Source organism: Leptodactylus fuscus, chromosome 3, assembly GCF_031893055.1.
Source record: "Leptodactylus fuscus isolate aLepFus1 chromosome 3, aLepFus1.hap2, whole genome shotgun sequence".
NCBI classification, from domain to species: domain Eukaryota; kingdom Metazoa; phylum Chordata; class Amphibia; order Anura; family Leptodactylidae; genus Leptodactylus; species Leptodactylus fuscus.
Genome location: NC_134267.1, coordinates 198,267,642 through 198,396,256, shown reverse-complemented (window position 1 = coordinate 198,396,256; position 128,615 = coordinate 198,267,642). Strand labels below are relative to the sequence as shown.

The window sequence follows — 128,615 nt, the reverse complement described above, 5'->3', positions numbered from 1 at the left end:
CTGTCGCCAAACAAGCTATCTCTCCCGACAGCCCCATACACATGCAGACATGACTCTGCTGAGCTTGCATGTGCTCTCAGAAGGAAGGGATACGCTGTTGGCAACTCTGTATTCACTTGGGCACTAGGACGGTGATATTACTAGAAGTTGGTCTCAGTAGTTGATACCTTTATTAATGGCTAACTTAAAAAATGATGACATATTGCGAGCTTTCGGGATACTAAAGCTATCCATTCATCAAGCTGGTATAAGATAACCAGCCTGATGAAGGGACCATTCTAGTAGTTCCCGAAAGCTCGCAATATGTCATCATTTTTTAAGTTAGCCATTAATAAAGGTATCAACTACTGACGACTTCTCTCAAAATTTTTTTTATTTCATATCCACTGGCCAACACGGTACAAAGATATTTTTCCTTATAGAAGTTGGTATCAAAGTCAAAACTATATCACTGCCTTGGTGACTAATAAAAAGATATATAAAAAAATAAAACTATAGCACTGGTGGTTAACACTAATAAGACAATGTTATATATCTCTTGATATTTTGTGTGGCTCCTCAAGATCTGTTGCAGTAGGAAGAGATGAGGATGCCAGACTGGTAGAATCTTATTTCAGAGAATAAAATAATTGGGCATATAAAATTTAGGTCTAGGAATCTTATGTCATCAAAATCTGCCACGTAAGGAGAGTTGGCTGGTCGTGTCAATAGTGGGGTGTAAAGAGAAGATGCGGATCAGATTGGTTTCATCCCATTGCAGCAGCTCCTCAACCGGTGTCTCTGTGCACAAGTGGTACCAAGGAGGTTGGCATATACCCAGAACTTGGTGTCAAAGTCAATATATTTCCTTAATGGGATTTTTTGATATTCCATGTAGCTCCTCAAAACCTGTTGTACTGGAAAGCCGGTTCCAACCTTCGGTATGTTGGGAAACTCTTTATAGAAAATGATCATCTTCAGAATGTCAGATATCTCCTATGACCACCAGACTTTCTAAACTTCTGGTTTTGTTGACTATAGCCACTATTTAGGAGGCTACGTTTTAAAGTGTTTGCTTTCTGTACGCAGGACTCCCAAGTGTCTGGTAGTAACCAAGACTATTTTTCGGTGATGTGGATCACGTCATCTGTGTCATCCACATCCTTTCCAAATCTAGTCTGGTGCATGCATCTGCAGAATGAAACTGAATATTTTACCATTAGCAGGGTATTTACAAGACGCTTGTGCTATAATTCAGTCATTCTGGTTTAAAAGTAAGACTTAGAGATTATGACCCCAATAAAAAAAAAAAATCATTAGGACTTTTTATCTCGATTCTGACCAATGCCAATTATCTAGGCCACACCCCTTTAAAAATCCACACTCTCAGAACACAGGTTGTAATAAGGGTGAAATGGGTTGAAGCTCGGGGCCAAACAGCACGTAATTGCTCCTTTGGGCCCATTATACTCTGACCCCATAATCAATTATTAGCACCTGTCGATACAGTTAATTACAATTGTAAGGCACAGAAATCTACCAGAGGTAAGTATGTATTGGTTGAACCATAACTACTATTATTAGTCTGGGGTCTCTTCGTACTCCGGTGTATAATTAGTGGAGGCTCATGAGAAACATAAAAAAATGTTACTCACCTCCCCTGGGCTCCTGCTCTGGTCTTCATCTTCAGGAGGATGGAAGAAGACGAAGATCTGCATTGGAGGTGAGTAATACTCACTTCAGACATTCCCATTGTCACTGGTGAATTTCTGATATCATCAGTGCTAAGATTGTCAGACCGCCTAGGGACGCATTCTGTTGGCAAAGTGGATGGTAAGCCCAGTTGTCAACTCCATTAATATATTTCCAGAAGAAATAATGGAGGATTAGCAGAATGTACAGTTTTAAGCCAAAACACTCCAGACTTATTTCATGGGAAGTACTCTACAACCAACAATACAACACAATCCAGTTCAGCCAAGATCCTACATCATCAGGAACAAACCATGGCGTCCTTTACCAAGGTAAAAAAAAAAGTTTTAAATGAGGACTGGGTCTTTTGGGGGTATTTTTGCACAGGCTGAAAATATCCACCATTCCCAAAGGTCTCAAACTGTTCCAGTTCTCCATAGTCACTGGTTCAGATTTATCAAGGCTGTGTTACATTTTGACCACATGGCTAAAATTTATCACAGTAGGTCATGTATGATACGTTAGACACCTTTGCCCAACTTTATGCCAGTTCTCGGGTCACTTAATTCAGATCAATTTTTTGCTCAAGCTTTGGCACATTTCAAGTCATACCGCTTTCTAATAACTCACTTCCTTCCTTTTAAGACATGCTCCACGTTTAGTAAGTTACAAAAACTGTCTAAGGAAAAGCCCCATGTTGTGGATAAGCTGCTTCTTTCTTTTGTTGCTGAGTTTGCTGCGTTATTTTCTAGCCCAGCCCAGGAGGGGCTACAAAAAGAATGAGAAATATATAGGAAGCTCTTATACTTCTCTCTTCTGCTTAGTCTATTCTGGCTTTGGCTCAAAAAAATTCATCAAAACCTGAAACATAAGTTTTTTTTTTTTGCAACGTGAGGCCTTAGCCTAAGGCTACATGTTGCACAAATGCAGTGGGAAAAAAGGGGGGTTTCAGTCCCAACAAAGAAAATGAGATTCCATTTATTGTCATCCACACACTACAGAATAAAAACACTACGGAGAACATAGAATTTTAGAAAAAAAAAATGCTGTATGTTAATTTTACCTGTGGAAACACTGCATTTTTCCTCATAGACTCAGACAAAAAAATAAATAAGTAATGAAAATGTAGCAGAAAGAAAAGTAAAAAGCATTGTTGCTATGTTTTTTCTAAAGCATGTTGTAGCTTTCTTGGCAATAAAGAGGTATTCCCATATCAAGGATCCTATCTAAACTGCTAGCTTATGTAAATGCAAGATTTTTCCTAAATACATTATAGAAATGCTGCTTTGTTTACCTGCTATGTGACATTATTCCTCTCATTATTTACAGAATGTTTCCTTAATCCCCGACCTGGTATCTGATCTCAGGATGGGTGACATGACTCACTGCTCACTGAAGGGGAGGGGGGCATAATCCCCAGCCTGGTATCTGATCTCAGGATGGGTGACATGACTCACTGCTCACTGAAGGGGAGGGGTGCATAATCCCTAGCCTGGTATCTGATCTCAGGATGGGTGACATGACTCACTGCTCACTGGAGGGGAGGGGGGCTAAGTTCTCAGGATCATGTTTGCTCTAGAGCTGTTATCTCTTCCTCAAGGTTAACTAACTGCATTTTGCTGATAAGACTGGGGCAGTGGGTATTGGTCAGTGTCTGTTAACTCACAGAGATAAGTGTTAAGATTAAATCAATCCCACTCTCGGTCCTGGCAGCTTGTAAATTTTTTTTCTTCTCTCCAAACCTGTGTAATGCAATATACATTTACTGTGCATATTATTTATCTGCTTTTATATTAGATTCTAGTAATCATAATATTTCATAGTAAAGGCAATGTCTATAGCTACTGAAGTAGTTCATAGTGCCCTGTCCATCAAACAGTCCAATCCTGCCAACCAGCTTGTTGAAGAATACGGTGAGAAGAGACAGCTGGCAAGTTGAGGAGAGAGGGAGATGGGAAAGTCCCTTTAGACTGAGGCTCCAAAATGAGGAAACAAAGCTTTTTTTCCATTCAAGATTTTGCTGCGCTTTTTGAGTCAAAGTCAGGAGTGGATTGAACAGAATGGAAAAATCTAAGAGCTTCTTCATATTTCCCATTCCTTTTCAAGCGAGTCCTGACTTTAGCCCAAAAACTAATTTCCAAGGTGTAAATCAACTATGACATCTTATCGTGAGATTCGCTAATGGATCTCAAACAAAACTGTAGTAAATCTCAGGTGGCTTTTCATAGCATCTTGAATCTTATCACATTCTGTACCAGTGAGAATTCATACCGAATCAATGAATCCATTATCTTAAAGTGAGGCTCCACTTTATAGTCACTTTACATATTATATTAAGGAAATGATCATCAGCACTCTCCTTAATAGTATTAATAATAATATCGGCCTTAACCCCTTTACAAAAGTGTCCTCTCTTAAAGCCTCCCTTTGAATGGAGCACTAGTGCACTTGTGAGATGGTGTTTTTTTTTTTTTTCTTAGATTGCGAGTCCCATATAGGGCTCACAATCTACATTTTACCCTATCAGTATGTTTTTTGGACTATGGGAGGAAATCTACGCAAACATGAGGAGAACATACAAACTCCTTGCAGATGTTGTCCTTGGAAGGATTCAAACCCAGGACTCCAGCGCTGAAAGGCAGAAGTGCTAAGCACTGTTGCCACTGGTGTTCTATTCACTGCTGGAGATTACAGCAATTTGACACTTATCCCCTATCCTGTGGATAGAAGACAAGTGTTTTGAGTGGCACAATCACTTTAAAAGGAGGCAGATCTCTTAAGAGTTAAAATGCACATAATACAACAGAGCGACAATCTGCGACAGACAAGTGCTATTTCTGGAGGGTTTTTGCAGTTATACTATTACTATGAGTGGGTTAAGTGAAACAATTATAGATTACACTGGTCAACAGCCAAAATGTTTCGGGCATCAAACCAGTTGTTCTTAACTAATTTTGGGGTGCTGAGATTGAAATTGATGCTAAAATTTTAAAATTGGCTTTACTTTTCATGATATAGACGTACATTTTATATTTCTATTTATATTTGGTTAAGAAAGCCTACCACCTGTATTTTGGCTGCAAAATATGCGACCAGGAAAAGAGTTGGGCTCCACACATATGCTGTAATACATGTTCTTCAAATCTCAGACAGTGGTTGAACCGAAAGAGACAGTCTATGCCATTTGCAGTGCCAATGGTCTGGAGAGAGCCATCTGACCATAGTGACAATTGCTACTTCTGCAAGGTGCCTCCAATTGGGAAAAGAATTTCAAAAAGAAAGAAGTGGACTTTACAGTATCCGAATATTCCATCTGCGATACGCCCAGTAGCTCATTCTGAAGAATTGCCAGTTCCAAATGCTCCAGAAACATTCTCGCTCGATTCCACTGACGAGGAAGAAGGAGTTTGTCATGAACCATCTACCTTGTCAGATCCAGACTTTCCTGCATCACTCTCCACTGAACCGCACCTTATATCGCAAAGTGAACTTAACGATCTTGTTAGAGATCTAGACCTGCCCAAGAGTAAGGCCGAGCTCTTAGGTTCCAGACTTCAACAGTGGAATCTGTTGGCAGATGATGTTCGAATTTCTTTCTTTAGGAACCGTCAACAGTCTCTTGTCCAATTCTTCTTCATGGAGGGTCATCTTGTTGTATGCAATAACGTTTGTAGTTTAATGGATGCTCTCAAAATCAGCTATAACCCCGATGAGTGGAGGCTATTTATCGATTCATCAAAGCTAAGTCTTAAAGCTGTCTTACTTCACAATGGCAATGCACTACCATCAGTTCCAATTGGTTATGCTGTTCACATGAAGGAAACCTATAAGAACATGAAAGAGCTCTTGAGATGCATAAACTATGATCAACATCTGTGGTGCTCTGTGGTGACTTGAAGGTGGTAGCGCTAGTGCTTGGTCTACAGGAAGGATACATCAAGTACTGCTGCTTCCTATGTGAGTGGGACAGTCGTGCAAGATCAGAACACTACAAGAAAAGAGACTGGCCACTCAGAAAGTCACTGCAGCCAGGGACTAAAAATGTTATGCATCCAGCACTTGTTCAAGCAGGAAAGATTCTGTTACCTCCTTTACATATCAAGATTGGTCTTATGAAGAATTTTGTAAAGGCAATGGATAGAAATGAAGAGGCATTCAAATATCTCCTCTGTAAGTTTCCAAGGTTGAGTGAAGCGAAGATAAAAGCAGGAGTCTTTATTGGTCCTCAGATTCGTATGCTTCTTCAAGATGACGAGTTTTACCATTTGCTGCGTGGCAAAGAAAAGACTACATGGGAAGCATTCAAGTTAGTCGTGACTAATTTCTTGGGAAACACCAAAGCAAATAATTATGAAGAGTTGGTTGAAAATCTCCTGAAGGCATCTAAAAACCTGGGATGTAACATGTCTTTAAAGATTCATTTCTTACACTCTCATCTAGACTTCTTTGCACCAAACTGTGGAGCGGTGAACATGGTGAATGATTTTATCAGGAAATTGCGACTATGGAAAAGAGATATCAGGGTAAATGGAAACCATCAATGCTTCAGACTACTGCTGGACAATTATCAGAGACAATCCCATGTCTGAATACAAGAGACGTGAGTAAAGGAGCCGAATAGCAATTCAATAAGGATCTACGTTCCAAAGTTCAATAAACATACTTCATTTGTAAAAAAATTCTTAGATATGACTATAAATTATAGTTGATTTTAGATAGAACTAAGTTTCCTAAGAATATATTTCCAAAATTTTAAAAACAGTAAACTTGCACCTCTATTATTGCAGAAGTAATAAATATGTATCATATTCTATACAATTCACAAAACAGTAAAATGAGAACCCTTCGATATCATAGAAACTAGAGCCAATTGACAGTTTTCCTTGTGATATTTGAATTCAGCACATAAAAATCATTAGGGAATGACTCATTTCATTTCAGAAACAAACAACTTTTGAAAATTTGTTGACCAGTGTTATGAGCCATTTCTTCTCACTGTCCGTGCAGTACACAGAAAAACCTTGCAACCAGTAACAAGGAACGTACATAACATCTCTGCCTAGGCCAAAGTGGAGTTATAGTGCTGCAGCAGACATCGTTTGGCTCCATACTAAGATGCAGAGCAAGTAAACTTATTTGTCACTCCTGATATTTTCTTTTATAAAATCAAAGTTCGGCAGCAGCGTCTGGCCCTATGAGAACAGGGATGGGCTGATGTAAGTCATTGAAACTGTAAATGGGAGAAAAATCACTGTAGCACCATATGTACTGGGGGTGGCATATATAAAAGGGCCGTGCCAACCAGCACCGATTATTGCCAAGCAGTCCTTATTAAGAATTGTTCAGCAAATTCTGCCAGGCATACCCCAAAGAGGGCATTCACACGTAGGAATTTGATGCTGAATCAACCTGAAATCTGCCTCAAAAAAAAAAAAAAGAAAAAAAAAAAAGAACATAAAGTGTCCCTCTTATTCTTCAGGCAAATTCAGGTGGAAAATACAACTATTACATAGGCTTGAAATTTGGAACAGCCCAATAAAGGCAAAATACAGAAGCCCTATTCTCTAAATTTCACTTCAGAGAGATAAATAAGATATTTAATAATTCAGACAAGGCAATACCAATTAGGTTTAATTTTTTTTTTTATTTAATAAATGGAAAGTTCTGAACTTAATATCTGTGTTTTTCATATATTTAGAAACTAAATTTTTTATTTTCTATTGGACTTGATCAGTGACCTGCAAAACGTTGGTGTTGCAGTGTACTACACCACTGCCATCTTATTTCCGGATGTAGTAGGAGAAGCTAAGGAGAATCTGTACTAAGTAACTAAGCTGTCAGGAAGGAGACTGTAAGGGGGACCAATGGCAAGAGTGGGTAATATATCTGGTAGTCTCTCCAATCTATATAAATATACAGCCACCACGTGTATGTCAGATGTCACTAAGGAAGAGGGGAGCCAGGACTATATACCGTATTTTCCGGACTATAAGGCGCACATAAAATACTTCGATTTCCTCAGAAATCGAAAGTACGCCTTATAGTCCGGTGCGCCTTATATAAGGCTTGAAGCGGCGGCATGCGAGGAGTTAAGCGGCGGCCGCCGGCAAAGTCTCCATGCCGCTTCCATACATTGCAATGGGAGCGCGCTATTCAAATAGTATTCGTTCATCTCTAACTATTTGAATAGCGCGCTCTCATTGTAATGTATGGAAGCGGCATGCAGACTTTGCCGGCGGCCGCTGCTTAAAGGGATTCTACTAGAGATGAGCGAGTACTGTTCGGATCAGCCGATCCGAACAGTACTCGCTCAACTCTAGATTCTACCATTAAAAGAACTTCTTCCCCCTGACCACGTCGGAATAGCCTTAAAAAGGCTATTCTTCTCTTACCTTTTCCATAGCCAGCGCCGCCTTCTCTCTGAGCTGTGTTCGCGCCTTCCGTGTCCCCGTCTGTGTTGTCTTCTTTGGGCCTCATGGATGACGCATGCGCAGTCGGCTCTGGCTGCGAGAGCCTGTTAGAGCCGACTGCGCATGCGTCATCCATGAGGCCCAAAGAAGACAGAGACGGAGCTGCGGAAGAAGGCGGCGCTGGCTATGGTAAAAAGGTAGGAGACTATTCCGACGTGATCAAGAAGGAAGAAGTTCTTTTAATGGTAGAATCCCTTTAAGTTCTCGCGTGTCGAGTGCTTCCATTCATTTCAATGGAAGTGCGCCATTGAAATGAATAGAAGCTTTCAATCACATATAAGACGCACCGGACAGCGCTGCGCCTTATAGTTCGGTGCACCTTATAGTCCGGTGCGCCTTATATATGGACCTAGGCAGGACTATAAGGCGCTCATGGGTAATGCGCCTTATAGTCCGGTGTGCTTTATAGTCCGCAAAATACGGTATTCTGTTTCTTGGTGGCACAGCTTGGCTACTGGCTAGCATTCCAGACTAGCCCAACCTGCCAAAGCTGAGCATTATAAAACTTGAAACACATAACCAAGTTCTTTTAAGCATAAATATTCATGTGATTTACAAAAATAATTCATACAGTTTATTGATAGACATAAATGCACTTGGTCATTGACTAACTCCGAACTGGTCTTTGACAAAAATTTCGACAGCAGAAATAAATTGAGGGCATCCTCTTATAAGAATATGGTAGTCCTTTACTTATCAGGAGTGCAGGAAGCGTCTCTGCTGTTATTCTATATATTACATATCAACAGCAGACAGAAGGAAATACTTTCTATTTTTTCACAACAAGGTGCGAATGTAACACTTGACGGAGTTTCACTAGTCACCACCATCTTCAGATGTCCAGTCTATAACCATTTTCCCTTAGGACAATTTTGCCAACCATCCTTCCACATTGCCAAGATTTGCGTCCCCATCCTCTTCTTTGCCGTCTCTGGCGCTGCACTCTAGGAAGTCGATCTTCATGGGCAGTTGGGAGAATTCAAAGTCTTTACCCTTTTTCCCTAGCTGGATGGTTGTTGGTGAATTGCTGCCTTCTAGGGTGCTAGGGGCAGCTGACTGTGTGACACGAAGAGTATTCCTATAAAAAAAAAGGAACATAATAGGTTACCAGTATGCCCAAAAAGAAAAAAAAAGTGACTAATTTACTATTGGGAAACCTGGATGACAACCAGTTTGGAAGCAGAAAGGATAGCTATGTTGGTAGTCATCAAGCTTTCCCAGAAAACAGTTGAAAGAACTGAATGCAAATTCCTCAACTTGAAAGAAAAAAAAGTGTCTCCAAGCAATCAGCTGTAAGACTATGTTCACACTACAATTCGTAATGACAGCAACAGACTAACTGTAGCAAAGTAAGGGACACAGAAGGAGCCCCCCCTGCTAACAACTTACAGTCTTCCTTCATAAAAATAAAAACCCATGATGGAAGAAAACTTCTGCAACGTCTCTTACATAGGGGTGAATGCAGAAGGACAGCTGGCGAAGGAGACTCCATTTGTGTGTCATTTAATGTCTATTATTGTCATCCTGTGACTGAGAGCAACAGGTGAAAGTTTGTGTGTTTGGAGGTTTGTTCCCGAATCACGCCAAAGTGCCCCAACGGATTACAGTGAAATTTGACACATACTTCCAATGGCACCCGGAAAGAAGGATAGGCGCATTAACATCACCGTCGGATGCCGGGTTTTCCAACCGCGAGCCCCGAAAGCACGGCAGGCTGAAGGACCTGCGATGACATCATCGCAGCCATGAGCGCTGTTACTCCAATGGACCATGCAACAGAGGGGGCAGTGCTGTGGAGGCGCAGGCCGGCTGCCGACCCTTCACGCCAATCTGGGATTGGAGTGGCCGATACAGGGGGCGGAGCCATAGCTGCTCACCCGGGGCGCTGCATGTCACGAGCAACATGGCATCGCATATGCGGGCTCCCAACCTCCGAGGCCGGTGACCATCGGTGAGTCTGACGGGGCCCCAGGAACTGCCACATACCTCCCCAAAGCACCGAGGGGTCACGGTGAGGGGGGAAAGGGGGCACCAGGGTCGCAGCTGGGAGGGGGAGGCCACAGTCGTGGTACAAGTCGGGGAAGGGGGGGGGGGAGGAGCACGGGGTCGCAGGTACAGGCGGGGCAGGGGAAGTGGGAGGGGAGCCAGGGTTTCGCGGCAGGGGGAGATAAGGGAGGCCGGGGTACCGGCAGCTGCAAGGCAATAGGGGAGGGGCCAGAGTCACTCTGCAGGTGGGTCACGCAAGGAGGGAGGGCGTCGCGGACGAAGTCGCGGGTATTTCAAGTATTACATAATGGTAGTGTGAAACTAGCCTATGTTTGTGGGTAAAGTGTTCAGTTACTCTTCATTGCCACTAGAGGGAGAATCAAGCATAACAATATGACCAATCAAATCAATAGATGGTCCATGTAATGCAGGACAGCTAACCCGGTATAAGTGACCCATTTTGTGAGGTTATATTCACATGTACAGGATTCAATCAGAATCCAAACAGAATATTGCACAAACTGCCATTTTTAAAGTCCTCAGCAGGTTTATTATCGCAATGGATGTTGCTATGAAAAAAACATGGATTAGCTCCACTGACGTACATGCATGGCTTCATCAAAACATCAGCAGCAACATGTTTCTAATACATGGCACAGCTAACCATTCTCCTAGCTGGACTTAGAGGACACTCCTCTTAACTCAAAATTCTTTAACACAGCATATGTAACATGGATTTCTAAAGAAACACTACCATTGCTGGATACAAGAAGATACATAAAGTAAGTATATCTGGAGATTACTGCATAGACCGCTCACACTGGTTGAATGATGCATAAATACCAGTATGGCACAGTATAAGTGAGAAGTCAGCACAACTACACGTTTCGCATTGCGCTTTAATATTACTACATGATATATACTTACAATTCCTTTTCGAGCTGCTGCTGTATAAGTTTAGCTGACTTGGCCATGGATACATCTGTGAATGGAGAGAAAGCCAAACATGTTACTTTCTATACACTATAAGTAGTGAGTGCATCAGAACAGAGTACCTGAGTAAGTACTGGTGTGCGACGTCACCAGTAACCTCACTCATGCATATGTACCTTAGAGGGGTATGCAGCGATTTTTACATTGATGACCTGTCCTTAGGATAGCTTATCATTATCAAAATGATGAAGGTTCTGACACTAACCAATGTATTCTAGGCACAGAGCCAGTTCACCATCCTATCCTAAGGAGAAGTCATCAGTGTGAAACTCCCAGAAAACGCCTTTAGCCTAAGGCCATGCGTAGAATATTGTTTCTAATATATATCTTATTAAAGATTAAAGAAATGTTTTTCTCCACTTTTCAGGCAGTTATTTTCTACATATTAGTTTATGAAGAGGGGAGGAGGGGATAGAACACACACAATATATAATTACTGCTCCTACACTCCGTTACTCTGTACAATTTTAACACTGCTTGGTTGTAGATAAGAGGCTGCTTGCAGACAGAATGAGGCAATAAGTCATTTAACCAACTGGCAGATATGGAGAGGGATATAATGTTTACAAAGCAGCCAAACTGAAGATAAGGAGGAGGAGAAGAACAGCTTAATAAGTGGAGAAGGAAACCAACCTCCTTAGTTATATATATTATAAAGTTTCTGATATTTAAATGCTCTATTTATGAAGAGCTTTTTATAACTAAAGCTACACCTTAACAAAAGATTTGGTACTGTTAATGGCCAAGGGTCTCAGGACATCAAGGAAAACAACTTACCTTGTTTGTTGCAGGCAACCAGTATTGGGGGAGTATTGCGCAGCAATGTAGCGTCAGTCAGGATGTGGTAGAGAAATTCTGCTACTTCCTTTACTTCACGTTGAAAGGCTGAGCTGTCCACTACATAAATTATAGCCCTGCAATAACGAGGATAAAACAATCATTTACTCATATTTCTGGGAGTAGCTACATGCTACTGAATAACAGATGCGGAAAGGGTTGGAGCCGAGGTCTAAACTCGACCGTGGAAGTAGACTGCACGTAGAAAAAAGCTGAAGTACATTGTGGTACAACACAATTTGCCAGGTTAGCATCATACATTACTGTGAAAGGGGTTATCCAGTTTTTTTTTTTAAATATGGGTCAAATAACAGGACGCATCAATATAAAACTGTTCCTAATATAGATCCTGTTTTAAATTTAGTACCGTTTATCTGATTTATTTTCAAGTCATTGACCACAGTTGTGATGTTTGTTTGCAAGCTCACTACCCCTCCCAATGAGCAGTGTGGACAGCATGTTACTTGAAGCTTTATTGGCTGGTTAGATAAGTGGAGGAGAACCGCTTCATGAACTGAAGACGTGAGACACAAGACAGATTCTGTAACACAAACAGACCATGTAGCAAGGAGGGAATTTGCACACATGGAAAAGTGAAGAAGGGAAAGGTTTACAGAATGAGAGCAGGCAGAAGAATCAAGGGATATGTAGTTTGCATACAGATTCAGTGCTGGTAAGTAACAATGATACAAGGAGCAGCAAGTAAAATAAAGCCAAGCAAAGGGTGGACAAGGGAACAGTTAGTATTTTGCACTGATGTGGATATATTTGCAGATAATGTTTGGAAGCTGGATAACCCCTTTAATGTCTCAATAGCTGATTGAAGGAAGAGTATGGAGTTGCAATACTAAACACATGCCCTATTCGAGGTACAGTATGGTGCTTGGTATTCAGCGCCTCTTCAAATGGCTGATCAGTGGGAGAGCGGTTGTCAGACCTTTACTGATCCAATATTAGCCAACATGGCTGTCCTACACAATTAAATTGATTTTTACGAGAAATAAAAATGGGTTACAGACTCTGATGTTCAGTAACTTAACACTACGTCTGTATTTGACAGAGTAAAGTGTATGTCACTCTACCTGACTGATGTCTTGTACTGGTCCAGGAACTGGAGTCTTAGACTTTCATGGCCGGGAACATCAACCAAGGTGAAACTAGAACGCTGTGGATGCAGCGACAAAACATTACTGTCAAAGTTTTAAAGGCAAAGAATATAACTAGGGTTGGTACTTATACAAAGTGTAGACATCAGTATGTGGTGTACCAGTAAAAGCTGCGGGTTATTCCCACCAACCTGATGAAACAGTGATATAAACACAGCAAGCCTAGCGTATGGCTGACAAGTCTAGTATATAATAGCATCAAGCCTTTACAAGATGTGCAGGACTGTAGCTCAAGTAGATGGACACAGTAAAATATACTTGCCCTAAATTTACTCTAAGCACTGCGTACTAACCAGACCAGGATTTGTACAGTCAGAGCAGAAAGTGTGACCACTATTACAAACTCCTCCTGCACCCTCTTGTAAACTGCACAGGACACAAATTAAGTAGCATAAACATTGGCAGATGGAATAAGGGGGAGAAAAAATTAAAATATTTAAGGAATTGCTAATACTACTTCGGTCAAGCTCATGACCAACTAGATGCAAAAAAGAAAATGCAGATCGTGTGCTGAAAGCAAGCCCAGCAAATTAAGGCTCTGCTCAGCCAGGACTAAAAGCTATAGTATTGCTATGGCAATATACTGCATATTTTCCACATTCAATCCCACAACACAAAATATGCAGCATATCCACGTATGAACATACCCTAAACGTTATTTAGCTTGTTAATAGAGGAATAAATAGGCCTGAAGTTACCAGGTTTGAGGCCCTAAGCTCTAGCATTACTAGGACATGCGGTTTAGAGAACCCAAATCTGATGACCGTTTCCCTTTAACAGTCAAGCATGCATGTGTTTCAGTGTACAGAAATGTAAGGGTATGTTCACACGGTGGAAACCAAGTTCTGTGTGTGAACTTTCCACGCAGCATTCCACTCCTGATTAGGCCCGAATGAACGGGCCTAATCAGGAGGGAGTCTCATGCCGTGGAATCCGCGAGAAGGTGCAAACAGCTCTCATTGAAATCAATGGGAGCCTTTTTTTGCAGGCAGATTTCGAGGCGGATTCCACGTCAAAATCCGCCTGCAAAAAAACTCTGTGTGAACTAGCCCTTAAACTGGTGACCTGGTGGCTTTGACTTATTATTAAGGGGCAATACCACCCACTCCCATGTTCTTAATCCCGCACATTGGCCAAATTTATAAGTAGGTCATGTATGCCAAAGCACATAGCTGCTGTATGAAAGCTCATCTCACCTTATCATTCTTTCCTCTGTAAGAAGCTGCATTCAGTGAAATGGATGTCTGTGTTTTCCTGTATTTTCCAGTTAGAAGCTGAAATAAATATAAGATATTGAATTATTATATAGCCATATGGTGCACGAAAGTCCTAGTGTCAGTAACATTCTCAAAGTGTTCCCAAAGTCTGCATGGCAACAACCAAGGCATCAATGTTTTCTGGCTACATCACTGCCCCATAAAACTGTAAACTAATGCAGATTAAACTACAATAAAAGTCATTGTGTGTCATTCCTGCTCCACCGATCGCCGGTCTATCTAGTATGTACAGCGCATGCGCTCCCTCTACTTGTATGGCTCAGACTGAACTTGCGTGCCCAGTACATGCTAGCACTGTCATGTATCTCCTCTCTGCATGACAATGGTAGTATGTACTGTGTGTGCATAATCAATCTGGGCAATAAAATGAGAGGGAGTGCATGTGCAGAACAAAGTAGATAGATTGGCCACCGGCAGGGACTGCAGAGAGAAAGAAGACCCCACAGTAGGAGAAGACTTTGAGGACGGGTAGACAGAACTCCTTGTGACGTCATCAGACGACCATGTCATGCTAAAGTCTGGGTCCTGGACAACCCCTTTAAAAGCAGTGTTAGAAAGGGAGCAGTGGGGTAAACGGTAAAGTATTTCTTCTTCAATGCCTTTTTCCACCCTTACGAGTCAGACTATAAAGGGGTCCGCTGGGGTTTCTTGCAAGCAGGACTTCTCTCTGCTGGTTTCAGTCTGAAACTTGCAGAGAGAAAAGTCCTTCTTGCAAAACTTTTCTCCAACTGATTTTAGGCAGAATCTGCGGCGGAGTCTCCCACAGAGGCTCAAACACAGATGCGAACCTAGCCTAGACAGTTTGCCTACCATTTATATCACTAGCACAGAATCAGTCTGACACACAGATGGTACATACAAATAATGTTGAAAAAGCTGCTATATAACCAGAAGCTACATGCTCAGAATGCTAAAACCAGATACATAGCCAGTGAGAGTACTAAATATCATACATACCCTGCTGAAAAGGAGGGTTTTACCAGAGTCACACAAACCCACAAGTAGAACGGCTCTGCGGCTGCTCTGACTCCCCCGCAGCAATCTCCAGATCACTAAGGAAAAGAAAAACACAAGTTACAGCGTCCAAATGCCTGAACAGGGCTGCCTTTACCATAGGGAAAGCAGAGCATCAGCAATGGGCCCTTTTTATGTAACAATACATAGATAGATAGATAGATAGATAGATAGATAGATAGATAGATAGATAGATAGATAGATAGAAATGAGGAGATGCTATGTGGACAATACTTAAGGGGGACTAGATTATAAGGATGTCTGTGTGGGGGCCCCACTAATGTCACTGACGTGGTGCATAGAATACATAAGGTAAGCAGCTCTAGGAACAATTACCATTCCTTTTGAAGCTACTACTGGCTTTGGTATAAAAAAAAAAGGCCAAAATCTGTAACCAAGAAAATCATAAAATAAATAAAAATCAGATTTTCTGCATCATGTGGTCTCAGCCTAAGGCTGGGTTTGAAAAAAATCAATGGATGAAAAAGTGCCAGATTTTGTCATCTGGCAGTTTCAGATTGAAAGAATGGCCATTCAGTGGATCCTATTATAGTCCATGTGTTCTGCCAGGTAGCACAGGTGTCTGCTGCTTTAGCAGCCTGTGTGTTCATTGTTCCGATCCCCCAGTGGACCACAAAAATGAACAAAGTGATGCAGATTTGAACAGATTGTAAAGATATTATTTGATATCGTAAAAAAAAAAACTGGGCAACTAATATCACATAAGTGATACATTATCACCTGTCAGCCTCTGGTGATAAGCTGTTATTAAAACGCTTCAGCCCTATAAGATGTAATGTAATATATGGCTGCTGTACATTCCCCCCCCCCTTTTAAGGGGCATTCACAAGAAGTAACATGGTGCTGATTCTGCCACCATAACTCGTGAAGGGCGAAGATGTGAACAGCGCCTTAGGCCAGCACTACATGAGTGTGGATAGTACTGGTGGGTGAGATATAGATGCCCCATTCATTCCTATGTATCATACTATCACACTATATATAACTATACACCATATAACACAGCACTACATGAGGGTGGATGGTACTGGTGGGTGATATATAGATGCCCCATTCATTCCTATGTATCAGACTATATAACTATACACCATATATAACTATAACAGCACTGTATGAGTGTGGATGGCACTGGTGGGTGATATATAGATGGAAGGCTTGTGGACTGCCCCATTCATTCCTATGTATCATACTATCACACTATATAACTATACACCATATATAACTATAACACAGCACTACATGAGGGTGGATGGCACTGGTGGGTGATATATAGATGCCCCATTCATTCCTATGTATCATACTATCACACTATATAACTATACACCATATATAACTATAACACAGCACTACATGAGGGTGGATGGTACTGGTGGGTGATATATAGATGGAAGGCTTGTGGACTGCCCCATTCATTCCTATGTATCAGACTATATAACTATACACCATATATAACTATAACAGCACTGTATGAGTGTGGATGGCACTGGTGGGTGATATATAGATGCCCCATTCATTCCTATGTATCAGACTATCACACTATATAACTATAACACAGCACTACAGCACCAGCCACCTCTTCTTATGCGGAGTCACAAGCATCTTCCTGGTACCGGAGGTTTTGCTGGGACTTGTAGTGCCACAACAGGTGACGAGACAAACCTGACTTAATTTTTCTGACACAGCTAATACTCACGGAAGCTGAGCAGCACCACAACGAGCGCCACCACCACAGACAGCACAGTGGGGTCCTGCCGCCCGAGCTCCTGTTTGATAAAGTCCATGTCCGGCAGCCACTGACTGCTCGCACTCTCTTTCACCGCCGCCATAACTATCCAACAACGCGCCTGCGTAGTGTGCGGACCTCTTCACGGCGCATGCGCCCTGCTCCCAGCAACGTGTCACTTGCTGCCAACCACTGAGCTGTCCTAAGCGACTGACAGGCGCAGTGCATGATGGGAGCCGGTGCCGGGAAACGTCACGTGACGTAGTGAGGAAGCGTGGTGTGTGGGCTCGGCTCTATACACATGCTGTGGTTATACGGGGGCCGGAAAGTGAGCCGGGCTGTGACGTGTAGCGGGAGGCAGCTATGGGGTCTAGGCATGGTGTGGGTGCTCACATTTGTAGTTTGGTCTATCAGTGATTTCATTTTATACTTGTGAACTCTGCAGCTCAATCCCCTCTATAATAAAGTACCTCTAGGGATATGTTCATATTTAAAAGGATCTCACACACAATTTTTTCTAAGTACCACGTCGGAATAGCCTTAAGAAAAGCTATTCTTCTCCTAAATTTCGCCATCTTCTCCGCGCCGCTGTTCGCTTACAATCCCAGTTTTTCTTGGTATGCAAATTAGCTCTCTTGCAGCACTGGGGGCGGGCCCCTGCGCTCAAACAGCACTGGGGGCGTACCCAATGCTGCAAGAGAATTCTCTCCAGCGCTGCCTCCATCTTCACCAGCAGCGTCCTCTTCAGCCTCTTCTTCCGGCAATGGCTTGTAACTTCTAGGCCTTGGGCAGAGCAAACTGTGCATGTCCACAGGCCACGAGAAAATGGCCGCTTACAATAGTACATTGTGTAGCCAAATGGTGAAGCAGGGAGCAAACTGACTCCCAGTTTTCATTTCAAAAGCCATAACATAACCGATATGGCCATATGAGGAATTGTTGTTTGGGAAATAAGTTGGAACCATTATGTTGTACATATAATTCATTAAAAAATGGTCGACTTTGGAGGGGGATGTTTTATTTTTGTTTGTGATTTATTTTTACAGCATGTGGTATAAATAACAACAACTTTATTGTGTGTGGTACAATGACAGCAATACCCAATATATAAGGATTTTTTTGTTACTATTACATAATATTCAAAGAGACAGAATTCTCCAGTCAGTAAAGCCGGGTAAGGACATATTTTTTGTGAGACGATCTATAGTTTTGTGTAAGCTCCCACATGACCGGAGCGCTACTGTATGTTACTGACAAAGCTGTGAGTTTGATATAGTAGTCTCTGGCCATTCAGGAGTTTGCTACATTATAATTCACTATAGTGAATTACAGTGAGTATCATTTTGTGAAATGTGGCCCACACACAGACCATGTTACTCAGACAGAACACAGCCTTAGTCTCTAGCGTATATAAGTCTAAGGCCTCATGCATCTGTCCGAGTGTGCAGACCAAGACTCTCCAAATGGAGGATCCGAGGATTTGATCTCAATTATAGAGCAGGTCTTATCCTGCCCCATGCAATAGATCAGAACAGATCCCCCACTCCATTGAAATCAATGAGGGACAAATGGTCCTCGGATATCATTCAAGTGCATTCCGCTATAAAATTGGTCCACTTAGTCATGTGCATGTAGTCTTATGCAGTTAGAAGACAGTACAGTCTTTGCTACTTAAAGGGCTTGTCCCATAGCAAGGATCCTGTCTATACTGCTAGTTTATGTGGATTTAAGACTTTTTCTAAATACATTGCTTTATCAAAACTGCTTTGTTTGGCCGCTATCTTAATTTATTCACTTCATTGTTTACATGCGTTTCTAGGGAGGGGCTCTGTAGCAGCTCTGAGCTGTGTATGTCTCTGTCACAGACAACGGAGCTCCTCAGATAGGGGAGGGGGGAGGTGAAAGCGCCGGGATGTCTGAGCTCTTATCAGTCGGTTTAATTGAATTTGGCTGATAAGGACTGAGATAAGGAGTCCGGTACCTCTGTATGTACTACAAACTGACTCAAATCCAGCTCTGCTACATCAGCTTTATACTGTGGTAATGCATTTACAACCAATCCCTCATTACTAACTGCAAATATAGCAGAGCAAGTGAAACCCCGCCCACCAATGTGCCGAGAAAACCAGGAAGTGAAGAGAGAACAGACATACCTCCTAACCGTCCCGATTTCCGCGGGACATTCACGATTTGGGTGACATGTTCCGCGGTCCCGGTTGGAGGGAGGTATGTCCCGATTTCAACTCAGATCTGGGTCCAGGGGACGCAGATCTGAGTTGAACACATATGCGGCTGAAGCAAGGAGCTGACACAGGTCAGCTCCTCGCTTCGCCGCTGCGCGCCTCTCTCGCTGACACATATGCGGCCTCCCCGCATGCCACCGGCTACTGGCTTGTAGACGCGATGTGATGATCAGGTCTACAAGCCAGTAGCCGGCGGCAGCGGCGAAGCGAGGAGCTGACACAGGTCAGCTCCTCGCTTCAGCCGCATATGTGTCAGCGAGAGAGGTGCGCAGCGGCGAAGTGAGTAGCTGACCTGTGTCAGCTCCTTGCTTCAGCCGCATATGTGTCAGCGAGAGAGGCGCGCAGAGAGCGGCGAGGGAGCGGAGGAGAAGGTAAGTGCAATGTGGAGGTGGAACGTGAAACTGGGGGCAGCTGAAGGAGAGGACGGCATGACACTGGGGGTAGAGATGGAGAGGACGGCATGACACTGGGGGCAGAGATGGAGAGGACGGCATGACACTGGGGGCAGAGATGTGGGGACATGAATCTGAGGGCAGAGATGGAGGGGGGACATGAATCTGAGGGCAGAGATGGGGGACATGAATCTGGGGGCAGAGATGGAGGGACATGAATCTGGGGGCAGAGATGGGGGGACATGAATCTGGGGGCAGAGATGTGGGGACATGAATCTGGGGGCAGAGATGGAAGGGGGACATGAAACTGGGGGCAGATGAAGGGTGTATATGAAACTGGGGGAGAGATAGAGGGGGGACATATAATTTCCGGGTGACTGTAGGAGGATTATACTGTGTGCGGGCACATGAAAAATTAACGAGTGGGCGGAGTCAACACAAAAGTGGGTGGGGCTAAATTTGCCGCGCGCCGCACATTTTCTCCCTCTTTCGGTTCTTCAAAAGTTGGGAGGTATGCACAGAGCCTGCAGGTTGATGAACAAGGGTTATGGGAATACCCCTTTAAATTGTTTATTTGGTGAAGTAATGATATATGTATTGTCCACCAGGAGGCATTGTTTGCTTGTTTGTAACCCCTACAAGTAGTTAAAGGGATTCTACCATTAAAAACCTTTTTTTTTTGTGGATAAGAAAGGCTATTCGTCTCTTACCTGTAGATGTGGTCTCTGCTGCGCCGTTCCTTAGAAATACCGGTTTTTACCAGTATTCAAATGAGTTCTCTTGCAGCGATGGGACACGGGCCCCGGCACTCAAACAGCGATGGGGCCGTCCCCACCGCTGTTAGAGAAGTGTCTCCAGCGCCACCTCCTTCTTTGTCCGCAGCGTCATCTTCAATGTCTTCTTCCTGCGCAGGCTTGTAACTTCTAGCAGAGCAGAGAAGACTGCGCAGGCGCACAGGCCATGGTAAAATGGCCGCTAACAATACTGTGCAAGCGGCCATTTTCCCATGGCCTGTACAGTCTGCTCTGCCCGAGGCCTAGAAGTTACAAGCCTGCACTGGAAGAAGACATTGAAGATGACGCTGTGGACGAAGGAGGAGGTGGCGCTTGGAGACACTTCTCTGGCAGCGATGGGGGCGGTCCCCAGCGCTCAAAAAACGATGGGGGCCTCCCTACCGCTGCCAGAGAAGTGTCTCCAAGCGCCGCCTACTTCTTCATCCGCCACGTCATCTTCAATGTCTTCTAAAGGCTATTCCAACGTCTTATCCACAAAAAAAAGGGGGGTTTTAATGGTACAATCCCTTTAATTTTATACATTTTGTAAAAAATAAAATATCTTCACTTTGGCTTTTTTGATGCTTTTAAGACACTGTGTGTGGCCATACAGTACACTGCATATGTTTTATTTCATTTTATTAAAGGTTTTATATTTGGTGTCTTCTCATTTTGTGTTAAATAAGTCTATCCTTATAGGTCATCAGTATCAGTAGGGGTCTGACACCAAAACTATAGAGAATATCAATTTTTTGACAGCTGTGAAAAACAGACATGTGAATAGACACATCAATGTCTCCAACAAACACTCATGTGACAGATATTTCAAAAACTGCCTTCAGAGAGCGGTTTTGCACTAAAGCCTAAGCCTACATTCACATGATCGTTTGTGAAATGTCCATTTTTTATTGACTGTTTTACACCTGAGGTTACCTGGATTTCATGGATTGCAGGGCATTGCATACATTTTGAGTTTTAGTATGCCAACAACTGACAATACACATAGGTCTCTAGTGCATGCAAGAAAGATTTAGCATCATTATTAAATTTTAAGGATTATTTATTATGCCCCTATAAATCGTTTGATATTATTAAGGTAGTTACTGTATATATGTTATCATGCTGCAAGAAACCAACTTTCACAATCTAGCCTCCGAAATGTATCAGCAGGCAGAAGCCATGCTAAAGACTGGGGAGAATCAGAAGATTGAAGTACAACTGCCTGACCATTATCTGCCCAGAATCTGCTGCTTTTTTTGTTGCAGATTTTGTTGCGTTTTTTGAGCCAAAGCTAGGAGTAGATTGAGCAGAAGGGAGAACTATAAGATATTCCTATATATTCCCTTTCCTTCTGTAGCCATTCTTGGCTTTGGTAAAAAAAACAAAAAAAACAAAGCAAAATCTGCAACAAAAAAAGCTGCGTTTTTGCAATGGGGACCTTAGCCTGGCAGGGTTTTTCAGCACTTACATACTGATGTCGTATCCTTAGGATGGATAATGAATATCTTATTAGTGGGGATCTTGGTCCCCCGCAGATCACCTGCTCAAATTGGCAACAGTGCAAGAGAGGATGTCGATTCTACTCTGTTTATCTGTCACAAGGCATGTTTGCAGCTCAGTCCCATTCAAGTGATTGTGGCTGAGATGCTGGAACCAAGCACAGTCACTGTGCAGTTTATGGAGCCATGCTTTGGTATTCAGTGAAGAGGCCGCAGCTCTCACCTGAATGTTGTGGTCTTTTCAAACAGCTGAACTGTAGGATTCCTGGGTATCGGGTCATCACTTACCTGACATTGATCAGATATTTGCAATTCCTGGCTAATCCATTTAATTTAATGTTGTAAGCCAGGTTTACTGTAGATGTTATGATATTCATTAATTAATAAGTGACAACAGTGGAGGTAAAACTATTCACATTTATAAAATTTATTGAAAAAAGGCATTTCGTAGACAAATGAATATTGGACCAGGACATGATGGAGGACATGAAGATGAAGCTCAGTGTCCTAGCGTCGATAATTCTTCACCACCAGACCTGCTTAACAGCTGTGGAACTTGCAGGCGGACAGCAGTTCTGTGGAAGGAAGGATATGATATATGAGTGACTACCTGGATTGGTCTTCAAACAGAGATCTCATGACTCCCAGGAGTTACTACAGCCATAGCTGACCAGCTTGAATAGCAGATTGCCATTATTGTATGGTTTGCATAGACTACAGTATGTCAGTGATCCTGGGCACCTCCAGCTACGGTACAGCACATCTGTCACTATATTATCTCATTTACTAAGACAAGCTGGCAAGTATGGATTACAGTCCATTACAGTTTTGTAGCTGTACCTTGTTACACTTAGGAAACACACATGGGTGTAACTACCAGCGTAGAAGACATAGCAGCTGTTATGGAGCCCAACAACAATGGTTATGGAAGATGGAATGAGATACGGAAAACTGAGTGCTCTTCCTTTACTGTACTGACAACATAATGCCTGCTTGTGACATCATTAGGATTACTTTCTTCATATGCTGTGGTGTCACAGTGTACACTGTGGTATTTTTGTTAGTGCATTAACCCTGTGCTATGATGTCATAGTGGACATTAACTCTGTACTGTGACATTACTGTGTGAATTATCCCTGTAGTGTGAAATCACTTTGAGCATTATCTCTGCAATGTGGCATCAGTGTGTGTATTATCTGTAGTGTGATATCACTGTGAGCATTATCTCTGTACTGTGACATCACTGTGGCCATTATCTCTGTAGTGTGATATCACTGTGTGCATTATCCCTGACATCAATATGTGCATCATCCCTCTACTGTGACATAACTATGTCCATTATCCTTGTACTTTGACTTCCCTGCGTGCGTCATTCCACTACTGTGACTTCCCTGTGTGCATTATTCTAGGTGGTGCCAGGTAGGAGCAGGTATACTTCATGGGCCGTGATCTTGAGCTCCGACACGGTCTGCCTCTACTTAGAACTGCATTGATTGCTTGGGAAGAGTGAGGGCTAGAGAAAATATTCTAACTAGAATCAAAGTAGCAACTATTGGATGATGAAAAGAGCTCATGATGGTGAAGGTGGTGAAAGGTCCTTTTTAAATCTATGTGTTTATTTAGCACATGTGGTTGATTTTTTTTTTCTTCTGGAAACCCACAGTGGTGTTCTGAATCTTCTCTGTTGTTGATCTGATTTGTACATAGAATACCATATTGGATATTGATGTTACATACCTGATGTCATTGAGCACTTGTTAAGGGTAGACACTGCCGAGTAGTAGGTCTTTCCTAGAAAATTTTCCATAGTAATTTTCTGATCAATCTCAAGCAGACACTGCGTGGAATCTTTGAAGAGAAGATCTTTGCCTTCGTTGGAGCCAAATAACTGAAATTTTTGTTTCTGGATTCCATTCCGACCAAATAGTGACTACAAATGTGGACATTTAAAAAAAAAAATATTTTAAGGAGTTACTATGATGAGCTATAATTGTGATATACTATCAATATCAGATTGGTAGTGGTCCCCTACACCCTCCATGATCAGCTGATTGGAGGGGCCAAGGCTCTCTGTCCTCTTACATGGTTAGCAGACACAGCCTCATGCCTTTTGAAGTGGCTGTGCCTTTCATTCAAATGAATGAAACTGAGCTGTACAGAGGTACAGTACAAGGCACTACCACTACAAAATGTTCAGAACTGTGTCTAGAAAACAAATATGAGGCTGCAGCTTTTCACAAGTGCCTTCAATTTTCTGATCAGTTGAGGTATCGGTACTCGGACTCCATCTAGTCTAGTTGTGTAATAATAGTTCAGTTTTTATTGAATGGTAGGAGTCAATGATGTAAGAACACTGGAAGACAACTTAAAGGGTTTTTTCATCAGCACTTTGCCTGCTGTTTCTTCTTCTCACTTCCTGTAGTCTTCAGCAAGCTGGTGGGATGGCTTTGACTGTTTGGTGGACAGGACACTATGAAGTATCAGTAGATAAAGGTATTTTCTTTACCATGAGAGATTATTTATTATGATTATTAGATATCTAATATAAATGCAGATCAAATATGTAAAATGTAAATTACATTACACAGGTTTAATGACAATGTGTAAACAATGATGAGGGATGTAACATAGAGGGTCAAACAAAGCTGCATTACTAAAGCTATGTATTTAGAAAAAAATTAAATTTACATAAATTAGCAATATAAATAGAATCCTTGAGATGGGGACACCAGTTTAAGAGAATATCTAAATCCCATACCTGCTGTTTACTGAGCATCTTTACCAAACTATTCCTCTTCTCTGGTCGGGTAACCACGGCATGGGCAGGCACCTCTGCCAGGTTGCAAGTTTTGTAGTCACTGACAGATACACGAGAACCATCAAGGCATAACAACTCAAAGTCATTTGACTTCAATTTCTTTGCCCATTCTGCAGGGTTTTTACCTAAACAAAATCCACCAATAAAGAATTAAGGAACTTTAACTTGGACCAGTAACCCTGAATTTACCTTAAGAGCATACATCAACATAAAATATCTGTAAATACAACATTTTTTTTTTTTTTACCTCTTTCAGGTTCATAAGTCCATTCAGCTGCTTCTTAAACTTGTTATCTCCTTTGGCCAATCCATTTTTGTTAAAAGGTCCAACAAAATTAAAGGGATTCTATCATTAAAATCACATTTTTTGTCGATCACACGTAGGAATAGTCTTAAGAAAGGCTATTCTTCTCCTACCTTTAGATGTCTTCTCCGCGCCACCGTTTGATATAAATCCCAGTTTTCGTCTGTATGCAAATGAGTTCTCTCGCAGCACTGGGGGTGGACCTCAGAGTTCAAACAGCACTGGGGGCGTCGCCAGTGCTGCGAGAGAAATCTCCAGCGCCACCTCCATCTTCTTCAGGAATGGCCTCTCTGCGCGTCTTCTTCCGGAGCTGGGTTCAAACTTCTAGTCCTCTGGCAGAGCCGACTGCGCATGCCACAGACCACAAGAAAATGGCCGGTTTCACAGCTATGAGAGAACTAATTTGCATACAGACGAAAACCGGGATTTCTACCAAACGGCGGCGCGGAGAAGACATCTAAAGGTAGGAGAAGAATAGCCTTTCTTAAGATTATTCCTACGTGTGATCAACAAAAAAATGTGATTTTAATGATAGAATCCCTTTAAGTAACGTGTAAATGTTGTAATCCCTGTATTTTTTTGTAAACTGTGGGGGGCAAAGGAACCTTTCACCACCTCTACTAACCCCAGTTCTTAGAACCTTAGCTCCACTGTTTCCAGCATAGTACTGACAAGTAAGCAGGAACAGGAAAGGGGGTGTGGGCTCCAATCAGAGGTGGATATTGTCAGAGCTCAGAGTCACACCCCTTTGCCTGCTCCTGTCTGACACCACCCACTTGACAATACAGAGCCTAAATAGCATGTGAGGCACCAGAAGTAACTGCGCTGCTTGCTCGGGAATGGTGATAGGTCCTCTTTAATGATTTCAGTTTCTGAGCGTGCCGGGTGACAACCACAATTACAGGAACCATGGAAAATCTGTCCTTCTTCAAAAGTATATTTAGGCAGATTTGCTGTTTCGGGCTATAAAGAAGCCAGTAGCCATATTAGTATTTATCAGCTTTGCTCAGGAAACCCCTAAATAACTCAAGAACGTAGATGTGTTATCTATTAGGGGAGGAATGCATATTGTATAAGTTTCTAGTATACTATAGAACTGTGTGCACTTCTTACCATCTGTATTCTCAAATACAGTTGTGTGCTTCACAAAAGCCACATCTCCTCTTTCAACAAGACACCTAAAGATAAAGAAAGTTTATTCTTAATCACCAATATATTAATGGAGGGCCCCTATCCACCATACATTAGTACTACAAGTTACACATGTACAGATTTTCAAGAAATCCACACATTTACCAGTTCTCATATTGTATAGAACTAATATGGCCACCATTTTTAAAATTGTACTAAAAATTGGCTGCCAATGGGTAGAAAGCTAGGGTAACAAGTGTCATTCGTTACAGTAAATATGACTTATTCTGGAAACAAAGTCTCCAATGCAGATGTGAACAGAGGTTAACATATATTTATTTTAATAAATCTGAAAGAGATATTAGATTACCTGAAGGCTCCAGAATACCCATAGTAGGCTTCTGCATCACTGGGAGAGCACTTTGAATCCGTCAGCGGTTTTTGTGGGTCACCGATACATAACTGACAGAACGTAGAATTGATGTCAGAACCAGGAGCACAACTTTTACTGAAATAGGAACCTGCCGAAAACACAGAGCACATTGAGTACTATCAGCGGCAGAGGTAAATTTCGGGCTGAGTCTCTGGGCTGGCTCCCTGGGGTGTAAGGGTGCTAATCTCTACTTTTTAATTGTATCCATGCCCTATATCCACCACCCTATGGTGAATGGCACAAATAGAATATTTAGGAAATACACTTGTATCCCACTTGTATCACTTGGCTGTACATTAAGTAGCACTTTATATACTCCTGCTCAAGTTGCTGTTTACACTTTAGATTTATTAGTTATTCACTTACTAGAATAGGAAGTACTGTTGCTATCTGACATTTAACAGAAGGTCCTTCTTTCTGATCTTTAAGGCCTGGTTCACTTCTGCATTTCGTATTCTGTTTGGGAAGTCCGCTTGGGGACCCCCCGAACAGAATACTGAATGTATTATAAAGCGGTGAGCTAAAAAAACCCCATCAAAATACACTATAATGGGATCCGTGCGGTTTCCACACAAATCATTCGGAGAGAAAAGTACTTTTCTCTCTGCATGATTTGTGCGGACACCGCACAGAAACACACAGACCCCATTAAATTCTACGGGGTCCATGCGGTTTCTTAGCTCACCGCTTTTTAATGTGTTTGGTATTTCGTTCAGGGAGTCCCCGAACGGAGTACGGAATGCAGGTGTGAACCGGGCCTAAGAGATAGAGCCCATGCACGAATCATTGAATATATATGTATAGAGTGCAAAACATGACGTGCTATCAGTAACCATATCTTCGGTAGGCAATCCTACAAATTTCACCAAGTGAAATAACCCAAAGTTTTAAAGATTAATAATTTATAACAAAACATTATTTAAAGATGAAATGGAGCTCAGAGTTATCAAACATATTAAAAGAAAGGAGGAAGGCGCAGCTAGCCAAAATATAAAGTCACACAAGAGTTGGGAAATAAAAAAACAGGCAAAAGCCATCAATAGAAGAAAATACAAAGTCTATAGACACAATGGCAAGAGTTACCAACCCAAAATGTTAGCTGCAACTTCCAACCTAAAACCCAATGTGAGTCCCCCCCCCCCCCATTTTTGAGACTTTGGTGTATCTGAGTGACATTTGTAGGATTGCTTATCAGTGTGACTTCACTATAGTGCTTGGGGTTTTTCTGGAAAGTATAGGTCTAATGAAATGTGTATTAGTGTTCCGTAGTTACTTATAGTGTATATGATTATTAGAAATAATGTACTGTAACAGAACGTGTTCTGAATGAGTTGAATGCAGCAGGAGCCATTGCGCAGTGGCACGACTTTAGTGACTGTGATATTGTGTCCATGGTCAATTGAATGGGACTGAGCTGCGACATCAGGCACAACTGGTAGTTGAATGTTGGGGTGCCAGGAGATGGATCCCCCAGTTGATATGATATTGACGACCTATCACAAAGATAGGACACTTATTCTGCAAAAAACCCATTTAAATTCTCATCACATCGGTGTTGTGCCTTAGAATAGGGTCTTTGAGATTTTGCTGTGGTGTCCACTGTTTTGATGGATCACATCACGCAGGTAGCTGGGCAGACTCTCATGTAAATCATAGCATTTGGATCAACCCTTATGTCATGGACAGTTCTTAGTCTCAATACTACTTCTTTCTATAGGTGTCCCATTGTTTCAAAACTCACCAATGTCACAATTATTGTTATTCTTATTTATAAGACCAACAGGAATATTCCATCCAGCAGTGCGTCCTACAGCCGTGTGGCATGACATCTTGCCTTTAAGGTTGTTCCACGAGATGTCTTTGCTACTTTTCTTCACAACAGCAACAGCATAGTATGTGCCTATGTGGAGATAACATATAAGAATATGATTTACACTGTCCACAATGGAGAATGAAAAATGTGTGCATCTTCATACTGGGCTTTTATATATCATATTAGAGAAAAATGCTTCTTTCTCCACTTATTGGTCTCTTTTCTGTCTCCACCTGCTAAGTGCATCTTCAGCAGCCAGCAGTTTATAGAAAGGGGAAGAGGAAAATACAGCTGTTCCATGGTAGGTAAAATTAAGTTTTTAAACCTTTTTTCAACAGTACTGAATAGAGATGAGCGAGTAGTATTCGATCGAATACCTCTCCTGCATAGATATTGGTGTAAAAAAGCGCCAGGGAAGGTGGGAGGGGCATCAAATTTTTACTGCGTTTACCGCGTGGTGGTCGACTGATTACAACAATAACTATGCAGGGGAGGTATTTGATCGAATACTACTCGCTCATCTCTAGACCCCGAACTTCATTGGTGTGAGAAATTTTACTTTGCTAAGGAACGGAGGGGGCTGATAAGTGGAGAAAGAAGGATTTCTCTCTAATAAATCATATTACAAAGTTTCTTATATTTACTTTTACTATTAATTTATGCCAACATTGAAACATCCAGGAGATGAGCCCCATTTACAACTATTATCCACCTACTGGATATCCCAAGTAAGTGAGCTGCACTTGCACAAGGATTATACAGCAGTCTAGGCTGGCTAAGTTACATGTGATGTGCGACCAAGCCTACAGCAGGATTGCTTCTTTTCTAGACTGTTGTGTTGTTGTTGCGTTTTGTTGTATGTAGTAATGTGACCACATTCATAACCATTACTTGTGATGTTACAGCTGGACATTGAGATGTTGCATAGGTAAAATCACCTCGTAGCCTAAATTAGGACAATACATTGTGTTTTTATTTTTTGTAGATTGTGAGCCCCACATAGAGCTCACAATGCACATTTTTTTCCCTATCAGTACATCTTTGGAATATGGGATGGAAATCCATGCGAACACAGGGAGAACATACAAACTCCTTGCAGGTGTTTTTTTTTTTTTGCCCTTGGTGGGATTTGAACACCAGGGCTCCAGCGCTGCAAGGCTGCAGTGCTAACCACTGAGCCACCATTTGGCCCCCTTACCTTGTGTTTTTGATCCACTTGTACTGCATGGCTTCAAATCATCTGTAAAATAGAGGAAGATATTTTATTATGATCTGTTTATTTATTTAGGTTTCTTATAGAGCGCCATCATATTCTGCACCTTGTTACAGAGATATTGTCATCACCGTCCCTAGTAGGGCTCATAATAAATTCCCTATCAGTACATGCGGGTACTGCTCGTCTTAGACCATTAAATATAAGATTGTGGTTGGGACCACTGTGTGTGATTATGTCATGGGACAACATGCATTATATAGCGCTATTAACCACTATATGCACGGTCTGTTTAGTTATTGTATGGTATTTACTGGTCATTGTACACATTATTTATCTTATGTACATTGTGCGGTACATTTCTTTGGACAGTATACTATTTATATGGCCTGGTGTGATTGATACTACAGGTATGACTGTAATAGCTATGTACGATGGCTCGCACTATTACTGGAGGTATGTGCTATGACTGATCCCATACTATGTATAGCCACTAAGGCTTGTTCTATAACAGTTTGCTATGCACAATGACTATTTTATGTGTTAAGGGGATATTGTCACTCCATAGGGAGAGACCACCATTAAGGTGTGTGGAGTCTTATTAAGCCATGAGCGCTCCACTGTACAAAGGAACATGGGAAGGATATGCAAATCTGACTTCCATGATGTAATTAGGATGTCAGTGCCTCAAGTATGCACACCAATAGAGGGCGCTCACTGAGAAAGTGCAAGTCTATCTTCCATGATGTAATTAGAAAGACAGAGGCTCAGTCAAACAAACCTCTAGAGGGCGCTCCCTTTAACATCATGCCGACACCTTAATGGTGGTTCTCTCCTTATGGAGTGACGATATCCCCTCAACCCTGTCTAAGCCTCTCACCTCTGCCAGATCAGTCGTCTCTGCGCCAAGCTGATGAGATGCAAATACATCGAAACAGCTGTCCTTGGCTGAGAAGACTGTATCTGGTATAATCCCAACATCATTGCAAACAAAGGCCTCTGAGAAGGTCGGCATGATGTTAAAGGGAGCGCCCTCTATAGGTTTGTTTGACTGAGACTCTGTCTTCCTAATTACATCATGGAAGATAGACTTGCACATTCTCAGTCAGCGCCCTCTATTGGTGTACATACTTGAGGCACTGACATCCTAATTACATCATGGAAGTTAGATTTGCATATTCTTCCCATATTTTATGTGTATTAGTGTAAAGTGTAAAGTCCAAGAAAGTTTAAATCCCCTTATATTGAGATTCTGAATCCACCCCTGACTTATGTGGATTGCGACTCTCATGTGGCATGTTGCCTTCTACAAAGTGAATGTCCTTACCTTGGTTGTAGTACTCTCCCATTACAGGAACAAGACCGCATTGCCCTGCTGTGTACAAGTAGCCTCCGTCCAGTGTTACTGCATCAGCATCACCTTTCTACAAAGGAATGGGATCAACAGTCGGAGGAGGCTTATTTTAGTTATTTTCTTTTTAACGTAAAACAAGAGCAATTCTGCTTATAATTGATAAAGGTTTTTCAATGAGAAGGATTTATCACCTATCCACTTCATATGGAAAACTTGCTAGATTGGAAGGGGTCCACCTTCTGGGACCTGAACTGAATGGACCACCATGGTACACTGTTCCCCATAATTGACAGACCAAAGCTAGCATTGTACTTAGTTGGGACTCATATATTGATGACCTATTCTTAGGATAGGTCATCAATATGTGACTGGTGGGGTTCTGACACCCAGGACCACTGACAACAATGGTCACATGATCAAAAGTGGATTTAGCTTGGTGGCAATACCAAGTACAGCTTGGCAACATGCACAGTACTCAATGAAGTGGTGACAGCGCTCACCTGAAGGTTGTAACCTCTTCAACCAGCTGATTTGGACCCCCACCCTCTATATATTAATGACTAATTGATAGGCCATCAATATATAAGTCCAAGAAAACACCTTTCAAAGGTCTATAGCAGGGGTAGGGAATGTACGGCTCTCCAGCTGTTGCAAAACTACAACTCCCAGCATGCATACTTGCTCTGCTGTTCTTGGAACTCCCATGGAAGTGAATGGAGCATGTTGGGAGTTGTAGTTTCACAGCAGCTGGAGAGCCAAAGGTTCCCTACCCCTGGTCTATAGAAACAGCTGACAACAGTGTCAGTGCAGCACACTATGAATAGGGCAGCAGGAGAAATGCTCAAGCAATGCTACATCCATTCTTCTCTTAGCCATGATCTTTCGGCTGAAGGGGAATTGTGTCCCCCATTCTGCCTTCAGTCCAACCCCTTCAAGTACTTTGTATACTGCCATTATTATTACTACAGGAAACTGATGTGCATTGTTTTGCCTGTTCACTGATTTAAGAAGAAACAACAATCACAATTTTTATTGAAGTTTGGAAAAACTTTGTGAAAACCAATGATATCTTCAATGAACATGGCATGCATTATGCCGTGATGGTGTCTATAATCTTTTACACTAATGCATTTCTAATTTTATATCCTTACATTAAAAAATGAATGATATGATGGCGTTGGGTTAATTGTGATTCCTTAAAGGGGCTCTATCATTGGCAAAAGTCAATTTTAGCCAAGCACATACTTGCATAGCCTTTAGAAAGGCTATTTCACACCTACCTTTTGTATGTAAATTGCCTCAGTAGTTTTTGAATAAGTCAGTTTTTATGCATATGCTAATTAGCCTCCACCATGCACCCTGGAAGTCTCATCGTGCAGCCTCTGCTATTCTGTGTGTGTGTGAGAGCAGAGAGGCTGCTGTGCTGATGACTCCTCTCCCTGCTCTCATACACATAGAGAATAGCAGAGGGTGCATATAGACACTTCCGGTGCACAGAGGAGGCTAATTAGCGTATGAATAAAAACGGACTAATTCAAAAACTACTGAGGCGATTTACATACAAAAGGTATGTGTGGAATATCCTTTCTAAAGGCTATGCAAGTATGTGCTTAGCTAAAAATGACTTTTCTCAATGATAGAGTCCCTTTAAATATAATATACTCAGCTTTTACTAGAGTTTTAATAGTTTTCACGTGCCCCTTACCAAGACTTGTAGAATACACTCTTCTGCAGAAGATGCCTGAGTGCACTCAATGGCCCCACTGCTTGCAGGTGTCCAGTCATCACACTTGACCTTCTCCTGTTTGCTCTGGGTGCACCAACGTACAGTCTCCTTGGAAGGAGGATTTGACACTGAAAATGTAGTGAATGAAGAAAAATTGATATGTCCAAATGTGACTCAATAATCTTCCATTATATAGATTCAATGTGTTAAGGCATTTAGTGCCGAGGACAAACACTCATCCCCATTATAAACTATTCTCTGTGTCTCTTACCATGCATTGCCTGGAGAGAGTTGAAGTGACTTGCTCCTAGGTACAAGAAGGCATCCATTGAAGATGGTAGAGACAACAGAGTGGCTGCTGAGTTCCTCAGAAGTACATTCTTCCCATACCTGGATATTTTGCATTCTTTTTTCTATATTTTATAAAACATTAAAATTAAGTAAAATAAAAGTATATTTCATCAGGTGAAATTTTCAAGTCATGGTTTCTGATATATATATATATATATATATATATATATATATAAAATATTTTTTGAGCTAAAAATATTGATGACCAATCCTAAAGATCAGTGATGGTCCAACACTCAGACCTCCCATGGATGAACTGTTTCAGGAGCTTATACATAGCGGATGGAGACGGAAGCAGACAGCTCTGTTCTCTGTGTAGTTGCCAAACCAGGTACTGCAAATCAGATCCTTCTTGAGTAGCTCAGTTACTTGGTTCAACCACTACACAGAATAGAGCGGTCTGTTTCCTACTTTGTTCTCTGTGTACCTACTAAAAACAGGTGTCAGACCCCAACAGATCTGATAATGATTATTGATCCTTAGAGTAGATCATCAATATTTTTAGCCCAAAAAATCCTGGCAGGAGATAAAATATTGAGTATTCCTGAGGAATACTTTGCTCGAACGTTAAGTGCCCACTCAGCTACTTATTCTCAAGGTGCTTGTTCCCTTCCTTATTCAGCACATGCATGGCATCTGTATGCTGGCTACGATTTTCATGAACCCACAGACTTTAATGGAGTTCCTGCTATCAATAAAATCAATGGGTGCGAATGCGGTCTGTGATTTATAAGGACATCACACTTCCGTAAAATTTGGTATGTATACGCTGTATAATAAAAGCAGAACTCTGTTGCAGATATTTTTGTCTCCCTTTAATCTGAATAGGACTTTCAGAACTCTATGTATATGCTGCAGAAACAACCCCATTCAGATGCATGGAACGGAATTTGTTTCTCTCCCATTATTACCTTAAGATCTGTTTCACCTTTTTACCTGAACATTTTGGAAAAAGGTCACAATATCCTCAGTCTTGTCTCCAGCACTCCTGGTCACCACAGCACTAACTGGAATTTGTGCTAAATTACACTGTTGGTATTGGTCTATTGGTCTTCTCGTATTGTCAGGACAGAGTAGTTGAAAGTTTTTACGAAGTTCAGCTGAAAGACATCGGTTTACAGGGCATAATTTCCAAATATATGTTATTCAAGTTAATATATTAAAGGGGTATTCCCATCTCAAATATCATACATGTACTGGTAGCTTATGTAAATTCAAGAGTTTTCCTAAATACATTGCTTTAGCAATACTACTTTGTTTGCCTGCTTAGTGAAATTATTCCTCCTGTTGTTTACACATTGTTGTCAAGGCCTGTTCTATCTCCTTATCTAAGTTTTTAGCATGGATGACATGATTCACTGCCCTCTGGAGGGGAGGGGGGCTGAGTTCTCTGTTTTACTTTCACAGCTGTTTATCTTTTCTGCAATCTTGATAATCAGGTCAGCTAATTGCAGTTTGATAGCATTAAATTTACTGCAAAAAATCGAGAGCACTAGAAAGGCAGGTTTCATCCTATCAAAGAGAGCTAAAACAAGTTTGTAAAAACATATATATATCTTGGTTACCTGGTACAGCCGTGTGTGACACGAAAGCTACATCACCCTTGTTATCTCTCAGACATCTGTGCAAGAGTACAAAGTAAAAATGACTAATTCTCTGAATTCAAATATATATATACATTATACACATTATATAGCCATATAATATATACCGTAGTTCATGTGTAGCAATATAAATATCAGGTACAGTATAAATCTCTGAGCAGATGCTTTCTGCCACCTGGGGCAGTGTGGTACGTACTTGAATGCTCCATCAGAGCTGAAGTATGGTTCATCGTTGCTGAGCTTGCACTTTTTACTTCCCCGTCCTGCACATTGCTTACACAGGTTTGGTTCAGTGGCTCCTGGGACGCAACTTGCTGAAAAGTACTTTGAGACCGCTAAATAAAATATGAGGAATTTCATAAAAACAAAAAATTATTCTGTGTTCTTGATTTGAAAGTTAAGAAATATTGAAAAAGAAAAATCTTCACCCAGTAGTTTCTTTTCTTTTCTTTGAATTAAGATAGACCATCAATTTTAGAGGGATGGGAGTCGACTTTCTACACCCCAGCCAACAAGAGTGTCATTTCCCCACTGATCTAAAATTGACAGCCTATCTTATTTGTCACCAACAAAAAATGCTATCAAGGCTAATGCCTCATGTAGTGGGCTGCAGTAAAAAAGGGCTGCAGAGCAAAATGCGGGGGAAACTAATTCTGGTTTTTCACAGAAGGTCCATCGAAATTTCCTCTGCGGACTTTCTGCTTCAATTATACCTATGTAAGGGAATTGCTAGTTGTGCAATTCCCTAGTGCTGCTGCTGGAACAATGGAAGAAGGGGAAGACTGAGACAATGAGTCCTAATCTCGACCCAGCCCCTGTCCCTACCTAATTGTCACAACTGTCCTAATAACAGGGGCAACTGGGCGGCAATCCCTACTCAAAATAAGTGCAAACACAGAACAAGACAAGGCAAACAACACAGAAGAAGAGTCAGCAAGCCAAGAGTCAAAACCAGAGAGACAAAGCAGTACAAGATTGTAATCTAAAAGAGTAGTCACAAGGGAATCCAAAGGTCAGAGGTCAGTAATACAATATTAAGAGCAAGTAGAAACCTAGCGAGGACTTTACTAGCTTGTTCTATTTGGAAATTCCATATTTACCTCTTTCTGTTTCACCTATAGTCCAGTTCAATAGCTTCTTCTCATGAAGCATTCTTAGTGGTGTGTACCATCCAGCCATGTGTCCTATACCGGTGTGACAAGATCTCTTGTTCTTCAGCTCACTGAACTTGAAAGTGCTTGACCTTCTCACTACAGCCACTGCATAGTTGCACGTTTCTGCAAAAAGTCCAAAGTTCTTAGTTAAATCCGGTATTATTACCAGATACAACCCATAGACAAGTATGGTGCTATTTTTAGTGAAAAGGAGACTCTTTTTTGTCTCATGTATTACAATCATTGTAATGGAGTTTCTGTATACCTTTTTGAGGGCCATAGCTTTCTGCCAGGATTGGTTTCAGGTTGTAAGGGTGCAAGGAAGCTTTATAGACATTTCCACTATCGACAGTAATGGCGTCAGCATCTCCATTCTGCAAGATACCAAGCAGGAGAGGTAAAGCCCCTAAAGCCCTTTTCAGCTGACTTGTGTAAGAATAAAATGCAACCTCTCTACTTATCGGCGAGCTGATTCTTGTGACATATCTAGCTACAGATACAATGAACAGGCTATCTGGCTTTCTTCTTGTCTCTGTGTTTAGCAACTGCAGTATAGGACAGACACATGACTTTGTGGGTGGGTGGTCATGCATTAAACACATATGTGGATTTAATGGGATGAGTTAGGGTCATTTGGCACTCTGCCCCCTCCCCTGTCCCAAAAGGTCGTTACAGTTGCACTAGCTGCTTTTATTGAAGGTGTTCCATTGTTTTTTATACATAAAAAAATATAAAAATTTCTTCTAAATGATTAAAGAAAAAAAAGAAAAAAAAGCAATAACATACACCTTCGACCAAAAAAGTAATAACATACACCTTCGAACAAAAAAGCAATAACATACACCTTCGAACAAAAAAGCAATAACATACACCTTCGAACAAAAAAGCAATAACATACACCTTCGAACAAAAAAAGCAATAACATACACTTCCGCCCCCCAAAATTAATTAGAGATGAGCGAGTAGTGTTCGATTGAGTAGGTGTTCGATCGAATACTACGGTATTCGAAATACTCGTACTCGATCGAACACTACTAGCTGTTCGAAGTTTAATGTCCGATGCAGAACCAGCGTTGATTGGCAGAATGCTATACATTCTGCCAATCAACACTGGTTCTTCTCTTACCTTTCTGAAGTCTTCTCCGCGCTGCGTCCCCGCGTCTTCTTCCGGGTGGAATTCACTCTGCCTAGGCATTCGGCCTAGGCAGAGCCGACTGCGCATGCGCATGCATGCACGCGCATACATGCGCATGCGCAGTCGGCTCTGCTCAGGTGTCAGGCCTGGGCAGAGCCGCATGCGCATGCGCAGGTGAATTCCACCCGGAAGAGGACGCGGGGACCCTGGTAAGTATAATTTTATCGAATGTCGCCTAGCCCTGAAACGAGCATTTCCCCCATAGACTATAATGGGGTTCGAAATCCGTTTGAACAGCCGAACAGTGTGCGGCTGTTCGATTCAGATTTCGAACCTCGGACACTTTAGTGTTCGCTCATCTCTAAAATTAATAAGATTAGTGTAATTCCATATTTAAGCTCCTAGAGGACACATATTATTGTATTCTATTGATAAAAAAAACTTACATTAATTGCAATGAAACATTCTTCGAGGCTGGATCTCTTCACACAGATTAGGGGAATGTCTGAGCTCTTACAAGATCTGGCCAAATCCTTGCACTTTTTGTTGTCACTTTCTGATGTCAGACACCAGCGAATATTTCTTGTTTTAGGCACGGCTAGGCAAAAGACTGAGAAACAGGAAAATAACATTCATTTCTTCCTAATTCTTTTTTTTTTTAAGGCCTATAACTGTGCCATCTCTCACACCAAGTGAACGAAAAAAGGGGCAGTGCCACTGAAAAAAAACATGCCCAGGATGCTTTTCTGTCATGGATACCCATCCCAAAGGAACAGTACTTTATGTATCCAATAAATATTTGGCTCTATAGCAAAATACAACGAGATAATCTTCTTGTACTCATTGTGGCCACCAATGCACCATCTTAGTGCAGGAGAACATAATGGGGCAGATTTACTAATTAAAATGCTCTAGAATTCTTCCTCAAGCTGGTACTTACTAGAAAGAGGTGTGGCTTATAGAAAGGGGCGTGGATTGTGAAAAAGAGGCATAGCTTAAATTGTGCCACAATGCGTCAACATTTTTGTACAAAAAATTTGTCTCCATCCAAGAAGGGGCTTAAAATGAAACAAAACCAAGCTGATGTATCATACAGCATTAACTGCATCCGGTCTAGTTTTAAGTTGTCTGGATTTAAAGTGAATCTTTCAGATCTTTCCTGCCCTCTCTAAGGTAATAAGATAGACTGAGAGAGGCTTACCCTCCCACCATTCCACCCATTACAATAGAAGGGAGGCATGGTCCTGGGGACAGTTTTATCTGCTCCTTAATTCATAATTTTACTGTTCCTGTGTTGAAGGAAAGACATAGAAAGCATCGAGACTCAATGTTCAAGCTTGGTCAGCTAGCACCATCTTAATAACACTATGATATCTCTATAATGCAGCAATGTGTCCTTAAAGGGGTTGGTCACTTTCAGATCAATATTGACAGACAAATCTAATTGTTTGTACAATAAACAGTTGTACAATTTTCCAATATACTTTCTCTATCAATTACAGTTATCTAGATCTCTGCTTGCTCAGATCTCTTCATTCTTTCTGCTTACGTCCAGTGGATATAAATTAGTCCATGGTCATGTGATGAGCACACAGGTGCACAGCTCGTTATAATCACAGCACAGTAATTAGACATCTGCCTGGTAACAAGCTGTACACCTGTGTGTCCGTCACATGACCATGGACTGTAAATCACATGACCACGGACTGATTTTTTTCCTCTGTTAATAAGCAGAATGAGTGACAACAAGCAGAGATCTAGAAAACCATGAGGAATAAATGCAGAAAGTATAAAAAAAAAATTCCAACTTTATTATACAAACACCAGCATTTATTTGTTGAAACTGGACATCCCCTTTAAGTGATATGCACTTGGCATCTACAAGTTATTTGATGTTCTTTAAAAAATACTTGCTCAGCAGTTCTTTGGCTACAATTACATAACCAGTTACAGGATTTCTATGTTCAGATCTGAGATATGAATCCCTTTTATTGAGTTGCCAGCCAAAATTCATAGGTTTACTGTTTATACTTGTTAAAATTATTTTAGAGCCATTTAGATTTAGGTTTTAAGCAGGTACCCTCATGAGACCCATATGCTTATTTCAGTACAACCTCGACATTCCCATTATTAGTTTGCCCTCAGATTTCTAAACATGATAACTCTTATCTTTATCAAATTATTTTTGCCTGATATTTGCTTACCTAGCATACTGAGGCAGAGAACCGCAGAGAGGTAAGACGCCATCTTCCACTGTCTCTAGGGGCTAGAATGAGAGTGTTCTTCACTTACCATGCCGCTTATATGGACACACAAGCCACTGTCTGCAGATGTTATTTCATGGCATAATATTTCTCAATATTACACTCCACCTCTGCTTCCTCTCAGGTGGCGTTGAATGGCCTCATTCATTTTTGCCAGTAATATGAATTACTGGCACAAAATCTAATGGACCGTCTGAATCATGGAGAAGTAACCCTTTCATCTACAAGGAAACTGAAGATTTAGAATTCAGGAGACATCTCAGTTTAGGGTATACTTACAGTATGGGATGTCATCTCATATGTCTATCTCTATGTTATCAGTGATGTACTACTGTATGTACAACATCCTATTAATATTATAAATGTGAAAGTTTGTGAGTTTGGATGTTTGTGGGTTTGTGTGTTCGGATGTTTGTTAGTCAATCACGCAAAACCCGCTCGACCGATTTGGCTGAAATTTTCCACAAACATAGTCACTACACTGGATTGCGCAATAGGCTACTTTTCGTCACAATAGCGCACATACGTTTGTGCCAGGACCCCCACAAAACCCAAACTCACACCACCATCTCTGCAATCTCACACACTTTGGACCATAGCAAGCCACAAAATTCATATTACCCTCTACAGCCTCGCCCCTAACCCCACACAATCACATATACATATACTTTACCACTTTGCCCCTCACCTTAACGATACTCCAGGAGGCTCTCTTTAACGCTCCGGAGCAGCCATGTTTGCCGACCCCCACCGCTCTGACAATCCGCGACACCGCCCACCCATGTCAATACCCCTAGGAGGTCTAATAAATGCACAAAAAAAGGTTTAAAAAAAAAAGTAAAAAAATATAAAAACAAATAAAAAGGATTAAAAATTCAAATCACCTCCCTTTCCCTAGAACACATATAAAAGTAGTTAAAAACTGTGAAACACATACATGTTAGGTATCCCCGCGTCCAAAATCGCCCGCTCTACAAAGCTATACAAATATTTTTCCTGTTCGGTAAACGCCGTAGCGGGAAAAATGGTCAAAAGTGCCAAACCGCCGTTTTTTCACTGTTTTGATTCTGATAAAAATTTGAATAAAAAGTGATCAAAGCTATAACATTTCCCAAAAATGGTAGAACTAAAAAGTACACCCGACCCCGCAAAAAAAGACGCCCTATACATACCCGTACACGGACGTATAAAAAAGTTACGCCTGTCGGAATATGACGTCTTTTCAAAAAAAAAATTTTTAACACAGTTTCGGATTTTTTTAAGGGGTCAAAATGTAAATAAAACCATATAAATTTGGTATCCCCGGAATCGTAACGAAACACAGAATATAGGGGACATGTCATTTTGGTTGCACAGTGAACGCCGTAAAACCAAAGCCCGTAAGAAAGTCGCAGAAATGCATTTTTTCTTCAAATCCACCCCATTCTGAATTTTTTCCCTGCTTCCCAGTACATTATATAGAATAAATAATGGCGCCATCATGAAGAAGAATTTGACCCAGGAAAAATTAAGACCTCATATGGCTCTGGGAGCGGAGAAATAAAAAAGTTATGGGGTTTAGAAGGAGGGGAGTCAAAAACGAAAAACGAAAATCAAAAAATCCCATCGACGGGAAAGGGTTAACTTCAAATACTTCTGTCCCAAAGTCACTATGTAAAGTTTCTCACAACACCGTATATATAGCAGCTCAAATACAAATTAACTTCAACACAAAAGTCTCACGTATTCTCTGAATTACAGCAACAACAAGATACAAAGTTACATTTCATATCCCATACCTTATACACAGTACGAAAACCTTACCCACGCCTGTATATACCCACTTCTACAATCACCGCAGACGAAGTCGCGGGTACCAGCTAGTGATTACATAGTCCTTAAAAGGAATGTATAGCTAATTTTTAGCTATTTATTAAAACCAAATGGTGAAATACATCAATTTTTTCATAAGTGTTAAATGTTTTATTGTAGATCAAAATAATATAAAATATACTGGTTTTATTGAATCCCCCATTAACTTTTTAATAAGGCTACTTTCACACTATGTTGTTTTAGTTCATTGTTCTGATCTGCCATAGGCAGAGTCTTTTGGACCCTAAAGCAATATCAGTAATGGGGCTCTTATATACCCTGTGCTATTTAGTATAATTGTATATTTTATGTGGCAGACAGTGGCGTAACTACCACGGTCACCACCTTAGGGGGCCCGGGCCCCCTCACTAATATGCCAAAAATAAAAAATAAACTTTACTTTTTGAGGCCCGAGGCCTCCTAAGGTGTCGGGTCCTGGGCAGGGTAAGACCTCAGCAGCGTGTGTCCTGACAATGAGGGGGTGGAGTTTCACACATGAAGAAGATAGCTGTGCCGGGGGATGGAGTGAGCAGTGAGCAGCATCGTTGAGACCTTCTGGAGCATGGAGACTGGTGAGCTGTAAGTGTATGACACGCTCCATGCAGGAAGGGCAGGCTGTACAGCACACAGTACAGTTCTGGCAGCTTCCTGCTGCACTTTCTCCTTTCCTATAATTATAATAAGTTTGCTGCCTGGGCAAGAAGGGGTTACATGTGCCACATTCAGTGACTGTGAAGACTATTTTAAGTGAGAACTGAGAGAATACTCTTCACTGACACTGAATGTGGCTCTTGTAACCCCTTCTTCCCCAGGCAGAAAACTTATTACAGTATTATGTATTACAGTACATAATACTGTGTGCAGGGGCCACTATATGTCATAATACTATGTGCAGGGGCCAGTATGGGGCATAATAGTAAGTGCAGGAATGCGGGGGGAGGTATGCGGTCAGTCGGGGGTCTTCAGGGGAGGGCCATGTCAGAAGTTTGCCACGGGGCTCCGCTATTCCTAGTTACGCCACTGGTTGCAGAGAGACGATTGGGGCTCCTTTGGCATCCAGGGCTGGTAGTAACTGTGATCACTGTATCCCTTACAGCTATGGCCCTGGTTACAGGACTGACAAACCAATAGAATGAACAATGGAGAAGGAGCGCCCTCTGTTTGTTTCCGCCATCATTCACTGTTATGGTAAGAGACAGAAACTTTTGTCTTGTTTATTTTTTTCAGTGGAGTCTGGCATAGAGATGGGCAAATAGGTTCATACTGAGCCAAGCATGACCCAAATATTCCAAATTGTTAAATTTATTTTTATGAAACCGAGCAAATCGAGTTTTGTCTCTTCAGAACCCAAAGTATAATAGGTAGAAGTTCAGGGGAAGTGAAAAAAAAATGTCCTACTCCCATCCTTCCTTACCACTTTTGGGCCTCCTCATGGCATCCGGCCATGTATAAATCTGTCATAAGGTCCTTCTTAAATCTGTCTCACTTTCCAATGTGCCAAAGTCCTAGCTAATTTTTCGCAAAAAAAAAATATCTATCTCCATCGTGCCAAAAAATCTGCCTCCATTTCCCTGTGCCAAAATTCTGTCTTAGTTGAGTCTTTAATTATGAGTACAACATTTTAAACTTGGTATACTTTGCCCAAGAAAATCTGCGTCATATTCGTACTTTTCTGTCTCACAAATATTTCGTAATGTTCGACACTTACATGCGCTCAGTCTGTTGTATCTTTCTGTTCTTTCTATTGCATGCTGTTGTAAATGTTGTGCACCATAAATTTTAGCATGAATGTAGACAAAAATATTGGACGTCTATTGACATTCCTGTGTTTGGCATATTGCTAAGAAGAAGAGGGCAACTCTATGACGGTAATTCACCGAGACTGTTTTCTGAAGACACTGATAAATCACATTTTTTTTAAATAAAACTTCACTTTTATTAATGTCATACTAAAATAATAATAAAAAGTGAGGTGCGTCACACTTCACATTAGGAAGGCTGCCGTATCAGCTCTTTCTAAATAAAGACCAAAACAGGTCCTTTGATGTTTTTTTGGTGGGGAGGGGAAAAGGGGTACACTGCCCTCAAAGCCTAGATGTCTCTGATCCCTGTTGGTGTGGCAGTAGGCTAGTATCCACAGGGTAAGTGATTTTGTGTCACTCCGATGCATTATTATACAGGCAAGCACATCTAACAATTTGCTAGGCACATCTGAAGGAGTTTTGACATGTCCTGAATGGTTAAGGGAGTTCAGGGATATTTTATTTTAAGATATATGACATCTAGGCTTAGAGAGTAGTGTACCCCTTTTCCCTTTTGCCCTCCCCACCAAAAAACATTAAAGGACCTGTCTCAGCAATGATACGTCCCCCCAGTACTAGTCTATGTACGAGTACTGTCAGGAGAGCGAAGGGGCATTCCTCACTGCTCAGCATCATGGCTGGGTGGTAAAGAGCGCCCCCTCACAGTATAGCGCTACGGACACTACAGTCAGGAGGGGCGTTCCCAGCTAGACTGTCAGGAACACTCTTCTGACAGTGAAGATGTATCGGTAACCACTAGAGATAAGCGAACACTAAAATATTCGCACACTGTTCGACTGTTCGAACGGGTTTCAAACCCCATTATAGTCTATGGGGGGAAATGCTCATTTCAGGGGTAGGCAACATTCGATCAAATTCTACTTACCAAGTCCATGAGTGAGGGTTGGGCTGGATTCTTCTCCCTGCGCAGTGTCCCAGTGTCGTCTTCCGGCCTTGAATTCACTCTGCTAGGCATCGGGCCTAGGCAGAGCCGACTGCGCATGCGCGGCTCTGCCCAGGCCCGATGCCTAAGCAGAGTGAATTCAGAGCCGGAAGAGGACGCGGGGACGCTGCGCAGGGAGAAGACTTCTAAAGGTAAGAGAAGAACCAGCGTTGATTGGCAATGTATAGCATTCTGCCAATCAACGCTGGTTCTGCATCGAATCCTAACTTTGAACAGCTAGTAGTGTTCGATCAAGTACGAGTATTTTGAATACCATAGTATTCGATCGAATACCTACTCGATCGAATACTACTCGCTCATCTCTCGTAACCACTGATAGCTCTTCATCCGGGGCACATAACAGGAAAACCTATAGTGTGCTGTGGGCTTTCTAGCACTATATAAAACCGCAGGTGCCCGAGGACATGAAAAGTCCTCTTTACTGCTACAGTGGAAAGGTAATAAAGGTCCATGCACTGAGAAATTAATACTTTCTATGATTGTAGTGATGCTCAAAGGGGTTTTTTGGAGTTGGCCAAAATTGAGTGGGGAAATGGCATAAAATAATAAAAGATGCAATCTAGTAAATCAACCTGCCATTTCAGTCCTCTCCACCTGTCTATTTATGATGTAATATAACCATTGCAGTCACTTACTGGCCTCATTGGTAGAATGGTAACAGATGCAATCTGTGGGTGTTAACTGTATATCTGCCAAGTTTGCTGCATAAGGCAAAAATTCTCACCTTGCCTCACGTATGGTGCAACCTGGAGTCAGCTCAGAAAAGTAAATGTGCTCTAAATTAAGATCTTTTTGGGAATGGATAGCTGCGCCTATCAAAACACCATTTGTTTTTTGTAAATTACGACATGTAGAACACATTATGCAATTCCTGATGTTTTTATAAGTATTTGTTCCTTGGCCAAAAGAAACATTAGTGTGATTTAATAGTTGAGAAAGTATACAGGAGCTCTGTGTGAGTAAAGCCTTTCACTTCTCTAGCCATGTATTCTGGTTCCTGTGTGTGTCGCGCTGAAAAACAGATTTTCTATCCATTCATTTATTGTAAATGTTGCTTCAGCTGAGAAATTCCAGTATTTTATTCAGAAGAAAAATAGACTTACCGTGTAGTAGTTATCATTATATTTATTATTATATTTATTTTATTATTATTTGATATTAGAATGGGAAATTTTTTACTTTCCTCAATGTAATTTATTATGTTGTAGTTATCTAATATTTTTTAGCTTGCTCCATAACCATGTCATCCTTTTTTAACCACATTAGAGACCACAAATAGGCCTATTTGTGATTGCTAGAGATTGCTAGTTACAGCATAGATATGTACTAACAAAAAATACATTTATTAATAAAAAAATAAAACAATAACAAAAATCAAGCCTAGAAAGGTCTTTTCATTTTAATCAATAAATATTAAAAAAAAAATTGTTCTGATCATTACGGCTCAAATTAACTGGGGTCTTAAGGGGATTCTACCATTAAAACAACTTTTTTTTCTAATTACCACGTCGGAATAGCCTTAAGAAAGGCTATTCGTCTGTTACCTTTAGATGTGGTCTCCGTCACGCCGTTCCTTATACCGGTACTTACCAGTATGCTAATGAGGTCTCGGCAGCAATGGGGGCATCCTTCTTCTTCATCTGCCTCCTCCCCTTGTCTGTCGTCTTCTTTCTTCGTCATGTCTGACACCTGCGCAGTCGGCTCTGACAGCAGAGACCCTATTAGAGCCGACTGCGCATGCTCAGTAAGGTCTGTACAGCCCTCCGACGCACGAGTGAACTCATCCAGGCGTCAGAGGTCTGCGCAGGCGTCCGACATGACGAAGAAAGAAGACGACAGACAAGGGGAGGAGGCAGATGAAGAATGACGCCCCCATTGCTGCCGAGACCTCATTTCCATACCGGTAAGTACCGGTATTTCTAAGGAACGGCGCGAGGGAGACCACATCTAAAAGGTAGGAGACGAATAGCCTTTCTTAAGGCTATTCCGACGTGGTAATTAGAAAAAAAGTTGCTTTAATGGTAGAATCCCTTTAAAGGGAGTCGAATATAACATCTTTTTCTCCATGGAAATTCTTGCCTCCATTGCCAAGATATTAACTTATTTCACAATATGCAAATGACCAGTCTGGAGCACTGAGGGTGGCTCCGTTGCTCCAAACTGCTATTCCCGCACTGCTCTAATACACGAGTGTGAATGCAAGAATACAGGGCAAGGCAGGATTACAGCAAACCTACCGGTTGCTCGAAGAGCAGTGTGGGACACAGTAGTATGGAGTAATGGAGCCGTCCTTGGTGCTCCAGACTGTTAATTTGCATATTGTGAAATAAATTAATATCTTGGAAAAATATTCAGTACACAAGCTCTACTTTATAATCTTGTTATATACAGTCCAGTCATATTAATGTGACCACCGCCTACTTTTGACATCAACATCAAATAACCAATCGCATAAGGCACGTGTCATCAGCCATCTGGGTGCACTCATCATTGTGGAAGGCACGACGGATCAACACAAGTATGCATCTATCCTTGCGGACCATGTTCACCCCTACATGCAAAATGTTTTTCCTCAGGATGATGGCATCTACCAGCAGGACAATGCGATGTGTCATAAAGCTCATAGTGTACGTGCGTGGTACGAGGAGCACCAGGATGAGTTTACTGCACTCACTTGGCCAGCAAATTCCCCGGACTTGAACCCAATCGAGAATCTGTGAGACCACCTCGATTGGGTTGTTCGCGCCATGAATGCTCAACCGCAGCTGGCCATGGCACTGGAGTTGGCAAGGATCAACATCCCAGTGAACATCATCACCACATCCCCTCTCTTCCTGCACGTCTCGCAGCGGTCCGCTCTGCCAAAGGTGGTTATTCAGGATTTTGACAGGTGGTCACATTAATGTGACTGGACTGTGTATTTTTTGTGCTGTGAATGTATAGAAGTGGTTAGAGATGAAGTTTTGGATCTTTATTAATATAATCGTAATCTTAAAAGACTTGTATGTGACTTGAGTAGTTGAGATCCATTAACTGAAAGCTTCTTATAAGTCATGAAAAGTTTTTATGTTACTAGAAGAACATTTTGTACTCAGGTATACACATTTATGTAAAGTTTTTGGCTGTTAAACATATTATAGTGACAAGTTTAAGTAAAAGCTATATTACACTTAATAGACTTATACTAATTCTACATGTCAGGGGTCAGTAATGTTAGGAGGCCATAGAGGGGGTTAATTCCCATCCTCTTCTTGCCAAGTTGTTAAAAAGTGGTGAGGACATTGTGGAAACATAAAAATGTACAAGTCTTATGCAAAAAAAAGTAAACAGTTTTATGCCTATCCTAGGAGGTTTGATACAGTTACACTAATAGTCAATACCTAGGAACTGCCGCGGTATCATTATGTGCCTTAAACTTTCCATACATATTAGATTTTCGTTGGTCAGAATTGGGATTTTGCCCATTTTGACTGACCATTAAAATACAGCAAACTTCTGTTTGGAATAGTCGACAATACACTTTAGTCCGCCAAAAAAGCTCAGCTACAAAAAAGTTATTTAAAGGGATTCTACCATTAAAAAACTTTTTTTCTAGGTAACACGTCGGAATAGCCTTTAGAAAGGCTATTCGACTCCTACCTTTGGAAGTGCTCTCTGATGCGCCGTTCGTTCGAAATACCGGTTTGTACCGGTATGCTAATTAGTTCTCTCGCAGCGATGGGGGCGTCCCCCAGCGCAGAAAATGCGATGGGGGCGTCCCCATTGCTGCCCGAAAACCGACTCCAGCGCCACCTCTATCTTCTTCTGCATCCTCCCCTTCCTTCTTTGGCTTGACGTCAGACGCCTGCACAGTACGCTCTGTTCGGCAAACGTACTGCGCATACCCGCGGCCATAGTGCCGACACCACAATTTTGCGCATGCGCAGTACGTTCGGCGAAGTTCGCCGAACAGAGCGTACTGCGCAGACGTCCGACGAATAGCCTTTCTAAAGGCTATTCCGACGTGTTACCTAGAAAAAAAAGTTTTTTAATGGTAGAATCCCTTTAAATGTGTTTCAATTGAAAATAGGATAAATTTACTAATGTACTTTGATTAAGAAAGGTGCCAAAAGCTCAGCACTGTCCCAACAGCTACACTACACAGTGGTTTTGACCCAGGAGTGTCTCCTCCCTTTATCACGCTTGCTAGGGTTGACCTATTAGCATACTTCAGAGAGAGAGAAAGGAAGGATGCAAGATTAGCAATTGCACCATTAGGCTGGGGCTCCACGGGTTGGAAACGCCGTGATTTGCCCACGGCAGAAACACAGAGGGAAAAATCGTGGCACTTTACAGTAACTGCAAAATGGATGGGATTCTTGCGAATCTCATGACCATTTTCAGGTAAAAACCGTGGCGCGGACAAGTCCCATGAGGCCTTAGCCTCAAGCCCACTGCATGCACAATATGGGAAGGACACTCTCCCTTGTCTCAAAGTAAATGTGGAGTGAAGCAGCTGGAGCAGTGTTTGAATTTTGCCATTAGGGAGCCTTTCTTAAATTATATTAATAAATTAGTGCCTCTGTAATAAAGCATATTAGGGGGATATTTTCTACAACATTCAATGTGCAATAATACTGTGCTTAACCCCTTAAGGACACAACCCCATTTTTCAAAACTGACCTGTCATTTTATTTGGCAATAACTTTGAGATGCTTTAACTTACTCAAGTGATTTTGAGATTGTTTTCTTGTGACTTATAGTAGAGTGATAAACATTGATCAATATTTTTTAAATATTTTTTGCATATATTTGCATATTTATTAGCAATTTTGAAAATGTGAAATGCTCAGCTTTTCATATAGTCATACCACCCAAGTACATTAATATTATCTACCGTATCTCTGATTTTTATTGGCATCATATTTTAATCATCCATAAACTTATTTTAGACATGATAAAGCATACAACTAAGCTGGTGTTTAGGAGCACTGCAGTACACCAAATGGAGGGAACGCCTCTGGGCTTTGGAGGAACAGATTTTTCTGGAATAGTTTTCTAGTGCCATGTCTCATTTGCAGAGCTCCCAAAGTAGCAGTATCCCATTTTGGAAACTTCAACCCTAAAGGAATTTATCATGGGGTATAGTGAGCTTTTTCACAGATTTTATTAACAATGGGGCAGTCTCTTTATCCCCAAAGTTTTCATTTTCATGTGGGAATAAAGGAGGAAATCCCTGTGCATGGTGAGGCTTGGAATGGAGCGAGTGCTATCAGGTTTATGGATGGCACATTTAGCTGAAATAGTTTTCAGGTGCCATGTCATATGTGAAGAGCCCCTAAAATACCAGTACAATGGAAACCCCTAAAACGTTTGGAAACTACACCCCTCCTATTAATGGGTATAATGAGCATTTTGAGCCAAGAGATGGCTTTTAAAAAGAAATGTTCAGTGGATGGTGCAAAATGTAAATTGGAATGTTCCCAAATATATGCTATACCAGTGCCTAGGCCATAGGCAGATATAAACTGCTGTTTGGGCACAGTCAGGCACAGAAGGGCATTTTGGTTTTTGACATCATGCCACTTTTGCAGAGTCCCTGATTTGCTAGTATAGTGGAATCTGCAGACACACGATGCCATTTTGGAAACTGCACCCCTCAAGAGTTTTACAAAGTGGCATAGTAAGCATGTTTTACTATTGAGTGTTGCATTAATTTTTTGAATGAGCAGGTGTGAAAAGTGTTTGATTTGTTGCACCGAGCACTTTTCTCTCCACGTGTTTCGTGTGGAAACCGAGCGGAAACCACACGGACCCCATTATAGTCTATGCGGTCCGCAGGTTTCCTTTACACTTCTTAATGCATATAAGTTTCCATTCAGGGGGTCCCCAAGCGGACTCTCCAAATGGAAACCCGAACACAGATGTGAACTGGGTCTTAAGCAGATTATTTTAGAAATTGTTTGGGGGTGATTTATTGTAGTAGTAAATATTTAACCCTCTCAGTGTCTGTCGTCCCATCACAAGCCATCTAAACATGTCTCCAGATAACCATAAAGTGGCCAGCGAGGATGAATCCCAGGGGACCAGAGGGGCAGTGGTCCAGAGATGTTTTAGAGGAGTGTGTATATATTATGTGATATTATTTTACAGGGCCTCAGCAGTTTCTAATTTCTTTTTGTTTTAGAAGACAACACATTTAAGGTGCTCAGACAGTAGACTCCATGAATAAAAAAGAACAATGTTGAGTAAACTCAGACTTTATTGTAGATGCTTCAAATTGTAAGTGGCAGCAATGAAAACACTTAAAAGTCTTCAGTGATGAAAGTCACAGACAGAAGCCAAATCTGTAGATACAAAAAAAAGAAGAACAATGAGTGTATCATAGAAAACCTCAATTAGCTTGTTGCTTTAGTGTGACCATGGCAGACAGCCTTCCCTTATGTACCTTTATAGATCTGTTGACTTATGAAATCTTAAAGGGATTCTATCTTTTAAACACAATTTTTTCTCCCTAACATGTCGGAATAGCCTTAAGAAAGGCTATTCGTCTCCTACCTTTCCTTTTCATCTCCGCGCCGCCATTTGCCTGCAATCCCGTTTTTTGTCGGTATGCAAATGAGCTCTCTCGCAGCACTGGGGGCAGGCCCCAGTGCTCAAACAGCACTGGGGGCATCCCTAATGCTGCCAGAGAGCTCTCCAGCGCTGCCTCCATCTTCTTCTGTGACGAGGTCTTCACCGCGTCTTCTTCCGGCGGCGTCTTCCTACTTCTAGGACTCGGGCCTAGGGCAAGCCAACTGCGTATGCCCACCAGCCACGGGAAAATGACCGCTTACACTACTATGGACGCCACCGGAAGAAGACGCGGTGAAGACCTTGTTGCAGAAGAAAATGGGGGCGGCGCTGGAGAGCTCTCTGGCAGCATTGGGGAACACCCCCAGTGCTGTTTGAGCACTGGGGCCCGCCCCCAGTTCTGCGAGAGATCTCATTTGCATACCGAGAAAAACACACATTGCGACAACACAGTTTTCTGCAAAGTGAATTGGATTCTGTCTAACCTCATCCACATATTTTAGAAAAAATCCACAGTGGAAAAGACTAATTTTCAAAAATTCCCGTGTTTTTGAGATTTTTGTCAATTACACCTGCAGAAACGTTGGCGGTTTCGCTATCAGTATAATAAAAAAGGTTTTTTAAGTTGAGTTTTTTCTCTGCGGACTTTCTGCCCTTATTATACCTATGATTTTTATCCTTATACATGTATTTTTTTCCTGCAGCGGTTTTTGCTGCATTTTGTTACGGGTTACCTTAGCCTTACTATATCTCACGCCTGAAAGCTGGTATAAGTTACACCAGAAATCCATGCCAGTCCCTGACTGGTGTAGATTTAATTTCTGGCACATTGGACCTCAGCCTGGTGCACCAAAACCAGAGAAGGAGGACAGAGCTTCTTAATAACGGTGAGGCTTCTGACCCCAACGCACAAAGTGCGGATCTTAATAAATCAGCCCCTTTGTTGTGTTGACTATGATAAGTTTCACTGAGCAGAACATGTACCTGGTATTGGGAAGCATTGGTTATCAATGAGCAGAGCTTCGGGATAGCGTTTGCCCATAGCATCCTCAATAATAGGTTTTTCATGTATCCTGTCAAACTCAATCAAACATTGTACGTCATCATCGAAGAGCAGATTGTGGCCATTACTTGAAGAAAACATCTGAAATATATCCTTCTGAAATCCTGACCGCCCATAGAGTGACTGAAAAGGAGAAAATACTGGGATTAGAACATAAAAGCATTATACCATGTTTAGGAAGATAAAATTTCATACTCATAAAACAACATGTTGTTATGCCATAGAAATTGTTTCTACACATACACCCAGGTCAGGTATAACAATAATAACACCTGCGTAATATCATGTTGATCCCCCTTGTGTCACTAAAACAATTAGGATTTTGGATGTCAGTGGTCAGAACAGGCAGCAATCTGGCAATACAATAAATAAGCAAAATGTCGGGATAGGCAGCAGGCGGGAAGATGTAGTCAGGACAATTTAGTAACAGGAGAAGATGATTTATGAGTACATATGTCATGAACACTAAAAAACTGTTGCTCAGAATCAGAGGGAATTGGGAAATTGGGAGGGTCTCTAAAATAGCTTAGGGGAATAGGGCATTGGCAAGGTCAGAAATGCATTGGCACATGCTGACCCCTTAAGGATATAAGGGTTAATATGAAAGAAGATGTATGAAAAATTCCAGCAGGCCAGCATGTTGGGAAAGAGAAGCTGAAGCAGCAAGAGGAGAAGTAAAGGGATGAGAGGTGGCAAATGAGAGTGGATCTCTGAGCATGGCAGTAGACCATGACACAAACATACACAACTCTGTTACATTATTACAGTACATAACAGTAACATACTATAAATTACACAGGGAGGGAGCTAATAAAATATTATTTTTTTTACAGTTTTTAAATTTTTTTTTTAAAGAAAAACAAAAAAAAAAACTTTACGTTCAAATCAGCCCCTTTCCCTAGAATACATATAAAAGTAAAATATTACTGTGAAACACATACACATTAGGTATCTATGTGTCCAAATGGTAAATGCTGTGGCGGGGAAAAAAAAAAATCAAAAGTGCCAAACCGCTATTTTTTCGCTGTTTTGCCTCTGATAAAAATTTGAATGAAAAGTGATCAAAGTAATAGACATTGTTCAAAATGGTGTAACTAAAAAATACTTCTGATCCCGCAAAAAAAAAAAGACGCCCTAAGCATCCGCGTAGACAGAAATAAAAAGTTACTGGTGTCAGAATAGGGCCACTTTTTTTCAAAGTTTTAGATTTTTGTTAAAGGGTTTAAATGGAAATAAAACCATATAAATTTGGTATCCCCGGAATCGTACCGAAACATAGAATACAGATGACATGTCATTTTGGCTGCACAGTGAACGCCGTTAAAACGAAACCCATAAGAATGTCGCACAAATCCCCCCCATTCTCAATTGTGTTACAACTTCCCAGTACATTGTACAGATTAATAAACAGTAGCATCATGAAGAACAATTTGTCCTGCAAACATTAATCCCTCATATGGATCTGAGAACGGAAAAATAAAAAATTCTGGAATTTGGAGAATCATTTTTGCTTTTATTAGTTAAGAAACATCTCCAATTCCCGATGCAGACACTTACTTGCTGATTTAGTGTAATTCTTACAACTTTACCGACACTATCCTCACGGGTAAGGACAGCTTGAAGAGGGACACCTAAAAGGTTGCATTTTTTCTCGTCAGTGACAGGGGCGCGGGATCCATCAGGACATAACAACTCAAAATCTGATGATTTTAAATCCTTTGCCCAAGGTGCAGGATTTTTACCTGGAAGACAAATAACATTATTAATAGAGCGCTAACCAGTAATACATACTGAAAATTTCCTGCATTAGTCAGACTGTGAAATGGGTATTTATTTGTCAAATGTATCTTCATGTTTCATCGATAGAATATGATATAATAAACATGTAACAGAGGCAGATTTGGTTTGTGTGGGCAGTCACCCCATATAGTAAAAAATTTTGTGAATTGGCTTCAATCAGGTAGCTACTGGCGAGCTGGATGTCCAAACGTAATCAAGTTCTCAAAATGTAGATCTAGAAAACCTTGGCAGAGCAGTGGACCATTGGCTTCCTACCCCCAACTTACTATCATAGGCTTGCAGCCAACAAGATGGGGGAAGCACACTGAGGATGTTTAAAGGGATTCTACCATTAAAACATGTTTTTTTTCTAATGACCACGCCGGAATAGCCTTAAGAAAGGCTATTCGTCTCCTACCTTTTGATGTGGTCTCCGCCGTGCCGTGAAAAACCGGTTTTTCCCGGTATGCTAATGAGTGTCTGTCAGCAATGAGGGCGGGCCCCAGCGCTCATACGCCGATGGAGGCGTCCCCACTGCTGCCGGAACTGAGCAATCCAACCACGCCTTCTTCCTGATCTGCCTCCTCCCCTTCTGTGTCCTCTTCTTTCGTCATCATGGGTGACGCATGAGCAGTTGACTCTGGCAGTGAGACCCTGTTAGAGCCAACTGCACATACTGGCCGGCTGCCATATTTGCGAGGCCGCAATTGTGCGCATGCGAAGTACACTCCGCAAAGTATTTGCCGAAAAGAGTGTGCTGCGCATGCTCAGTAAGGTCCGCCCTCCGACACGCGAGTGAACTCATCCAGGCGTCAGAGGGCTGTACAGACCTTACTGAGCATGCGCAGTACACTCTGTTTGGCAAATACTTTGCGGAGCGTACTGCGCATGCGCGCAATTGCGGCCTCGCAAATATGGCCGCCGGCCGGAATGCGCAGTCAGCTCTAACAGGGTCTCGCTGCCAGAGCCGACTGTGCATGCGTCACCCATGATGACGAAAGAAGAGGACACAGAAGGGGAGGAAGCAGATCAGGAAGAAGGCGTGGCTGGATTGCCCAGTTCCGGCATCGGCGTATGAGCGCTGGGGCCCACCCTCATTGCTGACGGACACGGCGCGGCGGGGCGGAGACCACATCAAAAGCTAGGAGACGAATAGCCTTTCTTAAGGCTATTCCGATGTGGTCATTAGAAAAAAGCATGTTTGAATGGTAGAATCCCTTTAATTTGCTCCTTAAACCAACAAGGTGGGGAACCACCAGGCCCCAACATCACAAATGTATCAGCCTGTAGAACTGATATGTAACACAGTAAAGTCATTATGCAGTGTTCATTTTGGTCATAGTACAGTGTTTTTTCAAGAACAGAATGGTGGCATTTTGCAAATTAAAGAAAGGTTTCACCAATATCCAAAACACTGTCTGTTATTGGGACCATTACATAGGGGCACCCCTAAAAAATAGCTTTTTCAGATACTAGTAAAACCTTTCTTTCATGTGAAGATTTGTAAGTCTAGAGCAGAATTGGTTTAGTTGGTCTTGGTGGACTGGTCTGGATTCAGTTGGGGTTTTGGTCTGGGGTTTGTGTTCTTTTAGACTCTAGGGATGACTACCATACTAAGTTGCCTGAGATCTAGTCTTGGCAGCCCGCTGTGCAGTATTTTGGAGAAGTCGTCATGGTGGTCAGGGGCAGTTGGAGAAGACAAGGAAACATTGTAGTTTACAATCTCAGATGTAACTGAATTTATAGAGGAGCTATGACATTTTTTGATGTGTCTCTTTTAGTAAATTCTTATAGTGAATGCATATTCTTACATATTCTTTATCAAACATTCTAAATATGCTCAAGGATCCAATGTTTGAATCTAATCATTTCTATTAATATTATAATTTACTAGAGGGAGGACCCGGCTTCGCACGGGTATATTACATTTTATTTATGTGGTACTATGTGCAGACGCGTGTATCTAATCCTCTGGCGTGTGGTACTGTGTGCAGACAGGTGTATCTAATCCCTGGCGTGAGGTACTGTGTGCAGATGCGCGTATCTAATCCTCCCCTGTGTGGTACTGTGTGTGTTAGGAGTATTTAGGTTCTTTAATTTCTATTTTTCTTACCTGGGGAGTTTTTGGCTGCGCAGTGTCTGGGGTGGCATCCTGGCGCTGCGGGGTTGTCCTGTCGTGAGTATTGGTGCACACCTTCTGACTTGCACGTGCGCACTGATGGTAGGCAGCATTATCTCCTGGTTGATTAGTCTGTCCTCCCATTTGCACCTGGGAGGAGTGGTCTCTACTCTGTATTTAAACCCATGCCTCCCATGGTTCTGTGCTGAGTGTCTCTTTTACAGAGCTAGGCCTTAGCAGGAGGAGTAGGTGGGGTTCTGGGATAGAGGAAGTTCCGTGGTTGATTTTTGGGAGGTTTGGGTGAACGAGTTGGTTTGTGTGTTTTCCCTTCTGTGTTCACCAATCCTCCCTCTGTGTATAATTGACTGTGTGAGTGAATTGCCTTATCCTTTGATTTCTACTCAGTTTCCCTGTGTTTGTTTCCTAGTGTATGGTTCCTTCCCATATTGGTTTGGGGGAATCCTTTCCCACATTTTTCCTGTGTGCTGCTTGTGTTGTTAGTCAGCGCACACCCTTGTCAGTCCCTGACAGTAGCAGCTTCACTTGTTCGTTAGGGGTGACCCCCTTTAGTCTCCAGTCCCTAGAGATCTTATAGGGCATTCCTTCTCCCACTTCCCTCTAGGCCTACGGAATCAGTGAGAGAGGAGCTGTCGGGGTCAGGCTTAGCCTGAGAACAGCCGACCCACACCCGTGAGGCAGGGACCGGGATAGCTAGTGGGAGTAGTGCAGGGCGAGATTCCCTACTGCTGTTCCTTAGCCCCGTTGCAGCTACCTGGACTGACATAACAGTACACTCAGCCGGTAAAAAAAAAAAAAAAAAAAGGTTCGTTTGCATTATGACGGACCTGAAACAGTTGTACCAGGCGGTGCAGCAGATTTCCACTGAGATGGAGGGGATCAAGCTACGAATGGATGCCATCCAGGCTTCTGGCGTATCTCAAGTACAGCAGTTGGCTCAACACACAGCCTCTCAGGTGGAGGGCATACAGAGGCAGGTGAGTAGCGCCCCTGTGGGTCGGCCTCTGGAGCCAAAGGTCAGCTTACCTGAACCCTTCCGAGGTAAGAGGTCAGATTTTTTCCGATTTCAAAAGGACTGTCTTTTGTATTTCCGGCTACGGCCGTTTTCCTCCGGTTCTGAGGTACAGAGAGTTGGGATTATTATTACTTTATTGAGAGATGATCCCCTCATCTGGGCACATTCGTTACCAGCCGACTCAGCTTGCTTACTAACTGTAGAGGCGTTTTTCTCCACAATGGGGTTACTGTATGACGACCCGGACAGGGTACGCACGGCTGAGTATAACCTACGACGTGTGGTGCAAGGGGATCACGCTATAGAGAAATATTGCACAGAGTTTCGTAGGTGGGCAGCAGAAGTACATTGGAATGACCCCGCTCTACTTAGTCAGTTTGAGACAGGGCTCTCGGACCAGGTTAAAGACCATCTAGTTTCTCACCCTGTTCCGGGAGATCTAGATGAGGCCATGCAGCTGGCAATTAGAGTTGGACGGCGCCTCCGGGAGCGTGGAGACAAGAGTCCTGGGGGGCTTAGCCCTCCTCAATTCTCTGTTTTTAGAGAGGACCCGGGGGACCAACCCATGCAGATTGGGGCCACTGTGCGAAGTGCAAGACCCAAGAGTGAAGGGTCCCGCACAGTACGCTGTTTTGTGTGTGGAGGGATGGGACATGTAGCAAGGGTATGCCCCTCCAGAGAATGGTTCGCCAAGGAGAGTAATAACCCCAGGTCTATTGAGGGTAAAGGGAGAAAACCTACTAAGGAGGGAGGTGTGCATATTTCCTGTACTCAGACTGCCGGGTTGACCCTTGAAGGATGGGTAAATGGGCAGAAGTGCCGGATTTTGGTTGATTGTGGTTCGGCAGTCAACCTTATTGACTCAGAGTTTTGTGAGCAATTAAGGGTGAGTCCTTTGGTCTTGGAGTCTCAGATACCGGTGTGGGCTATTGATAAGACCCCTCTACAGCAAGCTGTCATCTCCAAACAGGTGGAGGGTTTGGAGTTTATTGTGGGTGGCCACAGAGAAGAGATTGACTTGTTCTTGTTGTCTAAGTTACCAGCACAAGTAGTTTTGGGGTGGCCCTGGCTGAAGCAGCATAACCCTATTATCAACTGGGAGACCGAGTCAGTAGTTTCTTGGGGGCAGGGGTGTAATGGTCGATGTCTGCCCATATCCGTTATGTCTTTGTCTATAGACAATTTCCTCAAGAAATATGTGAGTTCAGGGAGGTCTTTGAGGAAAGGGCAGCCAAGACATTACCACCACATCGCACCTATGATTGCTCGATTAAATTTATACCTAATGCAGTGTTACCCAAGACAAGGTTGTACAATCTCACTATTCCGGAGAGGGAGGCGCTCAAAGAGTATATTGAGGGGAGTCTAGAGGTGGGGCATATTCGCCCATCTAAGTCCCCAGTAGCAGTGGGGTTTTTCTTTGTAAAGAAGAAAGATGGAGGGTTGCGCCCTTGTTTGGATTTTAGGGAGATTAACAAAATCACGGTGCGGAATCCCTATCCCATTCCGTTGATCTCGGATCTATTCAGCCAGATTACGGGAGCCCGCTGGTTTAGTAAAATAGATTTACGTGGGGCGTATAACTTGCTGAGAATCAAGAAGGGGGATGAGTGGAAAACAGCGTTTAACACACCCCTAGGACACTTTGAGAATCTTGTGATGCCTTTCGGTCTAACCAATGCGCCTGCGTTTTTTCAGAATTTTATTAATGATGTACTAAGTGCCGTCATAGGGAGGGGGGTTGTGGTCTATCTGGACGATATACTCATTTACACCCCGGATTTGGAGACTCATTGGGAGAGAGTGAGAGAGGTTTTAGATCTCCTGAGGGTTAACCAATTAAGTGCTAAGCTGGAGAAATGTGTGTTCGCGGTCAATAAATTATGTTTCCTTGGCTATATCCTATCGGACAAGGGGTTCGAGATGGACCCTGAGAAGGTCAGGGCAGTCTTGGAGTGGCCGCGACCCGAGAACCTAAAGGCGGTCCAACGGTTCTTGGGGTTCTCCAACTATTATCGCCAGTTTATCAAGGGATTTTCTGAGGTTGTGAAACCTATCTCGGACTTGACTAAGAAGGGGGCTGACTGTGCTAAGTGGTCGCCAGAGGCGCTAGCTGCGTTTGAAGAACTGAAGAAGCGATTCTCGTCCGCTCCCATTTTGAGACAGCCGGATGAGAGGTTGGCCTTCCGAGTGGAGGTGGATGCCTCCTCGGTGGGGGTGGGAGCACTACTTTCTCAGGAGTTCGAGGAGGGTACGCATCCCTGTGCCTTCTTTTCTAAGAAATTCTCTGCCTCTGAACGGAATTATACCATCGGAGATGGGGAACTACTGGCAATAAAACTAGCGTTCGAACATTGGCGTCATTTCCTGGAGGGGGCCAGAAGGCCAGTCCAGGTATTTACTGACCACAAGAATTTGATTTATCTTGGGTCGGCGAAGAGATTAAATGCACGGCAGGCCAGATGGGCTCTATTTTTTGCGCGGTTCCATTTTAACGTGACTTATGTGCCGGGTTCAAAGAATGTTAAGGCTGATGCTTTATCCCGGTATATGTCGACTGAGGAGGAACGAGAGGCGCCTGCCACTATTCTTGGGGATGGAGTGGTGGTAGCAGTATTGGGCGCGAAATTGGAGAAGGCCTTGATCGAAGCGCAACACGCTGCACCTTCTAAGATACCTAGAAACAAGCTTTTTGTCCCAACTACTCTCCGACAAAGTCTCCTGAGGGAGTGTCATGAGTCGGTTCTTGCTGGTCACCCGGGGGTTTCAGAGACCATGAGATTGGTGTCTAGGAATTTTTGGTGGCCAGGGTGGAGTAAGGAGGTCTTGCAGTTTGTTCAAAATTGTTCGGTCTGTGCAAGAGCCAAGGCGTCGCATACCCGTCCCCACGGTCTTCTACATCCATTGGAACCTCCTAAGGCACCTTGGACTCATCTGTCTATGGATTTCATCACGGGCCTTCCGGTGTCTAAGGGTTTCACGGTCATTTGGGTAGTCGTTGACCGCTTCATGAAAATGTGCCATTTGATCCCGTTTTCCAGGCTGCCATGTGCCAAGACACTATCTGAGGCGTTTATTAAAGAGATTGTAAGGTTGCATGGTCTTCCTGAGGAGATCGTTTCGGACAGGGGACCGCAATTTGTGGCTAAATTCTGGCGGGCTTTTTGCAGCAGGTTGGGAGTTACACTGTCGGGTTTCACCCAGAGTCTAACGGACAAACAGAGAGGAAGAATCAGGATGTGGAACAGTTTTTGAGGTGTTTTGTTCGAGACAACCAGAATAATTGGGCTGCCTTTCTCCCCCTGGCAGAATTTTCCCTAAACAACCATGATTCCAATGCCACAGGTACCACACCTTTTTTTTGCTCCGGTGGTAGACATCCTGTTTTCGGAGTATTGTCTTCCATTTCTTCCCCAGTTCCGGAGGAGGAGCTATTTTCTAAAAAGCTGCAAGGGGTATGGTCCCGTATCCGAGAGAATCTGGTGCGGGCGTCGCACCAGGCTAAGGTCCAGGCGGATCGGAAGAGAGGAGAGTTGCAGTTCTTCCCTGGTGAGATGGTTTGGTTGTCCACCAAGAATATCAGGTTGAAGGTTCCTAGCAAGAAGCTGGGTCCCAGATTTGTGGGTCCTTTTAAGATCATCAAGATGGTAAATGAAGTGGCGGCGCAGCTGCAACTACCTAAAAGGTGGAAGATAAACCGGGTCTTCCATGTCTCCTTGTTAAAGAAGGCCAAGAAGGGAACGTCTCCAGTTAAGGTTCCACCAGTTTCTGAGTCCGGGGAGTATGAGATATCCCGAGTTCTGGATAGCAAATATGTTCGGGGGAAGCTATGGTATCTGGTGGCATGGAAGGGATACGGTCCTGAGGATAATTCTTGGGTCCTGGAGTCGGATGTGTCAGCTCCCAGACTCGTGGAGAAATTCCACAAGGAGTTCCCGAAGAAGGATGCTCCTAGAGAATCCGGAGTCTTCTCCTTGAGGGGAGGATCCTGTTAGGAGTATTTAGGTTCTTTAATTTCTATTTTTCTTACCTGGGGAGTTTTTGGCTGCGCAGTGTCTGGGGTGGCATCCTGGCGCTGCGGGGTTGTCCTGTCGTGAGTATTGGTGCACACCTTCTGACTTGCACGTGCGCACTGATGGTAGGCAGCTTTATCTCCTGGTTGATTAGTCTGTCCTCCCATTTTGCACCTGGGAGGAGTGGTCTCTACTCTGTATTTAAACCCATGCCTCCCATGGTTCTGTGCTGAGTGTCGCTTTTACAGAGCTAGGCCTTAGCAGGAGGAGTAGGTGGTGTTCTGGGATAGAGGAAGTTCCGTGGTTGATTTTTGGGAGGTTTGGGTGAACGAGTTGGTTTGTGTGTTGTCCCTTCTGTGTTCACCAATCCTCCCTCTGTGTATAATTGACTGTGTGAGTGAATTGCCTTATCCTTTGATTTCTACTCAGTTTCCCTGTGTTTGTTTCCTAGTGTATGGTTCCTTCCCATATTGGTTTGGGGGAATCCTTTCCCACATTTTTCCTGTGTGCTGCTTGTGTTGTTAGTCAGCGCACACCCTTGTCAGTCCCTGTCAGTAGCAGCTTCACTTGTTCGTTAGGGGTGACCCCCTTTAGTCTCCAGTCCCTAGAGGTCTTATAGGGCATTCCTTCTCCCACTTCCCTCTAGGCCTACGGAATCAGTGAGAGAGGAGCTGTTGGGGTCAGGCTTAGCCTGAGTACAGCCGACCCACACCCGTGAGGCAGGGACCGGGATAGCTAGTGGGAGTAGTGCAGGGCGAGATTCCCTACTGCTATCCCTTAGCCCCGTTGCAGCTACCTGGACTGACATAACAGTGTGCTGAGATGCGTATCTAATTATCTGGCATGTGGTACTGTATTCAGACGCATGTATCTAATCCTCCCCTGTGTGGTATTGTGTGAAGAGGTGCATATCTAATCCTTTGGCGTGTGGAACTGTGTGTAGACGCGCGTATCTAATCCTACAGCATGTGGTATTGTGTGCAGATGTGTGTATCTAATCTTATGGCGTGTATAACTGTGTGCAGACGTGCGTATCTAATCCTCTGGAGTGTGGAACTGTATGTAGATGCGTGTATCTAATCCTACGGCATGTGGTACTCTGTGCAGACGTGTGTATCTAATCCTATGGCGTGTACAACTGTGTGAAGACACGTGTATCTAATCCTCCCCTGTGTGGTATTGTGTGAAGAGGTGCGTATCTAATCCTATGGTGTGTGGAACAGTGTGTAGATGCGCGTATCCAATCCCCCAGCATGTGGTACTGTGTGCAGACGCGCGTATCTAATCCTATGGCATGTGGTACTGTGTGTAGACGTGCGTATCCAATCCCCCGGCATGTGGTACTGTGTGTAGACGCGCGTATCTAATACTCCCCCGTGTGGTACTGTGTGCAGATGCACGTATCTAATCCTCCCCCGTGTGATACTGTGTGCGGAAACGCGTATCTAATTCTCTGGCTTGTGGTACTGTGTCCAGAGGCATGTATCTAATCTTCCAAAGTGTGGTACTGTGTGCACACACACGTATCTAATCCTCCCTTGTGTGGTATTGTGTGAAGAGGCGCATATCTAATCCTTCGGTGTGTGGAACTATGTGTAGACACGTGTATCTAATCCTATGGCATGTGGTACTGTGTGTAGACGCGCGTATCTAATCCTCCCCCGTGTGATACTGTGTGCTGAGAAGCGTATCTAATTCTCTGGCTTGTGGTACTGTGTCCAGAGGCATGCATCTAATTTTCCAAACTGTGGTACTGTGTTCACACACACGTATCTAATCCTCCCCTGTGTGGTATTGTGTGAAGAGGCGCGTATCTAATCCTTCCGCTTGTGGAACTATGTGTAGACGCGCGTATCTAATCCTACTGCATGTGGTACTGTGTGCAGACGCGTGTATCTAATCCTATGGCGTGTACAACTGTGTGCAGACGCGCGTATCTAATCCTCTGGAGTGTGGAACTGTATGTAGACGCGTGTATCTAATCCTACGGCATGTGGTACTCTGTGCAGACGTGTGTATCTAATCCTATGGCGTGTACAAATGTGTGCAGATGCGCGTATCTAATCCTCTGGAGTGTGGAACTGTGTGTAGATGCGCGTATCTAATCCTACGGCAAGTGGTACTGTGTGCAGACACGCGTATCTAATGCTACAACATCTGGTACTGTGTGTAGACGTGCGTATCTAATCCTACGGCATGTGTTACTGTGCGCAGACGCGTGTATCTAATCCTATGGCGTGTACAACTGTGTGAAGACACATGTATCTAATCCTCCCCTGTGTGGTATTGTGTGAAGAGGCGCGTATCTAATCCTATGGCATGTGGAACTGTGTGTAGACGCGCGTATCCAATCCCCCGACATGTGGTACTGTGTGCAGACGCGCGTATCTAATCCTATGGCATGTGGTACTGTGTAGACGCGTGTATCTAATCCTCCCCCGTGTGGTACTGTGTGCAGACGCACGTATCTAATCCTCCCTTGTGTGGTATTGTGTGAAGAGGCGCGTATCTAATCCTTCGGCGTGTGGAACTATGTGTAGACGTGTGTATCTAATCCTACTGCATGTGGTACTGTGTGCAGACACGTGTATCTAATCCTATGGTGTGTACAACTGTGTGCAGATGCGCGTATCTAATCCTCTGGAGTGTGGAACTATGTGTAGACGTGTGTATCTAATCCTACGGCATGTGGTACTCTGTGCAGACGCGTGTATCTAATCCTATGGTGTGTACAACTGTGTGCAGATGCGCGTATCTAATCCTCTGGAGTGTGGAACTGTGTGTTGACGCCTGTATCTAATCCTTCGGCATGTGGAACAGTGTGCAGATGCACGTATCAAATCCTTCAGTGTGTGGAACTGTGTGCAGAAGCGCGTATTTAATCCTCTGGTTTGTGGGACTGTGTGCAGACGTGTGTATCTAATCCTCTGGCGTGTGATACTGTGTGCTGATCTGTGTATCTAATCCTCTGATGCGTGTATCTCAGTTTGGATATCAGTGTTGTATTGTGCATGTGGAGTGACCGTGTGTATTGCAGTTGGAATATGAGTGAAAGTCTTGCAGGTTTGTATTGGTTAAGGGGGGGGCACTGTGTTTGGAATGCTGTATCTCAGCAACGGTTCGTCCGAGCGAGTTGGAGTCTCGTCTTAAACCTTCCCGGATATCTGAAGTATCTCTGTACCAAATTTGGTGAATATCGGTCCAGTCGTTTGGTTCGCATTAGAGCACGCACAGACAGACAGACAGACAGACAGAAATTCATTTTTATAATATAGGGAGATATATCATAGTAATGTATCTGTAATGTTGACAATTAGAGATGAGCAAGTAGTACTCGATCGAGTTGGTATTCGATCGAATACTATGGTATTCGAAATACTCGTACTCGATCGAGTACCACTCGCTGTTCGAATGTAAAAGTTCGATGCAGAACCAGCATTGATTGGCCGAATGCTATAGTCAGCCAATCAACGCTGGTTCTTCTCCTACCTTTAGAAGTCTTCTCTGTGCAGCTTCCCCGCAGCGTCTTCCGGCTCTTCATTCACTCTGCCAGGCATCAGGCCTGGGCAGAGCCGACTGCGCATGTCCGCTCGTAGTGCAGGCATGCGCAGTCAGCTCTGCCCAGGCCTGATGCCTGGCAGAGTGAATGAAGAGCCAGAAGATGACGCGGGGACACTGCACGGAGAAGACTTCTTGGAGGATCCAGCCCAACCCTCACTCATGGACTTGGTAAGTACAATTTGATCGAACGTTGCCTACCCCTGAAACGAGCATTTTCCCCCCATAGACTATAATAGGGTTCGATATTCGATTCGAGTAGTCGAATATTGAGGGGCTACTCGAAACGAATATCGAACCTCGAACATTTTACTGTTCGCTCATTTCTATTGACAATGTTGGTGAAGACGTAAGTAAGAAACTTTTCTTACCATCTGTGTTTGCAGTCACAGCAGTGCTAGGCACAAAAGCCACATCTCCTTTCTCCACCAGACACCTAAAATAAAAACACAAGTAGGTTTAAAAGTAAAAGCGAAACTAAGGTAAAGTTCTACAATCACCAACAAATGCCTTTAGTCTCTGTATGAAGATCATGAGATTCTGAGTATGTAAAATCCCAGAGATGGGATGGTTTCCTACCAGACATGTATGGTGCATTTTATAGATAAGCCATAAATATCTGTAGTCAGACTATCCCATTTTCAGTAATATTGCAACATTTAATGAGATTCAACTGTTTTGTGACTAGAGATGGGCGATTCATTCCAAGACACTTTCAATCCGAATATTCCAAATTGTTTAACAAAACCAAATTGGGGATTCATCTCGTATTAAATAAAATGGCTATGTTGCATTAAATTTTTATACTCTGGAGTCTCTTCAGACCCAAGGAGTATAATAGGTGGATGCCCAGTGGAGGTGAAAAAAAATAAAAAAACATTGCTTTCCTTCCCATACTTATTTTGGGCATTCTGGTGGCGTCCGTCGTTGATGTAATGTGTCCAGATAGTGTTCTAGCCCAATCACAGACCTCAGTGGAGATCCCAGGTACATGATGTCACCTGGAGAATGCCGGGCACCACAAGGAGGTCCATTAGAGGTGAGAGACGGTGAGTATACTTGTTTTTTCAATTTTTTACACCTCCTACTCAGAATTCCTGTTGCAGATTTCATCATATTTACACAGCATGCAGCTTTTTTTCTATAAAATAATAGAAATAATGCCGGAACTAGAGATGATCGAACTGATATTCCAAATTGTTCAGTTTTTCGTGAAACCAAATAAATTACATTATATTGAATTGGTTTCATGGGGAATTGGAGTGCTTAACCAAATTCGAGTGAAGTTAAGGGAGACACGTGTGTATATATAAGGTATATTTTTTTTACTTGATGGTCTGAGAATGTACTGCCCTTGGCGGTATTGGAGTGCTCAAAAGTTTCAATAAAAGGATGGACACCTCTGTATTTGTAGATTGAATTGATCAGTCAGAGGTTGACCATATAGACATACGCATTATTGTGTTGCTATCACGCAGTGGTGCAAGACTCACGTTCCTTTCCTATATTTCTTCTGGAATACCAGTTTCTGAACTATCTCCAAACTCTAAACCATACGGGCTTCATGATTTACAGAAAGAACTTGAGGTGTTGCCCATTACAAACAGTGTGATGTATGACATATCCCATTGCATGTAATTTCCTACTTTAGATTCATTCAATGTATTCAATTGGCTTTTCTATCAAGATAAGGGACATTCTGCAGTTCATAGTGTGGCCAAATCAGTTGAGAAATTTCCAAATGAATCTGAGTTTTACTAATACAATGTCGATCAATCCATCTTTAATAGACAATAACTGTACATGACCAAAATGGATAGTAACATTGTATCTAGTTTCTTTTACCTGATGGCGCCCTCATTGCCATAGTAAGCCTCTTTGTTGCTTGCAGAGCATTTTGTTATTGTTTTGGTTTTCTGTGAATCACCAATACACAGTTTGCAGAGGTTGGAATTAATATCTGATCCAGGAGCACAGCTCTTATTGAAGAAGGACCCTGTTTAGGGCAGATTACAATTAAAGAGTGATAACATTTCATAAATCAATAGTATAGTTTTTTTGTTTTTTTTTAATGTAGATTGTGAGCCCCATATAGGGATCACAATGTACACTTTTTTTTCCCTATCAGTGTGTCTTTGTAGAATGGGAGGAAATCCATGCAAACAAGGGGAGAACATACAAACTCCTTGCAGATGTTGTACCTGGCGGGATCCAAACCCAGGACTCCAGCGCTGCAAGGCTTCAGTGCTAACCACTAAGCCACTGTGTTGCCCCAAAACAATAGTATAGTTGAATATAAGAAGCTTTATTGTATATCTTATAAAACAAAAATGCCTCTTTCTCCACTTCTCTGGCTCTTACCACCCCACACTCCCAGTCCCTGCTACGCTAACATTCACTTTGAAATCTCTGTTGAATTCGGGTTTGCAAGAGCAAGATAGACAGAAGTTCACAAAGATGTCATATTAGAGCTTTGGGCTGGGGCCTTACATTGCTAAAATGCAGCATTTTGGTCGCAACTGAAACAATGCAGCAAAAAATGCTGCAATTTACAGTCCCTGCAAAGTGAAAGTCCAAACCCAGGGTGAGAATCTATAACATTACCATAATATAGAGAGCATGATATGGATTTGAAACTCCATGGGGTTAATGAAGATTTTTTTTACACTATCCACATGTACCGTACTGCAAATGATCACAGATTTTGGGTGCACTGGAATTCAGTAGCACATAAACTTACTGGTTTTCATTTCCAAAAATTCTTTAAAAATGTGAGCTATGGATAACTACTCCACTTATCTTTTGTACACACTTTCATACGTCTTTCGCATTGTCTATTGATGAAGTTGTAGCTAATGGATGCTCCGCCGCTTCTTGTAACTTACTTACCAAGATCACAATTCTTGGTGTGCTTAGATATCAGGCTAAGAGGGATAATCCATCCAGCCTGGTCGCCAACTCCAGTGTGACACGACTTTTTGCCTTTCAGATTGTTCCATGTGAGATCTTTGTCTTTCTTCTTTACTACAGCTACAGCCCTGACTGCTCCGAAATCTAGACCACACAGAAATGGTATACTGTAAGTATAGGGCACATATGGTATAGCTCATTCTCAAGCTAGATATTGAAGCGTCTTATAGAAGCATAGTTCACAAGATTTTGCAACAGTTTCGTAGTTTTCAAACTTTAAAGCAAATATAGCTCGGGAGGGGTACAGGTTTTCATTAAGGAGAGTCAGTGATGTTTTTCTTTACTTAGCGGCTTTTTTCTTGCCATAATACAAATTTTAACAGTCTATTCAGTAGGACTATCAGCTGTGTATCCACCTGACTTCTGCACAACACAACTGATGGTCCCAACCCAATTTGTAAGGCAAAAAATCCCACTTATTAAACCTGACAGGGCACACCTGTGAAGTGAAAACCGTTTCCGGTGACTACCTCTTGAAGCTCATCAAGAGAATACCAAGAGTGTACAAAGGTTACTAAGGTTACTGCTTTTTTATGCGTATTAGGTTTCTGTTCCAGGGTCCCCAAATGGAAACCCATGCGCAAATCTGAACCGGGCCTGAATTGTGAAATCCACAAAAATCAAGCTAAATATTTATTGTCTATCTAGTTCAGTGGTTCTTAACCAGGGTTCGATGGAACCCTAGGCCCGATGCACAGTTCATTTTGTGTACCAGTAAAAAAACATGTACCGTATATACTCGAGTATAAGCTGACCCGAATATAAGCCGACCCCCCTAATTTTACCACAGAAAACTGGGAAAACTTATTGACTCGAGTATAAGCCGAGGGGGGGAAATGCAGCAGCTACTGGAAAATTTCAAAAATTAAAATGGTCGGAGTTTTTGGGTGCAGTAGTTGCTTGGGAAGGGGAGGGGGTGTTTTGGTTGTCTGTCTGCCCCTTCCCTGAGTTTGAGGACTGTTTTTTTTTTTTCGCCCACTTGGAATTCAGCCTGGCTGAATATAGGGTATCTGCAGTGCTCCTATTACCCCCTTCCCGACGGAACAGGAGCACTGCAAATACCCTATATTCAGTAGACCGGGCACTGTCAGACACAGGGATACCTAATGTGTTTGTGTTTCACAGTCATTTTCTACTTTTATATGTATTCTAGGGAAAGGAGTGAATTAGAACTTTTATTTTTTTTAAAGCTTCTTTTTTTTTTTTTTGCACTGTTTTATGGGAGATTCTATACATTGATATTGTGGCTGGTCATAGACCCCCCCCAAACACACACACACCCTCCTAAAAAAAAAAAAAATTTTTTTTTTTTTTCTGACTCGAGTATAAGCCGAGGGGGGCTTTTTCAGCACAAAAACTGGGCTGAAAAATTCGGCTTATACTCAAGTATATACGGTACCTATGTCTTGCATTTGGAAATAAATAATATTTTATTTATCACTAAAGAAGGGTTCGGTGAATGTCCATATGAGACTGGTGGGTTCGGTACCTCAAACAAGAATAAGAACCACTGCGCTAGTTCTACCTGTTTAGTATGATAAATATTCTACATATTACTACATAATGAAGACTTGTATTTAACCGCACCAAATGCTGGCATGCTTACTTTGTAAAATCTGATGTGCTTAAACACTGTCTAGTCTATTCCCGCATTCACACAACCAATTCTCTGCAAATTTACCGGTCTAAACAGCATGTCGTGAGAGGGACTTCTATCAGTATAGTTATCTATGATGCTAGGGGTCCCTGCCTCCCACTGATATACTATCCAGTACCGATTATAAATAGCTATTGTAAACTGCTAGGAGTCCTTCTGCCGACACACTGTTCAGGCCAGTAAATCCAGCCAACACACGAATCAAGTTTCACGGCTGCACCAATATGTTTGGTTCATATACAGAATATATATATATATATATATATATATATATATATATATATATATATACACTGTATAGTATTCTTACCAGTATAATCTTTCCCATTTGTCAGGCATGGTTTGAAGTCATCTATCAAAAGAGATAAGATTGAGTCAATTGTTATAATATTATAAGTAACATATTATTTCCTATGCTGAGCAGGGGATATTTATCAAGCATATTCTAATTCTAATGTGAGCCCCATTTTTTTTTTTTTAAAAAAAGTGGACCTTTCACCACCTCCACCAAGTTTACATCTTTTAATTGATGCTTCTCTGTTGATTCCAGCAAAATAGGAATTTTCCCTCAAAAGCCCGTCATTCCTGAGAAATCAGTGCAGTTAGTTGGCACATGATATTTTATGTAGGTTTATATTATCAAGTGGGTGGTGTCAGGCAGGAGCAGACAACGATGGGGTAATCTGATCCCAATGGTGTCCATCTCTGATCAAACAATGTTAGAGCTCCGATTCATGCCCCCTTGCCTTCTCCTGCTTGACACAACCCACTTGACAGTAGAAGCCTAATTAGCATATCAGACACCAAAGTTAACTGCACCAATTGCTTAGAAGGGTCAATTACACTTCGGTATATGGGTAGCAAAAAACCTGACAACTGACAGCTTTAGAATGATCATTTCCTTGAACTGAGTTTTGCAGAAAATTGTGCCACTTTAGCAAATTAGGCACAGGGAATGCCAAGGCGATACATATCTGATAGATGTGGAATCAACTTCTATCCTGTCTGGTCAAGTTGTTGCTGGCCACTGTATAGGTGGCTATGCTTTCCTTTATCCTCTTCTACGGGAGTTACAGAAATAACCCAGAAATTGTGTTTGGCTGATTCTTTAACTTCCATAGAATTGAATAACCAGAGCTATGAATATGCATGGCCGCGTCTTCATTCCCTGCTGCTCAGCAGCCATCTCATATCTTATGCATATACCATACATGTCTGAGATAGGAATATCCCAATAATACAAGGAGGTCCCCAACTATTTAGAACCATGTAATCCTTCTGTTTATTTGTGGTAGGGATGTATAGAAACTTGTTTCCAGGTTTCTACAAAGTTTACCACAAAATGTTCAAGGGGTCCAGGCAATGGGGCCCTAAAAAGCCTACACATATTGGTTCTGGAATTATCTTAAATCTCCATCTGCATGAATTTCGAGCCAACGTTCAATAATTCCAGTCCCTTCATATCTATTATTTTCTTATGTCCTGATACGTAAAAGCATAGAGTCTTGTAGAGTCCTGAGGACCTAAGCAGGTCTTGCAGTGGTTTGAGGACCTGTAAAGTTCTTCATCGACTCCGGCATGTTTCTATGCTGAAAACAGGCACGTATATATGCAGAGATATAAGAGTGCACTGCTGGAGGTCCATCTACTAAATAATTGAATAATGTAGCCATATCAAAGTTAGTGGGTCTTTTTAGAGGCCATGGGGGCAACAGTCTCAGCCTCAAGCCCTGGAGACATGGCCAAATGGCTCAAATCATAATCCATTAGACTGGAAAAAAGCATCAGAAAAATAATAATGAATGTCGGATAGAATGTTCTAAACCTGTTGAGTTTTATGTATTTGCATTGTCATTGTCTTCACCTTTGTCCACCATTGGTAGTTATGCAGTGGTCAATAAAAACTGTCTCTAGTATGGGATGTGCAAGTCTACCCATATTATGTAATATACCTTTATTGCGGTACCCATCAACTGCTGGAACCAGTCCACATTTCAATGCCGTGTACATGTGTTGTGCACTGAGACTTACTGCGTCGGCTTCACCCTCCTGCAAATGAAAAGGAAACATGTTACAAATGATCGCAACACTTACCCCTCTTTGCCATCTCTAAACCGACCCAAATGGTACCTGTACTTGCAAGGCAATATTACTTACTAGAATCTTTTGAATACACTGCTGTGGAGATGACGCTTCTACGCATTTAATAGCCCCCCCGCTTACTGCAGACCAGGTGTCACATTTTTTCTTTTCAGCCGTATTTTGTGCACACCAGCGCACTTCATTATCGGATGGAAGTGGCGCCCCTAATGGAAAAGGATATTTAAAGCACATTGAATGGATTTATTAAAACTTATACAATAACACGCTGAATCCACCTATATCCCATACCGTGCAGTGTTTTCATGGCATTAAACAGCTCTGGCCCCAAAAACATAGACATGTCCATCGCTGATGGGAGAGGAACCAGACTGGCGGTTGTGTGGTCAAAAAGCGAATCCTCTCCATGGGTGGAGCTGAATAGTTTGCAGCTTTTTTTCTGGGATTAGACAAAATATACAAAATGATGTTACAAATATCATCTACTATTTTTTTATTAATTATTATTATTATTATTTATTAAATATTATTAAAAACATATTTATTCTTAATAAAATTCAATTACTGGAATATTATATTTATTAATATTGGAAAGGAAAAATATGCTTCATCGTACTGCCAATAGTGTAAGACAGTCATGCTCCAAACACTAGTGGTGGCCATACAACTTCAATAGTTGTCAGCTAAATTTTCATTCAGAGGATAGCTGTTCAACTGAGAGGTCTTGTGTTTTCAATGGGGAATAGACTGCCAGACACCACCCTTGAGAACAAAGGATTGGTCATGTTGGATTCAACATGCCCGTTCCTTTTCTCTATCCAGTCTGCCAAATGAATGCTGGCTGAACATTTACTGTACATTGCATGGATGGCCAGTCCTACTGTAATACTGTATTTGAGTTCAACCAGATTACAGAAGGACTGGACAGTATAATGAGATTAAGGGGCCGTTCACATGGTGGAAAGTTGAGTTGAGCATTTGAGGTCATCTTCCATCTCAGATTCCTCTCCATTTTGTATCCCTTGGGAGAGAAGAGCTTCAGCTTTCCACTGCGTATTTACTCACTGAATAGCCCCAGACATAATAGGGCTGGTCAGATGAGTGTCTCCCATGTTTGTGACTAGCTGCACACCCTTGGCATGTTCAGTATGATTGTATCCACTATAGTATTCCATATGATGCATATATGATGTCCAGTATGACTATACTAACTATTCAGGGGATATTGTCACTCCTTAGGGAGAGACCACCATATAGGTGTGTGGAGACTTATTAAGCCTTTAGCACTCCACTTTGCAAGGAACTATGGGAAGAATATGCAAATCTGCCTTCCATGATGTAATTAAGAAGTCAGTTGCTGCCTCAGTATTGCAAACCAATAGAGGGCGCTCACTGGAATGTGCAAGCCTGTCTTCCCTGGTGTAGTTAGGAAGACCGGATTTCAGTGAACCAACCCAATAACGGCTGCTCCCTTTTGCATCATGCCCGACCTTCCAAGAGGCCTTTGTTTTGCAATGACGCTGGGATTATTACCAGCAATAGTCTCTCAATCGAGGACGGCCGTTTCAATGTACTTGCATCTCTTCAGCCCGATGTAGAGAGAACTATAACCTGGTAGAGGTGAGAGGCTTAGACAGGGTTCAGGGGATATTGTCACTCCTTAGGGAGAGACCACCATATAGGTGTGTGGAGACTTATTAAGCCTTTAGCACTCCACTTTGCAAGGAACTATGGGCATCATTGCAAAACAAAGGCCTCTTGGAAGGTCGGCCATGATGCAAAAGGGAGCAGCCTTTATTGGGTTGGTTCACTGAAATCTGGTTTTCCTAACTACATCAGGGAAGACAGGCTTGCACATTCCAGTGAGCGCCCTCTATTGGTTTGCAATACTCAGGCAGCAACTGACTTCTTAATGACATCATGGAAGGCAGATTTGCATATTCTTGCCATATACCAACTATTCCATATGAAGGATATATGATGTTCAATATGACTACAGCAACTATCTCATTTGATGTGTATAATATTTCTTACCTGAGCTTCAATAAGATACTCAGTGATATCCTTAGTCTTGTCTCCAGTTTTTCGGGTCACCACAGCGGGGCTAGGGACTTTTCCCAAGTTACATTCTTTATAGTCACTCAATGAACTTCTAGTATTGTCTCGACACAGCAGCTCAAAATTGTCTGAATCATGGCCTATAGAACAATACATAGAATTTATACAGAAAGATGGTATATGTATGAGCTATAACTCAAACTTGATGCAAATTTATAATAATAATAATAATAATAAATTTTTATTTATGTAGTGTCGACATATTGCACAGTATTGTACAGATCACAGGGGTCATATACATACAATTCCATTCCTGTAAATGTAAATCAATTCACACAATGGGTGTGAGGGCCCTGCTGGCAAGAGCTTACACCTAGGAGGTAGATGGGGTGACTAAAGTGTATATGGAAGTGCTTATACAGTGGTTTCGCTGTGTGAGCCGGTCACCAGCCAGTGTCCGGTTATGTACAGGTCCAAAGTGCTTGGAGATACAGGATTACTCTCAGATGACGTTATAATGTCCTGTAGGATAATGTAGCATGGTGGGTGAACAAAATACAGTTAGTTTGGGGAACGTAGGTGCAGAAGTGTTACGTTAAGGACCCACGTTTCGAAAAAGCAGCTTTTTTTTGTTACAGATTTTTCTGTGGTTTTTGAGCCATTCTTGGAGTGGACCTGCTTCCACTCTATCGGAAGCCATAATGCTGGCTCCAGGGGACCCTGTCCATCTTTCTGCTTTGTGGGTGAACACAGAAAGAAAGTGGGTGCTCAGGCAGTTGTGGTTACCATGGGGTGTAATGGAGAAGTTTCACTGATCTCTTTTGTTACAACGAAGATAAAGTGTTCAATAAACAAGATTCGAGACAGAAGGAAATAGGAACTAAACGGTTGTTTTTTAGCTCATCAAAGTCTTTTACCGAGAGTAACAATTTATCGATACCAATATCTGGATGCCCTATCACTGCATCACCAGACTCACGAGAATGGAGACCCATGCCTCCTTTTTGGCATGTCCTTTGTGCTGCTCTCTATTTGCTAAGGGACTGATGGAAATCGCCAAGTACAGCGCTCTCCCATCTTCATCAGTTTAATAGGATATGTTCAATGAAGCAGCAGTCCAGATACATGACCAGCACAACATTGAAATAGTGAACATGGGCCACCGATTCTAGTGATCTATGGAAGTCCTAAAGATCAGACACTTCTCCCCTGTCCTGCGGATAGGTGATTGTTATTCTGGACAACCCCTGTCCATGATTTTTGTGCCACAAGTCAAGGGGTTAATGCAAAGATCTCCGAATAACATTACCTGCTAATGCTGTGTGTGCCACAAAAGCCACATCTCCTTTATCGTCCTTCAAACACCTGTACAAAGAAGAAAGTGTATGCATTACACTATCATTGTGATATACAACCCTGGTGCAAATGTGCAATTGTTATAGTGCCATAATGACTAGAATGCCTGACCAAATATAAGTGAATATGGGAAGAATATGCAAATCTGACTTCCATGATGCAATTAGGATGCTGGTGCCTCAAGTATGCACACCAATAGAGGGCGCTGAATGAGAATGTATAGACTGAGCGCCCACAACCTGGAGATGGAGACGGGGCGACACAGGCAGACGTACAAGCCATGGGAGAACAAACTGTGCCAGCACTGTGACCAGGGGGCCCTAGAAGACGAGACCCACTTCCTGCTACACTGCACCAAATACTCAGCTGTGAGGGCCGTCTACTACCAAAGACTCTCTGCCCACATCCCAGACTTCACATCTACAGAGGAGAAGAGGAAACTCTACATCCTACTGGGAGAAGAGGAGTCCACTGTGGAGATCGCTGCCCAATACGTGTCCAGCTGTCACCAAACAAGAGGAAGATGAGACTCCACGAACTGTTATACCCCAAACCACCCACCCAACCCCCCCCCCCTATAGTGGTCACCAACTAAGATGAAGATGAGACTCCATGGACTGTTATACCCCAAATCAACCACCCAACCCCCCCCCCCATAGTGGTCACCAACTAAGACGAAGATGAGACTCCACGGACTGTTATACCCCAAATCAACCACCCCAACCCCTCATACCCACTACTCCCCCCCCCCCCCCCGACTCCAACTCCCCCCCCCCACTTTACTAGCTTTGGCAATGCCAAATATCTATTCGGATGTGCCAATAAAGCTTGTATGATTTGATTTGAATGTGAGAGTCTATCTTCCATGATGTAATTAGGAAGACAGAGTCTCAGTCAAGACATCCAATAGAGGGCGCTCCCTTTAACATCATGCCAACCTTCTCAGAGGCCTTTGTTTGCAATGATGTTGGGATTTTACCAGATGTTCAGACACATGCAGTTCCTTTACGGTCAGCAGTACTTCCCTGTATACACAGAACGATATGCTGCTGCCATTTATATGCTGCATAAACAGAAGACTTCTTGAACAGACCAGGCAGATCTATAGTGACCTACTAAAAACACTCCAACTCACCTAAGTGCTCCTTCATCGCCATGGTACGGTTCTCCAGGACTGCACTTACACTTATCTTTCCCTCCTGCACACTGCCGACACAAGTTTTCTTGGGTGGCTCCTGGGGCACAACTGGCTGAGAAGAACTCGGAAGCAACTATGGTGGAAGCCGAGAAATATCAACCTATAGAGACTATGGCAACAACACACATTGCAGTGTAATGTAATATATTACTAAAATAATATCAGCTCAGGAGCAAATTAGTGTATAAGAAAACCATATCCAATAACAGTAAAAACTTTAAAAAACAAAAAAAACTTTGCAAGTCTTCAGTAGGTGATACCTTTTTTAATGGCTAACTCATAATGATGACAGAATATGACGTTTCGAAGCTTTCCTCTGAGCTTCTTCTTCAGATATAACTAAAAAACACTTTCTAGAGGCTGCATATTTATGTACAACAGGACACAGGGCTAGAATTACAGGCTAACACGGTACCAAAACAAACACTTTCAGTAAAAACTTGTAATACACAGTATATTGTCTTGTATAAAATGCAAGTACCGTACAGCAGGCTTAGTAGGACCAAGTCGTATATAATACCGCATAATACTTTCATTAGGAATGAATGCAGGATGGCTGCAGATCTGCACAAGACAACATTCTGGTATGGATCTACTGTATTATATGAGAGATAGAAATGATCCCAATAGACATTCTAGATGATGAAATAGCTGGTGGACAGATTGAGTAAGAGCTGCTCTTTGATAGGCTCTACACCTGGACTTCTAGAGGTGATCCAGAGTTGAGGACCCCCCTCTATAACTTCATATTCAAAGATAAGATAATCCTTTAATAGTCCCACCACGGGGAAACTCAGTGTGTTACAGCAGCATGGATAATACAGTAATATATTACAAGAAAGAACTCAAACAAGCTCATAGCAGATGGAAAGATACTAGGAGTCATAGCACTAGGAAGAAAAGAAGACTCAGGATCATTTAGTTCTCTGTGCGGAGTGATCTTCGCTTAGCCTGATGTAGATTATACAGCCTGACCGCGGTTGGGAGGAAGGATGTCCGATAGGGCTCCTTCTCACACTTGGGGTGAAGCAGTCAGTCACTGACAGTACTGCCCAGTGCTGTCATGGTCTCATGCATGGGATGGGAGTTGTTCTCCAGCATGGAGCTCACCACGGACAGTATCCTTCTGTCACCCACCACCTGCACTGGGTCCAGGGGGCTCCCCAGGACAGAGCTGGCCCTTCTAATCAGTCTGTCAAGTCTATTTCTGTCCCTTGCTGGTATGCTACTCTCCCAAGAAGATGGCTGATGCTGCCACAGAGTTGAAAAAGGCCCTAAGAGGATGCCTTGTTAAGAGAAATCACTTATTACCTATAGTATTTAATACTAGAGAGCTCTGTTACCTTTTTCAATAGATTTATCTTCAGGTCCTTTCCATTGCAGCAAGTTGTTCTTCAAAAACGCATACAAAGGAGCGATCCAACCTGCTGACTCTTTCACCGAAGAATGACAAGATCTCTTGCCCTTCAGTTGGTTAAACTGTAATGTACTTGTTTTCTTCACTACAGCTACTGCATAACGGACGGTCATACGATCTGAAGAGGTACATAAAAACGTATTATACCGTAATAAGGGCAAAAGGGAAAACGTCATAATGGAGTTATTTTATCGGTCGACACATAAAGTCATAATCTATTTTTTTTACATAATAATAATAATAATATAAATAGCCATATTTGGTAATGATGCAACTCTAACAACCCATACTAGAAAAACAAACTGTTATATATCCCACACGGTGATTTCCATTAAAAATACTAATAAAAAACAACAAAAATTCCATTTTTAATCACATTGTTTCCAAAAAATATATATGAAAAAATAATCAAAAATATCACATATAACCCAAAATGGTACAAATAGAAACGACTGATGTTCCCGGAAAAAAAACAATCTTTCAGTGGTGTGGCTCTCGTGGTGAAAATTTAAAGGCTCTCAAAATATGATGCCACTGAAAAAAAATATTTTATGGCAAATAAGTGATTTTATTATGCAAACATAATATAACATAAAATGGAATGTGATATAGCTGTAATTGGCAGAATAAAGGTAACATGTCATTTATGATGCCCAGTGCATCATGCAAAATTTGTAAAAACTTTTTTGCCATTCGTTAAGAACCAGTTAATAAAATTTGTTCAGTAAGCTAACTTTATCCCAAACTGGCACAATAAAAAATTACAACTCATTGAGCAAACAACAAGCCCTCATATGGCTATGTCAAAATAATGGCTTTTAGAATGTGGCAATAGAAAAAACAAATATCAAATGTAGCCATGTCCTTAATGCGCTAAGGATAGGCCATAAAAAAAGAAATTCCTGGACAAACCCTTTAAATCTTCCAAGGGTATCTTTCAGATAAATTTATGGTTGAGTGCAGGTGCACATTAAATAATGTTAGTAAATCAGTCATATTCACAGGGTATATTGAGGGTCAATGTCAACATTATAGCTACTCACCTGTGACCTCACATGTAGGGGGTGACTGCAGAGGGGTAGTTCTTGTACCCGGTATCTCTTTGCCATCTGTGGTAACACACCAACAATATCCGGTGCTGCCATGGCACTGCCTTGATTTGTACTTGCCTTTTTCATCACACTGTGGTACAAACGCTCCTAGTAATGGCCGCCCTCCACTGAATGCTTTCTGACGTTCTTTTGTGCAGGGCTTTGCAGCTGACAAATGCAGAACAAAGAGTACAGGGTCGGAATAATTTCAGACTAGATAGCAGTATGTGCAGGTTTTTTTTTTTGTTTTTTTTAAATGTAGATTGTGAGCCCCACATAGAGCTCACAATGTACATTTTTCCCTATCATTATGTCTTTTTTGGAATATGGGATGGAAATCCATGCAAACACGGGGAGAACATACAAACTCCTTGCAGATGGTTTTATGCCCTTGGCGGGATTTGAACACCAGGACTCCAGCGCTGCAAGGCTGCAGTGCTAACCACTGAGCCACCATGTGGCCCCCAGTATGTGCAGTTTTCAGGCAAACACGCTGCTCAATTCCAATAACAGAGCACAGCTATCCCATGTGTCTCCAGCCTAAAGATCATTCTTACCAGCTTCTCCACATATTAGATCAGCTTGTCGAGTTCTTGAGCCAAGAATCTCATCACCATTTTCATGAACACACCAACAGTAGCCAGTGCTACCATGGCACTGCTTTGGACGGTATAAACCCTCTTCATCACAGTCTGGTGTAAAAGCTCCTAGTACAGGCTTCCCTCCACTCAACGCTTTCTGGCGAGCCTTCAAGCAAGGCTTTTCTTGGGCTAAATATGGATAAATAATAAGCATTAAGTCAGCCTAAGAAAATAAAGCTAAAATACAAAGGTGTGCATTCTATTATTCTCCTTGTGTATAGAGTTGTCCATGCTTTGTATGGAGTCCAATAGAATGTCAACAGGAGATCACAAGGTAAAGGTCTTTCAGTTCTCTGTATGGAATCTCTTCTTAGCTCAGTGTTGGTTGTACAGCCTAACCTTTTGACTGTCAAGGATACCAATGGCGAGTGATGGCGAGAGGTTTGGGAGACTAAACCGCATTCTGGCAGTCTAGTGGTCCTAAACAGCCTGACAGGTTCGTTGGGCTGACAGGCTGCATTTGGGTTTCCATTCAGAGAGTCCGCTTAGGGGCCCCCAAATGGAAACCTATACGCATTAAAAAGTGGTTACCTGGGAAACATGCACTTTTCTCTCCGCATGTTTCTTGTGGAAACCAAATGGACACCACATGGACCCCATTATAGTCTAGGGATATGGTTCAAAAATGTGTGTATCATTGGAGAAGTAACTTTCTCAACTAAAAATTGCAGTAAATAACCAGCCCAATTTAGGGACTGATGTCACAACAAGAATACTAGTACCTTCACATATTAGGGGAGGTGTTCCTGGTTGAGCTCTTCTCCCCTCTATCTCATCTCCATTGGCATCCACGCACCAACAGTAACCGGTGCTGCCTTGGCACTGCTTTGGACGGTATTCACCCTTTTCATCACATTCCGGGACATATGGCTCTACATTGGTTTTCTTTTTGCTAAGCACACTGTGGCGCTGCCTTAAGCAACGGGTACTTTCTATGAGAAAAAAAACAAAGCAATGATCATTGAGGAAGGACTTTGAACTATTCACATGACTGCACAGTGTATTACGTCAGGTTCTTATACTTCTGATGTATGTAGTAGATGTCTGTACTCTGAGACAGAGCGATATCGTAGAATCTGAATGCTCCACAATTCTTAAAGAGGTGTTCCCACTATGTACACATCCCCTGTCCACAGGATAGAGGATCACTGTCTGGTTACAGGTGGTCGGACCCCTGGGATCTTCAGCAATCAGGGTAATGGTGCTGCATATGCTCAACCTATGTATTATTCACTCTTATGGGACTTCTAGGACCAAAATCTCTGGGAGTCCCATTGCAGTAAATATATCAGTGGTTGAGTAGGTTCACCACTCTATTGATATGGGAACCTGTGATACCTTGCATGTCCCCATTCTCATGATTGCTAGAGGAAGCCTGTGGTCTGGCTATCAGTGATCTCACATTTACCTTCTATAATATGGCTAGGGGGATAAATGTCATTAGTGGGAAAATCCCTTTAATATACAATACAATTGTGTTATTTAATCAAGATCTTTCTTAATAAAAGTGTTTTATATATTTCATTTTATCTCCATTGAAGCAGTAATCCTATAGTAAATGTTACCTTTCTCTAAAAATAATTTTCCAATGGGAATCATTTTAAAATCAGCTCCTATGTCTAGTAGTAACTGGTACAAACTTGGTACCACCTGGTGTGCTTTCAATTCCCTATCAGAACATCCAGTTAACATGTCCAGTGCTATAATAACATATTGTAACTCCGTTGCCCAGTCCCACCTCACGGACTCTCTTTAATTCTACAGACAAGAACCAGGATGGGCTCGTATTAGAGGTTCCTCTGTGGGTGATGGTACTGAGCCTCATATTGGTTTCTCAACATCATGGATATGCCCAATAATGGCTGTTAAGTCTAGTGTTTTTGATCTATACATCAATACATTTATACTCTGACTCTCCCAATATATATTTGAGGACTGTAAATGTGTAAGTCCTCAGGCTGTAGGTTCTAGGTGACCCCAACATCTCCTACAATTTAAAGTTTTGCCTCGGCAGCACTGAACCAGTTAGGTGGGTATTCTCAAAGGGAATAAAAAGAACACCAGGGGGGTGTCATATCAAGACATAGGAGCATGATTTAATTCCACTTAATTTAATTAAAAACTAATATTTTGCATGGTATCACAGAGCAAAATAACAGGAATGTATACCGCAAGCCTGATAAAGTCAACGGCTCCTTAAAAGGAGTCTGTCACCTAAACCCAGCATATCAAACCAGTCTTACAGATAGTAAAAAACCAAAAGGACCGCGCTCACAGGTCAATAGATCTATTGACCTGTGAGCGCGGTCCTTTTGGTTTTTTACATTTCTTTCACACCTGGTCCTTTCCTATTGGTGTTCCTGTGACGTGCTGCTCCCTCCACCTAGTCATCAATCTTCTAAACGTAACTGTGAACGGGATCACAGTCACATTAGGTGAGAGACCAATCAGGTCTTTTTGTCACTTGTGGGTTTTTCAAATTGCCACAGAATATTTATGATTATCTGCACTATGAGTGTGCTCGGTGTCTACTTTTTGTTCCAGTCTTACAGATAGGGCAGGGTGAATGGTGAATGGTGATTCCCCTTGTTTATCAGTACATCTGTTCCTGAGATATTTGCAGTTTCTCAATATGCAAATGAGCTCTTTTGAGTAACATTGTCATTGCTCCAAATAGGTAATTGGCAACTCCCTCATTGCTCCAAAGAGCTCATTTGCATAGTAACAAAAACAGTATTATCTCTGCAACGGAGGCACCGATTCACAAGGAGAAAACACCATTTGATTCAGGTAACCCTGATTTATCTATATGTGTGTCTGGGTTGATAAGCTTGGTTCTGGTACCTCTTCTGGCCCAAGTCTACGACCTCTAACCCTGCCAGCCTGTATCCTGCTTCATAAACTTATAAAACTAGGCTTTAGCTTGGGTTTTGTAGACAATGTGATCATATGTTTGTTGACAAACCTGTTATATCTATTTACCATTCACATCCTAAAATATATAAGGGCTGTTTTCTGCCACCCTATATGACCTATTGTCACTGGAACTGGTTCTTTAAATGAAAGGTTGAGAGAATGTCTGCAGTTTCTTTTGCAACTACTTGTTCTCAGATAAGTATATAAACATGTTTTACAATCTCTTACATAAACTGCAGACAAAACTAGTGAATTCCTATCTCATTCAGACAAGAAGGGTCCGGCCAGTCCACCCACAATCACACTTCAGACACATATGCAGAGAGGTCAACCCTTTAGTGGGGGTTGAACCTCCCAGGCCCTTACATACACTGGAATTGTAGATTGACATGTAATATATTATTTCCATATATATGTACAACAGTTGATATCGTCTGTGACCAATTACAGAATAAGATTGGGTATTGCGTCTTACTTTGATGTTCTGTACATGGTGGGGATTTTCCTGGTGGAGTTTTTGTGCCATCAATTTCTTTTCCTTCTTCATTAACACACCAGCAGTAACCAGTGCTGCCATGACATTGCTTTGTAAGATAGTGGCCCTTTTCATCACACTTGGGCAGAAAAGCTCCCAGTACGGGTTGTTCTTTTTTTCCCTGCAGACGCTGCCGTTCTTTTTCACAAGGTCCCTGAATTGCTAAATTGAGCAAAAAAAAAAATCAAAGTTCTTTTAAAATTAAATTTATTTGGCCTAGATGTTCCTGTAGCTTTCTCAAAGACATCTATTTTATGTCTCCCTAAACTATATCCCTCGCTTGGTGAGTATTATTGAGTTTAGGGTACTATGGAGGGCACTGTTACTAATGGAGGCTCACTGTGGATCATTATTAGTATTGAGGGCATTATTTGGGGCCCTATTTATTATTGCAGTGGGGTTATTATTACTATTACTATTACCCAATATGGAGCATTATTACTAATGGGGCAAATGGTTCTGCTCTGGCTGTACTCTGTATAGCATTCGGCCAATCAACGCTGGTCAATGCATTCCTCTGCAGAGATGTAGCAGTGCTGGCCGTGTGCTCAGCTTGGCTACACCGGAGATGCAACCACGCTGAGCGCACCACTGGCACTGCTACGTCTCGGCATAGGAATGCATTGTGCAGCCGAGCTGAGCGCATGGCCGAGCTGAGCGCATGGCCAGCATGAGATGTGAACCCTGCTGCACACTCAGCTCTACTGCATCATAGATGTACTGAACCCTACTGCACACTCAGCTCTGCTGCATCTCAGCAGAGCTGACATGATAAGAAGGTGGTGGCTGTGGTGAAATTAATGATTCCAAATAATGCAGAATCTCAACATCCAAAAGGCCTGCCTGCAGAAGACCTAGGTGAAACTCGTGGGGTGGGGGCAATGGTGGTGGTATTAGCAGACATGTTTCCGCTGCTTAATGAAAAGTAGCAAAGTCCAGCACGAACGATCAGCCATCCATGTATCATAAAACGTAACTTTTATTTTACATATAAAAAAACTTCATGTGCAGCAGTAGGGGTTACAAGAGCCTACATGTTTCGGGGTTGCCCCCTTACTCATGGCATATGGATGCGTGTTGAGCTGCAGTCTTTTAAACAATAAAAGAAACACAAGTAAAAACAAAGCCCCTCCCATCTGCACAGAAACAGAAACTGATTAATTAAGCATCAAGTGTGGTGCTGGAGAGACAGAGGAAAAAGAAGACATAATATGGAGTCATCATTTTAGAATGGTGCATTGAAGTGTAGCATATCAGAAAAAAAAAAAACCTTAAAGGTAAGTGTGAATGGGTAAATATGGGGGAATTGTTGATATGTCATGCATGGAAACAAACAAACAGAAAAACAAAAAACAAAAACAGAAAAAAAAAATTGCATGAAAAACAAAACAAAAAAAAACTAAATTTTTGTAAAAAAAATAAATAAATAGATAAATAAATAAAAAAATAAAAAAATAATAAAAAAACACTATGCTGGTGTTAGTGCAACCAACCATAGGTGGTCATTTCCCGTTTGGGAATTTTTTACTAAAATGATAAATGCATTTGTACGTGCAAGATCTTCAAGCAGAAATTTAGTTATGGTGTACAGGAACAAATGTAGGAATAATACCTCTATGTACTGATAAACACCTGGTGGACCCAATTATAGTCTGTATGTCTGCAGGTGTCTGTGGGCAACTGCTTTTTTAGTGGAGATATTCTATGTCTTTTGGATCCCCATGAGGACCCAAATAACAGAGAGCAGAACACTATCCCATGTGTCTCCAGCCTAAAGATCATTCTTACCAGGTTCTCCGCATGTTAATTCAGCTTGTCCAGGTGGAGTTTTTGAGTCAGGAATCTCTTCACCATTTTCACGAACACACCAACAGTAGCCGGTGCTGCCATGACACTGTTTTGAGCGGTATGAACCCTTTTCATCACAATCTGGTACAAAAGCTCCTGGCATAGGTTTCCCTCCACTCAATGCTTTTAGGCGAGCTTTCAAGCAAGGCTTTTCTTGGGCTAAATATGGATAAACAATAGAAATTAAGTATAAGGAAAATGTTTGTTTTTGTACCGTGTTAGCCAGTGGGCAGGAAATATAAAAAAAAAAACAAATAATTTGAGAGTCTTGAGAGTAGTTGAGTCTTGAGAGTAGTTGATACCAGAGCTTCGAAACGTTGTAATCTGTCATCATTATTAGTTAGCCATTAAAAAAGGTATCAACTACTGAAGACTCTCAAGTTTTTTGTTTTTTTTTTATAATAGAAATTAAGTCAGTCTAAAAAATTAAGGCTAAAATACAAAGGTGTATATCCCGTTCTCACTGTTGTATACACTCCATTATACGCCTTGTGTATACCAACTACAGACGGCCATATCCCATTTGGGATTTTTCTCTAAATTGATAAATGCATTTGTATGTGCAAGATCTGCAAGCAGAAATTTAGTTGTGGTGTACAGGAATAAATGTGGGAATAATACCTCTATGTCCTCACATGAAAAGGCATTTGCCAACACAATTAAGGTTAGGTTGACATCTACGTTGGAGTCTCCGTAGAAGACTGCCGCAGATTCCGCCTAATATTGGCAGAGAGAAAAGTCCTGCACAGTGGTTTCAATGTAAAACAGTCAGAAACCTGATAAACACCTGGTGGACCCAATTATAGTCTGTATGTCTGCAGGCGTCTGTGGGTAACTGCTTTTTTAGTGGAGATATTTTACGTCTTTTGGGTCCCCATGCGGACCCAAACAACAGAGAGCATAACACTATCCCATGTGTCTCCAGTCTAAAGATCATTCTTACCATGTTCTCCACATGTTAGATCAGCTTGTCGAGTTCTTGAGCCAGTAATCTCGTCACCATTTTCACGAACACACCAACAGTAGCCGGTGCTGCCATGGCACTGCTTTGGGCGGTATGAACCGTTTTCATCACAGTCTGGTACAAAAGCTCCTGGCATAGGGTGCCCTGCACTCATCGCACTCTGGCGAGCTTTCAAGCAAGGTGTTTCTTTGGCTAAATATGGATATGTAATAAAAATTAGATCAGCCTAAAAAAGTAAAGCTAAAATACAAAGGTGTATATCCTGTGCTCACTGTTGTGTACACTCCATTGTACTCCTTGTTGTGAAAATGACAGGTAAAGTCCTAGACGGTCATTATGTCTCCCCTAGCGTCCTCTCTTCTGTATGGTGAGTGAGGTCATTACAGGGCTGTAGCAAAACCTCACCTGTGATTTATAACCACTTCTTATCCTACAGCAGGAAGGAGCACAGATGGGAGATGGGCCTTATTATAGGCCTATAAAGCCTGATAAGACCTCAGTCCTGGGCAGTTCCTGGGATAGAGTGGAGGAGCCGGGTTTTGTCCCAACAGCCTGACTTCTGGTGAGAGACCTGTGTGAACCACAGCATCTGTTTTGTTTTTCTATGTGGCTGAAGCAAGCTACACATATAGCTAACATACCTACGTTATATAACCATTTCATAATTATATTTTTTTTTTATTGCAGATTTTGCTGCTTTTTATTGAGCATTCCTCATAAATTGGGTTTAATTGTTCTTTTATGTCACCTAGGTAATAATAATTTAGGCTAACGCGCAACGTTGCGGAAACTCCGCTTTTTTTATGCAGATTTTGTTACGGTTTTTTGAGCCAAGCTAAGAGTAGAATGAGAAGAAGGTAGAAGTATAAGAACTTCTTATATACCGTATTTTTCGGACTATAAGACGCACTGGACTATAAGACGCACCTAGGTTTTAGAGGAGGAAAATAGGGAAAAAATTTTTTGAAGCAAAAACTGGTAAAATATTTAATATATGGGAGTTGTAGTTTTGCAACAGCTGCAAGGCCACATTGACAGGTGACCCTGCAGCTGTACGGGGATGCATAGAGTGTTTTTTTTGCGGGGCGAGCTGTAATTTTTAGTTATACCATTTTTGGGGATATCTATTGCTTAGATCACCTTGTATTGAAAAAAAAAAAACAGGAGGTGATTTAGAACTTTTATTTATTTCATATTTTTAAGCTTTTTTTTTTTTTACTATTTTATTCCCCCCCGGGGGCTTGAACCTGCGGTCACTTGATCGCAAGTCCCATAGACGGCAATACAACTGTATTGCCGTCTATGGGACATTCTGTCTATTAGTATTACGGCTGGTCATAGAGACCAGCCGCAATACTAATATAGCCGTGACAGGCCTGGGAGCCTCATTAGGCTCCCGGCTGTCACCCGAACAGGTCGGCTCCTGCGATATCGCCGCGCAGGAGCCGGCCTGCAACTTTACAGGTACGGGGCCGGTGGGGACCGGCCCCGGGGGAGAAGGGGCCGCTGATACTGACCCGGCATCCGCTGTAATAGAGAGGCGGATGCCGGCGAGGGATAGACGCCGGGGCCTGAGACATCGCTACGATCCTCTGCCATGCATGAAGCCAGCGGCGGGGGCACGGAGGAGCCCCTGCCGCTGCTGGCTTCATGCAGGGCAGAGGAGCGCAGCGATGTCGCAGGCCCCGGCACCTGTAATGGCGTCTATCACTTGCCGGCTTCCGCCTCTCTATTACAGTGGATGCCAGGCGCCACCTTCAGACTATAAGACGCACCCTTCTTTTCCCCCAAAATTTTGGGGAAAAAAAGTGCGTCTTATAGTCCGAAAAATACGGTAGTTCCCATTCCTGTTGTAGACATTCTTGACCTTGGCTCAAAAACCACAACAAAATCTGCAACAAAAAAAAATTGAGTTTCCCCAACGTGGGGCTTCAGCCTCAGTCTTTTGTTCATCCTGGTCGGTATCCTCTGGATTGAGGACCAAATATATCTGAATAGTCATAAATTCCGTTTTCTCTCTATATTGTATTGTAAATTAATCTTTATAGATATCAAGATTGAGTTCAATGAACATAGTGGCCAGGCTGGGCAGGATACCATGTCAGCACTCATAGTAAAAATTACCCCCTTCCAATTTACATAATCTACAGACCAAACTAGTGGCTTCCTATCTCACTCAGACAAGAAGGGTCCGGCCAGTCCATCCACAATCACACTTCAGACACATATGCAGAGGGGTCAACCCTTTAATGGGGACTGATCCTCCCAGGCCCTTACATACACTGGTATTGTAGATTGACATGTAATATATTATTTCCATAGATATGTACAACAGTTGATGTCGGCTGTAATCAATTACAAAATAAGATAGAGAACTGCGTCTTACTTTGATGTTCTGCACATGTTTGGGATTTTCCTGGTGGAGTTTTTGTGCCATTAATCTCTTTTCCTTCTTCATTAACACACCAGCAGTAACCAGTGCTGCCATGACATTGCTTTGTAAGATAGTGGCCCTTTTCATCACACTTGGGCTGAAAAGCTCCCAGTAGGGGTTGTCCTTTTTTTGCCTGCAGACGCTGCCGTTCTTTTTCACAAGGTCCTTGAATTTCCAAATTAATTGCTAAAAAAAAAATAATAATTTAGAACTAATTTGGCCGTTCTTTTTCACAAGATCCCTGAATTGCTAAATTGAGAAAAAAAGATCAAAGTTGTTATAAATTTCTTATAAAGTATATTTGGCCCAGATATTCCTGTAGACAGCTTTCTCAAAGACATCTATTTCATGTCTCCCTAAACTGAATCCAGGGCCGGCTCCAGGTTTTTATGGGCCCTTCGGCAACAGAGCCGCGGCAAATTTAGCTCCACCCACTTTTATGTTGACTCTGCCCATTCTCATTCATTTTTCATGTGCTCCTACACAGTATAATCCTCCTACAGTCACCCGTAAATTATATGCCCCCCCTCCATGTCTCCCCCAGTTTCATATACACCCTTCCTCTGCCCCCAGTTTCATGTCCCCCCTCCATCTCTGCCCCAGTGTCATGTATTCCACCCCCCCCATCTGCCCCAGTGTCATGCCGTCCCCCCCCCCCCTTCATCTTCCCCAGTGTCATGCCATTCCCCCCCTCCATTTGCCCCCCAGTTTCATTGGGCCCCCTCCATCTCTGTCCCCAGTTTCATGCCGTTCTCCACCCCTTTATCTGCCCACAGTTTCATGTCCCCCCGTCTCTGCCCCAGTGTCATGCTGTTCTCTCCCCACCCCCTTCATCTTCCCCAGTGTCATGCCGTTCCCCCTGCCCTTCATTTCACCCCAGTTTCATGGGCCCCCTTCATTATGTTTCATCTTAATGTTTAATACAAAACAAGCACTTACACTCACCTTCCATCGCTCCCCCGCCGCTCCTCTCTCCGCTCTCTCACTCCATTCACACACCGAAGTCGGGCCGCATCGTTAAAGCAGGAACTCAGCTCACAGCTCCTGCTTTAATCACCAGGACAGGCAAGTGCTGGGGCGGGCAAGTGCTGGGGGGCCCCCAGAGGCTCTGTGGGCCCTGGCACTTGCCCGACTATGCCGTGCGCTGACACCGGCCCTGACTGAATCCCTCGCTTGGTGAGAATTATTGAGTTTAGGGTACTATGGAGGTCACTGTTACTAATGGAGGCTCAGTTTGGATCATTATTAGTATTGAGGGCATTATTTGGGGCACTATTTGATATTACTATGGAGTCATAATTATTATTTCCCAATTTGGGTCGTTAGTAGAGATGAGCGAACAGTGTTCTATCGAACACATGTTCGATCGGATATCAGGGTGTTCTCCATGTTCGAATCGAATCGAACACCGCGTGGTAAAGTGCTCCAAAATTCGATTCCCCTCCCACCTTCCCTGGCGCCTTTTTTGCACCAATAACAGCGCAGGGGAGGTGGGACAGGAACTACGACACTGGGGGCATTGAAAAAAATTGGAAAAAGTCATTGGCTGCCGAAATCAGGTGACCTCCATTTTAGACGAATAGTGGATTTCAAATCCGGGTCATATGAGAATGTGAACTTTGTGACTATGAGACAGGGATAGCTGTACAGGCAGGGATAGCTAGGGATAACCTTTATTTAGGGGGGAATGTTATTAAAAATAACTTTTTGGGGCTCTATCGGGTGTGTAATTGTGATTTTTGTGAGATAAACTTTTTCCCATAGGGATGCATTGGCCAGCGCTGATTGGCCGAATTCCGTACTCTGGCCAATCAGTGCTGGCCAATGCATTCTATTAGCTTGATGAAGCAGAGTGTGCACAAGGGTTCAAGCGCACCCTCGGCTCTGATGTAGCAGAGCTGAGGCTGCACAAGGGTTCAAGCGCTCCCTCGGCTCTGATGTAGCACACACATTCAGCTCTACTTCATCGGGCTAATAGAATGCATTGGCCAGCGCTGATTGGCCAGAGTACGGAATTCGGCCAATCAGCGCTGGCTCTGCTGGAGGAGGCGGAGTCTAAGATCGCTCCACACCAGTCTCCATTCAGGTCCGACCTTAGACTCCGCCTCCTCCAGCAGAGCCAGCGCTGATTGGCCGAATTCCGTACTCTGGCCAATCAGCACTGGCTAATGCATTGTATTGGTGTGATGAAGCAGTGCTGAATGTGTGTGCTTAGCACACACATTCAGCTCTACTTCATCGGGCTAATAGAATGCATTGGCCAGCGCTGATTGGCCAGAGTACGGAATTCGGCCAATCAGCGCTGGCTCTGCTGGAGGAGGCGGAGTCTAAGATCGCTCCACACCAGTCTCCATTCAGGTCCGACCTTAGACTCCGCCTCCTCCAGCAGAGCCAGCGCTGATTGGCCGAATTCCGTACTCTGGCCAATCAGCACTGGCTAATGCATTGTATTGGCGTGATGAAGCAGTGCTGAATGTGTGTGCTTAGCACACACATTCAGCTCTACTTCATCGGGCTAATAGAATGCATTGGCCAATCAGCGCTGGCCAATGCATTCTATTAGCGTGAACTGAGTTTGCACAGGGGTTCTAGTGCACCCTCGGCTCTGCTACATCAGATTGCTACATCTGATGTAGCAGTGCCGAATGTGCATCAGATGTGTAGTTGAGCAAAACTGACTCAGCACTGCTAAGTCTCTGCATTCGCATAGGAATGCATTGGCCAGCCTTCGGCCAATCAGCGCTGGCTCTGCCGGAGGAGGCGGAGTCTAAGGTCGGACCTGAATGGAGACTGGTGTGGAGCGATCTTAGACTCCGCCTCCTCCAGCAGAGCCAGCGCTGATTGGTCGAGTTCCGTACTCTGGCCAATCAGCACTGGCCAATGCATTTCTATGGGGAAAAGTTAGCTTGCGAAAATCGCAAACTGACAGGGATTTCCATGAAATAAAGTGACTTTTATGCCCCCAGACATGCTTCCCCTGCTGTCCCAGTGTCATTCCAGGGTGTTGGTATCATTTCCTGGGGTGTCATAGTGGACTTGGTGACCCTCCAGACACGAATTTGGGTTTCCCCCTTAACGAGTTTATGTTCCCCATAGACTATAATGGGGTTCGAAACTCATTCGAACACTCGAACAGTGAGCGGCTGTTCGAATCGAATTTCGAACCTCGAACATTTTAGTGTTCGCTCATCTCTAGTCGTTAGTACTAATGGGGCACTATTTGCTGGCCAAATGTATTTCTAAAAGAGTAACACTCAAAAACATTCATTGAATCCATTCTTTCCTCATCCCTGAAACTACAAAAATGCTAGTCCATGTCCTCGCTGTCTCCCTTAGTACAGTGAATACTAGTGAGGAGGTTGCCCGGGAATCCCTCCATCTTTTTAGTTTCATTTTTTTTGGCATGTGAGCTGAGTGAATGTGCTGCATTTGAATTGAAAACATTTTTTTTTCTTTATATCCTCCACTTGCTGCATTTGAATCGAGATCATATGAAACCAGTTTATGTAACATCCACTGCCTACTGCATTTGAATGGAGAGTTTGTGTAAAAGCTGAATGACACAATTCTAGTCTAATTCTCAATAACCAGGTCACCCTTTAAGTACTTTGCTATTTATTCTGAAAAACAAAAAAACACACAAAAATAAAGACATACACACAGTGCTAGAATTTTTGTCAATCACTATATTTAAATAGAGAGTAGAGATGAGCGAACACTAAAATGTTCGAGGTTCGAAATTCGAATCGAACAGCCGCTCACTGTTCGTGTGTTCGAACGGGTTTCGAACCCCATTATAGTCTATGGGGAACAGATACTCGTTAAGGGGGAAACCCAAATCCGTGTCTGGAGGGTCACCAAGTCCACTATGACACCCCAGGAAATGATGCCAACACCTCTGGAATGACACTGGGACAGCAGGGGAAGCATGTCTGGGGGCATCTAACACACCAAAGACCCTCTATTACCCCAACATCACAGCCTAACAACTACACACTTTACACACTCAATACCACCTCTCTGACAGTAGGAAAACACCTTGAAACATGTGTATTTGGCACTTGCAGTGAGGAGAGCTTGTCACCAGCAGTGAATTTGGCCCTTGTAGTAAGTTGAGGTTGGCACCAACATTTGTTTTGAAAATCAGGGTGGATTGAGTCTCTAACCAGCAGAGTTTGGGCAAATTCATGGTGGAGGGAGCCTCTAAACAGCCCAGTTTGGACCAATTCATGGTGGAGGGAGCCTCTAAAAACCCCAGTTTGGACCAATTCATGGTGGAGGGAGCCTCTAAACAGCCAAGCTATGGGAAGTTCATGGTGGAGGGAGCCTCTAACCAGCCCAGTTTGGACCAATTCATGGTGGAGGGAGCCTCTAAACAGCCCAGTTTGGACCAATTCATGGTGGAGGGAGCCTCTAAAAACCCCAGTTTGGACCAATTCATGGTGGAGGGAGCCTCTAAACAGCCAAGCTATGGGAAGTTCATGGTGGAGGGAGCCTCTAACCAGCCCAGTTTGGACCAATTCATGGTGGAGGGAGCCTCTAAACAGCCCAGTTTGGACCAATTCATGGTGGAGGGAGCCTCTAAAAACCCCAGTTTGGACCAATTCATGGTGGAGGGAGCCTCTAAACAGCCCAGTTTGGACCAATTCATGGTGGAGGGAGCCTCTAAAAAGCCAAGCTATGGGAAGTTCATGGTGGAGGGAGCCTCTAACCAGCCCAGTTTGGACCAATTCATGGTGGAGGGAGCCTCTAAACAGCCCAGTTTGGACCAATTCATGGTGGAGGGAGCCTCTAAACAGCCAAGCTATGGAAAGTTCATGGTGGAGGGAGCCTCTAACCAGCCCAGTTTGGACCAATTCATGGTGGAGGGAACCTCTAAACAGCCCAGTTTGGACCAATTCATGGTGGAGGGAGCCTCTAAACAGCCAAGCTATGGGAAGTTCATGGTGGAGGGAGCCTCTAACCAGCCCAGTTTGGACCAATTCATGGTGGAGGGAGCCTCTAAAAACCCCAGTTTGGCCAAATTCATGGTGGAGGGAGCCTCTAACCAGCCCAGTTTGGACCAATTCATGGTGGAGGGAGCCTCTAAAAACCCCAGTTTGGACCAATTCATGGTGGAGGGAGCCTCTAAACAGCCCAGTTTGGACCAATTCATGGTGGAGGGAGCCTCTAAACAGCCCAGTTTGGACCAATTCATGGTGGAGGGAGCCTCTAAAAACCCCAGTTTGGACCAATTCATGGTGGAGGGAGCCTCTAAACAGCCAAGCTATGGGAAGTTCATGGTGGAGGGAGCCTCTAACCAGCCCAGTTTGGACCAATTCATGGTGGAGGGAGCCTCTAAACAGCCCAGTTTGGACCAATTCATGGTGGAGGGAGCCTCTAAACAGCCAAGCTATGGGAAGTTCATGGTGGAGGGAGCCTCTAAAAATCCCAGTTTGGACCAATTCATGGTGGAGGGAGCCTCTAAACAGCCAAGCTATGGGAAGTTCATGGTGGAGGGAGCCTCTAACCAGCCCAGTTTGGACCAATTCATGGTGGAGGGAGCCTCTAATCAGCCAAGCTATGGGAAGTTCATGGTGGAGGGAGCCTCTAACCAGCCCAGTTTGGACCAATTCATGGTGGAGGGAGCCTCTAAAAACCCCAGTTTGGCCAAATTCATGGTGGAGGGAGCCTCTAACCAGCCCAGTTTGGACCAATTCATGGTGGAGGGAGCCTCTAAACAGCCCAGTTTGGACCAATTCATGGTGGAGGGAGCCTCTAAAACCCCAGTTTGGACCAATTCATGGTGGAGGGAGCCTCTAAACAGCCAAGCTATGGGAAGTTCATGGTGGAGGGAGCCTCTAACCAGCCCAGTTTGGACCAATTCATGGTGGAGGGAGCCTCTAAACAGCCCAGTTTGGACCAATTCATGGTGGAGGGAGCCTCTAAAAACCCCAGTTTGGACCAATTCATGGTGGAGGGAGCCTCTAAACAGCCAAGCTATGGGAAGTTCATGGTGGAGGGAGCCTCTAACCAGCCCAGTTTGGACCAATTCATGGTGGAGGGAGCCTCTAAAAACCCCAGTTTGGTCAAATTCATGGTGGAGGGAGCCTCTAACCAGCAGAGTTGGGGGAAATCAGGGTGGAGGGAGCCTCTAACCAGCAGAGTTGGGGGAAATCAGGGTGGAGGGAGCCTCTAACCAGCAGAGTTGGGGGAAATCAGGGTGGAGGGAGCCTCTAACCAGCAGAGTTGGGGGAAATCAGGGTGGAGGGAGCCTCTAACCAGCAGAGTTGGGGGAAATCAGGGTGGAGGGAGCCTAGTATTAGCAGAATTGTGCAACGCTTATGGTGGATGAGTATGAGGATGCGGAGGAATTGGAGAGGTTGAGCACAGACATGGAGTTTCATGTTGGGTTGCTTTACACAGGTGGGCACGAAAATGAAGGCTCTATCCAGTGGTGGTTCATTTTTATCAAAGTGAGCCGGTCGGCACTCTCAGCTGACAGACGGGTGCGCTTGTCAGTGATGATGCCACCGGCTGCACTGAACACCCTCTCAGATAGGACGCTGGCGGCAGGACAGGACAGCACCTCCAAGGCATATAGGGCAAGTTCAAGCCACAGGTCCAACTTCGACACCCAATACGTGTAGGGCGCAGAGGGGTCGGAGAGGACAGGGCTGTGGTCGGAAAGGTATTCCCGCAACATGCGCCTATACTTCTCACGCCTGGTGACACTAGGACCCTCCGTGGCGGCACTTTGGCGAGGGGGTGCCATCAAGGTGTCCCAGACCTTAGACAGTGTGCCCCTCGTTTGTGTGGACCGGTGAGAACTTGGTCGCCTACTGGAGGAACTGCCCTCCCTGCCGCCAACGTCACATGCTGGAAACATCTCCATCATATTCTGCACCAATTGCTTGTGGCAAGCATTGATGCGATTGGCCCTCCCCTCTACCGGAATAAAAGAGGAGATGTTGTTTTTATACCGGGGGTCAAGGATAGCAAAGATCCAGTACTGGTTGTCCTCCATGATTTTGACAATACGCTTGTCGGTTGTAAAGCACCCCAACATGAACTCAGCCATGTCTGCCACAGTGTTAGTTGGCATGACTCCTCTGGCCCCACCGGAAAGTTCAATCTCCATTTCCTCCTCATCCTCCATGTCTACCCATCCGCGCTGCAACAATGGGACGATTCGAAGTTGCCCGGAAGCCTCCAGTATCACCATCACATCATCGGACAACTCTTCTTCCTCCTCCATTAAACGCGATGAAGCGGACAGATGTGTGGACCTACTCTCCAGCTGTGACGGATCGGATGCTATCCCTGACTCCTCTGTGTGATCTGAGTTATCCCTGATGTCAATCAGGGATTCTCTCAGAACACACAAGAGCGGGATTGTAAGGCTCACCATCGCATCCTCAGAGCTCACCCTCCTTGTGGACTCCTCAAACACCCGTAGGATGTCACAAAGGTCTCTCATCCATGGCCACTCATGGATGAGAAACTGAGGCAGCTGACTTTGTGGCACCCTAGGGTTTTGTAGCTGGTATTCCATCAAAGGTCTCTGCTGCTCAACCACTCTATTCAACATCTGAAACGTTGAGTTCCAGCGTGTGGGGACGTCGCATAAAAGCCGGTGTTGTGGCACATGCAGGCGTTGCTGGAGAGATTTTAAGCTAGCAGCAGCTACTGTTGACTTGCGAAAGTGGGCGCACATGCGCCGCACTTTCACCAGTAGCTCTGGAACATTGGGGTAGCTCTTTAGGAAACGTTGCACCACTAGGTTGAAGACGTGGGCCAGGCATGGAACATGTTGGAGTCCGGCAAGCTCCAGAGCTGCTACCAGGTTCCGGCCGTTATCACAAACGACCATGCCTGGGCCCAGGTGCAGCGGCTCAAACCATATTGCCGTCTCATCGAGGAGGGCATCCCTCACCTCGGAGGCAGTGTGCTGTCTGTCCCCCAAGCTGATCAGCTTCAGCACGGCCTGCTGACGTCTACCAACGCCAGTGCTGCAACGTTTCCAACTCGTAGCTGGGGTCAATCTAACAGCGGAGGAGGAGGCGGTGGAGGAGGAGGAGGAGGGGGGTGTTCTTCTCGTGTCCCTTCCAGGAATGTTAGGCGGGGAGATGAGGTACACCGGGCCAGTTTGGGAAGCTGTCCCAGCCTCAACTACATTCACCCAGTGTGCCATCAGTGAAATGTAGCGTCCCTGTCCGCATGCACTTGTCCACGCGTCGGTGGTCAAGTGGACCTTTGTGCAAAGCATGAAACTAAGGGCCCGCCTGATGTTGAGTGACACGTGCTGGTGCAAGTCGGGGACGGCACACCGGGAGAAGTAGTGATGGCTAGGGACGGCATAGCGAGGTGCCGCAGTTGCCATCAGGTCCAGGAAGGCGGGAGTTTCAACAAGCCGGAACGCCAACATCTCCTGGGCCAGCAGTTTAGCGATGTTGGCGTTCAAGGCTTGCGCGTGTGGGTGGTTAGCGGTGTATTTCTGCCGCCGCTCCAACTTCTGAGAGATGGTGGGTTGTTGTAAAGAAGCGCCTGATGGTGCCTTTGATGGTGCAGGAGAAGGAGATAAGACAGGAACAGGGGAGGATGAGGAAGAAGTCAACAAAGTGGCGGAGGCAGATGAAGTGGTGTCCTGGCTCGTCCTCTGGAGTGCATCGCCAGAACAGTGAGCAGTGGCAGTGGCAGAGGCAGAGGCAGTGGTGTGAACGGAGGCGGCCTTTGTCCTGCCGTTGCTGCCTGCCACTGATTCCAGTGCTTGGATTCCAAATGACGGCGCATTGAAGTGGTGGACAGGTTGCTCTTCTCAGAGCCCCTAATCAATTTCGAGAGGCAAATTGTGCAGACAACACTATATCTGTCCTCGGCTCATTCCTTGAAAAAACTCCACACCTTCGAGAAACGTGCCCTCGAGGTGGGAGTTTTTCGGGGCTGGGTACGAACTGGAACATCTTGGGAGATTCCGGGTGTGGCCTGGCTTCGCCTAAGCTGCTGACCTCTGCCTCTGCCTCTAGCTACCCTTTTTGGTGCTGCACCTGCCTCAACATCCACACTACTTTCCCCGCTTGACATCCCCCCTGTCCAGGTCGGGTCAGTGTCCTCATCATCCACCACTTCCTCTTCCAACTCCTGTCTCATCTCCTCCTCCCGCACAATGCACAGATCAACTGGATGCCCTGACGGCAACTGCGTCACATCGTCGTCGATGAGGGTGGGTTGCTGGTCATCCACCACCAAATCGAACGGAGATGGAGGAGACTCTAGTGTTTGAGCATCTGGACACAGATGCTCCTCTGTTAGGTGCGTGGAATCGCGACATGGAGGGGCAGGTTGAGGGACAATGAAAGGAGCGGAGAACAGCTCTGGGGAGCAGGGACAGTTGGGGTTATTGTTCTGTGAAGCTTGGGAATTTTGGGAGGAAGGAGGACAAGACTGTTGGGTAATAGGAGGAGAGGAGGCAGAGCCTGACTGGCTGCTGGACAATGTGCTGTAAACGTTATCCGACAGCCATTGCAAGACCTGTTCCTGGTTCTCGGGCCTACTAAGGTTTGTACCCTGCAGTTTAGTTAATGTGGCAAGCAACCCTGGCACTGTGGAGTGGCGCAATGCTTGCTGCCCCACAGGAGTAGGCACGGGACGCCCTGTGGCTTCACTGCTACCTTGCTCCCCAGAACCATTCCCCCGACCTCGCCCACGGCCTCGTCCACGTCCCTTTCCGGGAGCCTTGCGCATTTTTAATTCCCAGTCAGAAACTGGCACTATATGGCAGTAGCAAGAAATGGGGGTATTTGTAACCCCAATATATTCTTTGAATTCCCAGTCAGAAACTGGCACTATATGTCAGTGGCAGAACTTGAAGGTATTTGTAACCCCAATATATTCTTTGAATTCCCAGTCAGACAATGGCACTATATGGCAGTAGCAAGAAATGAGGGTATTTGTAACCCCAATATATTCTTGGAATTCCCAGTCAGACAATGGCACTATATGGCAGTGGCAGGACTTGAAGGTATTTGTAACCCCAATATATTCTTTGAATTCCCAGTCAGACAATGGCACTATATGGCAGTAGCAAGAAATGAGGGTATTTGTAACCCCAATATATTCTTTGAATTCCCAGTCAGAAACTGGCGCTATATGGCAGTGGCAGAACTTGAAGGTATTTGTAACCCCAATATATTCTTTGAATTCCCAGTCAGACAATGGCACTATATGTCAGTGGCAGAACTTTAAGGTATTTGTAACCCCAATATATTCTTTGAATTCCCAGTCAGACAATGGCACTATATGGCAGTAGCAAGAAATGAGGGTATTTGTAACCCCAATATATTCTTTGAATTCCCAGTCAGACAATGGCACTATATGGCAGTAGCAAAAATAGTGGGTGTATATAGCCCCAATTCTATTGCTAGGGGACTTGCAGGGTATTTCTGGGGTGAAGGTGGGGGGGGCACACCATTGGAATGGGGATCGGGGGTGTATATATAGGGTATACGGGAATACACTGTCAGTGTATTCCATTCAGGATGCTGGGAAAGCTGGGTTGCGGCGATTGAGCCCGTCAGTGACACGTTACACTGACAAGCTTCTCCCTGGAATTTAGCTCTTACAAGAGCTGTTGGTTGTCTTCTCTTTCCTATCCTAGCCTGTCCCTGCCTACCCAGAATCTAAGCCCTAGCTAACTGGACGGAAACCTCCGTCCCCGGTGAATTGCAAGCTCAGAATGACGCGAACCTGGGCGGCGCTGTTCTTTTAAATTAGAGGTCACATGTTTTCGGCAGCCAATGGGTTTTTCCTACTTTTTTCAACGTCACCGGTGTCGTAGTTCCTGTCCCACCTACCCTGCGCTGTTATTGGAGCAAAAAAGGCGCCAGGGAAGGTGGGAGGGGAATCGAGTAATGGCGCACTTTACCACGCGGTGTTCGATTCGAACATGACGAACAGCCTAATATCTGATCGAACATGAGTTCGATTGAACACTGTTCGCTCATCTCTAATAGAGAGTATAGTAAAAAAATGACTGGAAGAAAACAAGGCAGAGGACAGGCAAAATAAGAGGAATGCAGAAACATGTGCAACTACTACTAACAATAAAAATGTGGGTGGCAACAGCAACACGCTGACCAATTTCTATAACAGAGCATGGCTATCCATGTGTCTAAAGCCTGAAGATCATTCTTACCAGCTTCTCCACATTTGAGTTCAGCTTGTCCAGATGGAGTTTTTGTTCCAGGAATCTCTTCACCGTTTTCACGAACACACCAACAGTAGCCGGTGCTGCCATGGCACTGCTTTGAACGGTATGAACCCTTTTCATCACAGTCTGGTACAAAAGCTCCTAGTAAAGGTTGCCCTCCACTCAACGCTTTCAGGCGAGCTTTCAAGCAAGGAGTTTCTTGGGCTGAAGCTGAATAGGAACAAATAATAAATATTAAGTAGTCCATAAGCAAAAACAGCAATTGTTTTAATATTGTTTTTTGGGCATTCAACATTCAGGTTAAATAACATTTCATTTAACATGCAATTATTTTATTTTTATATATTTGGTTTTTTTAACATAATTAGACAAGAATTGGGGGTTGAGTTTTTTTATTTTTAAAATAGATGTGTTACTTATTTGTCAAAATAGACTTGGCAGTCTCACTGGCAAGGGAAGTGAGCTAGACCATTCTACCCTTTCTCCCTGTGATCTTTCATGTAGACAAGCTACATCAACACCTATCATATGGTTATCATTCTCATCTCCAACTGTTTCTCATGCTCCTCCTCTTCCATGCCAATGTTAGTCATCCATAAGGTAAAGTGTGTCCAGTAAACATTGATATGCGCCCAGACATCTATTGGTTCTGCAACTTAACTTGCATATGGCCAAGCTGCTGGAGGTTCAGTCACTGCCTTACTACTTAGTGGATCCCATTGCATTTTACCAGCTGATGGTATGCGCTCATCCTTGATGGAGGATACCTAGCGGGTGGGCCTTTCTCTGGATATGTCAGTATAGGGATAGGTCCACAGCACCATTGACACATGATGCAGCAGTTATGGGAAAGGGCAATACATGGCTTTCACGGCCCACTGGGTCAATGTCGTGAACAGCAGCAGCCACAGTCTAGAAATGCGACAAGGCTAGGTTTGTGTAGGCCCACTTCCAACACCATGCAGGGCCCATCCGCCTCCTCTGGATCCATCTATCTGGACAGTTTTCTGCCTCCATTTTCACCAAGGGAAGGCATTACTTCCACTCCTCCTCTTCCCTTGTTCCATAGGTGTAAGGTGAGGGGCTGTTGTGCAGTTTTATAGTTAATGAGCCTGGTTCAGAGAAGCCACACAGCAGAGGAGCTGCTTTGCTGTATCCTGCAGCACTTATCCCACTGGATGGCTCCTCGCCAACTACTAGTGCGCAGTGTAGCTAGCAACAATGGCACCAATGTTTTTGTGATTCGGGGGGCAGGATTCAGAGCTTCAATCAGAGGCAGCCAGTGTCAGAGCTGAGAATCACACACCCCTGCCTGACACCGCCCTCCTGACAGTACAGAGCCTAAACAGCATATCAGGCATCAAAGATAACAGCAGTGGAGGAACTGGGACTTATAGACTGGAAGAGGAGGAGTACGAGGAAGAAGACTCTTATTTCAGTGTAGAGTGGGCCCTTTAAATGTCACAGGCACAGCCAGGGGAGGAGGCTGACCCTTATTTCTTTAAAGGTGATGACGATGATGACAACGACCTTGTTGACCAAGAATATCAGCTATGGTAAGTCATTGGGTCCGTGCACGCTGGCAAGCATGGCAGGTAGGGTTGAGCCAATCTTGAGATTTCAGGATCGTTTTTAAAATCCGATTTCCGGTCATTTTCCATTCAAACCCAATCCTGATCCCAGTTCCGATCCCAATGTAAGTCAATGGGATTTTTTAAATAATCGAAGATCGGATTTTAAAAACGATCCTATTCACTACACAGCATGGGGTCTAACAATTGAACGCTTTAATTGTTAAAAATCCTCTGGCTACTTAGTCCGAGATGTGAGTGCTCCCCTCCCAGTACCCACCCACACTCTCCTAAGCCACAAGCCCTGCCTTCTTCCTAGGTCTGTAACACTAATCTGGGAGGCGGAGGCAGCGAGGCGAGAAGAGGAGCGAGAACAGCGGGGACCGGACCAGCGGCAGCACTTCTGAGCAGGTAAGTGTTATTAGCTACTCCCATTAGAATGAATAGACGCAGCCAGCGCAGGGGATAAAGTGGCCGGACGCCAGCACAGGGTGTGTGCCGGCTGCATCCATTCATTCCTATGGGACCTAGCTAACATTGTTAGCTTTTCCCACAATCCTTGGCCTGTAGCAAAGCATTGTTGGAAATAACCTCCGACCTCGATCCTGCCAAAAGGATCGGGATCAGAATTCCGATTGCAATCGTGAAATTTACTCGATCGCCGATCAGAATCCGATCTTTTCTGATCCCGATCGCTCAACCCTAATGGCAGGCTGTATTCTTTACTGATTATACAACGACAAGCATATTAGTAGAATGAAGCAGAATGATGAGTACTGGAAGGCAATGCCTAAATAAAGCCAAAATAGCTTCTTAGGCTACTTCCATTTAGACTTACTTCTTAGGGTCCATTCACACAGAGTTTTTTGGGCACTGATTTTGACGCTGAATCCGCGTCAGAATCCACATGGAAAAAACATCTCCCCATAAAGTTCTCTATGGGTCCTGCTTGCTTTATTTTTCCACTCATGTAATTTTTCTGTGAGTGGAAAAAAAAAGCTTCCTTCAGACGGATTCCGCCTACAAAAACCAAAGCAGTCAATAGGAGGTGGGAAATCCATGACGCGGATTTTGGCAAAAACCGCGTGGAAAAACTGCTAGCGTCAGGGTCCAGGGTTTCTCTTCTTGAAGGTCTGTCTGTGCCCTTTCTAGTAGAGATGAATGAACACTATTCGGAACAGCCGTTCTGAATAGCATGCTCCCATACAAATGAATGGAAGCGGCCGGCACACCGACTTTGCCGGCGGCCGGTCGCTTAACCCCCTGCGTGCTGGCTACGTCCATTCGTTTCTATGGGAGTTTGCTATTCGAAACGGCTGTTTCGAATAGTGTTCGCTCATCTCTGCTTTCTAGCTTACTCTAGGTCCCAAGTTACTGTATTCATCCACATCAAGCAATATTTAGTAGCCTCAAACCTCATCTCTCACTCTAGAACTGGCAGCTCCGATCCATCTGCTCACTATATCTCCCATCATGAGCCATTCAGACATACTGACAGATCTCTGGCTAAGATGCTGCATCCTAATACCCAGCATGTAGCAGATAAACTACTACTAGGCACTGTCACCCCCTTATATACTGTCCTCAAGAGATAAAGAAATAGTACTGAGGAAAAATAGAAGTGGTAACGATACTAAGTGGGACGGCCAGATAATTGTTGTATAATAAACGTTGCTTCTGGATTTTGCTGTACAAACCCAGAAAGATAGAAACTTCTTCAAGGAGGGTAAGAGTCTACTTAGAGTATATGGTGTTCAGTTTTCACAGTTTTTTCCTGCTACAATGAGGATAGTATATAATGCAAATATGCATTTTTGGGGTTTTTTAAATGTCCTTTAAAAAACTTTTGGAAATTTTAATTGTACATTGGTGATAGTGTATAGCTACCACTATACAATCTGGATATATTGAAATGGATAAAGGGATTAATGGAGAAGAATAGCTTCTGAAATCTTCCGTTATTAATAATGGGAGATTTTAATGAAGTAATGGACAGAGAAAAATATGTATTAAGGAAAAAAGAAAAAACATAGTGGGGATGGTGGAAATACAAACATTGTGAGGCTGAGCCCCCCCCCCTCCCCACACACACCTTCTAATTTACTTAGGTTACCAAAAATCTATATTCACCTAAATCGCTGGAGCAGTCATGTGACCAAACCGGGCACATTTTCTGATTTTTCCAGTGATGTTCCGTTTCCAAAAACGGAATATCACCAATACTAACTAACCCCCCAACATATTTATCTATGTTCCTGTCTAGATCTTCTGGGCACTGGATAACACTTGTTCTGGGCAGTTGGTACCTTCGCTTATTGATGTCTACCAACCGCCCATGCCTGTGCAATAGAGACGGCTACTGTGCAGTCGAGTGCCAGAAGTAATGAATAATTTTATTTTTAGGAATAATTTTAAAATGTTTCATTGTATGTATTTTTCCATTAGGGGTGAGCCAGGTTTTGAACCCAGGATCATACTTAATAATGTATGCAAATTTGCTTCTCTACTACTCAGGGCATTGCCTCCATTATTCTCTTTGAGAGGTTTTTTTCAACTTTGAATAGTACTTTTGCCACAAATTGTCATTTGCGAATCACCCTGTGAAGATTTCTCTCTCTCAGGTAGATGTCTCTACATGATTTGTGAACCAGATGGGTTGTCTTATAATCCCTTGCATCAGTCTCTTAATCATCTGCCAAATCAGTATCCCTACGCTATGCTGAGGAGGCCCAATAGGCCGAAACAGCGCTATCCATAGCTAGGAATCTGTTCCTTTTGGAATAGAAATACTAATTTGGCAATTAAATCCGCATCATGATATTAGACTTTTTAACTGAGTCATGCATGATGTTAAGGATGCTGCCCTCTAGAGGGCGGCGTACAGAGTGCACTGTTCTCCTAATTACATCCTGGACAATAGATTTGCGTATTTAATGTAGGCAGACTGATATGGGGAGAGATTCTATGATTTAGTGTGACATAGTGACAAATTCTGTGAAATTGCATAGCACTTTTTTATCCCCACAGTGTCACCCTTTCTGCATCTAAGCATTTTCCTGCCATGTTTTAAGCTCCATTTATTACCAGGATCACATAGACAACATCCTCAGGAGCAGCATTAAGTCAAAACCATTCAGCAGCACAATGGACCCATCCACTGTATTGAAGGCACCCTATGACTTAAAGGGGTTGTCCCACGTCGCATACTTACCAGTCTTCGTTTCTGTGAATTCTTCTGTCTTCCGGCTTTGTCTCATCATTGGTGGGCGGGGTCACATATGCAAAGCCAAGCGGTGAGATGCCGCCGGCCCTGCGTGCGCGCTCATACACCAGTCTAGCCTTCACAGTGCAAATACAGACCCGACAGGGTGCCGGGTCTGTATTCGCATTGTGAAGGCTAGACTGGTGTATGAGCGTGCACGCAGGGCCGGCGGCATCTTGCCGCTTGGCTTTGCATATGTGACCCCGGAGCGGAATAACAGCATTGCTTCTGCCGCTGCTGGCTTCATGCAGGGCAGAAGCATAGCGATGTTGCTGGCTTCACTCTATTACAGCGGATGCCGAGGACAGTTAGACGCCGGCACAGGTGAAGCCAGCAACATCGCTATGCTTCTGCCCTGCATGAAGCCAGCAGCGGCAGAAGCGATACTGTTATTCCGCTCCTCCGCCCCGGAATAGCAGCATCGCTTCTGCCGCTGCTTGCTTCATGCAGGGCAGAAGCATAGCGATGTTGCTGGCTTCACCTGTGCCGGCGTCTAACCCTGTATTGGCGGCCCCTTCCCCCAAAGGGTAAACTACCCCCCCCCCCCTCCAGGCTCGCTCCCGTGCACTTAGCCCCTCCTCCCTCCCCCCTGAGAGCAGGCAGACACATCACTTGACTCAGGAGCAGCTAGGTCAGGGCTGTGGCCACAAAAAAATGAATAAAGTAAGATAGTGGCCAAACAAAGCAATTTTGCTGAAGCAATGTATTTAGGAAAAGTCTTACATTCACATTATCAAGCAGTATAGATAGGATCCTTGTGCCGGGACAACCCCTTTAAGGCTTATAGGTTTGGTTTTATCTATGGGGAATCATCCATCAATACAGCCATTCCCTAAGAATAATATTTTAGTGACATGTTTTATTCTTTCTTCTTAATAAAAAAGCAAATCCAAACATATAAAAGTTCTACTTACATTTTCTGGAATGGAAGCTTTCAGCTAAGATGGGCTTCAAATTATAAGGAGGTAATGAAGCTTTATAAATATTTATGCTGTCCAGGGAAGTAGCATCAGCTTCTCCATTCTGAAAATCAAGAGGTTCAGCATTGAGATTGGTCTTTTCTAGTCTCTTTGTTATCACAGGTCTTCCTACAATAAGATGGCACCAACAACCCCAAACTGAATCCAGCAAAGTACCCAAATTGCTTTCCTTTCAAACAGTTTTCTCAATTTTATTTCATTTATAAAGAGCAAATATTTCATTTATACAAAGATTTTTTTCCTAAGAAATAAAATATTACACTTGAATATCGATCATATAGGCAAGACAGACAAACATGGATTCCCGGTTCTGAGGTCCCACAAGTCACTTTCACCCGGCAGCCACATCATTAGTATTTACTGCACTGTAATGTCACCTCTGTGCAGTGAATGTTAATGAAAGGCCTGCTGGGAAATCCTATAACAAATTACAACTTGACTTTTATTGTCTTACATTAGGTATCAGGCAGGGATTAAACTCAAGAAATGGAGTATGTAAGGCTGGTACCCTACTGAGCCACAGGCTCTATTCATTGCGGGAACGCAGCTTTTTTTTTTGCAGATTTTGTTATGGTTTTTTGAGCCAAAGCCAAGAATGGCTACAAATGGAATTGGAAATATATAGGAAGTTCTTATAGTTCTACCTTTGGCTCAATCCACTCCTGGCTTTGGTGCAAAAAATCTGCAACAAACAAAGCTGCGTTTCCACAATGTGGGGCTTTAGTCTAAAGAAGGATGGTAAAGTTTATCAACTATGCCAGTCTGATATAAGGATTCTTTTACAAGCTGCATCTCCCTAAGCTTTTCCAAATGGATAGTCTACACTAGCCAGATATGGAATCATTGGGAGCTATAAACCGTTTACATCAGGGACAGGCACCTTGGCCAAATGACCTAATGAATACTATGTAGCTTCTTGCTCCCCATATGGCAAAAATATTCAATATTCTGTGAAGACTCTTCACTTAAATGCTGGGAGGCACAATCATAACTATCCCAAAATAGTGGAAAATCCATATCATTGTTAAACACGTACATAAAAATCTTTGCTAGTATTATCGCTAAGTGTCTTAGGCATAGTGTCACATCCTTTGTATGTAGACACCAATTTGGTTTTATCCCTGATAATTTAAGCAAGAAATGACACTAGAAGATGCAAAGGTCTGGCTTAAGATAAGATAATCCTTTAATATTCCCACAGTGGAGAAATTTCAGCATGTTACAGCAGCATAGTAATACAGATACAGGATAATACACAGTAATATATTACAGATGTAGACACACATATGCTGAGAAGAGAAGATATACTAGGAGGCCATAGCAGCTAAGGAACAGAAGAAGAAAGAGGTCATAATCATTAGTTTTCTGTGCAGAGTGATCTTCGCTTGGTTTGATGTAGATTATACAGCCTGGTCGTGGTTGGAAGGAAGGACTTGCGATATCGCTCTCTCACACTTGGAGTGAAGCAGACGGTCACTTACAGTGCTGCAAAGTCCCATCAAGGTCCCATACATAGGGTGGGATTTGTTCTCCCGCATGGAGGTCACCACAGACAGTATCCTTCTGTCACCCACCACCTGTACTGGGTCCAGGGGGCTCCCCAGGACAGAGCTGGCCCTTCTGATCAGCCAGTCAAGTCTATTTCTGTCCCTGGTTGATATACTGCTCCCCCAGCACGCCACACCGAAAAAGATGGCTGAAGCAACCACAGAGTTGAAGAAGGCCCTAAGAAGTGGCCCCTGGACTCCGAAGGCCCTCAGCCTCCTGAGCAGGTAGAGTCTGCTGTGGCCCTTTCTGTGCAGCGCCTCCAGATGATCAGCTCAGTCTAGTTTATTATTGAGGAGCACACCCAGATACTTATAGGTCCTGACTATCTCAATGCATGTCCCTTGGATCTCCACCGGGGTCGGAGCACTTCTCCGTTTACTAAAGTCCAACACCATCTCCTTGGTCTTTTCAGCATTAATCCTGAGGTGGTTCTGCTGGCACCATTCAACAAAGTCCCGGTTTAAGTCTCTGTATTCCCTATCGTCACCATCCGTGATGAGGCCTACTATAGCAGAGTCATCGGAGTACTTCTGTAAGTAACAGCTGGATGAGTTGTGTCTAAAGTCAGCAGTGTGAAAAGAAATGGGGCAAGAACTGTACCTTGTGGTGCCCCTGTACTACAGATCACAGTGTCAGACACACAGTCCTGGGCTCTCACATACTGAGGGCGGTTTGTCAGGTAGTCTAGGATCCAGTTGGACAGGTGATGGTCCACACCACCAAGGTTCAGCTTCTCCCTCAATAGCCCTGGCTGAATGGTGTTGAACACACTGGAGAAATCAAAGAACATTATTCTCACAGTGTTCCCGGGTTTCTCCAGCTGAGAGAGAGCTCTGTGAAGAAGGTGGATGATGGCGTCATCTACCTCAATTCCCGGCCAATAGGCAAACTGGAGGGGGTCTAGAGCGGAGCTCACTAGGGGGCGTAGGTGTGTCAGGACCAGTCTCTCTAGGACCATCATCAGGTGGGATGTCAGTGCTACAGGTCAGTAGTCATTGTAGCCTGTTGGGTTGGGTTTCTTTGGTACTGGTACCACACAAGATGTCTTCCACAGTTGAGGTACCACTCCCAGCTTCAGACTCATATTGTACATGTGTGTAATGATACCACCCAGCTGGTCACTGCACATTTTAAGAACTCTTGCCCTTATTCCATCAGGTCCTCCGGCCTTGTATGCTTTAATCCTCTTGATTTCCCTACACACCTGAGACTCTTTGAGGATCAGATAGTCAGATTGCAGTTGACTGCAGGTCGGTGGGGGTTGGGTCATGGTGTGTGAGGGGAGGGGGGTTGACTGACATGCTGGTGAAGGGAGCGTTGGCTTGGAGTCAAATCTATTGAAGAATAGATTAAGCTTGTTAAGCCACTTCTTGTCACCTACTATCTGCGGGCCAGCCTTTTGTTTGTGTCCAGATATCACCTTAGACTGTCCCACACTTTCAAGATTCTACCCTCCCCCATCTGTAGTTCCATCTTCCACCTGTAGTTGGCTTTACGATATCCTAATCATTTGGACTGGGTGTGAACAACAGCTGAAAACCTTCCATGAACAATTCAACCAGGTCCATCCCACCATCAACCTGACGCTCAATTACACCTCTGAAATAAACTTCCTGGATGCAGTCATCAAGATACAGGACAACAAAATTGAGACATCACTGTATCGGAAACCAATTGACTGCCCTACCTACCTAAGATGGGATAGCTTTCATTCGAAACACATAAAGAACTCCATTGTCTACAGCCAGGCCATCAGATATCATCGCATATGTTCAAACCCTGCAGATAGAGACAAACACCTTGGAGGCCTCAAAAACACATTCTTGAGGCAGGGTTACCATCCAAGAACAATTGATAACCAAATCACCAGAGCCACCAGGATACCAAGATTGGATTTATTAAAATACAATACCAAACAGGAAAACAATCGGGTGCCCCTGGTCGTCACATATAACCCACACCTGGAGACGCTGAGAGGAATCACACGCAAACTACATCCACTACTGCATAAAGACAACTGTCTAAAATCCATATTTCCATACCCCCCTCTCCTGTGCTACAGACAGCCACCAAACCTCAGGAATATGGTTATTAGCAGCTCACTGTCACCTCCAACTAACACAGGAACATTTCCATGCGACAGAAAAGGTTCAAAACCTGCCCTCACATACTGACCACCGACAGGATAGAGATACCAAACTCTAACAGGGAATATAAAATCCCGGGTATGTTCACCTGTAACACACCTAATGTAGTGTATTTAATAATGTGCACCAAATGTTCCACCAAAAATCTATATGTTGGAGAGACCGGTCAGAAGCTCAGAATGAGAATTAATTCACATCGCCATACAATTAGAGAACAAACCAGTGACATGAAAATTTTGGTCTTAAGAGGGAATTTTAAATCAAGGAAAGAGAGACGGATTTATGACTACAAGAGCATGAGCCTATTTAACACTCTGGAGAATGGAATGAATTAGAGATGAGCGAACACTAAAATGTTCGAGGTTCGAAATTCGAATCGAACAGCCGCTCACTGTTCGTGTGTTCGAACGGGTTTCGAACCCCATTATAGTCTATGGGGAACATATACTCGTTAAGGGGGAAACCCAAATCCGTGTCTGGAGGGTCACCAAGTCCACTATGACACCCCAGGAAATGATGCCAACACCTCTGGAATGACACTGGGACAGCAGGGGAAGCATGTCTGGGGGCATCTAACACACCAAAGACCCTCTATTACCCCAACATCACAGCCTAACAACTACACACTTTACACACTCAATACCACCTCTCTGACAGTAGGAAAACACCTTGAAACATGTGTATTTGGCACTTGCAGTGAGGAGAGCTTGTCACCAGCAGTGAATTTGGCCCTTGTAGTAAGTTGAGGTTGGCACCAACATTTGTTTTGAAAATCAGGGTGGATTGAGCCTCTAACCAGCAGAGTTTGGGCAAATTCATGGTGGAGGGAGCCTCTAAACACCCCAGTTTGGGCAAATTCATGGTGGAGGGAGCCTCTAAAAAACCCAGTTTGGACCAATTCATGGTGGAGGGAGCCTCTAAAAACCCCAGTTTGGACCAATTCATGGTGGAGGGAGCCTCTAAAAACCCCAGTTTGGACCAATTCATGGTGGAGGGAGCCTCTAAAAACCACAGTTTGGACCAATTCATGGTGGAGGGAGCCTCTAAAAACCCCAGTTTGGACCAATTCATGGTGGAGGGAGCCTCTAAAAACCCCAGTTTGGACCAATTCATGGTGGAGGGAGCCTCTAAAAACCCCAGTTTGGACCAATTCATGGTGGAGGGAGCCTCTAAAAAACCCAGTTTGGACCAATTCATGGTGGAGGGAGCCTCTAAACAGCCCAGTTTGGACCAATTCATGGTGGAGGGAGCCTCTAAACAGCCCAGTTTGGGCAAATTCATGGTGGAGGGAGCCTCTAACCAGCCCAGTTTGGGCAAATTCATGGTGGAGGGAGCCTCTAAACAGCCCAGTTTGGACCAATTCATGGTGGAGGGAGCCTCTAAAAACCCCAGTTTGGACCAATTCATGGTGGAGGGAGCCTCTAAAAACCCCAGTTTGGACCAATTCATGGTGGAGGGAGCCTCTAAAAACCCCAGTTTGGACCAATTCATGCTGGAGGGAGCCTCTAAACAGCCCAGTTTGGGCAAATTCATGGTGGAGGGAGCCTCTAAAAACCCCAGTTTGGACCAATTCATGGTGGAGGGAGCCTCTAAAAACCCCAGTTTGGACCAATTCATGGTGGAGGGAGCCTCTAAAAAACCCAGTTTGAACCAATTCCTGGTGGAGGGAGCCTCTAAACAGCCCAGTTTGGGAAAATTCATGGTGGAGGGAGCCTCTAAAAACCCCAGTTTGGACCAATTCATGGTGGAGGGAGCCTCTAAAAACCCCAGTTTGGACCAATTCATGGTGGAGGGAGCCTCTAAAAACCCCAGTTTGGACCAATTCATGGTGGAGGGAGCCTCTAAAAAACCCAGTTTGGACCAATTCATGGTGGAGGGAGCCTCTAACCAGCCCAGTTTGGACCAATTCATGGTGGAGGGAGCCTCTAAAAACCCCAGTTTGGACCAATTCATGGTGGAGGGAGCCTCTAAACAGCCCAGTTTGGACCAATTCATGGTGGAGGGAGCCTCTAAAAACCCCAATTTGGACCAATTCATGGTGGAGGGAGCCTCTAACCAGCCCAGTTTGGACCAATTCATGGTGGAGGGAGCCTCTAACCAGCCCAGTTTGGGCAAATTCATGGTGGAGGGAGCCTCTAAAAACCCCAATTTGGACCAATTCATGGTGGAGGGAGCCTCTAAACAGCCCAGTTTGGGCAAATTCATGGTGGAGGGAGCCTCTAACCAGCCCAGTTTGGGCAAATTCATGGTGGAGGGAGCCTCTAAACAGCCCAGTTTGGACCAATTCATGGTGGAGGGAGCCTCTAAAAACCCCAGTTTGGACCAATTCATGGTGGAGGGAGCCTCTAAAAACCCCAGTTTGGACCAATTCATGGTGGAGGGAGCCTCTAAACAGCCCAGTTTGGACCAATTCATGGTGGAGGGAGCCTCTAAAAACCCCAATTTGGACCAATTCATGGTGGAGGGAGCCTCTAACCAGCCCAGTTTGGGCAAATTCATGGTGGAGGGAGCCTCTAAAAACCCCAATTTGGACCAATTCATGGTGGAGGGAGCCTCTAAACAGCCCAGTTTGGGCAAATTCATGGTGGAGGGAGCCTCTAAAAACCCCAGTTTGGACCAATTCATGGTGGAGGGAGCCTCTAAACAGCCCAGTTTGGGCAAATTCATGGTGGAGGGAGCCTCTAAAAACCCCAGTTTGGACCAATTCATGGTGGAGGGAGCCTCTAAAAACCCCAATTTGGACCAATTCATGGTGGAGGGAGCCTCTAAACAGCCCAGTTTGGGCAAATTCATGGTGGAGGGAGCCTCTAAAAACCCCAGTTTGGACCAATTCATGGTGGAGGGAGCCTCTAAAAACCCCAATTTGGACCAATTCATGGTGGAGGGAGCCTCTAAACAGCCCAGTTTGGGCAAATTCATGGTGGAGGGAGCCTCTAAAAACCCCAGTTTGGACCAATTCATGGTGGAGGGAGCCTCTAAAAACCCCAGTTTGGACCAATTCATGGTGGAGGGAGCCTCTAAAAAACCCAGTTTGGACCAATTCATGGTGGAGGGAGCCTCTAAACAGCCCAGTTTGGGCAAATTCATGGTGGAGGGAGCCTCTAAAAACCCCAGTTTGGACCAATTCATGGTGGAGGGAGCCTCTAAAAACCCCAGTTTGGACCAATTCATGGTGGAGGGAGCCTCTAAAAACCCCAGTTTGGACCAATTCATGGTGGAGGGAGCCTCTAAAAACCCCAGTTTGGACCAATTCATGGTGGAGGGAGCCTCTAAAAAACCCAGTTTGGACCAATTCATGGTGGAGGGAGCCTCTAACCAGCCCAGTTTGGACCAATTCATGGTGGAGGGAGCCTCTAAAAACCCCAGTTTGGACCAATTCATGGTGGAGGGAGCCTCTAAACAGCCCAGTTTGGGCAAATTCATGGTGGAGGGAGCCTCTAAAAACCCCAGTTTGGACCAATTCATGGTGGAGGGAGCCTCTAAAAACCCCAGTTTGGACCAATTCATGGTGGAGGGAGCCTCTAAAAACCCCAGTTTGGACCAATTCATGGTGGAGGGAGCCTCTAAAAAACCCAGTTTGGACCAATTCATGGTGGAGGGAGCCTCTAACCAGCCCAGTTTGGACCAATTCATGGTGGAGGGAGCCTCTAAACAGCCCAGTTTGGGCAAATTCATGGTGGAGGGAGCCTCTAACCAGCCCAGTTTGGACCAATTCATGGTGGAGGGAGCCTCTAAAAACCCCAGTTTGGACCAATTCATGGTGGAGGGAGCCTCTAAAAACCCCAGTTTGGACCAATTCATGGTGGAGGGAGCCTCTAAAAACCCCAGTTTGGACCAATTCATGCTGGAGGGAGCCTCTAAACAGCCCAGTTTGGGCAAATTCATGGTGGAGGGAGCCTCTAAAAACCCCAGTTTGGACCAATTCATGGTGGAGGGAGCCTCTAAAAACCCCAATTTGGACCAATTCATGGTGGAGGGAGCCTCTAAACAGCCCAGTTTGGGCAAATTCATGGTGGAGGGAGCCTCTAAAAACCCCAGTTTGGACCAATTCATGGTGGAGGGAGCCTCTAAAAACCCCAGTTTGGACCAATTCATGGTGGAGGGAGCCTCTAAAAAACCCAGTTTGGACCAATTCATGGCGGAGGGAGCCTCTAAACAGCCCAGTTTGGGCAAATTCATGGTGGAGGGAGCCTCTAAAAACCCCAGTTTGGACCAATTCATGGTGGAGGGAGCCTCTAAAAACCCCAGTTTGGACCAATTCATGGTGGAGGGAGCCTCTAAACAGCCCAGTTTGGACCAATTCATGGTGGAGGGAGCCTCTAAAAAACCCAGTTTGGACCAATTCATGGTGGAGGGAGCCTCTAACCAGCCCAGTTTGGACCAATTCATGGTGGAGGGAGCCTCTAAAAACCCCAGTTTGGACCAATTCATGGTGGAGGGAGCCTCTAAACAGCCCAGTTTGGACCAATTCATGGTGGAGGGAGCCTCTAAAAACCCCAATTTGGACCAATTCATGGTGGAGGGAGCCTCTAACCAGCCCAGTTTGGACCAATTCATGGTGGAGGGAGCCTCTAACCAGCCCAGTTTGGGCAAATTCATGGTGGAGGGAGCCTCTAAAAACCCCAATTTGGACCAATTCATGGTGGAGGGAGCCTCTAAACAGCCCAGTTTTGGCAAATTCATGGTGGAGGGAGCCTCTAAAAACCCCAGTTTGGACCAATTCATGGTGGAGGGAGCCTCTAACCAGCCCAGTTTGGGCAAATTCATGGTGGAGGGAGCCTCTAACCAGCAGAGTTGTGGGAAAGCAGGGTGGAGGGAGCCTCTAACCAGCAGAGTTGGTGGAAATCAGGGTGGAGGGAGCCTCTAACCAGCAGAGTTGGGGGAAATCATGTTGGAGGGAGCCTAGTATTAGCAGAATTGTGCAACGCTTATGGTGGATGAGTATGAGGATGCGGAGGAATTGGAGAGGTTGAGTACAGCAAAGTAGCAAAGATCCGGTACTGGTTGTCCTCCATGATTTTGACAATACGCTTGTCGGTTGTAAAGCACCCCAACATGAACTCAGCCATGTCTGCCACAGTGTTAGTTGGCATGACTCCTCTGGCCCCACCGGAAAGTTCAATCTCCATTTCCTCCTCATCCTCCATGTCTACCCATCCGCGCTGCAACAATGGGACGATTCGAAGTTGCCCGGAAGCCTCCTGTATCACCATCACATCATCGGACAACTCTTCTTCCTCCTCCTCCTCCTCCTCCTCCTCCTCCTCCATTAAACGCGATGAAGCGGACAGATGTGTGGACCTACTCTCCAGCTGTGACGGATCGGATGCTATCCCTGACTCCTCTGTGTGATCTGAGTTATCCCTGATGTCAATCAGGGATTCTCTCAGAACACACAAGAGCGGGATTGTAAGGCTCACCATCGCATCCTCAGAGCTCACCCTCCTTGTGGACTCCTCAAACACCCGTAGGATGTCACAAAGGTCTCTCATCCATGGCCACTCATGGATGAGAAACTGAGGCAGCTGACTTTGTGGCACCCTAGGGTTTTGTAGCTGGTATTCCATCAAAGGTCTCTGCTGCTCAACCACTCTATTCAACATCTGAAACGTTGAGTTCCAGCGTGTGGGGACGTTGCACAAAAGCCGGTGTTGTGGCACATGCAGGCGTTGCTGGAGAGATTTTAAGCTAGCAGCGGCTACTGTCGACTTGCGAAAGTGGGCGCACATGCGCCGCACTTTCACCAGTAGCTCTGGAACATTGGGGTAGCTCTTTAGGAAACGTTGCACCACTAGGTTGAAGACGTGGGCCAGGCATGGAACATGTTGGAGTCCGGCAAGCTCCAGAGCTGCTACCAGGTTCCGGCCGTTATCACAAACGACCATGCCTGGGCCCAGGTGCAGCGGCTCAAACCATATTGCCGTCTCATCGAGGAGGGCATCCCTCACCTCGGAGGCAGTGTGCTGTCTGTCCCCCAAGCTGATCAGCTTCAGCACAGCCTGCTGACGTCTACCAACGCCAGTGCTGCAACGTTTCCAACTCGTAGCTGGGGTCAATCTAACAGCGGAGGAGGAGGCGGTGGCGGAGGAGGAGGCGGTGGCGGAGGAGGAGGCGGTAGAGGAGGAGGAGGAGGGGGGTGTTCTTCTCGTGTCCCTGCCAGGAATGTTAGGCGGGGAGACGAGGTACACCGGGCCAGTTTGGGAAGCAGTCCCAGCCTCAACTACATTCACCCAGTGTGCCGTCAGTGAAATGTAGCGTCCCTGTCCGCATGCACTTGTCCACGCGTCGGTGGTCAAGTGGACCTTTGTGCAAAGCGCGGAACTAAGGGCCCGCCTGATGTTGAGTGACACGTGCTGGTGCAAGGCGGGGACGGCACACCGGGAGAAGTAGTGACGGCTAGGGACGGCATAGCGAGGTGCCGCAGTTGCCATCAGGTCCAGGAAGGCGGGAGTTTCAACAAGCCGGAACGCCAACATCTCCTGGGCCAGCAGTTTAGCGATGTTGGCGTTCAAGGCTTGCGCGTGTGGGTGGTTAGCAGTGTATTTCTGCCGCCACTCCAATGTCTGAGAGATGGTGGGTTGTTGTAAAGAAGCGCCTGATGGTGCCTTTGATGGTGCAGGAGAAGGAGATAAGACAGGAACAGGGGAGGATGAGGGAGAAGTCAACAAAGTGGCGGAGGCAGATGAAGTGGTGTCCTGGCTCGTCCTCTGGAGTGCATCGCCAGCACAGTCAGCAGTGGCAGTGGCAGAGGCAGAGGCAGTGGCAGAGGCAGTGGCAGTGGCGTGAACGGCAGGCGGCCTTTGTCCTGCCGTTGCTGCCTGCCACTGATTCCAGTGCTTGGATTCCAAATGACGGCGCATTGAAGTGGTGGACAGGTTGCTCTTCTCAGAGCCCCTAATCAATTTCGAGAGGCAAATTGTGCAGACAACACTATATCTGTCCTCGGCGCATTCCTTGAAAAAACTCCACACCTTCGAGAAACGTGCCCTCGAGGTGGGAGTTTTTCGGGGCTGGGTACAAACTGGAACATCTTGGGAGATTCCGGGTGTGGCCTGGCTTCGCCTAAGCTGCTGACCTCTGCCTCTGCCTCTAGCTACCCTTTTTGGTGCTGCACTTGCCTCAACATCCACACTACTTTCCCCGCTTGACATCCCCCCTGTCCAGGTCGGGTCAGTGTCCTCATCATCCACCACTTCCTCTTCCAACTCCTGTCTCATCTCCTCCTCCCGCACAATGCGCCGGTCAACTGGATGCCCTGACGGCAACTGCGTCACATCATCGTCGATGAGGGTGGGTTGCTGGTCATCCACCACCAAATCGAACGGAGATGGAGGAGACTCTAGTGTTTGAGCATCTGGACACAGATGCTCCTCTGTTAGGTTCGTGGAATCGTGACGTGGAGAGGCAGGTTGAGGGACAATGAAAGGAGCGGAGAACAGCTCTGGGGAGCAGGGACAGTTGGGGTTATTGTTCTGTGAAGCTTGGGAATTTTGGGAGGAAGGAGGACAAGACTGTTGGGTAATAGGAGGAGAGGAGGCAGAGTCTGACTGGCTGCTGGACAATGTGCTGTAAGCGTTCTCTGACAGCCATTGCAAGACCTGTTCCTGGTTCTCGGGCCTACTAAGGTTTGTACCCTGCAGTTTAGTTAATGTGGCAAGCAACCCTGGCACTGTGGAGTGGCGCAATGCTTGCTGCCCCACAGGAGTAGGCACGGGACGCCCTGTGGCTTCACTGCTACCTTGCTCCCCAGAACCATTCCCCCGACCTCGCCCACGGCCTCGTCCACGTCCCTTTCCAGGAGCCTTGCGCATTTTGAATTCCCAGTTAGAAATTGGCACTATACACCAGTAGCAAAAATTGTGGGTGCACGTAACCCCAATATATTCTTTGAATTCCCAGTCAGACAATGGCACTATATACCAGTAGCAAGAAATGAGGGTATTTATAACCCCAATATATTCTTTGAATTACCAGTCAGAAACTGGCACTATATGGCAGTAGCAAGAAATGAGGGTATTTATAACCCCAATATATTCTTTGAATTCCCAGTCAGACAATGGCACTGTATACCAGTAGTAAAAATTGTGGGTGCACGTAACCCCAATATATTCTTTGAATTACCAGTCAGAAACTGGCACTATATGGCAGTAGCAAGAAATGAGGGTATTTGTAACCCCAATATATTCTTTGAATTCCCAGTCAGAAACTGGCACTGTATACCAGTAGTAAAAATTGTGGGTGCACATAACCCCAATATATTCTTTGAATTCCCAGTCAGACAATGGCACTATATACCAGTAGCAAGAAATGAGGGTATTTATAACCCCAATATATTCTTTGAATTCCCAGTCAGAAACTGGCACTATATGGCAGTAGCAAGAAATGAGGGTATTTATAACCCCAATATATTCTTTGAATTCCCAGTCAGACAATGGCACTGTATACCAGTAGTAAAAATTGTGGGTGCACGTAACCCCAATATATTCTTTGAATTACCAGTCAGAAACTGGCACTATATGGCAGTAGCAAGAAATGAGGGTATTTGTAACCCCAATATATTCTTTGAATTCCCAGTCAGAAACTGGCACTGTATACCAGTAGTAAAAATTGTGGGTGCACGTAACCCCAATATATTCTTTGAATTCCCAGTCAGACAATGGCACTATATACCAGTAGCAAGAAATGAGGGTATTTATAACCCCAATATATTCTTTGAATTCCCAGTCAGAAACTGGCACTATATGGCAGTAGCAAGAAATGAGGGTATTTATAACCCCAATATATTCTTTGAATTCCCAGTCAGACAATGGCACTGTATACCAGTAGTAAAAATTGTGGGTGCACGTAACCCCAATATATTCTTTGAATTACCAGTCAGAAACTGGCACTATATGGCAGTAGCAAGAAATGAGGGTATTTGTAACCCCAATATATTCTTTGAATTCCCAGTCAGAAACTGGCACTGTATACCAATAGTAAAAATTGTGGGTGCACGTAACCCCAATATATTCTTTGAATTCCCAGTCAGACAATGGCACTATATACCAGTAGCAAGAAATGAGGGTATTTATAACCCCAATATATTCTTTGAATTACCAGTCAGAAACTGGCACTATATGGCAGTAGCAAGAAATGAGGGTATTTGTAACCCCAATATATTCTTTGAATTCCCAGTCAGAAACTGGCACTGTATACCAGTAGTAAAAATTGTGGGTGCACGTAACCCCAATATATTCTTTGAATTACCAGTCAGAAACTGGCACTATATGGCAGTAGCAAGAAATGAGGGTATTTGTAACCCCAATATATTCTTTGAATTCCCAGTCAGAAACTGGCACTGTATACCAGTAGTAAAAATTGTGGGTGCACGTAACCCCAATATATTCTTTGAATTCCCAGTCAGACAATGGCACTATATACCAGTAGCAAGAAATGAGGGTATTTATAACCCCAATATATTCTTTGAATTCCCAGTCAGACAATGGCACTGTATACCAGTAGTAAAAATTGTGGGTGCACGTAACCCCAATATATTCTTTGAATTACCAGTCAGAAACTGGCACTATATGGCAGTAGCAAGAAATGAGGGTATTTGTAACCCCAATATATTCTTTGAATTCCCAGTCAGAAACTGGCACTGTATACCAGTAGTAAAAATTGTGGGTGCATGTAACCCCAATATATTCTTTGAATTACCAGTCAGAAACTGGCACTATATGGCAGTAGCAAGAAATGAGGGTATTTGTAACCCCAATATATTCTTTGAATTCCCAGTCAGAAACTGGCACTGTATACCAGTAGTAAAAATTGTGGGTGCATGTAACCCCAATATATTCTTTGAATTACCAGTCAGAAACTGGCACTATATGGCAGTAGCAAGAAATGAGGGTATTTGTAACCCCAATATATTCTTTGAATTCCCAGTCAGAAACTGGCACTGTATACCAGTAGTAAAAATTGTGGGTGCACGTAACCCCAATATATTCTTTGAATTCCCAGTCAGACAATGGCACTATATACCAGTAGCAAGAAATGAGGGTATTTATAACCCCAATATATTCTTTGAATTCCCAGTCAGACAATGGCACTGTATACCAGTAGTAAAAATTGTGGGTGCACGTAACCCCAATATATTCTTTGAATTCCCAGTCAGAAACTGGCACTATATGGCAGTAGCAAGAAATGAGGGTATTTATAACCCCAATATATTCTTTGAATTCCCAGTCAGACAATGGCACTGTATACCAGTAGTAAAAATTGTGGGTGCACGTAACCCCAATATATTCTTTGAATTACCAGTCAGAAACTGGCACTATATGGCAGTAGCAAGAAATGAGGGTATTTATAACCCCAATATATTCTTTGAATTCCCAGTCAGAAACTGGCACTGTATACCAGTAGTAAAAATTGTGGGTGCACGTAACCCCAATATATTCTTTGAATTCCCAGTGAGACAATGGCACTATATGGCAGTAGCAAAAATAGTGGGTGTATATAGCCCCAATTCTATTGCTAGGGGACTTGCAGGGTATTTCTGGGGTGAAGGTGGGGGGGCACACCGTTGGAACGGGTATCGGGGGTATATATCGGGTATACGGGAATACACTGACAGCGTATTCCATTCAGGATCCTGGGAAAGCTGGGTTGCGGCGATTGAGCCCATCAGTGCCACGTTACACTGACAAGCTTCTCCCTGGAATTTAGCTCTTATAAGAGCTGTTGTGGTTGTCTTCTCCTTCCTATCCTAGCCTGTCCCTGCCTACCCAGAATCTAAGCCCTAGCTAGCTGGACGGAAACCTCCGTCCTCGGTGAATTGCAAGCTCAGAATGACGCGAACCTGGGCGGCGCTGTTCTTTTAAATTAGAGGTCACATGTTTTCGGCAGCCAATGGGTTTTGCCTACTTTTCTCAACGTCACCGGTGTCGTAGTTCCTGTCCCACCTACCCTGCGCTGTTATTGGAGCAAAAAAGGCGCCAGGGAAGGTGGGAGGGGAATCGAGTAATGGCGCACTTTACCACGCGGTGTTCGATTCGATTCGAACATGCCGAACAGCCTAATATCCGATCGAACATGAGTTCGATAGAACACTGTTCGCTCATCTCTAGAATGAATGTCTCACATGGGTTGATGTCATTCCATAGAAATCACTGAACAAAGACAGCCATAAAGATAAGAACATGAGAACTGTGAATTGTTTAAACATATACTGATAAGCCTCTTCCCCCTCCATCTTGAAATCCTATCCCTATGTGTCCTGTTGTACATAAATATGCAGCCTTCAGAAATTGTTCTTAGTTATATCTGAAGAAGAAGCCAAAGAGCTTTGAAAGGTTATATTCTGTCATCATTATGAGTTAGCCATTAAAAAAGGTATCATCTGCTGAAGACTCTCAAGCTTTTTGTTTTTTTTTATTTCATACCCACTGGCTAACCTGGTACAAAAACAAACATTTTCCTCTTTTTTCCCTTCGCTGATCAGTCGTCTCAGCTGTTTTTGCACCTCCCCCAGGCCATTTTTGGCCCCAGACCTAAAGACTCGCTTTTTCTCCTTGAGAAGAGTTTTAATCTCAGAGTTGATCCATGGTTTGTTATTGGAGAAACACCTCACCTTTCTAGTTGGTACCGTGCTGTCCACACAGAAATTAATGTAGTCCGTTATGCAATGTGTGAGTCCCTCAATGTCACACGGAAATGCGTCTTGAAACACTTCCCATAATGTAATATTAAAACAATCTCTCAGAACCTCAATACTTTCCTATGACCAAATTTTCACTGTATGGGTAACTGCCGGTTCTCTGCGCACCAGTGGAGTGTAAGTGGGTTGCACATGTATCAGGTTGTGATCCGATCTGCCTAGGGGCGGTAGGGCAGATGAGTTATATGCATGCCTTACATTGGCAAAGAGCTAGTCCAGCATTTATTTGTTTCTTGTGTGGCAGGTTACATACTGTGTGAAACCTGGTAGAATGGATGCCAGAGAGATATGGTTGAAATCTCCCGACACCAGGAGTAGGGCATGGGGGTGAGATGATTGCACCTCGCTCACAAAAGCATGGAGGACTTCACAGGTAGCGTCAGCTTTAGCAGAGGGGGGACATATGCAGCAAGAACGATAACATGTGATAGTTCTCTTGGAAGGTAATAAGGTCTCATGCTCACGGCTAGTAGTTCAATATTTTTTTCACACAATTGTTTCTTAACTACAATATGTCCTGGATTACACCATCTCTCATTCACAAATATTGGAAGCCCTCCTCCTTTCGCTTACCGCTCTCCAGAGTCCGGTCCGCATGAAGAAATTTGAAGCCCGCCACGGAGGCAAGTATGTCCGGAGTGATTTCAGTAAGCCAAGTCTCTGTAAACAGCATCATACTGCACTCACGAAAATCCTGTTGATGCCTGGTCAGTGCTGTCAGTTCATCCATCTTATTCACAATAATAATGGACGGAATAATGGACGGAATCACGTGCTTTTTTCCCTTGCGTTTCAATATACCGGCTCTTATTCCGCGTTTTCTAAGTTTCCTAAGTTTTCTTCTTAGTTCGTGGGGGATGGTGAGAGCTTGCCTGCTGTCCTGTAGCATGCCTGCAGACATAAGCTGTAACAGTATTTCCGTTGTGTACACAAGTCTTCCCTGTGTGTGTGGAGGCATTCTTCAGACAAAGGCTCAAACAGATTCCTTTGAAAAGTGTTCTACTGCAATTTCAGCCCAGCAAGTAAGATTTCATACTAATGTTCCTTATAGTGATAGGCAAGGAGTGTCAGAAATGACAGGAGAGAGAAAGATCAGTTTAGTTTGTAGCAGCTGTAACACAGGCAGCCACACATGGCGGCGCCATCTTGAAAAAGAAAAAACAAACAAAAAACTCTAGTCTACTACTCTCTGTGGATGCGGAAAAAGCACTGGGGTGCACTAGGGGGCCCCCAAGTCCATTTTGTACAAACATGGCTTCTTCTTAGGTTACATATCGACTGCCACTATTACTCTGTACTCCACTAATGCAAATGTGTATGCCTTTTACACCAGAAAAATAATGTACAAGGCATAATAAATCTTCCCCAATGAGTCAAAATGTCAGCTCCATCCAATTAATATGTCTTCTGATTTGAAGAAATGGATCCAGTCAGATTTGGCATTATAGTAGGTTGAAACAGAAATGCTATACCATGGCACGGTTATAGCTGTGAATCATAAGACCACTGTTAGATTGAATAGGGATGCCCTACTGATACTGGTAAAAGAGGATTTAATTAGATTCTCAAGACTCAAATTGTCTTTGGTGGCAAGAACCAATACTGTATATTCTCCAAAAAATTGACCAACTCCATCACTGGAGGCTTCGTTAGTTGCTGAAACCATTAGGATTGGGAAAAAGTTATTTAGGTCAAAAGTAGGGAATTCCACACAATTATGCACCATTAAAGTAGCCTATTTTACAAATAAGTGGCCATTGGCTCAATGCATTGTTAAAGAATATCTGCAACGAAGAGGACTTCCTCACACTAGGTGAAGCTAAAGAGAAATGTGGGACACAAACTAAAGACATTCTTAAGTTCCATAGACTGAAGAACATGAGTTCTCTTTACTAGATTATTTAAAAAAAACATCAAAAATATAACTTAACATAGGTAAATAATTTAACAAAGTTAATTTAAACAAAGTTATAACTACTCATTGGAGGTTACTGATGGTGGACTCCTCATGGTCAGTGCCGCACCTCCCATGAGGCGACCTGAAGCGAGCGCTTCAGGCGGCACTATGCCAGGGCCTCAGGGAGGGCAGCATTTTTGCTTCCCTAAGCCAGTCCAGGACAAGCTGTCCTGGACTGGCTTATCACCGAGCGGTGGTTTGGGGAGGCCACTGGAGCAGCGCTGCTCCTGCAGCCTCCCCTCACGCTCAGGCAGAGAGCAGGCAGTCTCTGCGAACGGCGATAAGCCCCGCCCCCTTCACTCGGCCATGCCCCCGACCCGCCCGGCCACGCCCCCGCTCCGCCCCCTCCTCCGGCGGGGGGGGGGGCGGCTTTCTGCAGTTAGCCTCGAGCGGCAAAAGGAGCAGGCTCACCCCTGCTCATGGTCTACAAGGACCTGCTAATGCACAATACAAAGGACACAACAAAATATATGATAGATTGGGGGAAAAACCTACAAAAGAGGAAGCGGACAAGGCTTTGGCAGGGATGTGTAGTCACACAAAATGCTTAAATTATATAGCAATACCTATTAATACATATGCACCTGTACTTACCCCAAACTAAGGCTTGGTTCACATCTGCGCTTGTACTCCGTGTGAGGATTCCGTTTCCTTCTCCGTATGATAAATGTGGAGAGAAAAGCACTGCAAGCAGTGCTGAAACCACATGGACCCCATTATAGTCTAAGGGGTCCATGGGTTTCCTAAGGTAACCACTTTTTTACGTGAAGTAGGTGTCCATTCGGGGGACCCCCCCAAATGGAAACCCAAAAGGATATGTGAACCTAGCCTAAGTTTAAATAATTGTAAATTTAATTTGATATATTCTCCACTGGAAAGACTTTGGAGAGGTAGAGGATTTTCATAGCATGTGACCTAGATCCTCTAGGTTCACATACTATAAAAATTTGATAAATGTAAACATAATTGGGCAGAGAGATTTCAGTCTAGGTACTATAACGTCTGCACCAGAGATAGCTTTACTAAACCTGAATATGGAAGCAATCCCATGCAGAGCTAGATGGATGATGGCTCACATCTTAGATGTTGCTAGAAATTTGATCCAGATGTATTGAAAGTCTTGACATAACCCAGGGATTTTAAAAGTAAAGTGTCAGGTAAATACCTGCCTCCAATCTGAAGCTTTCTTGGGGGCTCAATGGTCACATAAAGTACTAGTTCAAGCAAGATGGGGTCTTTGGGTTTGTAACTAGAGATGAGTGAACAGTGAAATATTCGAGATTCGATATTCGTTTCGAGTAGAGCCTCAATATTCGACTACTCGATTGAATATCGAATCCCATTATAGTCTATGGGAAAAAATGCTCGTTTCAGGGGAAACCACTATTCGTCTAAAGGAGAGTCACCAAGTCCACGAGTAGCAGGAGGAGAGTGTTTAGGAGGAGCGCTGTGCAGTTAAAGCGCACAGAAACCATTGTAGTCTATGGGGACCGTGCGCTTTAACTGCACAGTTGCGCTGATAAAAAGTAAGCTCCCTCGTAACAGCAAGCTGCCAGTTCTCCTGACTAGCAAGGACGAGCCTGCTGCAGAACCAGCGTTGATTTGCCGCAGGCTCGTCCTTGCTAGTCAGGAGAGCCGGCAGCTTGCTGTTACGAGCGAGCTTACTTTTTCTCATAGAAATGAATAGACCAGCGTTGATTGGCCAGTGTACAGCATTCGGCCAATCAATGCTGGTTCTGCCGGAAGTTCGTTTGTGAGGAGGCGGAGTCTAAGATCGGACCACAGCAGTCTCCATTGTGGTCCGATTTTAGACTCCGCCATCTCACAAACGAACCTCCGGCAGGACCAGCGTTGATTGGCCGAATGCTGTACACTGGCCAATCAACGCTGGTCTATTCATTCCTATGAGAAAAAGTAAGCTCGCTCATAACAGCAAGCTGCCAGCTCTCCTGACTAGCAAGGACGAGCCTGCTGCAGAACCAGCGTTGATTGGCCGAATGCTATACAGTGTATAGCATTCGACCAAACAACGCAGGCTCTGAATCGAATATTTACTGCGAATAGCTAGTAGTATTCAATCGAGTACGAATATTTCGAATACCGTAGTATTCTATCGAATACCTACTCGATTGTATACTACTCGCTCATCTCTATTCGTAACCCTTCACTTGTAGGGAACTATAGGCCAAATGATTGGAGAAAACTTCATTTTCAGTTCAACTTATTTCTATCTTCTTTCTTTTTTTTGATTATTTTTCCTTTCTCTTTCTTTCTCTTTTACTATTAGGTCGGCGGGAATTATCTTGAGTGTAAAGCCCATAATGGAGGAATAATTTTGCCACTATTCTCCTACATGTTGTGTATAAGTGAATGACAGATCAATGAAATGTTTTCCGAAAAGGCAGAATTTCTAAATTGCCATGAAGATATACTCACACTGATAGCTCTCATACAGTCCTCAGTGCTGGATTTTTTCACACATATTAGGCTAATATCATTGATAAGGCAATCTGATCTTGCCAGATCGTTGCACTTTTTGTCTTCAACATCTGACGTCACACACCAACGTACTTTTCTTGCTGGTGTTTCTGCACTGCTCAGCCCTGGAAAGTTGCAGGAAAAGGATTATTTATGGATAAATAGTAATACATTATTCAAAATGAAAACTTTTTTTAAATAAATCCAAGAGTTCTGATTTTGATGTATCAACTTGAATGTTAAAATTTATATAAGCTAAGCTACTAAACAGAACTGATAAATAAAATATTGCCGATTCTTAGATCATTTGTCTATGCAGTGCTGCAGAATCCATGAGTCGAGGGAAGCCTTTTGCCTGATGCAGCACTTTTCCAGGACTGCGGGGGGTGGTAGTTGAGCCTAGTGCTCTGCACCCCTGTACAACCCTGCTCGCAACAGTGTACATGTAGAAAACTGTACATGAGTGTGATATGTGTACACTAAAATACAACTTTTAATAGTGTATCAAAAAGTAGACATGATGTTATCCATGTAGCGATCTGTGTAAAGCCCAATGTGTACTGCCTCTGATGAGTTGGCTTTTCCTTTTCCAGCAGAAACATATCAGGCTATGTTATGAGCTACAACATGTGTGTTACATGTGTGAATTCTATGTGGCACGAGATAGATACCGTATATACTCGAGTATAAGCCGACCCGAATATAAGCCGAGACCCCTAATTTTACCACAAAAAACTGGGAAAACTTATTGACGAGTATAAGCCAAGGGGAGAAATGCAGCAGTTACTGGAAAATTTCAAAAATTAAAATGATCGGAGTTTTTGGGTGCAGTAGTTGCTGGTTCAACTCATCTGGACACCGATGAGTTGAAACCGGGACATACCTCCCGCCGACCGGGACCATGGGACAGGACACCGAATTCATGAATGTCCCGTGGAAATTGGGATAGTTGGGAGGCATATATATATATATATATATATATATATATATATTTATTTTACAGTCCTATGAAAAAGTTTGGGCACCCCTATTAATCTTAATCATTTTTAGTTCTAAATATTTTGGTATTTGCAACAGCCATTTCAGTTTGATATATCTAATAACTGATGGACACAGTAATATTTCAGGATTGAAATGAGGTTTATTGTACTAACAGAAAATGCGCAATATGCATTAAACCAAAATTTGACCGGTGCAAAAGTATGGGCACCTCAACAGAAAAGTGACATTAATATTTAGTACATCCTCCTTTTGCAAAGATAACAGCCTCTAGTCGCTTCCTGTAGCTTTTAATCAGTTCCTGGATCCTGGATAAAGGTATTTTGAACAAACAATTCAAGTTCAGTTAAGTTAGATGGTCGCCGAGCATGGACAGCCCGCTTCAAATCATCCCACAGATGTTCAATGATATTCAGGTCTGGGGACTGGGATGGCCATTCCAGAACATTGTAATTGTTCCTCTGCATGAATGCCTGAGGATTTAGAGCGGTGTTTTGGATCATTGTCTTGCTGAAATATCCATCCCCGGCGTAACTTCAACTTCGTCACTGATTCTTGAACATTATTCTCAAGAATCTGCTGATACTGAGTGGAATCCATGCGACCCTCAACTTTAACAAGATTCCCGATGCCGGCATTGGCCACACAGCCCCAAAGCATGATGGAACCTCCACCAAATTTTACAGTGGGTAGCATGTGTTTTTCTTGGAATGCTGTTTCTTTTTGGACGCCATGCATAACGCCTTTTTTTATAACCAAACAACTCAATTTTTGTTTCCAAAATGAAGCTGCCTTGTCCAAATGTGCTTTTTCATACCTCAGGCAACTCTATTTGTGGCGTACGTGCAGAAACGGCTTCTTTCTCATCACTCTCCCATACAGCTTCTATTTGTGCAAAGTGCGCTGTATAGTTGACCGATGCACAGTGACACCATCTGCAGCAAGATGATGCTGCAGCTCTTTGGAGGTGGTCTGTGGATTGTCCTTGACTGTTCTCACCATTCTTCTTCTCTGCCTTTCTGATATTTTTCTTGGCCTGCCACTTCTGGGCTTAACAAGAACTGTCCCTGTGGTCTTCCATTTCCTTACTATGTTCCTCACAGTGGAAACTGACAGGTTAAATCTCTGAGACAACGTTTTGTATCCTTCCCCTGAACAACTATGTTGAACAATCTTTGTTTTCAGATCATTTGAGAGCGGGCTGTCCATGTTCGGCGACCATCAAACTTAACTGAACTTGAATTGTTTTGTAGAAAGAAATGGTCCAAAATACCTTCATCCAGGATCCAGGAACTGATTAAAAGCTACAGGAAGCGACTAGAGGCTGTTATCTTTGCAAAAGGAGGATGTACTAAATATTAATGTCACTTTTCTGTTGAGGTGCCCATATTTTTGCACCGGTCAAATTTTGGTTTAATGCATATTGCGCATTTTCTGTTAGTACAATAAACCTCATTTCAATCCTGAAATATTACTGTGTCCATCAGTTATTAGATATATCAAACTGAAATGGCTGTTGCAAACACCAAAATATTTAGAACTAAAAATGATTAAGATTAATAGGGGTGCCCAAACTTTTTCATAGGACTGTATATATAATTATAATAATTATATATATATATATATATTATTTTTTTTTTTCAATTCAAATATATATATATATATATAATTTATTTTATTTATTTTTTTTACATTTTGGGTCACAATCAATTACTTTACCCAGAGAGTTATGACCTCAAGGTACAATAGTTTCAACTTCATCCCAGCACCAATTAAAGGGATTGTCAAGGAAATCAAAATTCACTTGCCTAGTCCAGGGAAGCTGCTGATAAACCTGGGGCTTCTGGCCATGTCACGACCACTGGGTCATATAATCAAAAGCTACATTTCGCCCCCTCCTTGATTTCACAGGTAAATTACCTGTGAAAACAGGGAAAGATGGGGGAAGAGTGCCCTGTGGGGCAGAACACTGCCTTTGATCACATGACCCAGGGGTCTTGATTCAGCCAGAACCCCTGTGTCCATCATCACAAACCCCCGACCAGGTAGGTCAATTTCAACTCCCCGGACAACCCCTTTAATATTGTTATCTGAGGGACCACTGTACAAGGATATTTTTTAATTTCCATTGATAATATTTAAACTTCATATCTGATGAGAAATTGTTCACCTAAATCATCATTGGTTATGTTCACATGGCTGTGGAATTTTCCACTTTACTAAATTCTGCAACAAATTCCGTAGCAATTTGCAAACTCTGCACCTGCCAGCCAGTATTTTTCCACCTCTCATTCACTTCAATGGGAGCTATGAAGGTGGAGTCTGCCTTTATTTTGCTGATTTTACATTTAGGTGAAAAAATCTGCCAAAAGGAAATTCACCTAGATGAAAAATTAAGCGTCTGACTGCCGTTGATGGAGGCTGGTTTCAGATGGAATTTGGAGCTGATTATGAGATGGAATCTGCCTCAAATTCAACATCAAATTCCTCCATGTGAACACACCCATACAAATATATGACAGCTGTGGATGACACCATGAACATCAATGGCTTTGAACCATTGGTATGGATAGTCGGTGGAGCCTTTGTCATTAAAATTGTGAACATTATCTAGTATATAGAAATTGCACTATCTTTGTAGCACAGCAGACCTGACCCTCTAATATGCTGCTTTATGGTTGGTATCAAGTTGTTGTTGGTCCCAACCTTAAAGTTAGCCAAATCTGAAAACCTTTAATACATGAATTACCAAATATTAATTTTACAGATTTATAGTACATATTCCAGCTTGATTTAACTCAGCATCATTATGTAAACATGTAGTATAAGATGTCTGTGCTTACCCAACAGGCAGAAAAATAGTAAAACCGGAGTCATCCTCATTCCTTACTAGGCACCATATGACGAGTGTGCCATGCAGTGCTGAATGTGCCCATTAATACGATGTTTTCCATTTATAAGAGAGCCGAGTCGCTGAGTGAGCAGATCAGGTGTCCTTGTATTATTGACCTAAAGCTTTCCCAATAAAACCTCTTCACCTCCTGTTCAGTGTTGTTGATACGGTCTGATGTTTGGCAGACAGGACAGGTTTTTTTTTCCTTTTATGTGACTTTCACATAGTTTAACCAGACTGGAACATTAAATTATATAAACAACATTGGAAATACATCTGATATGCAGAATTCAGCTACATTGTCAGAAGATGCTCAACAGGAAAGAATTAGGAGATATGGAGTTTTCTATGAAAATAAATAAATAAATAAATAAAAAGAAAGAAAAAAGTATAAGGAAATTGGGACTATGGGGGAGAAATTATCTCATGGATTGCGAGCGCCAGACGTTGCCTGTCACAGACACCAATGTGAAGGAGGCAAAATCACGGCCGCAAAATAACGAGGCGTATACGATCCCGGCTCCCATTGAAATCAATGGGAGCGTATACAGCGCTCAAAGTCTCACACGCCGTATACGTGCCACATCACGCGACACGTTACTCCGTGTGAACT

At 43.6% G+C, this 128,615-nt stretch overlaps 3 protein-coding genes across 3 annotated transcripts; all 3 read right to left on the bottom strand.

The window, feature by feature from the left end:
• Positions 1–8,242: 8,242 nt before the first annotated feature.
• Positions 8,243–17,272, bottom strand: SRPRB (SRP receptor subunit beta). The gene is made up of 7 exons (XM_075269044.1): positions 17,129–17,272; positions 15,358–15,452; positions 14,320–14,397; positions 13,040–13,122; positions 11,898–12,034; positions 11,055–11,109; positions 8,243–9,219 (listed from the first exon to the last, which is right to left on the bottom strand). Exons 1-7 carry the CDS (start codon positions 17,259–17,261, stop codon positions 9,003–9,005), a joined length of 798 nt encoding a protein of 265 aa, XP_075125145.1. The 5' UTR covers positions 17,262–17,272; the 3' UTR covers positions 8,243–9,002.
• A 5,274-nt stretch (positions 17,273–22,546) lies between these two features.
• On the bottom strand, positions 22,547–39,396 carry LOC142196802 (serotransferrin-B-like). Its single transcript, XM_075266781.1, has 17 exons — positions 39,306–39,396; positions 37,548–37,711; positions 36,232–36,340; positions 35,913–36,089; positions 35,009–35,147; positions 34,774–34,829; positions 34,145–34,308; positions 33,129–33,270; positions 32,837–32,985; positions 31,105–31,201; positions 29,763–29,804; positions 28,493–28,651; positions 26,689–26,839; positions 26,301–26,365; positions 24,824–25,008; positions 23,803–23,995; positions 22,547–22,640 (listed from the first exon to the last, which is right to left on the bottom strand). Exons 1-17 carry the CDS (start codon positions 39,346–39,348, stop codon positions 22,606–22,608), a joined length of 2,070 nt encoding a protein of 689 aa, XP_075122882.1. The 5' UTR covers positions 39,349–39,396; the 3' UTR covers positions 22,547–22,605.
• A 10,880-nt stretch (positions 39,397–50,276) lies between these two features.
• LOC142198560 (saxiphilin-like) lies at positions 50,277–127,992 on the bottom strand. Its single transcript, XM_075269593.1, has 24 exons — positions 127,953–127,992; positions 124,069–124,235; positions 104,220–104,328; positions 98,458–98,676; positions 84,830–85,042; positions 83,827–84,045; positions 81,979–82,200; positions 79,310–79,519; positions 78,504–78,716; positions 77,899–78,114; positions 76,782–76,973; positions 75,376–75,511; positions 74,194–74,249; positions 72,861–73,024; positions 71,118–71,265; positions 70,884–71,032; positions 70,679–70,775; positions 69,037–69,078; positions 66,989–67,153; positions 65,945–66,095; positions 64,471–64,535; positions 53,155–53,339; positions 51,519–51,720; positions 50,277–50,308 (listed from the first exon to the last, which is right to left on the bottom strand). Exons 1-24 carry the CDS (start codon positions 127,990–127,992, stop codon positions 50,277–50,279), a joined length of 3,612 nt encoding a protein of 1,203 aa, XP_075125694.1.
• Between the last annotated feature and the right edge of the window lie 623 nt (positions 127,993–128,615).

Coding starts and splice junctions, on each gene's coding strand:
- LOC142196802 (XM_075266781.1), bottom strand. CDS start 39,348: ATGGCGTCTTACCTCTCTGCGGTTCTCTGCCTCAGTATGCTAG. Junction 34,309..34,773: donor GTCACACACGGCTGTACCAG/GTAACCAAGATA, acceptor GATGTCTTTCAG/CTGAACTTCGTAAAAACTTT. Junction 22,641..23,802: donor CAAGTGCTCAATGACATCAG/GTATGTAACATC, acceptor TTCCTTCCACAG/AACTGCTGTCCGCCTGCAAG.
- LOC142198560 (XM_075269593.1), bottom strand. CDS start 127,992: ATGAGGATGACTCCGGTTTTACTATTTTTCTGCCTGTTGG. Junction 67,154..69,036: donor AAATGGGAAAGATTATACTG/GTAAGAATACTA, acceptor TGTGTGGTCTAG/ATTTCGGAGCAGTCAGGGCT. Junction 50,309..51,518: donor CCAATGCTTCCCAATACCAG/GTACATGTTCTG, acceptor TTGTATCTACAG/ATTTGGCTTCTGTCTGTGAC.
- SRPRB (XM_075269044.1), bottom strand. CDS start 17,261: ATGGCGGCGGTGAAAGAGAGTGCGAGCAGTCAGTGGCTGCCGGACATG. Junction 15,453..17,128: donor TGTGGTGCTGCTCAGCTTCC/GTGAGTATTAGC, acceptor TCTTTTCCTTAG/TGATCTGGAGATTGCTGCGG. Junction 14,398..15,357: donor AAACCCTCCTTTTCAGCAGG/GTATGTATGATA, acceptor TATTTATTTCAG/CTTCTAACTGGAAAATACAG.